This window comes from Saccostrea echinata, unplaced genomic scaffold (genome assembly GCF_033153115.1).
Source record: "Saccostrea echinata isolate AGI-Se365-2 ecotype Australia unplaced genomic scaffold, CSIRO_AGI_Sech_v1 ptg000058l, whole genome shotgun sequence".
Taxonomy (NCBI): Eukaryota; Metazoa; Mollusca; class Bivalvia; order Ostreida; family Ostreidae; genus Saccostrea; species Saccostrea echinata.
Genome location: NW_026889807.1, coordinates 1,782,370 through 1,926,548, shown reverse-complemented (window position 1 = coordinate 1,926,548; position 144,179 = coordinate 1,782,370). Strand labels below are relative to the sequence as shown.

Sequence of the window (144,179 nt, the reverse complement as noted above, 5' to 3'; positions counted from 1 at the left end):
AACTCTCTGGTTTGGAATACTTTCAGTCTCAAATTGCCTTCAAATATGTTATGTGTGCAGTCATGTTCAGGATTTTGCATCATGTCAACAAAATGTACGAATCTGCCCACTAGGAGAGGTAATCATATCATTCAAAATATAATAATCATAAAATTAGAAAGAATCGCTTTAAAAGAAAACAGTCTTTTGCAATCTGACATATTTTTCCATCTAATGCTTCTTAAGTGAATTGTATAAATTGTCGATGGATTTAACAAAGGAAAATTGAACTTTCAAACTTATTAAGTTGCCTATCATAATGACGAGAAATGTACGCAGTTTTCAATTATTCTGTATTTCCAAAGACATATTTCCATCCTGAAATCAATTGAAATTTGTGTCTTATTTTAAGATCCGTTGCGTACATAAGAAACCACAAATTGATCATCTGTGTTCTTTATTCGGATTGTTTTAAAAATCTTAACGAATCCTTCTCATCCTTGTGAAAACATTTTTCCTTTAATCTGATTTTTAAAAATTACTAAAATATATCATTCTGTGAATTTAATGGCACACGTCCAAATAAATGATTTGAAAGAAAAAGTATTACATTTTTATCTGCTATTTTTTTAACTGAAAGGAGAGAATTCAAATCAGATAGGGTCAGATTCTTGGAGTTGCATTTAAATATATATTCTATCTAAGTTCTTTTTTTGAATGGTTGTTTGTTTGCTTTACGTCCCTTTGAAAATGTCTTCACCCATGTTGGGGCGTCAGCAAATACCGGTAGAGGGTTGTATTTGGTCAATAACCAGTGCGGATACTTCTACGTTCCAGTTTATCTGTAACGACACGGAACCTCTGTTAATACGGTCTCATCTGGAGTCCATGTCCTGCATCTGATTTGAATCCCTCGTGTAAGGACTAAATCATTGTACCACAGCTTAAGAAGGAAGCAATATCCTAGACAGTCTTAGTAAAATTAAAGTGATTATCTCAATATATGATTTACAAGCGGATTAGTTTGAGAGAATAATTTGTCAAGGTCATACAATCATCATCTTAATCGATCATTTTTAAATTTCAAGTAATAATATGCGGCACATCTCCGTTGATTTAAACTTCGAAATTAGTTAAGATTATCTAAGAATTAAACAACAAAGATATTGTTCAGTCTCGATGAAACAGAATGACCTTAATACAATTGCTCCTCAGCCTTATTTGTACATGAAATGAATGAATAAAACTAGATAAAATGTTTATTTCTTGGGAGTTTTTTTTTTTTTTGGTAATATTTTGCTTGGATACTTAAGGTGAATAATGCAGTATAAAAAATTCCCCAACCTTTATAATCTGTATAGTTGCTATCAATATCAAGTTCAATTCAGTGCAAATATTAATATTCATTTTGAATAAAACAATTTGGTTTTCTATATATTTCACTGCACTAACATCCTTTTTCTAGGTATGCTTCACATCAGAAAGCTTTAACAACAATGGTTTTCTGGTTTACAGCTCAGGCTGCGTGTCTAAGCAGGTAATGATAGCTGACGTTATGTTTTCTCCTCTATGGCACCTGATCCCACTTCTGCTCCAAATTCTTTGCATTGTTTCAGTGAACTTTTGAGCTTGATTACTGTTCCTTATCTTCATACATTTCATTCAATTAATATTTACAAAACAGTCTGCAAGCGTAATAATTCACCAAACGTTAAAAATTATGAAATTGATTTATCATAACTTTTTCCTATCTTTTATCGTTTTATTTATTAGACCTGTGACACTCTTAGTGGTCATGATGGGATAGTAAAGCATAGTACACATGCACCAGTGATGACTGGTAACATCATAGGCAAACGAAAATTAAACACCTGTTTTCGTTGTTGTGCTAACGAAGGGGACATGTATCGCCCATGCAATATGAATCAGTGCAGCATGCAAGGTGAATTATTTATTTGACGTTCACTAATATATAGATGGCAGTTTAAATATATTGACATAACTATCAACTTTAATAAATATAAACCCTTTCAAATACACAGAATCCTAGCTCTCTGGTGGTCATATCCATGTTTCATTTTTTAACCAGTGAGGTACACCTCTGCAGCTATGGTGAAGCTTTATTGATCCTTTATAATTTTCATCGAAAACCTAAGTAGATTATGGGTTTTTTTGTAATACGTTTATAATGCATTTTATGTAATTTGATTACTCCTGAACATCTATAGTGTGTAAAGGTTATGCAAACTGAAAAGGAACATAGAGTCCCTACTAAGTCCATTCAAGTTCGAATGGAGCTGGGTTTTTCTTAGAGCTCGAGAATATTCACCACAATCAAATGACAGATCTCTTGCTTATTTAGTGATTACTGTATCTACGACAAGGTCTATTACAAAGGTCCCGCCTATATCTACGACGATTATGGTCGCTTCGACAACGACCACACCAACATCGACCGCAACCCCTACTACTTCACTCAAAACTACGCCCACCTCAGGTACGACAACGTCAACCTCGACCACAACCCCTACCTCGACCACGACAATGCCAACCTCAACCACGACAACGCCCACCTCGCCCACGACAATGCCCACTAGTCCAACCTTGTCTACAACAATACCCATCACAACAACCACTTCATCCACTCCAAGTAAATAAGTATTATACTCAGCAACACTACTTTTGGCCACCCTGTTTAAGTTTTACTTTACAATTGAACGTCTACTGCAAATAAAAACCATCCTAAATACAATGGAAGATTTAATTTGTATGTTAAAGAATTAATTTAGAAATATTGCATTATATGCATGTACCTTCTTTGCAATAATATGGACGATAATGTTTGATCCAATATTGACTGGTATTTCGATTTTTATAGCTTCTTGTTACCTTTGCAATGGAATGCCGATATTTATATGTGAACAGTTTTCCACACCATTACAATGTGACACTGTTGACCAACAGTTTTGTTTAAATGAATTGGTTAACTATAAAGATGGTTCCAGAACATTGAACAGAAGGTTTGTACTTGGAGTGTTTTGCACGATTTCTTTTTGATTGATTGATTGTTTGTATATTATTTTACGTCCCAATCGAGAATTGTTTTACTCATATAGAGAGTCACCATATACCGGTGAAAGGCTTCAAATTAAGACCTATTCGCGGCACTCAGGGCCTTTGAGCCATTGAGCAGTGATGGTTCTTTATCGTGCTAACGCCTACCGTGACACGGAAGGTCTCGTCCGAAGAACCCATGACTTTCAATTCTCATGACGGACGCTTGGAGAAGTAATAGTCACCACCTATATTTAGGCCTTAGGTTTGGTGCTGCGCGGCGAATGAGAATCGGACCCAGCCCTTCCGATCACGATGCGAACGCACTACCAGTAAGTTACTGTGACCGGTTCATCCTTTTGATGAAAAATTATGAACCTTTATAAGAAACGTTTTCTATAAACAAAAAAAAAATCGTTTCCTGATTTCCATTTCTTTCCAGATGTGCTACTGAACAGGAATGCCGAAAGGAATGGTGGGAGAGAACATCGGACAGACAGGAGTGTTCTGGATATGATCCAACCTCTTACACAGCGATACATTTTGAGTGTTCATTTTGTTGTACTTCCCCACTATGTAACAAAAACATTATTCCAGTTGATTTATATACCCCGCCTAAAATGTAATGTCACAAATAGTAAAAGAATTGTTGTTTTTGAAAATGTAAGGAACCATTTCATCATAGGGTTAATTTATCACCCAATTGACAATTATATCTTGAGGTAGAATTCACATTTAAGAACCTCGTGAAATAGAAATTATTACTTGAGCTTGGGGTACTTAAAATTATAAATTTTTGTTTTGAATAAATTGAATATGCTTATTACATGTATCTATATGTGTTATTTACTTAGAACTGTTCCTTATTACTTCGTATAGATCTAAGAAAATTATAGATTATATTTTTATTTGAGACAATGTATTATTAGTTATCCAATTATCGAAGGATTTTTCCGTTATAACCCGATCATGACAAGAAGCACAAGGCGGGTGTGACCGGTCGGCAGGGGATGCTCACTCCTCCATGGCACCTGATCCCACCTCTGATGTCTTATAGGTCCGTGTTTGCTCTGCTCCTATTTTATAATGTTTAATGGACTTTTGAGCTCATACTGTTCGTTATCTCCACATATTTCATTCAATCAAGGGTGTATACGGTAAATTCCCGTATACCCTTTATTTACTTGGATAAAGAATAAATTTTCAATGTAATCAAAAAAATTATTCGTTAACCCTTAAATCCAATCAATGGTGTTTCAAACCATCGATAAGATACTACGCTACAAAGCATCGTGACGTCATGTTATTCTTTTTTTGATGGAGACACTATGCATTGTGACGTCACATTAACGTATAAGCAGAACTTTAGTGAGAATTCAATTTTGGAATGATTAGCGAGGGTGCTGAGATTGCTATATTGAATATCTCTAACAATGAATTGAATGCTAGTAATGGATATATGCCGAATACAGTTTTGTATGAAAAAATATCAGACAGCTTGAGGGCCGAAAACTGTATGATTTTTTTAATACAGAATTGTTTTCGGCTTATATCGTACTTAAAACATTGCTTTTTGATTTACCTGAGACAGTCCGATATTTTATCAAAAGACAGAAGTATAATTAATGCCCAATGAAGAAATTCTTTCCAGAGTGTATGCTTGAATGAAAACTACTCGGTATTTTTTGAGTCAGCTAAACAATTAAGGGTATTTGAAGTAATACACATGTAATTGCCGGGATTAGAGAGTAGGGGTAAAATACCCTTAAGTCAGAATATGCATTGGATTATGATACAGACAGTCTAGTGAATCATATTTTTTTGGGAATTAAAAGGAAAATGCAGACTGGAACTTTGATTTGAACTGAACAAATACAGAAAATAAAGCTGATATCCTAAAGGTATATTAATTTTTAAGTACAGGCATTGAGAAAAACTTCATAAAGGAATGCATGTGTAATGGATAATTTTTTTTTGTTACTACAAGTAAAATTCTTTTATGATTAAAATGACAGATTAACCAGCCAACTCTGATATATAAAAAGCCAGAATAAGCAAATTTCTGAATTTTAAACACTAAACGAAAACATCACTTAAAGTCCTAGTTCATTACAAGTTCAAAGAGCCCATGTTTTATTTTATAGTTTACAATTTTAGTATATTAGTTTAATTGGAAGTCTTCTTTTTTTTTAAATTTTCCAATTCTATATGATCAGTAAAAAATATTCTGTTTTAAAATAATTATGTGCACATAAAGATCAAACATTGCTGTTTGCTTGGATAATCACATTTTAAATTCTTTTGTCCAGTAACAGTCCGATTTTGAAGGAAATCAGTACTGAGACAGTCTGATATTTAACACAGGTAAACTTTAAGACTGCAAGAACAAAGGAATGACATCACAGCAATGTTTTAATTTATAAATGTTTAATTTATAAAAGCTTCTTTAATGAGCATTATAAAATTGCTAAAATTATATTTCGCTAAAAATATATACCAATTTTGAAGGACAAAATCGCTTACTTTGCGTCTCGCTAAAATTTCCACTTGTACTATATTTTACCCCGGCACAAGTCTAGATGTTCGCATCCTGTTTGCTAACCAATCAAATCTCTTGTAATAAACCAAATTAAATAGAAAATAATGTGTTTTGTTTAGAAAGTACATTGTTAGCAAGTAAGTCCTGAGTGCTTAAAAAACATTCTTTGTAATGGTTTATCCTGATAATCAACAAAGTTGGCACATGCGAGGACATAGTTTTGACTGGACCGGATCAACACAGGCAGTGATAATAAAATTAAACTCAACACAGCGGGGGTCAGTGTCTACACATGCCGAGGTAGTGGTAGGTGCCAAAGTTGTTGTTGTCGCCTCTGTAGTTGTCAGTATTGTTGTTGTCGTAGGCGTCTGTGTTGTTGTTTCCGCTGAACAGAGGCCACACATTTTTGGACAAGTTTTGGACTTCTCACTATCAAGACAGGTGGTCAACAGAAATTCGAATTCCACACAGCGTGGGTCAGTGTCTTCGCAAAGATTTGATGTGGTTGTTGTTGTTGTTGTCGTCGTCGTGGTCGGGATTGTTGTTGGCAAAGACGTTGTTTTCGCAGAGCATAATCCACACATCTGTGGACAAAGAGACGCTTGAGTTGGGTCTCGACATACTGACATTATGAAATCAAATTCAAAACACCGTGGATCTGTATCGTGGCAAGGAGACGATGACGTCATCGGAGGAAGTGACGTAGAAGGTAATGTTGTTGTTTGGGATACGGAACAGGTTTTACACGTCACCGGGCAGATTTTTGATTGCTCTGAATCGAGGCAGGCAGTCATTATGAAATCGAAATTTGTACATCTGGGATCAGACTCACAACAGCCATCTTGACATACCGACTGTGACGTAATGCCTGTAATGATAAATGTTAGCGTGAAACACTTACATTCATTACAAATAAATCTTATATTCTGCAGTAAAATCGGCTTTCAGTTAAACGTTTATATATATATATATATATATATATATATATATATATATATATATATATATATATATATATATATATATATATATATATATATATATATATATATATATATATTACGAAAAATGCTAAAAGACCTTTGCAAACGCCTTTAAAACATTTTGAACGAAATAGCTAGTTTCTCACCTTTTATAAAAAGAACGGATACAACAACTGCCAACATCTGAGAAAATAAAAAAAAAGGTTTGTTACCCACATTGTAATTTCTTTATTAACAATGGGATGGGTTGTTTTGTTGGACTTTAAATTAGGAGTTCAGTTTGTGTGTGAGATAATGCGTTTTGCTGTTTTGTAAAAAAGCGAATTTAGTGTCAAATAAGCTAATAAAAAAATAGTTGAAGGATATGAAACATCTCAGAACTATTTTGTAGAAATAAAAAAAAGTAATTGTAAATAAATCTAAGAAAAAGGAATTATAATTTTAAAATAAACACTATAAAGATACATATTACATTTTCTACATAATTGGTAGTACGGAATATTAACAAAACATAGTAACAAAATGTCCCACAGAATTTTTTAACAGAAATATTTTAAGAGAAACGTGTGCATTTAATATTTTGAACGACTTTTGAATTTGATCACCGATTTTTTCATTAAGCACCTAACATCTAAAAATATTTAACTTTCTTTGAAAAAAATATAAGCAGTAAAAAAGAACTAACATGTTTAAGTTATTGTTAACTGGGTAGAGTCCTTGAAGGGAATTAAGCAGTATAGTTGTATACTAGTTAAATAAACATTAACTGTATTTCGAGGAAAAGAAATGTTACAAAAAGACAATTGCAAATAATAATAAATTGATTGTAAATATAAACGATGAGCTGTTAAAAATAAAAATAAAATAAAAATCTATAAAGACTCAACTCAAGCACATATCAATAAAAAAAATTAGGAATTCTGGCAGAAGTATCAGTGACACAGCATATATAATCCTGAATAGTCAACCAATTACATGTAACTTGCTTAAATTTCAGTGTGTTGTTATTTTGGCAAAAGTAGTTTAATAAGTCAAAAAGAAACAGAGAGAAGGAAAGAGTGGGGGTTTTTGTTTGGGGGAGGGACTGATTCTGTAGATTTAAATAACAATTTAGCATCTCGGGTCCAGCATTCATTTTATGACCTTGACACCGTGTCCTTGATTATAACTTATCATCATTAATGAAAGTTTTAATGATTACGCACACAATTGCATAGACGCCCAACCATGAATCTTGGGCTTGGAGTGTACCAAGTGGTTTAGTATCGGAAAAAATCCTTTGTTCGAGGTGTGAAACATATACTAAAGAGGATTTTTATCAACATTTGAAAGATAAGTTTCGTATTCACACTGAGAATCTTGTAAAAGACAGGCTCAGTATTATATTAAGAAATATGAAAAATTCGAAATTATGTTAAAATAAAAAATTATGTATGTTTCAGCTTTTTATGAATGTCCTTTTAATAAGCTTTATAGTTGGAGAATACCAAAGGACTTAATAACCTAGGAAAAGTCTAAGTACAAATTTAAGAAGTTTCGCAATATGATATCATAACTGCCTGTATATATTACATGTTAATTTAAATAAATATTGGTAAAATGAATACGTCTATGATTTTAGCGGCATTGCATCATTAACGGTTGCTACAAAGTTTTTTGACACCATGATGAGTGAGTTCTTTTAAAAGCTGATACAAACCAAATAGAGAGAAATAAAAAAATATAAAAAGAAAAAACACTTTTTTTCATGAAAATTTATAAAAGAATTAGAATATTGACAAGCACAAATATATTTGTTATTATCGTAAACAGCAAAGAATTAAAAAAAAATCACCTTATTTCTGATGTGGGGACTTCGTGACTCTTCGTGACTCTTTCAGCCGTGGTCATATAGGGTTAAATAAAGATAATAAAACTCGGTCACTATTTCATTAGTGTATAGGAATGTATGTCAAGAAAATTCAAATATATTTGCGGATCCAACTATTTGCTGTACCTTCTCGGCATTAGTTTCACGTCGAATTTCTTTCTTAATGTAAATATGCAGATTGCTAAATACTAGTAATTCTTATAATGACCCTGAAGATTATATAAGTTCTATTATTCACATTTTTAAACAAAAAAAGGGGGATGTTTGTCCCATTCTTTTTCAACACCAAAGTAACATTTTCGCATAAGATTTTACTAGCAGGTGCTTTGAAATCCTGTCCTGTTGTTAATTCAATTGATTTTTTTTTGGTGGTTTTGCCGAAAAATAATTAAAAATAAAAACAATAAAAAGCAAATTATCATTTAGTTATCAAACAAAGAAAAAAAATCCAAATCCATCTTTTCCTAGTTTTACAATGAAAAATTATTAAACCACAAAGATTATACACAGACGCTTCAAAACTGAATATCAGCAAAAGAGTTTAACCCTCTGTTGTTACATTTACAGTACAACTCGGTTTTGCGCTAAGTTCTAGGGACCTGTAAATTTACTTCGCTATATCCGTAATTTGTTAAACGAATATGTTATAAAGTATACATAGAGAATTCGAATTATAGAATTTTTTTCATTCAAGTATACATGTAACTACTAAATGTATTTAGGAAAGTATAAAATACAAAATTTACCTTGTAGTTCAAAAGTTTTCAGATGAATTGAGTTTCAAATATAAATATTTCCAAAATTAATGTCGGTTCATATATTTTAAAAACAAAAAAAATCTTTGAAAATTCGCTATAAAAGATGTAAATTTTTGTAATTTGTAACTTCTAGGGGACACAAAATCAATTCGCTATTACCGTAAATTCGCTAAATCCGAGTTCGTTATATCCGTAAAATTTTACAAGGAATTGTTAAGAATTTCGCCGGGGATTGCAAAAAAAAAAAAATAAAAAAATAAAAAAAAAATAATAATAATAATAAAAAAAAAACCTTCGTTGTGTCTGAAAAATCGCTATATCCGTACGTGTTCGCACTAAACAAGATTTACTGTATAACTATGTTTTTTTTTAAATTTTTTATTTCAAAGTGTTCTCGGGAATACAAAAAATATTATTATAGTTGGCAAAAACAAAAACATTATTTGCGTGTAGGAAGTTGTGAATCGAATGTGAAACAGATTAAATTGACAGCAAAAATCTGGTCAACAAGATTGAATTTCATGGAAAGTATTTGGCGTTTCATTTCTGCAGAACTTGGAAAAGTAGTGTTATGCATTTAAAATAAATGAAAATACTCAAACACTAACTCAACTGAAACAGTATAATTAAGCTTAGAGTCGATAATAAATAAGTAGACAAAACGTTACACACAGTGTGAGAACTGCAGAGGGAGATTATTTTTTAGAAAAAAATGTAATGAGTTGATGTTTTTCAGGTTATAATGTAGTAAAGATGCCCGTGCACCGAGGGACATTAAAGAGCAAACATATAAATATAAACTTCCACTTACATATCGACTCGAACTCCATCATGAACTTGAAATAAGACACCACAGAGTCTTTAACATCTGTTTCATATTAAGAGTTTTACTGATTATATACGATAAGAACCTAATTTCTAATTAACAACTACATTGTTTGACAAACGAGAAGACTTCATCTTTTTCATCGTCAATTTTTTCTTATTCATGAAGTAATACCCCGCTATCACCTGCGTATGATGAAAACATCTCCCAACTTAGTCAATACTCACGAGCATGCTCTTAGTACTTTATTTTTAAACCAAGGCAGGCTACTTACAGATAGGTAGATGTTTCAAGTACGAAGAATTTCAACATCCTCGTTTAAACTCAGCATTTTGTAAAATCTATGGTAGTTATCATAACCTGTTATTTGACCTTTTCTGGCTGATTACCAATTATTAGGCCTTTATTTTTATATACTGATTTTGACTAAGGAATGGTCCACGTATCTGATAAATACATATAGGGCTCACAGCGGGTGTTCTTGATCAACAGGGGATGCTTACTCCTCCTAAGCACCTGATCCTACCTCAGGAATTTAAATGGGTCCGTGTTTATTACTCTCTTAAAAGTTATATTATTTACAGATTTCTTAGATCGATCACTGTTCGTCATCTTAAACTTTTTTCAATGTAAAGGCCGACCGAATTCCCTTAAAAATATCAAACAATACAATGGGCACAAGTTATGAAACCTAGGGGGTATATCAGGGCAAGTAAAGTTTCGATGATCCGTTATAAATCCTCTTTGTAAGGGCTATCTTTAAAGAAATGATTGATTTTCAATATAAAAGTGCATTCATTGTTTTTTCAAGTAATCATATAATCATGGATAAATGATGATAAACATGTGTTGATAATAACAAAGTTGGTTTGTTCTTTACATTGGAATTTGAAATCAGAAAATCAAACGTATTAGTGGATATTAAGTGTAATATTTGAGTATGTGAAACTTAGTATTACCAATCTTTAGACTTACTTCCATACTTTATTGTTACTTTATATAAATGTCCTTTGAATACTTATGCCCCATTTGTATGAATATGTATTTCAATAATTCTTTCTAAAAAAAAAAAGAGGTTATTTTTTTGGGGGGGGGGGGGTTCTCCATCACTTAAAATTTAACTGTGGCGCAAGACTTGTAAGACAATAATTAAGGATAAACAACACAAACAAACTTTTTTTTTCCAGAAATCAGCAATATTTCTCATAGATTTATATTCCAATCAGTACATGTAACCTGAATGATGTTTACCAGGTAAAGTGGGAGAACTTTGTAAGATTTTGTCGCTATGTATACGATACATAACTGGGAGGTTCATTCTGAGATTTATTTCTGAGATATATAAAAATTTAATTTACAAATTGATCTTCCTGATTAACGACGATTCACAGTAATATTTAACTGTGATGGAATTATGGCTGATTTTTTTAACTGTGCATGGTGCTACTGAATTTAACCGACGGGGCGGCCATGTTAAACGGTCCATGAAGAACCTTGTCTTTATCAGAGAATATGAAATTAAAACCTAAATCCTTTGTTGCCTTTTCTTTCTATTCTCGCACCTACCCTTAATTAATGTATAAAGGATATGTTTGCATTTTCTTTTCTCAAACACAGTATATTAACGTCTAGAATTAATAAGGTTATACTACATGTATAACGGTGTCGGTGTTTTTGGTGAACTACAACAATGGTGTTCATTTCTCAGTAACCAAAAATTGTCTCCAGGATAATGGAGTGTACTTGCACCCCCCCCCCCTTTTCTCAACAACAATGAACTTTACTTCTCTATCACTCTGTCATAACTTCAAAAAAAGTGTCAAACAATTTTTCAGCACCCCGTGCAGCACTCCGTGCCGTCTCTTCAACAAGGTTGTCCAAATTACCAATCAACGGTTTCTCTACCACATCGTCAAACAATTCTTTAGCACCCTGTGCTGTCTCTTTAACAATGTCGTACAATTCATCATTCGATGGTGTCTCTTCAACAAAGCACTCCACTTCTTCATCACCCTGTGATTTCTCTTCAACAATGAAGTGCAATTCACCATCAATCCATGCTATCTCTCCAACAACGGGGTCCACTTCTCCGTCGTCCCTTGATGTCTCTAAAATAAATCTTTAATATCAAGCGAGCAAGTGGCTGACTTGTTTCATACCAATTGATTTTGTACTAAATTTGGCTACGGAATGCTCCGTACTACATACGCAGCTAGGATAAGGAATAAAATATATGCCTTAATATATTCAGAGAAAATGAATACAATTTTAATTTTTTTAACAGCATTAGTTTTGATGAATGTGAATTGTGGTATTTGCACTTGTACAGGGTGTTACAGAAAACATGCAACCATTTGCTTTCCTCACTTTATTGATATGCAAACAGAAATATATAAAAGTTTTATTTAAAATTATAGTAAATAAGCTTAAGATTTTATTGATAACAAAAATTTGAAAAATGATTATCATTTGAATTAATTATGACGTCAAATTTGACATCATTGAAAAACAGGTCATTTCATTCTGAATATGGAATTTACCAAAGAGCAATCGTCAGAAGTTTTGACACTGTTTTATCAAAGCCTGTCGCTAATTCTTTGATTAAGACAATATAGATAGGTATCCAGAATGCAAAAAACTTAATAAAAAGTGGAAGTTGTACAAAATTGTTAAAAAAAATTGAATATAATGGAACGTAAATTATAAAAAAAGAGGAAAAATTGGAAGAACGAAGACAATTATATGAACACAGGAAAAAATTGAGAATGTTAGAGACATTGATTCAGGCACTCGCATGAAATCCTTATAAGTAAAATAACTGACCTTGTAAACAAATGCGACTCAAAAATGAGAAGTCAAGTGTATATCGGATGCTGAAATATGATTTGAATCTTACACATTGGACTGGTTAAAATAAATATTTGGAGGACTATTCTTCTCTTTCAAATCCCCCCAAAAATTGGCCTCGACATTCACCTGATCCCCCCCCCCCTGACTTTTATCTCTGGGGACATTTGAAGGTCACAGTTTATAAAACACCCAATCACGATACATGAACTCAAAATAGTAAAAAAAAATTGAGTCATGGTTCATAACAAAGAAATTTTGTGCACTAGTTATGGTTATTAGAAATTTCCTGCATCGAATACATTTATTCATTCAGCAAAAATGACATCATTTAGAACATATTTTGTAACTAGGAGAAATTTTAAAGGTTAATCTTTCATAACACATTACCTATTTGCCGGATTAATTATATTTTTACAAGAATAAATTTTGAAATTGTGCCTTTTAATTTAAGATGTTGGTGGATGCTACTGGAGGAAACACAATGTAACCAATCAAAATGGTTGCATGTTTTCTGAAACACCCTGTATATATCGGGTCTCTGCTAAGTTCCGTCAAACCGACATCACTTACATCAGCCGTTTGACACGTGACAGGTTTAAAATTAGAACATATAGATCGAAAAGTTTAACGATATACGGGTATCTTTCCGCTATAACATTTATTCTGTTTCGTTTAAGACAAATTTCTTAACATGAAAAGTGCTGGGAGCAACTTCCTCATGTTCGGAAATTGTGTAAAATTTAGCCGCGTTTTTCTACATTGTATAAACTCCAGACATATATGTAATGCGCACTGGAATAGTGTTACATTACGGAATAAATCAACAATGCACAACCAGCTTCCAGCACTTTTCAGAATGGTAGGAATAATAGCTACACGTGTTTAAAAATTCAGAATTTATAGTGAAGCGGATATCGTTGAACTTTTGATATTTTCGAGGGGCTGGACCCACTTTTGTACGTCACTGTACAAATGTACTCCCTACGACTATATATAAAGTCTACACATCATCGATGTAGTTTGACAATAAAATGTGGATTAAATATATTTTACAATACGTTTTTAGTTTGGCCCAATTAAGCTTGTTTCGTATTTATTTATTTTTATTTTTACAAACTACGACAATAGCTTGATCCACGCCTCAAGTACAGAGAAACTGTGTGTGTCAAACTAAGAAACATTTGATATCATCTCACTAAGTACAATCAAGCTAGCTTTCGTTCTACATACTCAAAGTACTATTTTGGCAAGGTAAGTTGCACATCCATTTATAATATTTATGAGAAACAAAAGTAGTTAAGTGTGTTTCAAAAAGAAAATATAGTATTTATTCATCGAGATTCATTTGAATTGTTTTAACGTGACGTCATAATAGCTTTCCCGAACCTCTGCATTGGCTGACGTAGATATGCGAGTCTTCAACCTAGCTGCGTAGGGCTCACGGCGGGTGTGACCAGTCAACAGGGGATGCCTATTCCTCTTAGGCACCTCTGATCCCACATTTGAATTTCCAGGGGTTCTTGTATGCCCCGATCACTGATTTGTATTGATTGAAGTTTTTATGAAATCGATCACTGTTCGTTATCTTTACCCTTTTTCATTTTCAAATATGATGACTATACAAAGTCTCTTGAGTTGTAAGAGTTATTTCTGCATTCTGCGTCTGTAGTGTGCTTAAGCATATGTATGGAATGAATATGTATAATGTTCTATATTGAATTGAAAAGTGCATGGGATGGCATTCCGAGATGAAATATTTCAAATATCATATCTTTTTCAATAGGCTTCGTAAAGTTATGTTTATTTGTCAAAACAAATTAATTAATTTCAAATAAAATTAGGTACTTCTAAGAGATTTTGATTAATGGGGTTCACTTTTAATGAAAACTTCCATTTTACAAAAACGTCTGGCCGTGTGATTAAAACATTTCAAAGAAAATGTCAAGGAACATTTTGAAACATATATTTCTTGTCTTGTTTAAATTTTTATTTAATCTTTCAAACTTTGAGCTAAACTCAGCAACCATGCTACTACAGAGAGAGACACATGTTGACATGACAAGGAAAAAAACGCAAACTTCAAAAGCAAAGTGCAAACTCTTGAAATTGCAATTTAAATTTTACGCCAAGGAACAAGACGGCTGATTTTTGTGTCCCGTTTCAGTACCTTCTTGCAGAGGTTGTGAACCTGTGTTTCTAATATTTGATTTTACGAAAGAAGATCGGGCCTTACTATTATTCCCTCTTTTTATACTGCATACATTATATTTTGCCAATTTTGCTTACCATATTTCTTCTTTTCTGAATTAGAGAGCTTTTCTGTTCAAAAAGAATATAAAAAGTAAGTGAAAATCCAACGCATACATCATGTGAAATCAGTACAATTTATCCCCAAAACAAAAAAAGAAAATTTATTTATCATTCACCATTTTCTTAAACACATAAGGTTTTTTTTTTTACCTAATCTTGCAAGATTTGTTGATAAGTCATTTAGTTCAGTTCTCTGTTTGTCTTGCTCATACTTCACTTTCTCTAACTCAGTTCTCTCTCTCTTTTGGTTGGTTTCCAGTTCCGTTATATCCACGTCAGTTACCACTCTCTGCAGCTCTAGCATATTCAGATTTACGTTTTGATTTTTCAGGTTTGTTGTAATCCCTTAAAAATTATGAACAAATATATTCTTTTGGCTTATGTTATTTTACTAGTACTAAAATCAATGATTTCCGGGTTTTTGCAATTTGAGCACTATTCAGAATTTCTTAATTGTCTCATCTCTGATACCAACCTGACATGATTTTTTTCAAATCCGCTGTTGATTGATGTTGTTGATCGATCATGTCCAGGAACCTCTTTTCTTGTTCAGGATCCATTGTTACTGTTTTAATGATATTTGCAGCATCAGTGTATGTGGTACATCCTCCAGGAAGGCTTCCCTCAAGTTCACTGATAATAATTGTAAGGTCTTGCCAAAGTTTCAGAAATTCAGCATCTAGGAGCGAGACACTGACTGCATGTCCACAATAGGTATTTCTGATCTCTCTGATTCGGTCTATGTTAGCAGAAAGGGATCGATCAGATGGATCTGGTGATTTACCCCATCCTTTCTGGTGAGGCGTAATTCCTGATATATTTCTTAGTAATATATACAATAACGATAAATCAAACACATCGTATGTTCCAGTAAAATTGCCTGATCTGGGGTAAAGTTTTTCTCTTTGGGCTTTGTTTAAGATAGGGCTTAATGTATTCTTCTCCTTTTGAAGGATAAATGGGAACTGAACCTCTGTAACATGGTTCCTCAGAATGTCTCTGAATAGGTCAGTACAGGGATCCAACAATAACCGGGAAACACGAGCAGCATGTGTTGTCTCTTTCGTCGAGATGTATTGAGAGCATGCCATTATTTCTCTGAAAATAAAACACTTGATGATTCAGTCATCAATTATTGGTTAAAAGAACAGATAGTTTGCAAAATGATTGTTTGATGTATATGTGAAAGGACTTAAAAAGGACATAATGTCATAATTGCTGAAACATCTTGCAATGATGTTCGTAAAATATTTTAAAAATACTCATATCTAAGACTTACTCGAATTTTCCTAAAAAAAAAAGAATTATAATAATTCATTATAATATTCAGACAAAACGGAATTATTTGAAAAATGTTTTAAAACCTTCTTAAAAACTTTTTTCTTGTAATTTTTCTTCCTGTCGTTTATCTCTTTTATATACTACTTTTATAAGAACTCAGTTTGAATATGCAACTGAAGTTTGGTGTGGGTGTTCTAGTCAAGATTCCGAAAAACTAGAAAAATTACAGCTACATGTAGCAGCAGCAAGAATATTCACTGGATTAACTTCTTTGACATCGCGAGATTCTCTCTATTTTGAAACTGGATGGGAACCACTTGTTGTTAGAAGAATGTCCAAAGTAAGAACAACTCCGTTTAATTTATTTTTCATAATATGGTACCCGAGTATCTGAAAGATTCAATCACACAAATCAAATTACGTAACAAGACAATTACAAAATTATTGCATCCCTAAGTGTAGATTAAACATTTATAAATCATCTTTTGTCCCAATGGCAAGAAGGGAATGGAACTCTTTACCTCTTGAAACAAGATAATCCACTAGGTACCTTCAAAAAATGTATAAACTCTCAAAAAACACCTCCTCCTGCCTTTTTAAGCGCTAAGCGCAGCGCAAAGCGCTTACTGTCATCTTAAATCTACTTCCGTTCGCGATCCAGCGCCACTAAGCAAGTTAGATAACTCCACTGGGTTTTCTAAAAATATGCCACTGGAAATCCCCGACTCTCTTTCGGCTATTTTAGTGTAATACTGAATTACGTGCAGTTCTAATAATAGGAGTCAATTAGCTAGGTAAAGATATGCATGTACATTGTACGAAAATCCACTGTTATAGATAAGGGCTGTTCTTGTCATGCTTATCTCTATACATTGTAGTTCATTTAAAATCGTGTCGGCACTCATCACTTGTGTACCATGTAGCTTACAACTGCTGCATCTATGGCGCAAATACTTAATTGAAAACGGTTTATTACATGTATATGTCATGTACATGTAATGTAATGATTGAATAAGTATATACTTTTAAAACTCAGATGGGATTTTAATAAGTATTTAAAACTCAAACTGGAATTGAGTTATTTAGTAGAAAATTTCGCATAAAATTGATTTACAAAATACTTACATATGTACGTTCTATATAACTTATACCATATAATTAAACTATTATCTCTTCTTCTAGACCCTTATTTCAGGCAATGTAACTAAAACAAGTCTTCCTATTATCACCCTTGCACTATGCAGAGAGCTATCAATGAAGTTGATTTTCGCATCTCAGTATCAATTAGTAACAGACTGGAATGCATTCATGGACTGTCTATACTTGTGTTGTACTCTATATACTTGTAATATAAGTAAAAATATGATGTAAATAGTTCTCAAGGAAAGGCAGTTTGCGGCTGTACGTACATGTAGGGCATGTGATGGCTGTGTTTTCAACGAATCCACTCAAATAAGAAAACCAATTTCTCGGAATATTGTGCTTTAAAATTGTGTGTGCAGTGCGCAAGATATGGCGAAAAATGCAAAAACTTTAATTAAACGTTCTTAGCAATGGACAGGAATAGCGCCGATGAAATGTTAAGCAAACAGTGTAATACTCGTATTTGGAAACCAGGAAGAAATAGTTTATGTAAAGATGTGCGCGTGTTGCCGATTTGACTGCGAAGCAACTTAATGAGGACTACATAAAAACAAAAAACAATGTTGTATACCTTCATGAAGATTTATTAATACTTGAGATTAATATATTGTATTTTCTTTCTTGGGCTGTTGAATTATTTATCATGGAAATAGCAGAAAAATTACGGGCAATTATTTTCAGTATTCCTTTTCAACTAACACAACAGTGCTGTGGATATTTTTTCCCTCTAAACACGTTTTGCATGGTAGTTAAAATCATACATAAACAAGTAAAGAATGGTGTAAAGCATCAAACGTCCGTAAAAAAAAAATACTGAAGCATTTTAAAGTACATGTATTTCAACAATAGTCCAAAATACTTTTGGGGATTTAATGACATATTTTTAATCCGAAGAAGTATGAAATTTTTATTTTAAAAAAGTAATATTTACAAATCAGATATACATGTACATATTGTGAGATCAACAGAAAAGACAATTTTTGTTGCAAATACATTATAAATCATGTATATGAAAATCAGAGATAAAAGGATAGCACCGAATGTTTTATCATCAAACAAAGAAGACAAATATAATATATTTATACTCAAAATGTATATTTACCAATTATCTCTGACAAAAGGACGTTAACTCTACGGGTGCTCATTTCATTAACAGAGAGTTTTGTCACAAACATGATGCCGATATGCTGCACAGCGCGATGAATGTGAAGTGTTAAAAATGTATAATACACAGCTGTTGCATATTCAAAACAAAATGTAATATATAGTCTATGTTTTATTTATCATTCATAAATACTGGACGCCCGTAGCGATTGTGTAAATATCTTACACACTCCATTAATGTATTTCTTGTAAAATCCTTTCTATAAAATCATAAATTTATAAATCGCTTATGAATATGAAAAAAAGAGAGATATACTAAAAACAGTTTACTGAAAATACTAGTATTCGATATTTTTGAGATGTTTTATTCATAACTTTAATAAATAAATATGATATCAATAAGGAAATATTTATCGACCCAATAAACAAATAGCATCTTTATTTTCCGAGTGCAGTTTCTAAAATTAAAGCACAGTCACTAACAGCCAGTCTTCAATTTGAAACACTCGTACACACGGAATGAATTTATTATTAAAAATTATCACCAGAACATTTTAGCTGTCGGTGTTGCAAATAAATGAGAGGAATTTCAGCGACATTTTCAAGTGTTCAAAATTATTTAGAAATATACATTTTCCAGAAAAATTAATGTAAAGCTACATTTATAGTCTAAATTTGGTCGGAAAACTCGTCGACCATCCCCTCCGATTAATTGCGATTTATACGCAAAGCTACCTCTTATAGACTACTATAAGGAGATGGAGAAAAGAAAATATTTTTACATGTTTTTTTTTTTTTTCTTTTTTTTTATTAGGTTTGAGAAATACATTGCTGTTTGGAGTAAATATCAGCCATTTAATTTGTATATATTGTTTTTTTTTTTTTTTTTTAAGAAACGGAAAAATGTTTTCTGGCAATTTCATGTATGTGAAATTGATTGATCTTTTGACAGAAGAAGAAAATGTAAAATGCTTAAAATAAAAAGTCTTAAGACATTGTTGAATTTAATTCCAACGGGACATTTTCATGACTCACATGTTTGATTATGTAATAGACAACTGTGCTCGCCCTAGCGCAGGCGCACTGTCAAGATATTGCTTAAATTCCAATACAACAGGCAATTTAAATTTAAAATGATTCTGATGAATTTCAAATTGCAAAATGCTTAGCGCTTCCCAGTACTTTCAGTACTTTGATTTCTTTTGGTGTTCGTTACTGGAATGTAATTCATACTAGATTGAGACACAATTGTGTTCTAAATATTATTTAGGTGTATCATCATTGACAGTCCATTATGCACTTGTGGAAAAATAGAAGACGCATATCATTTCTTTTTTTCATGTGCGAAATACACTGTCCCAAGAAACGATCTGTGTAATGCTTTTTTTTTTAGAATGATTAATTTACGTATTGTAGACATTCACATATGTTATGGGGAGATGATTCGATTAGCATTTCTGAAAATGAATGTTTATTTTTAAATGTGCAATTGTTTATTAGGAGATGTGGTTTTTTTGAATTTATATATTTAGATTCATTTGTACATACTACATCAAATCAATTTTGTACATGCATAGTCTATGTAAGCTGATAATCATACTAATCATATTGGTTCCAGTGTAGTTTAATTTTTAAACACTATTTTGTGTAATTAATTGTTATAAAGAAGAAGACGTTCTAAGTTTTAAGAACTTGTTTCCGATCCTTTTGTTGTAACATCTAAACAATAAAATATGTTCAAATCAAATCAAATCAATAAACTTTATTTAAAGTTCTGCACATATGACATTCCTTATTATTAGTATATTATTGTTATTACAGCTGTATCAAATTAATATGAGTGTGGTCGATTCTGTGTTCTGTTGCTTTAATGAAAAGGGGGCATAATTGTAGTAACTTATTACCTTATCCCTTGAACAAAATACTTTAATTCAAAAATAATAAACAAACGATTTAGAGTAACAAGAATATTCACATTGCTTGTAATAATGTCTTGTTGACATTTGAATCAAACAAGCATAACCTTATACAGTGGAGCAGTGAAATGGTACCTTTGTTTTCAGACAAACTACGCAAGTTATTCTTTTTCAGATCATTAGGGAGCAATTTTAGATGCTGCAGACACAGGTTGAAATTTCAAAAGCGATTCAATAAATCAAGGCATTACATGTATTATGGTAATGAGGCAATCAATGTATTTTAGGTATTATATTTCACCATTTCGTGATATATATGATAATATAAATTATCATTATGATTTACCAGTGATGCACTTTTGTAAAATTCAATACATTGCTTTTAAACAAATTGTTTTATTTTTTTTATATTGAACTAGTCGCCTGCGTGTCGCAGTGGTTTGAGCGTCTGCTCTACAGTCGCGGAGTAAGGAGCTAATTCGAATCCACTGCGGGACGTGGAGACCGGTCCTTCGGATGAGACTGTATAAACCGAAGTCCCGTGTAGCAGTAAGTGTTGGCATGAAAAAGATCCCTATCTGCTCAATCGCCATAAGCGCCGAGTATAGGTATAAATTTGTAGCTCTCCACCGGCAAGTGGTGGCGTCTCCATATGAGTGAAAAATTTTCGAGAGGGACGTTAAACAAAGAAACAAATATATTGAACTTTTTAATTTTTTTTTATTTCTTGATTCAAAATTAGCTTGTTGTTTGTTCTTTGCTGTTGTTGTTTTTGTTTGTTTGTTCTGTTTGTTTGTTTTTTTTGTTTGTTTGGTTGGGGTTTTTTTGCGATTAAACACCTGCAAGGTAGTAAATTTATATTTCTGCGGTTGCATTATAACTCAAAACTTTAGTTACGGGATATTAACATCAGTTCTAGAGTAGTTATTGCCGAGATTAAAAAAAATGCCGCTGACATTATTCTCCAATAAATCACGAACGTCATCAAAAAATTATCAGATCAGAAACACATATCAAACCTGTACAGTTATATTTCAAACAACATTTCTCGACATCGGAGGTTATCCTTCAACATTAATGAAAACGCGGACTTTATTTCTTAAATTCAAACCATTTGGCAGAACATATATTCATCTAAATTCTTCTTCTCGAGAACAACAAAACAATGATTAGTCATTATATTATAATAGAAGTATCCTCGGGTAGTGTAGATTCAAGTTTGTTCCAATCATGACCCCTGGGGTATGGCAGGGCCACAACAAGGGGGGGGGCAAGTTTACCATGGGAATATATTGGAATTATCTTTAAAAATCTTCTTCTCAAGTACAGCTGAGCCATTATTAGTCATATTAATACAGAAGTATCCTAAGATGGTGTACATTCAAGTTGATCAAATTATGACCCCTGGTAGTAGGGCGGGGCCACAACAGTGGGTCAAGGTTTACATAGGAATATATAGGTGCAATGGCATTTCAGTGAAAGGCATTGAATACTTCAAATAGTGGAATGACCTGACAGCCATTGGAATGGAATAGCCAAAGGGTATATGAAACAAAGCTTTGGGAAAGTCAGGCATTGAGAAACTAGCTGAAGAAGTTGGACGTTGAATCAGCAATAACGAAGGTAAGGTATTCCATCCCTAATAGCAAAAGATTCAATGAAATTGAATAAATATCAGATGTGTAAGGGTTGAATACTCAGTATATTCAGACAAAATTTCCATTTATTACTATAAGCATGTAAGGCTAGAATGTGTCCTAATTTATGACTTTGAATTTCGTAAGAGTTATCTCCCTCTGTTTTTAATTATTAAAAAAAATAATTTTTAAAAAATTATCTGGTCAAAAATAAAAGTTTTCAATTGTCATTCTATTTCTAATGTGTTTTAATGCATCTTTCCAGCACAGTATTTATTGATATTCTTATTATTTGAATTTTTATTTTAAAAAAAAAAATTGCTTGTCTTCATTGACGTCAATGCACTTTGTGTTATGGGGATGAAAAACCTTGAGGTTAAGAGCAAAATAAAAACATAAAAGTTATAAACACCAGTGGCAAGTATCCTAGGGAACTGATGTTAAGTTCTGGGTGAAGTAAATCTGAGGAAAATTGATACACCCGGTCCCTATCTATCAATGGGAACCTAGCGGAGAAACATGGTACAAGTAGTACCTTACCCAGTCTCCGTCTCTAGATAATAGAAAATGTAAGTTAGTACTGTGTGATATACCCTCAAACAGAGGTGTCTTCACAATCATTCCAATCATTAACTCAGAAAGAGTAAAAGGAAAACCTATATATATCCCTTTTAAAAAAAACCTCATCATACACGTTACGTAGGAAATATCTTTGAAATCTTCTTCTCAAGAACAATGTACTAAGCCATTACTAGTCATATTTATACAGAAGTAACTTTAGGTATTGTAGAATCAAGTTTGTTCATATTATGACCCCTCCCCCCAAGGGGTTGGGGACACAAAAGAGTATCAAAATTTTACATAAGAATATATAGGAACCAGCTTGAAGAAATCTTCTGCTCAAGAACAGCAAAGCCATGATTAGTCATATTATCATAGAATCATCCTAAGTAGTTAAGATTCAAATTTGTTCAAATTTAGGATGAGGCCACAATGAGGGATCAGAGGTTTACACAGGAATACATAGGAAAAATCTTTAGAATTCCTCTGTTTAAGACCAGCAAAGCCATGATTAGTAATATTGAATTCTAGAAATAACATGACGCGTCGGACTAGAACATGACATTTGCTTAATCTCGACGCAAAATGTAATAGTAAAAAATAGTGTTAGTACAAATATCATTTCTGCTTAAACTCTCAGTAAGACGTGACATTCTCGGCGATACATAATTAGCGTCTCTCAAATGGTGACCTAGATTCTCATTGGTTAAGAAATTAATAACATTAGCAACTTTAGATTGTTGTTAACAAACAATGAGATGACATAAGCCACATATCTGTACTGTAAGAAACGAATTCCTTGCGTCACTCGTTTTTATTCCATGTGTATTTCACCCGTGAATGAAAAGCTGTGTAAATTTTAGTATTGATGGGCTAATTGGGTAACCAATGAGAATCTAATTCACCATTTGAGAGAAGCTAATTATGTATAGCCGAGAATATCACGCCTTACTGAAAGTTCAAGCAGAAATGATATTTGTACTTATAGATTTTCGATATTACATTTTGCGTCAACGCAGAATGTAATAACGCAAAATGTAAAAACCCTAAAAGTATATTATAACATATGAGTTATTACATTGTGCGTTTGTTTCGCGTTGTAACAACACACAGTCTTGGTACAGTATATCAAGGATCACTTACACGTACCTGAAGAAAGTCAATATACAATAGTCACGTAAAGCATCTTTTTAAAAATCATTCATTATATTCGGTGAGTTCCCATTTCGCCTTACCTGTGAAATACAGGTAAGAAAATATTTTTAAAACAGTACTAAGGCGAAATGAGAATTTCTTAACAAACTATGTAAAAACAAAACTTGTTAATTTACAAGATATTTTTATAATAATTAGTTAATTATGCAATTTAAAAAGAAATATTTGGGATTTAAAATGAAAAATAAAGAAATAAGGAATGTTTTAATTTTATACATTTAAGTATAATATGTAAATTTTATTACTGGATTCAAATGCAAATCTAGATGATAAAAAAATTCAACTTTAAAATTGGAATAAATTTATGAATACAGTGAATGAAATATGATACTAAGTATTTTTCATAAACCTTTTATGCTAAATATCTTAAATCTTCGTCAAGTTAACATTTATGATTACTTTTATGCAAAATGTCTACATATATTTTTTGTTTATCAATGTTTGCATATCATGTAAATAAATAATATTTAAAATAAAACGTCATACATCTTTATGCCAAGATTACTCATAATTAATTTTTTTTTTCATAATACTGCAATACAAACAATATTTTGACTTAATTAGATGTTTATGCAAGTTCCCATCTCGCCTCAATTCGCCTTTGAGCTTACTAAGGCGAAATGGGAATACAAAATTTTACGTATACAGTTAAGGCAAAATTGGAACAAACCAAAATTAGATGTTGGATATGTGTGACCCTGTAACCATGATTAGGTTTGTTCTCCTGATTTTCACTTCGTATTCTATGATGAATGTCTTTGGATCCTTTTAATTTGATCTGTTAACAAATCTTTCAAAATTACACTATAATTAACATTTATTTTACAGGTTTTCATGTTTTACTTTAATTATTTAATTATATTCCATTAAAAATATTTACGCATTAATCTGGTAAAAATGAAATGCTGCCATTAGAATAGAAATTAGTGATAAACTACTTTCTTTTTCCCAATGTACATGTATGTCATTTTATCTATAAAGAAAAGTGCCAATAAGAACTATTAAATAGAAAAGCACCACTAGTATTTCAATCTGCTCATTCTATTAGGAAACCAAATAAAAAAAAGATACCTGAATTAAATATATCAATGTCCATTTTTGTCGTTATAGTCAAATAAAACGCATGTTATTGCCTACAGAAATGTTTAACTCAATAACATGATAGGTTAGTATTATAGCACAAAAGAATCTAGCCTTATTCAGTGCTACCTATTCTCCAACACAATTCAAACGTTTCAAATTCTTTCAATCCAAGTAATCATATACTTGATGATAAGATCCGTTCTTTTCCCGATAACTGATAATGTATCCTTTAAAATTTATTACATTGTAAGCACATTTAACAGGTCTGGCCGATTTCCATATACGTAAAAAAAAAAAAAAAAAAGACAAGCGCCCCGTTTTACAAAAGAACTTACGACTAAGACCAAAATATGGTTTTGCAAATCATTGTCTTCTTACAGGTAACAATAATTTGAAAAATGCATATAATCTTACTTTTTTTTAGAATTTGGAAATACATTTTCTGAGAGTAATTTTTATCTAAAATATGGGTACACAAGTAAAACGTGACCCAGACCTTTTTGACAGGTCAAGGCCACTTGAATTTTTTACGTCAGCATATGAAATTTAGCATTTTAAAAGTAATTTTCACATTTACCATAGGAAACGCATTTTTGATTCCTTTTCGATATGGAAATAGAAAATCTAATGATATCGATGCAGTAAAATTTATATAATTTATGTCAATAAGAGGCCTAGGTTTATTTTTACGTAATTCACCTTTTAACTGCAACGTACTGTTTATGTCAAATATTGGTTGTATTTTTTTTTTTTTTTACAAATAAAAATTATCTGGATAGGTATTCGTAAACTACTTAAAATAAACTAAGATTTTTTTTTTTTAAAAATCACTTATCAAGTATACATCTTTTAATACAAAGTTCATTAAGTATTACTTAAATGTGGTAAAAATCAGGCGCGGATTCACGATTTTTTTATGTCGCCCCGAACGAAGTCGGGCGACAAATTGCTATTGTAAGCCTTAAAAAAGTGTCCGGGGATTTTCTCGCAGATGGCTGGGACAATCTTCCTGAAACTTTCCACAAAAGATGATCATTAGCGGTATTTGTGCTGTGCAGACTTTCAGTTTCAAAATGGCTATCGTTGCCATGGTAACGTACAAAAAGTGAGGAATTTTGTTAGGGAGTGTTCTCACTGGTCCCTTGAACATTCATGTAACTTTACATAAATGATGATCAGTAATTGTAGTTGTGCGATTCGCATTTAAAATTTTCAAATTGTCAATCGTTGCCAAGAAAACAGGGGAAAAGTGAAAATTCTTTAACTTCGATTTTCTCAATAATTGCTTAAGCAATCATTTTTAAACTTTAAGGGATGATTCCTTGCATTATGTCAAAGTGATTTCTATTTTTAAAAAAAAAAACTGGAGATGGCTGCATACAGTTACCATAGAAACAAAACAGAAAAAATGAATTATGCTCACATAAGTTCTCAGAGGTGGCTTGGACAATCTTGATGAAACTTTACAGAAATTATAATTAGAAACTCTAGATGTGCAGTCAACAGTCAATTTTTTCTAAATTCCTACCGTTGCCATGGAAACGGACGAAGTGAAAATTCTTTAGTTTCTATTTTTCTCAGTAACTTCGCAAGCAATCTTTGGGAAACTTTAAAGGTTTATTCCTTCTACTGGGTCAAATTGTTTTCCGCAAAAAAAAAAAATAATAAATAAAAAAAAAAATGGAGCAGGTCCATCGCTTCAGCCACCGGAACGAAATCATATTTTGGTTCACATTAGTTTTGTACTCGAGTGTTCTCGTAGATGGCTTTCAAAATCTTCATGAAACTTTACAGAAATAAAAATCGCCAACCATAGCTGTGTATGCAGTATTTTATTTTTTCAAAGTTTGTCGCTGAAGCCAGGTAAGAAACAAATGATTTAAGAAAAGTCGCGGTCATGTGACCGTTGTACATGTATGCTATCAGAAATTTTTTTTTCTTTTTTTTAAATCATTTTCCCACTTTTTTCCTCCTACATTTTTGTTATTGAATATATTTTTGTGAGATTTATAGAGCCATAGTCTTGCCTACAGATTTAATACACATATTTGCAGGTTCTTAGTACAATTGTCCAAAAACTTTGTACATACGTTTATTTCGGGGGGGGGGGGGGGTTATCAACTTATAAATTATTCACGTTATGTTTATTATTAAATTAAATAGAAGTTAATTGTCAAGTTACAGTAAATGAGCTATTGTAATACATATTTGATATGAGTGCAGAATGAACCTCTTTGATGAGGAAAAATGACTAATTGTTCATTTCTACCCTGCTAAACACTACAATTCATTCACTTTTATTTTCATCTATATTTGTCAGAACTGTTGATTTAGTGTGAATGCACTGAGTTAACACGAATTGTGATTCGTGTGCTAAATAAGCCTCCGAAGGAGATAAAGAGGACAGAATACCCTCTTGATGCCATTGCAGGAAGTTTATAGAAGAAAAAAAAACTTAGATTGTATATTTAGTAAACCGGCGTTCCTTTTTCTCTTTCTAAACGACTAAATATAATAAGAAGTACGTTTTTGATTAAGTGTCGTTTTTCTCCGATAATTTTTTGTTGAATAATGCTTTATTTTCACATGCAGTTTTCAAATAAAATTCTGTTAACTAATAAATGTAAAGTCAAGAAAGTTATTGTACATTTTTACTACCCCACCCCCTACCATACACACACACGCGCACGTGCCTCATCCAGAATAACAACAACATAAAATATTTCTCTTAACCCAAAATCGACCTCTGAACGATTTTAAATCTACTAAAGACCCACAATAAATTTTCTTGAAAGTTTGTTTGCCTTTGATTCAGTTAGTTAATCGGCGAGTTTCTGTGCAGATGAACAGAGATATAGAATTTACTTTTGTCTTAAAGTTCTTCTGGTATTCATTAATAAATCAAGTTTCCCTAATATATGAGTTCATATTCCGCTTTCCCTAATATATGAGTTCATATTCCGCTGCTGTGATGCTTTTTCTGTTGTGTCTGTGTAAATCATCTTATTTACGATTACTTCATGTTAATATAAACCACTTGTATTAGTTAATTTTTTTTTCGGTATCAGTAGTGATTAAAAACCTTCATTACAATCCAATTTTCCTGATATGTTAGTTTTATTTACATGTACAAGTAATAGCTTTTGAAAAAGTTTGCCTGATTAAATCAATCAATATCTATGGAACGTATAAGTAAGAGAAGTGCTAAACGTTTCCGTCATCAAGGAACGACATAGTTGTGATACTTCATTACACAAGATGTACAATTGACTTTCTCAAATGGCATAAGTATTAACCAAATATTACAGATTAAAGAATTATATCTAAGACATGCCACTGTCTGGTCATTGCAGCCCGGAGGACCGGGCTGCTCTATACATATAAGTTTAAGTGTTGGTATATGGGGATTGAGGTGGGAGAAGTTATTCAGAATTAAAGGTTTTCTAAACATTAAAAAGATTGTTAATCAGAATGTTCTTTCCCTTATAAATTACGAGATACACAATATATTTACTTCCATAAAGTGAATCTGTAAAAATATATATGTTTTTCATATTTAATATATAAAGTTGCTTATCATTTACTATCGAAAAAACGACAGGTCCCTTTTTTTAGAACATCGAATTTTACTTATCGCATAAAAACGTAAAAAAGTACTTCACACAGTTCGTGTTTTATAATCTTAAAGTGAAAGACATTTTTGAAAATAGGTGATGCATGTGTCTGGTTTCAAATTATATTTTATGTAGCCAACATTTACTTGAGGAATTGATAAAGTTTAAAAGGGTATCGTTTTTGTTCGATTTTCATCCGACTATAAGTTTTCAAAATATCCTCTACTATCGTCTCCATCATTTAGACGCATGCCTTTTTCACACATATCGAAGCGGTTTGATGATCAAGACTCATTTCCATTGTTTACTTTATTTATTTCCCAGGCGACAATTGATGGTTACATCAATGTTTTCTTGTTTATTATAGATAGCCCACGGGCTGACTAGTTACGTTGGGAGGAAACTGCAAGTGTGCTTGCGTAGATTGGAATTCTGGGGAAAATAGACGAGTACTACGAGTCTTTCTAAAGAAATTCATACTCTCTTACCAGAGGGTGCTGTTGCAACCACTATTGAAATAACGACCACTATTGAAATAATTATTTCAATAGTGAACTTTATTTCAATAGTGGTTGCAACAGGGCGCGCTTCTTCATGCACACTCTCTGGTCAGTGATAGATTGATGAGACAGCCTCTGTTTATAGATTGGTCTGTTCTCCGTCGTTCTCGACGACGAAGGAAATTGCAAACAGGGAAACTAGGAAAATTGTCTTTAAGTGTTTGAGACAAAAATGCTTCAATGCTGCTCTACGACTAAAAGTAAATGGCCTGTACACTTTATACATGTAGCTAGAGCAAAACAAGATACAACTAGTGCTAATTGTAACGGGAACCGTTACAGATGTTCCCCAAACGGCTCCCGAATCCCTTATGATGCCCCATTCCCCACGAGCTTCAATAAATTAGACAATACTCTTGTAATATAGATGGACACTTTATTTTTAAGGGTATTTCATTGGAAAACTACTCCGATATAGCCATATGGGTATTATCCAAAAAAATTTCAGCGCATATGCTTGCACATGTTTTCTACATTTTTCACATTAATTTTCTTATAGTGTCTCACAATACATACATTTGTGTTAAATATTAAAGAATCTCATTGAAAAATAAGAGAGATGTAACCCTTTAAGTATTAGCCAATCAGAATTCAGCATACGCGCATGCATGGCCTTGCATTCAATTTTGATAGTATCATAATGTAGGAGCTCTATGTGCCTATCCATGTCGTAAATTTCATCCTGTTTTATTGAAAACCAAGGGAGTTATAGAAATTTAAAGTTTCAACCAATCAGATTGCAGCACACCTGCATGCGCATGTTTTCAAGAAATTTCCTATATATCATGTTGTAGCACCTTATAATATATACTTATATTCTAAATTTCAAAGTATTTTGTCAAAAAACAAGGAAATTTTTGAGATTTTTGTATCAGCCAATCAGAGAAGAGCGCACGTGCATGCGCGTGAGTTCACGCTAATTTAACCATGTTATCTTGTCTAGACTACTAATATATCTTTATATTTTGAGTTTCAAAGCAATTCATCAAGAAATATAAAAGTTACGGCTTCATAAAGTATATCAGTCATTTCACTCATTTTCACGCGCGCGCACGTGCATGCATGTGCGCAAAATGACCTTCGTTCCGAACACCTACACAACATGCCTATTAACCCTAAAAAGGTTTCATGTCAATCGGATGAGTGGTTCTATGAGAACACTCCCGGACAAAAAAGTACCGGAGAAGAAAGTAGAAAAAAAGAATAATAACTAGTTATAATTGTAACGGGGACCGTTACAGATGTTCCCCAAACGCTCCCCAACTCCCTTTTGGTGACTTTTTTCCTGTAAGCTTCATTAAATAAGGCAATGAAGTATATTGGTCATTTTTTGCATTTCACGCGCGCGCACGTGCATGCATGTGCAGGATGACCAAGTCATCCCGTCTATACTATATATGCATCTTTATATTCTCAGTATCAAAACATTTCATCAAAAAATATGTAAGTTCCGGCTAAATCAAGCATATTGGTCATCTTAGCATTGCGCGCACGCGCACATGCATGCATGTTCATAATGACCATGCCATTTTGTGTACACTTATAATATGTCTGTTAATTCATAGTATCAAAGCTTTTCATCAAAAAATATAAAAGTTACAGCTATATTAAGTATATTGGTCATTTAACACATTGCACGCGCGCGCATGTGCATGCATGTGCATCATGGCCAAATCATCTTGTCTACACTTTTAATATATATATATATTCTTAATATCAAAGCTTTTCATCAAAAAATATAAAAATTACGGCTATATTAATTATATTAGTCATTTAACACATTGCACGCGCGCGCACGTGCATGCATATGCATGCATGTGCATGATGACCATGTCATCTTGTCTACTCTTTCTATATATATAAATATTTTGAGTATCAAAGCATTTCATCAAAAAGTATAAAAGTTACGATATTATCAAGTAAATTGGTCTTTTTACGCTTTGCGCGTGCGCGCACGCGCATGCATGTGCATGTTGACCATGTCATCTTGTTCACACTTTTAATATATCCTTATATTCTGAGTATCAAAGCATTTCACCAAAAAATATATAAATTACAGCTATATCAAGTATATTGGTCATTTTACCCATTGCACGCGCACGCACGTGCATGCACGTGCGCGCAAAATGACCTTTGTTCCGCAAATCTACATAACATGCCTATTAACCCTAAAAAGGTTTTAACTCAATTGGTTGAGCAGTTTCCGAGAACACTCGCGGACAAAAAAGTACCGGAGAAGAAATAAGAAGAAAAAAGAATAATAATAATAACTAGAGCAAAGCTCGTTGCAAAGCAACGAGTAGGTCTTCCGTCCGATTTTCAGAAGCACTGCTTGTAAGATGGATAAATGAAAGTAAAGTATTCGTTAAAAAGAAGGCGTCCATACCAAAAATGATGTCGATCTGTATTTAGTTTTATTATGATAGAAATCTATGCTGATTTTTGTTAAATAAAGCAAATCAAGACTACTTCCGGTTTGACCGGAAGCAAACCGGAAGTAACTATAAATGACGAACTTCTGCAGAAATCAACATAAAATCAAATGATTAAATTCACCCAAAACTTCTGACCCAATTTTCTGTCGATTGGGATTACATTGACCGGAAGTTAACGAAAGTGACGATACTCGACAGAAAATACAATCAGACGTCCTCTGTGAAAAGCATAATTCAATTCAATATCAATATCTGTGAAAACAAGCAACTTCCTGTTTGACCGGAAGTGACGTCATTCGACGCATTTTGATGATCTCACAAGCTGCTACTTGTCATGTTGAACAACTTTGCTTCTTTGAAGTATTACAAATTGTCAGTACTTTTTGAGATATCAGGAAAAAACTTTTGGCCCCTCTATTTCCCTTATTTTAGGGGCCAGCCCTTTTTTCGGGATATCATTTTAAAAATCTTGTAATTCTGCACAAATTTTGTTCTATATGTTTTAACAAAATATTTCCAAGTAAAAAGATATTGTACAGAAAGTGTTCGAAATTTTGAAACTCTCGATATGACTTTTTTCAGGCCATAGCGAGCGTCGACGTGTGGCACCTCCGGTGAAAGTTAACTACGTATTACAGATCTACATATGTTACTCTGTCTTCGCTAAAACTTTCACATTTCCGTGATTAATGGTTTCTTAGAAAACGTGCGGACAAACTGGCCCTCCAAAAATCACTAAATCGCAAAAATCTTCGGACCGGAAGTGACGTCATCAAAATTAAAAAAATATGTATCAAGATTTTTTAATGTTCTATCAGACCTGAAAGTTTCATGAAAATTGGGCCAACCGTTTTTGAGAAATCGCGTGCACAAAATCGGTAAGAAAAAAAATAATAAGAAAAACAGTGGAAAAGAAACCTAAGAATAACAAGAAGGTCTTCCGCTGAAGACGAAAGACCTTAATAATAATAACTAGATGAGATCTCGTTGCGAGCAACGAGTAGGTCTTCCGTCCGATTTTTCGATAAGATGAGTTATGATTTTGACTATGATCTTTGTTAAAAGATAATAATATATAGACTTCCCTGATTAGATTTCATTCTTTTGATTTATATAACATTATCAAAGAGCTATAGATGATATGCTTTTGGCCCCTCTGAGCCCCTAGTTTGAGGGGTCAGCCCCTTTTTCTTGATATCAATTGAAAGGTCTTGTGATTTTGAAGACTTTTTGTTCAACAACTATTCGGAATTTCTTTTCGTTGTGGAGATATGCTGAATGGAAATATTTAGGGGCCACCCCTCCAAGTCCTTAATGGGGCCGTTTGACAAAAATTGAAAGGGTGCATATTGTTTAGAACATTATTCTGACCATCTTTTGTTCAGTATTGCTTATCAAAATATTCGCCCTTTTCGAGATATAAATCGTCAAAGATTAAGCATTCTGGCCCCTTGTGATCCTTTATTACGTAACATATGATCAGAATCTTATCATATATTGTTGTAAATCGTTAAGATAAACATCTTTGCTTCAGTAATGTGTTACAGATTATTGATCGTTAAAGAGTTATAGATGAAAGAGTATTGGCCCCTCTGAGTCCCTAATTTGAACGGTCAGCCCCCTCTTCTTGATATCAAATAAAATGTCTTGTGATTTTGAAGACTTTTTGTTCAACAACTATTCAGAGATTTCTTTTCGTTGTGGAGATATGCTGAATGGAAATATTTAGGGGCCACCCCTCCAAGTCCTTAATGGGGCCGTTTGACAAAAATTGAAAGGGTGCATATTGTTTAGAACATTATTCTGACAATCTTTTGTTCAGTATTGCTTAACAAAATATTCGCCCTTTTCGAGATATAAAGCGTCCAAGATTTAGCATTCTGGCCCCTTGTGATCCCTTATTACGTAACGTATGATCAGAATCTTATCATATATTGTTGTAAATTGTTAAGATAAACATTTTTGCTTCAGTAATGTATAACAAAATATTGATCGTTAAAGAGTTATAGATGAAAGACTTTTGGCCCCTCTGAGCCCCTAACTTGAGGGGTCAGCCCCTTTTTCTTGATATCAAATGAAAGCACTTATCATTCTGCACAACTTTTGTTATATATGTTTTAACAAAATATTTACAGGTATAAAGATATGATAGAAAACTTGTCAAATTTTGCGAGATGCTTGTGAGCCTATTTTTCGAGCCCAGGCGAGCTTTAACGCCTTTTGCGCTGGAAAGATATGGACGCAAAAAAGCACATCTACAATCCCTCCTCTACCTTCACTGAGAATCTCAACTCAATATCTTTATTCGTTTTGGAGTGATTACCAGGACAAGCCGACCCTCTGAAAATCAGATAATTGTCTATATCTCACGACCGGAAGTGACGTCATCAATATAAAAAATTTCCAATAAGGTTCAGATCAATATCTATCAGATCTGAAAGTTTCATGAAAATCGACCGGGTCGTTTCCGAGAACTCGCGTGCACAAAATCGGTAAGAAAAAAAAAGAATAATAATAATAACTAGATGAGATCTCGTTGCGAGCAACGAGTAGGTCTTCCGTCCGATTTTCCGATAAGATGAGATAAGATTTTGACTATGATCTTTATTAAAAGATAATAATATATAGACTTCCCTCATTAGATTTCATTCTTTTGATTTATCTAACATTATCAAAGAGTTATAGATGAAAGACTTTTGGCCCTTCTGAGCCCCTAATTTGAGGGGTCAGCCCCTTTTTCTTGATATCAAATAAAAGGTCTTGTGATTTTGAAGATTTTTTGTTCAACAACTATTCAAAAATTTCCTTTCGTTTAAGAGATATATAGAATAACAATATTTAGGGGCCAGCCCTCCAAGTCCTTAATGGGGATGTCCTGCGAAAATTAAAAGGGTGTATATTGTTTAGAACATTATTCTGAACATCTTTTGTTCAATATTGCTTATCAAAATATTTCCCCTTTTCGAGATATCAATTGTCAAAGATTTAGCATTCTGGCCCCTTATGGCACCTTATTACGTAACATATGATCCTAATTTCATAATACATAGTTGCAGAATGTTAAGATGAACATTTTTGCTTCAGTAATTTATAACAAAATATTGATCATTAAAAAGTTATAGATGAAAGACTTTTGGCCCTTCTGAGCCCCTAATTTGAGGGGTCAGTCCCTTTTTCTTGATATCAAATAAAAGGTCTTGTGATTTTGAAGATTTTTTGTTCAACAACTATTCAAAAATTTCCTTTCGTTTAAGAGATATTTAGAATAACAATATTTAGGGGCCAGCCCTCCAAGTCCTTAATGGGGATGTCTTGCAAAAATTAAAAGGGTGTATATTGTTTAGAACATTATTCTGAACATCTTTTGTTCAATATTGCTTATCAAAATATTTCCCCTTTTCGAGATATCAAGTGTCAAAGATTTTGCATTCTGGCCCCTTATGGTCCCTTATTACGTAACATATGATCCTAATTTTATAATACATAGTTGCAGAATGTTAAGATGAACATTTTTGCTTCAGTAATTTATAACAAAATATTGATCATTAAAAAGTTATAGATGAAAGACTTTTGGCCCTTCTGAGCCCCTAATTTGAGGGGTCAGTCCCTTTTTCTTGATATCAAAAAAAAGGTCTTGTGATTTTGAAGATTTTTTGTTCAACAACTATTCAAAAATTTCCTTTCGTTTAAGAGATATTAAGAATAACAATATTTAGGGGCCAGCCCTCCAAGTCCTTAAAGGGGATGTCTTGCAAAAATTCAAAGGGTGTATGTTGTTGAGAAGATTATTCTGAACATCTTTTGTTCAATATTGCTTATCAAAATATTTCCCCTTTTCGAGATATCAAGCGTCAAAGATTTAGCATTCTGGCCCCTTTTGGCCCCTTATTACGCAATATATGATCCTCATTTTATAATATATAGTTACAAATCCTTAAGATGAACATTTCTGCTTCAGTAATTGATAACAAAATTTTGATCGTTGAAAAGTTATATATGAAAGACTTTTGGCCCCTCTGAGCCCCTAATTTGAGGGATCATCCCCTTTTTCTTGATAGCAAATGAAACGTCTTGTCATTTTGTGCATCTTTTGTAATATATGTTTTAACAAAATATTTACAGGTAAAAAGATACAAAAGAAAACGTGTCAAATTTTGCGAGATGCTTGTGAGCCTATTTTTCGAGCTCAGGCGAGCTTCAGCGCCTTTTGAGCTGGAAACATATAGATGCAAAATGGCACATCTACAATCTTTCCTCTATCTTCACTGAAAATCTTATCCCTTTATCTCTATTCGTTTAGGAGAACACCCCAGGACAAGCCGATCCTCTGAAAATCAGAAAATCGTCGATATCTCACGACCGGAAGTGACGTCATCAAAAAACAAAAAAACCTATCAAGATCAGTTGATTATCTTTCATATCTGAAAGTTTGATGTAAATCGGCCAAGCCGTTTCTGAGAAATCGCGTGCACAAAATCGGTTGGAAGAAAAATAATAATAACTAGAAACTCATTGCGAGCAATGAGAGGTCTTCCGTCCGATTCTGAAAATAAAAACGAAAATTCAAGCTGAAAAAGTGATAAAAGAAATTGAGACACTCTGGAGATTGAACCCTCGTCGTCAGAGTGAAAATCCAACGTGCTAACCATTAACCATTCACTTTTTTGCATCACTTCCTGTCACCACCGGAAGTAACGGCGACACACGATTTTCATACGATGCAAATAAACTGATGACGGACTATCAGTCCTGAAATTTTCAGACTTCAGTCGTTTATTGTTGCCGAGCAATTGTGAGAAGAAATTCTAATTTTGAGGACAGGAAAACACGCGACCGGAAGTGAATCTTATAAAAAAAAATCTCCAACGTGTCTCCAGACATTTGCAATATCTACAACATGTATTTAAACATTTCAATTCCTTTTCTATAAGCGATATTTATGAGAAAGTTAAATATCGAAATAACGTATTTTATCTCCTAAAACCGGAAGTTGACGTTTTTGTTTCCGGAGGAGTCTAACATATTTCAAAACAGCGAAAGAGATGCAATAAGGTGATGCAAGTTTTAATTTAAACAAGAAAAGTTGAATTTTTGGATTTCTTTGATCACTTCCTGTGACGACCGGAAGTGACGGCTGACAGTTTAACCCAAAGGATTTTGCCTACTCTTCAAGGACTATTACTCATATAAGTTTGTTGTCTTAATCTCTTACCGTTTCTGAGATCTCGCTCAGATGTTTTCTCATTTTGAGGACAGAAAAACACGCGACCGGAAGTGAATTTTGCAAAGATATTGGACGTAACTCTAGACATTTGCAATCTGAATAACATATCTAAAAATCATTTCAAATACTTTACCTATAAAAGATATTTATGGGAAAGTAAAATACTCAAATTATGTAGTTTTTCTCTTATAACCGGAAGTTGTCGTTTTTGTTTCCGGTCGGACCAACATATTTCGAAACTGCGAAAGAGTTGCAATAATGTGATGCAAGATTTGATTAAAAAAAGAAAAGTTGAAATTTTCGATTTCTTTGAACACTTCCGGTGACGACCGGAAGTACTGACGACGAAAACCAAAGTAATTTCGAACATCTAGAAGTCATGGTCTATCATCTCTAACAAGTCTCCAGTTCATATCTTTAGCCGTTTCTTAGATCCTTCGAGGACAAAATTTCATTTTAAAATCAGGAAATTGCCCATAACTTGGCACTGGAACCGAATTTACCAAAAAACGGAATTTTATATAAAATTCATATAAAGACCTTTTATCCCTGAAAATTTCAAAGAAATTCATTGAATAGTTTTCGAGAAATCGCGTGCACAAAATTTTGTCTAAAAAAAAAAGAATAATAATAATAATAAGAAACAATAGAATCACTATAAGGTCTTCCGTGGAGACGGAAGACCTTAATAATAAGAAGAATAGGGAAAAAGAAACCGAACGAAAACAATAAGGTCTTCCGTTGGAGACGGAAGACCTTAACTAGATGGGATCTTGTTGCGAGCAACGAGTAGGTCTTCCGTCCGATTATTCGATAAGATGAGATATGATTTTGACTATGATCTTTGTTAAAAGATAACAATATATAGACTTCCCTAATTAGATTTCATTCTTTTGATTTAGATAACATTATCAAAGAGTTATAGATGACATGCTTTTGGCCCCTCTGAGCCCCTAGTTTGAGGGGTCAGCCCCATTTTTTTGTGGAAATATTTAGGGGCCTCCCCTCAGTCCTTAATGGGACCGTTTGACAAAAATTGAAAGGGTGCATATTGTTTAGAACATTATTTTGACCATCTTTTGTTCAGTATTGCTTATCAAAATATTCTCCTTTTTCGAGATATAAAGCGTCAAAGATCTAGCATTCTGGCCCCTTGTGACCCCTTATTACGTAACATATGATCAGAATCTTATCATATATTGTTGTAAATCATTAAGATGAACATCTTTGTTTCAGTAATGTATTACAAATTATTGATCGTTAAGGAGTTAAAGATGAAAGACTTTTGGCCCCTCTGAGTCCCTCATTTGAAGGGTCAGCCCCTTTTTCTTGATATCAAATGAAAGGTCTTGTGATTTTGAAGACTTTTTGTTCAACAACTATTTAGAGATTTCTTTTCGTTGTGGAGATATGCCGAATTGAAATATTTAGGGGCCAACCCCTCAAGTTCTTAATGGGGCCGTTTGACAAAAATTGAAATGTTGCATATTGTTTAGAACATTATTCTGACCATCTTTTGTTCAGTGTTGCTTATCAAAATATTCCCCCTTTTCGAGATATAAAGCGTCAAAGATTTAGCATTCTGGCCCCTTGTGATCCCTTATTACATAACATATGATCTAAATCTTATCATATATTGTTGTAAATCGTTAAGATGAACATCTTTGCTTCAGTAATGTATTAAAAATTATTAATCGTTAAAGAGTTAAAGATGAAAGACTTTTGTCCCCTCTGAGCCCCTAATTTGAGATGTCAGCCCCTTTTTCTTGATATCAAATGAAAGGTCTTGTGATTTTGAAGACTTTTTGTTCAACAACTATTCAGAGATTTCTTTTCTTTGTGGAGATATGCTGAATGGAAATTTTTAGGGGCAACCCCTTCCAAGTCCTTAATGGGGCCGATTGACAAAAATTGAAAGGGTGCATATTGTTTAGAACATTATTCTGACCATTTTTTGTTCAGTATTGCTTATCAAAATATTCCCCCTTTTCGAGATATAAAGCGTCAAAGATTTAGCATTCTGGCCCCTTGTGACCCCTTATTACATAACATATGATCAGATTCTTATAATATATTGTTGTAAATTGTTAAGATAAACATTTTTGCTTCAGTAATGTATAACAAAATATTGATTGCTAAAGAGTTATAGATAAAAGACTTTTGGCCCCTCTGAGCCCCTAACTTGAGGGGTCAGCCCCTTTTTCTTGATATCAAATGAAAGCACTTATCATTCTGCACAACTTTTGTTTTATATGTTTTTACAAAATATTTACAGGTATAAAGATATGATAGAAAACTTGTCAAATTTTGCGAGATGCTTGTGAGTCTATTTTTCGAGCCCAGGCGAGCTTTGGCGCCTTTTGCACTGGAAAGATATGGACGCAAAAAAGCACATCTACAATCCCTCCTCTACCTTCACTGAGAATCTCAACTCAATATCTTTATTCGTTTTGGAGTGATTACCAGGACAAGCCGACCCTCTGAAAATCAGATAATTGTCTGTATCTCACGACCGGAAGTGACGTCATCAATATAAAAAATTTCCAATAAGGTTCAGATCAATATCTATCAGATCTGAAAGTTTCATGAAAATCGACCGGGTCATTTCCGAGAACTCGCGTGCACAAAATCGGTAAGAAAAAAAAAGAATAATAATAATAATAATAACTAGATGAGATCTCGTTGCGAGCAACGAGTAGGTCTTCCGTGCGATTTTTCGATAAGATGAGATATGATTTTGACTATGATCTTTGTTAAAAGATAATAATATATAGATTTCCATATTTAGTTTTCATTCTTTTGATTTATATAGCATTTTCAAAGAGCTATAGATGGCATGCTTTTGGCCCCTCTGAGCCCATAATTTGAGGGGTCAGCCCCTTTTTCTTGATATCAATTGAAAGGTCTTGTGATTTTGAAAATGTTTTGTTCAACAACTATTCAGAGATTTCCTTCCGTTGTGGAGATATGCTGAATGGAAATATTTAGGGGTCACCCCTTCAGGTCCTTAATGGGGCCGTCTGACAAAAATTGAAAGAGTGCATGTTGTTTAGAACATTATTCTGACCATCTTTTGTTCAGTATTGCTTATCAAAATATTCTTCCTTTTCGAGATATAAAGCGTCAAAGATTTAGCATTCTGGCCCCTTGTGACCCCTTATTACGTAACATATGATCAGAATCTTATCATATATTGTTGTAAATCGTTAAGATAAACATTTTTGCTTCAGTAATGTATTACAAATCATTGATCGTTAAAGAGTTATAGATGAAAGACTTTTGGCCTCTCTCAGCCCCTAATTTGAAGGGTCAGACCCTTTTTCTTGATATCAAATGAAAGATCTTGTGATTTTGAAGACTTTTTGTTCAACAACTATTCAGAGATTTCTTTTCGTTGTGGAGATATGCTGAATGAAAATATTTAGGGGCCACCCCTTCAGGTCCTTAATGGGGCCGTCTGACAAAAATTGAAAGAGTGCATGTTGTTTAGAACATTATTCTGACCATCTTTTGTTCAGTATTGCTTATCAAAATATTCTCCCTTTTCGAGATATAAAGCGTCAAAGATTTAGAATTCTGGCCCCTTGTGTCCCCTTATTACGTAACATATGATCAGAATTTTATCATATATTGTTGTAAATCATTAAGATAAACATTTTTGCTTCAGTAATGTATTACAAATCATTGATGGTTAAAGAGTTATAGATGAAAGACTTTTGGCCCCTCTCAGCCCCTAATTTGAAGGGTCAGACCCTTTTTCTTGATATCAAATGAAAGATCTTGTGATTTTGAAGACTTTTTGTTCAACAACTTTTCAGAGATTTCTTTTCGTTGTGGAGATATGCTGAATGAAAATATTTAGGGGCCACCCCTTCAGGTCCTTAATGGGGCCGTCTGACAAAAATTGAAAGGGTGCATATTGTTTAGAACATTATTCTGACCATCTTTTGTTCAGTATTGCTTATCAAAATATTCTCCCTTTTCGAGATATAAAGCGTCAAAGATTTAGCATTCTGGCCCCTTGTGACCCCTTATTACGTAACATATGATCAGAATTTTATTATATATTGTTGTAAATCGTTAAGATAAACATTTTTGCTTAAGTAATGTATTACAAATTATTGATGGTTAAAGAGTTATAGATGAAAGACTTTTGGCCCCTCTCAGCCCCTAATTTGAAGGGTCAGACCCTTTTTCTTGATATCAAATGAAAGGTCTTGTGATTTTGAAGACTTTTTGTTCAACAACTATTCAGAGATTTCCTTCCGTTGTGGAGATATGCTGAATGGAAATATTTAGGGGTCACCCCTTCAGGTCCTTAATGGGGCCGTCTGACAAAAATTGAAAGGGTGCATGTTGTTTAGAACATTATTCTGACCATCTTTTGTTCAGTATTGCTTATCAAAATATTCTCCCTTTTCGAGATAAAAAGCGTCAAAGATTTTGTATTCTGGCCCCTTGTGACCCCTTATTACGTAACATATGATCAGAATCTTATCATATATTGTTGTAAATCGTGAAGATAAACATTTTTGCTTCAGTAATGTATTACAAATTGTTGATGGTTAAAGAGTTATATATGAAAGACTTTTGGCCTCTCTCAGCCCCTAATTTGAAGGGTCAGCCCCTTTCTCTTGATATCAAATGAAAGGTCGTATCATTCTGCACAACTTTTCTTCTATATGTTTTAACAAATTCTTAACAGGTGTGAAGATATGAAAGAAAAGGTGTAAAATTTTGTGAGATGTTTCTGAGACATTTTTTGAGCCCTACCGAGCTTCGGCGCCTTTTGAGCTAGAGAGATTTGGGCACCTGCCTGCAAATCTACAAACCTTCCCCTACCTTCACTGAAAATCTTGTCTCAATATCTTAAGTCGTTTCGGAGGAGTTTCCAGGACAAGCCGACCCTCTGAAAATCAGAAAATCCTTAATATCTCGAGATAAAAAGTGACGTCATCTACGAAAAAAATTTCCAATAAGGTTCAGATCAATACCTATCAGATGTGAAAGATTTATGAAAATCGGCCAAGACGTTACCGAGAATTCGCGTGCACAAAATCGGTAAGAATAATAATAATAATAATAATAATAGGGAAAAAGAAACCGAACGAAAACAATAAGGTCTTCCGTTGGAGACGGAAGACCTTAATAACTAGATCCGATCTCGTTGCGAGCAACGAGTGGGTCTTCCGTCCGATTTCGATGAGGTGTCATTTTGATTGAAACAAGGACTATCTTTGTATTTTGAAAGACGGAGAACATCATACAATGTGTTTTGAAATCACTCAAAGGTTAAATAGAGTGAAATTTAAACGATTTAAATTTTTCAAAAAGTTTAAATTAAATCCAAATGTTAAAACAAGGGCTATCTCTGTATTTTCGAAGATGGAGAACATCATATAATGTGTTTTGAAATCTTTCAAAGGTTAAATAGAGTGAGATTTAAACGATTTAAATTTTTTTAAAAAATTAAATTAAATCCAAATGTTAAAACAAGGACTATCTCTGTATTTTGGAAGATGGAGAACATCATATAATTTGTTTTGAAATCTTTCAAAGGTCAAATAGAGTGAAATTTAAACGATTTAAATTTTTCAAAAAATTTAAATTGAAACCAACCATTAAAACAAGGACTATCTCTGTATTTTGAAAGATGGAGAACATCATACAATGTGTTTTGAAATCACTCAAAGGTTAAATAGAGTGAAATTTAAACGATTTAAATTTTTCAAAAAATTTAAATTAAATCCAAATGTTAAAATAAGGACTATCTCTGTATTTTGGAAGATGGAGAACATCATACAATGTGCTTTGAAATCTTTCAAAGGTCAAATAGAGTGAAATTTTAACGATTTAAATTTTTCAAAAAATTTAAATTGAAACCAACCATTAAAACAAGGACTATCTCTGTATTTTGAAAGGTGAAGAACATCATACAATATGTTTTGAAATCTCTCAAAGGTCAAATAGAGTGAGATTTAAAGGATTTAAATTTTTCAAAAAATTTAAATTGCTTCCAAATGTTAAAACAAGGACTATCTCTGTATTCTGAAAGATGGAGAATATCATACAATGTGTTTTGAAATCTTTCAAAGTTCAAATAGAGTGAGATTCAAACAATTTAAAATTTTCAAAAAATTCAATTTGTTTCTAAATGTAAAAACAAGGACTATCTCTGTATTTTGAAAAATGGAGAACATCATACAATGTGTTTTGAAATCACTTAAAGGTCAAATAGAGTGAGATTTAAAGGATTTAAATTTTTCTAAAAATTTAAATTGCTTTTAAATGTTAAAACAAGGACTATCTCTGTATTTTGAAAGATGGAGAACATCATACAATGTGGTTTGAAATATCTCAAAGGTCAAATAGAGTGGAATTGAAACGATTTAAATTTTTCAAAAAAATTAAATTGAATCCAAATGTAAAAACAAGGACTATCTCTGTATTTTGAAAAATGGAGAACATCATACAATGTGTTTTGGAATCACTCAAAGGTCAAATAGAGTGAAATTTAAAGGATTTAAATTTTTCCAAAAATTTAAATTGCTTCCAAATGTTAAAACAAGGACAATCTCTGTATTTTAAAAGACGGAGAACATCATACAATGTGTTTTGAAATCACTCAAAGGTAAAATAGAGTGAAATTTAAACGATTTAAATTTTTCAAAAAGTTTAAATTAAATCCAAATGTTAAAACAAGGACTATCTCTGTATTTTGGGAGATGGAGAACATCATACAATGTGTTTTGAAATCTTTCATAGGTCAAATAGAGTGAAATTTAAACGATTAAAATTTTTCAAAAAAATTAAATTGATTTCAAATATAAAAACAAAGACTATCTCTGTATTTTGAAAGATGGAGAACATCATACAATGTGGTTTGAAATATCTCAAAGGTCAAATAGAGTGGAATTGAAACGATTTAAATTTTTCAAAAAATTTAAATTGAATCCAAATGTTAAAACAAGGACTATCTCTGTATTTTGAAAGATGGAGAACATCATACAATGTGTTTTGAAACCTCTCAAAGGTCAATTAGAGTGAGATTTAAACGATTTAATTTTTTCAAAAAATTTAAATTGCACTGAAATATTAAACAAAAGTCAACTTACATATTTTGAGGGAAGAGAACATCATTTGTTGCCTTTTTTATGTTTGTGGAAGCAATTTAATTTTTTTGAAAAATTTAAATCGTTTAAATTTCACCCTATTTGACCTTTGAGAGATTTTAAAACACATTGTATAATGTTCTCCATCTTCCAAAATACAGAGATAGTCCTTGTTTTAACGTTTGAATTCAATTTAAATTTTTTGAAAAATTTAAATCGTTTAAATCTCAGTCTATTTGACCTTTGAGAGATTTCAAAACACATTGTATGATGTTGTCCATCTTACAAAATACAGAGATAGTCCTTGTTTTAACGTTTGGATTCAATTTAATTTTTTTGAAAAATTTAAATCGTTTAAATTTCACTCTATTTGACCTTTGAGAGATTTCAAAACACATTGTATAATGTTCTCCATCTTTCAAAATACAGAGATAGTCCTTATTTTAACGTTTGGATTCAATTTAAATTTTTTGAAAAATTTAAATCGTTTAAATTTCACTCTATTTGACCTTTGAGAGATTTCAAAACACATTATATGATGTTCTCCATCTTTCAAGATATAGAAATAGTCCTTGTTTTAACATTTGAATTCAATTTAAATTTTTTGAAAAATTTAAATCGTTTAAAATTCACTTTATTTGACCTTTTAGAGATTCAAAACACATTGTTTGATGTTCTACATCTTTCAAAATACAGAGACAGTCCTTGTTTTAACATTTGGATTCAGTTTAAATTTTTTGAAAAAAAATTAAATCGATAAAATTTTACTTTCTTTGACCTTTGAGAGATTTCACCTCATTGTATGATGTTCTCCATCTTTGGAAGCAGTTTTGAATTTTTTTTTTTTAATTTAAATCGTTTAAATTTCACTCTTTTTGACGTCCAATAGACTCCAAATCACTTTCATTCATGTTCGCATTATTTAAGATGTCCTTGATTTCATATTTTAAGGCTTTTAAATTATTACAAATTTGAAAATTTTTGAAGTTTTAAATGCTGTAATAAAAATTCATCAAGTAGGAGCTTACCGCTTTAAACATTAGAGGATATATCAAAATCTTAAGATTTTAAAGGTTTTAAAATTTGAAATTACAGTATTCAAAACTTTCAATGATTTAAATTGAATACACAAATTTTCATAATCACAGGTACATTATGAAATCACTATTTCAGACTAAATTGAATGTCCTTGCTTTCTTCTAGGTCACTGTGTATTAAACGTCGCTGAAGAAAATCGATAACTTATACATGGGCCGTCAAAATTCTCTTACACACCTGAGCTAATATTTTCTTTAAAATTGCACCTAAAATCAAAACAAATATACTGTAAGAAAGGTCACAGGAAGACCTATCAGACGGTGTAAAAAGTTTTAAAATCGGTCAAGAAATAAAAGAGTAAAGATTTTTTAAAAATAAAAGGATATCCGCCAAAGATGAAAGAGTACGGTCATCCACAAGTGTCCTTGATAATGAGTTTGACATGTCCTGTCAAAAAAATGCTAACATACCTGAGCTCATATTTTCTTTATTAGTGCATTTACAAACAAAAGAAATATATTGTTGGAAAGGTCTCGTAAAGATCTATTTGATGGTGTATAAAGTTCTAAAATCGGTCAAGAAATAAAAGAGTAATGCTTTTTAAAAGAAATCAAAGGATAGCTGCCAAAGATCAAAGAGTACGGTCATACGCAAGTGTCCTTGACAATGATTTTGACATGTCCTGTCAAAACAAAAGGCTAACTTACCTGAGCTCATATTTTCTTTATTAGTGCACTTACAATAAAACCAAATATACTATTGGAAAGGTCTTGTAAAGATCTATTTGACGGTGTAAAAAGTTTTAAAATCGGTCAAGAAATAAAAGAGTAATGATTTTTTAAAGGAAAGTTCTTAAAGTACACTTGCACTCAAGTGACCTAACACACCTGAGCTTATATATTGTTTATTAATGTACTCACATGCAAAACAAATACATTTTTGGAAAGTTCTCGCCAAGATCTATTTGACAATATAAAAAATTTCAAAATTCGATTAAAAATTTTTTTTTGAAAAATTTATATTTAAAATTTGAAAAATTTAAACATCTTCTTAAAATTTCAAAAGTCAGGTGCACATGTCAAGGTCACAATTCTATCATTCCTGAAAATTTCAAATTTCTATTTTGCGCAGTTTCTTCGGAGTAGGACAGACCGGAATTGCAGAAAAACGTCAAAAATACGTCATATTTCGCGACCGGAAGTGAAATCATCAAAAATGAAAAAAACGTCCCGAGGGAACATCGTTCCCTATCATCTCCGAAACTTTCATAAAAATCCACTGAACCGTTACTGAGATACCGGTGTAGGAAAAAAAATAATAATAATAACTAGATCGTTCTCGTTGCGAGCAACGAGTGGGTCTTCCGTCTGATTTTGGATAAGATTAGTCAAGATCTTGACTGAGATATTCGTCTGTAAAGAGTGAAAGGATGCATGTTGTTTAAAACATTATTCTGAGCTTCTTTTGTTCATTATTGCTTATCAAAATATTTCCCCTTGTTCGAGGTGTCAAAAATTTAGCATTCTGGCCCCTTATTACGTAACATAACTTCAAAATTTTATAATATATAGTTGCAGAACTTTAAAATAAACATTTTTGCTTCAGTAATTTATAACAAAATATTCATAATTAAAGAGTTATAGATGAAAGACTTTTGGCCCTTCTGAACCCCTAATTTGAGGGGTCAGCCCCTTTTTTTGATATCAAATGAAAGGTCTTGTGATTTTGAAGACTTTTTGTTCAACAACTATTCAGAAATTTCCTTTCGTTTAAGAGATATATAGAATAACAATATTTAGGGGCCAGCCCTCCAAGTCCTTAATGGGGATGTCTTGCAAAAATTAAAAGGGTGTATATTGTTTAGAACATTATTTTGAACATCTTTTGTTCAATATTGCTTATCAAAATATTTCCCCTTTTTCGAGATATAAATTGTCAAAGATTTAGCATTCTGGCCCCTTATGGCCCTTATTACATAACATATGATCAACATTTTATAATATATAGTTGCAGAATGTTAAGATGAACATTTTTGCTTCAATAATTTATAACAAAATATTCATCATTAAAGAGTTATAGATGAAAGACTTTTGGCCCTTCTAAGCCCCTAATTTGAGGGGTCAGCCCCTTTTTCTTGATATCAAATGAAAGGTCTTGTGATTTTGAAGACTTTTTGTTCAACAATTATTCAGAAATTTCATTTCGTTTAAGAGATATATAGAATAACAATATTTAGGGGCCAGCCCTCCAACTCCTTAATGGGGATGTCTTGCAAAAATTTTAAGGGTGTATATTGTTTAGAACATTATTCTGAACATCTTTTGTTCAATATTGCTTATCAAAATATTTCCCCTTTTCTAGATATAATGTGTCAAAGATTTAGCATTCTGGCCCCTTATGGCCCTTATTACGTAACATATGATCAAAATTTTATAATATAAAGTTGCAGAATGTTAAGATGAACATTTTTGCTTCAATAATTTATAACAAAATATTCATCATTAAAGAGTTATAGATGTAAAACTTTTGGCCCTTCTGAACCCCTAATTTGAGGGGTCAGCCCCTTTTTCTTGATATCAAATGAAATGTCTTGTGATTTTGAAGACTTTTTGTTCAACAATTATTCAGAAATTTCATTTCGTTTAAGAGATATATAGAATAACAATATTTAGGGGCCAGCCCTCCAACTCCTTAATGGGGATGTCTTGCAAAAATTTTAAGGGTGTATATTGTTTAGAACATTATACTGAACATCTTTTGTTCAATATTGCTTATCAAAATATTTCCCCTTTTCTAGATATAATGTGTCAAAGATTTAGCATTCTGGCCCCTTATGGCCCTTATTACGTAACATATGATCAAAATTTTATAATATATAGTTGCAAAATGTTAATATGAACATTTTTGCTTCAATAACGTATAACAAAATGTTCATCATTAAAGAGTTACAGATGTAAGACTTTTGGCCCTTCTGAGCCCCTAATTTGAGGGGTCAGCCCCTTTTTCTTGATATCAACGAAAAGGTCTTGTGATTTTGAAGACTTTTTGTTCAATATGTTTTCACAAAATACTTCTATTTAAAGTGTTATTTTAAGAAATGTCTCTAAAATTCACTCATAAATCACGTCCTAAATTTCGACCCCTACCGAGCTTCCATACTGCGCACTTCCGGAAAATTTGAAAACCAAGGTGCACATCTAGAACATGTCCTCTATCACCACTGAAAGTTTCAACACTCTAGCATTTGTCGTTCTTGAGTTTTTGTGCAGACATAAGGTCTATGTAAAAATCGATCAAAGGGCGATAACTTCTGACCGGAAGTGATTTTTCAAAAACTGACATGGCGTTATAAACTTCAGATAGCAACGCATTAACCCTGAAAATTTGAAGCAAATCGATCGGGAGATCTCCGAGAAATCTTCTGCACAAAATCGGTAAGGAAAAAAAAAAGAATAATAATAATAACTAGATGAGATCTCGTTGCGAGCAACGAGTGGGTCTTCCGTCCAATTTTCGATAAGTTGAGATAATAATTTTACTGAGATTTTCGTTAAAGAATAGTTATATAAATAAATTGTTAAGACAAACAATTTCCCTTCAGTAATGTGTAACAAAATATTGATCAATAAAAAGTTATAGATTAAACACTTCCGGCCCGTCTTGGCCCCTTACATGAAAATCAGCCCCTTTTTCTTGATATCATCTTAAAGCTCTCATGATTTTGAACACTTTTTGTTCAACAACTATTCAGAAATTCTTTTTCGTTTCCGAGATATATGCAAAAGAAATATTAAGGGCCGGCCCTTTAAGTCCTAAACGGGGACGTCTAGCAAAAATTGAATGATTGCATCTTATTAAGAATATTATTTTGAACGTCTTTTGTTAAAATATTTGTTATCAAAATATTCTTCCTGTTCAAGATTTATTGCGCCAAAGATTATACAATCTGACCCCTAATTATCCCTTATTGCATTAGATATGACGTAAACACCATGTTATATAGTTAAAGAGTGTGAAGATGAACTATTTCGCTTCAGTAATATATTACAAAATATTGATCATTAAATAGTTATTGATTTAAGACTTCCGGCCCCTCTCGGCCCCTATTTTGAGGGACCAGCCCCATTTTCTTCATACCACTTTAAAGCTTTTATGGTTTTGAACACTTTTTGTTCAAAAACTATTCAGAAATTCTTTTTCGTTTCCGAGATATATGCAAAAGACATATTTAGGGGCCAGCCCTTCAACTCCTAAATGGGGACGTTTAGCAAAAATCGAAAGGTTACTTACTGTTTAGAACATTATTTTGAACATCTTTCATTCTATATTGCTTATCAAAACATTTCCCACTTCGAGATATAAAGTGCCAAAGATTTGGATTTCTGGCCCCTTAGGGCTCCTAATTATGTAACATGTGATGCGAATATCATAATATATAGTTGTAAATTGTTCAGATGAACATTTTTGCTTCAGTAATGAATTGCAAAATATTGATTGTTAAAAAGTTATTGATTAAAGACCTTTGGCCCCTCTCGGCCCCTATTTTGAGGGGCCAGCCCCTTTTTCTTCATACCATTTGAAAGTTCTTATGATTTTGAACACTTTTTGTTCAACAACTATTCAGAAATTCTTTTTCGTTTCCGAGCTATATGCAAAAGATATATTTAGGGGCCAGCCCTTCAACTCCTTAATGGGGACGTTTAGCAAAAAATAAAAGGTTGCATATTGTTCAGTAGATTATTTTGAACATCTTTTGTTCAATATTGCTTATCAAAATATTTCCCACTTTTGAGATATAAAGCGTCAAAAATTTAGCATTCTGGCCCTTTATGGCCCCTAATTATGTAACATATGATATGAATATCTTAATATATAGTTGTAAATTGTTGAGATAAACATTTTTGTTTCAGTAATGCATTACAAAATATTGATCGTTAAAGAGTTATTGTTCAAAGACTTTCGGCCCCTCTCAGCCCCTATTTTGAGGGGCCAGCCCCTTTTCCTTCATATCACTTTAAAGCTCTCATGATTGTGAACACTTTTTGTTCAACAACTAGTCAAAAATTCTTTTTCGTTTCTGAGATATTTGCAAAAGAAGTATTTAGGGGCCGGCCCTTCAACTCCTTAGAAGGGACGTTTAGCAAAAAATGAAAGGTTGCATATTGTTTAGAACATTATTTTGAACATCTTTTGTTCAATATTACTTATCAAAATATTTCCCACTTTTGAGATATAAAGCGTCAAAGATTTAGCATTCTGGCCCCTTATGGCCCCTAATTATGTAACATATGATGTGAATATCATAATATATAGTTGTAAATTGTTGAGATAAACATTTTTGCTTCAGTAATGCATTACAAAATATTGATCGTTAAAGATTTATTGATTAAAGAATTTCGGCCCATCTCGGCCCCTAATTTGATGAGTCAGCCCTTTTTCTTTGATATAATATAAAAGATCTTGTAATTCTACACAATTTCTGTTCAATATGTTTTAACAAAATACTCATAGTTAAAAAGTTATTGTAAGAAATGTCTCTAAAATTCACTCATGATTCGTGTCCTAAATTTCGACCTCTACCGAGCTTCCATACTTGGCACTTCCGGAAAATAACAAAACCCAGGTGCAAAATGGCAATATGTCCTCTATCATCGTTGAAAATTTCAGCGCTCTAGCTTAAGCCGTTTTTGAGTTCCATCGCAGACAAGGAGGTCCTCTGAATTTCGATAAAAGGGCGATAACTTCCGACCGGAAGTTATTTTCTAGAAACGGAATTGCCGGAATTAACTTCAGATAAAAAGGTGTTAATGCTGAAAATTTGAACCAAATCGATCGAACCATCTCCGAGAAATCTTCTGCACAAAATTTGTAAAGAAAAAAAAAAGGAAGAATAATAATAAGAAAAGTGAAAAAGAAACAATAGAATAATAGAAGGGTCTTCCGCTGAAGACGGAAGACCCTAACTAGATGAGATCTCGTTGCGAGCAACGAGTGGGTCTTCCGTCCGATTTTTGATAAGATGAGATAAGAATTTGACTGAGATTTTCGATCAAATATAATGATATAAATAAATTATTAAGACGAACAATTTTGCTTTAATACCGTAATGTTTAACAAAATATTGATCATTAAAGGGTTTTACATTAAAGACCTTCGGCCCTTCTTGGCCCCTAATGTGAGAGGCCAGTCCCTTTTTCTTGATATCATCTTAAAGCTCTCATGATTTTGAACACTTTTTGTTCAACAACTATTCAGAAATTCTTTTTTGTTTTCGGGATATATGCAAAAGAAATATTAAGGGCCGGCCCTTCAAGTCCTAAATGGAGACGTCTAGCAAAAATTGAGAGAATGCATATTGTTCAGAATATTATTTTGAACATCTTTTGTTCAATACTGTTTATCAAAATATTCTTCCTTTTCGAGATATATTGCGCCAAAGATTATCCAATCTGGCCCCCTAAAGACCCCTTATTGCGTAACATATGATATCAACATCATGTTATTTAGAAAAAGTGTGTGAAGATGAACTATTTCGCTTCAGTAATATATTACAAAATTTTGATCATTAAAGAGTTATTGAATGTATACTTTTGGCCCCTCTCGACCCTTTATTTAAGGGGTCAGACCCTTTTCATTGATATCACCTTAAAGCTCTCATGATTTTGAACACTTTTTGTTCAACAACTATTCAAAAATTCTTTTTCGTTTCCAAAATATATGCAAAGGATATATTTAGGGGCCGGTCCTTCAACTCCTTAATGGGGACTTTTAGCAAAAAATGAAAGGTTGCATACTGTTTAGAACATTATTTTGAACATCTTTTGTTCAATATTGCTTATCAGAATATTTCACCCTTTTGAGATATAAAGCGTCAAAGATTTAGCATTCTGGCCCCTTTTGGCCCCTAATTATGTAACATATGATGTGAATATCATAATATATAGTTGTAAATTGTTGAGATAAACATTTTTGCTTCAGTAATGCATTACAAAATATTGATCGTTAAAGAGTTATTGATCAAAGACTTTCGGCCCCTCTCAGCCCCTATTTTGAGAGTCCAGCCCCTTTTTCTTCACATCATTTTAAAGCTCTCATGATTTTGAACACTTTTTGTTCAACAATTAGTCAGAAATTCTTTTTCGTTTCTGAGATATTTGTAAAAGAAGAATTTAGGGGCCGGTCCTTCAACTCCTTAATGGGAACGTTTAGCAAAAAATGAAAGGTTGCATATTTCTTAGAACATTATTTTGAACATCTTTTGTTCAATATTGCTTATCAAAATATTTCATAGTTTTAAGATATAAAGCGTCAAAGATTTAGCATTCTGGCCCCTTATGGCCAATAATTATGTAACATTTGATGTAAATATCATAATATATAGTTGTAAAGTGTTGAGATAAACATTTTTGCTTCAGTAATGCATTACAAAATATTGATCGTTAAAGAGTAATTGATCAAAGACTTTCGGCCCCTCTCAGCCCCTATTTTGAGGGTCCAGCCCCTTTTTCTTCACATCATTTTAAAGCTCTCATGATTTTGAACACTTTTTGTTCAACAATTAGTCAGAAATTCTTTTTCGTTTTTGAGATATTTGCAAAAGAAGTATTTAGGGGCCGATCCTTCAACTCCTTAATGGGGACGTTTAGCAAAAAATGAAAGGTTGCATATTGTTGAGAACATTATTTTAAACATCTTTTGTTCAATATTGCTTGTCAAAATATTTCCCACTTTTGAGATATAGAGCGTCAAAGATTTAGCATTCTGGCCCCTTATGGCCCGTAATTATGTAACATATGATGTGAATACCATAATATATAGTTGTAAATTGTTGAGATAAACATTTTTGCTTCAGTAATGCATTACAAAATATTGATCGTTAAAGAGTTATTGATGAAAGACTTTCGGCCCTTCTCAGCCCCTAATGTGATGAGTCAGCGTTTTTTCTTTGATATCATATAAAAGATCTTGTAATTCTACACAATTTCTGTTCAATATGTTTTAACAAAATACTCATAGTTAAAAAGTTATCGTAAGAAATGTCTCTAAAATTCACTCATGATTCGTGTCCTAAATTTCGACCCCTACCGAGCTTCCATACTAGGCACTTCCAGAAAATTTGAAAACCCAGGTGATCAATGGCAACATGTCCTCTATCATCGCTGAAAATTTCAGCACTCTAGCTTTAATCGTTTTTGAGTTCCATTGCAGACAAGGAGGTCCTCTGAATTTTAATTAAAGGGCGATAACTTCCGACCGGAAGTGAATTTCAAAAAAATGAGAAAAACGTATAAGGTTCAGACAAAGATACATCTTCCCTGAAATTTTCAAGTAAATCGATCGAGCCAACTCCGAGAAATCTTCTGCACAAAAATTGTAAAGAAAAAAAAAGAATAATAATAATAATAATAAAAGTGAAAAAGAAACAATAGAATAATAGAAGGGTCTTCCGTTGGAGACGGAAGACCCTAATAATAATAAGAAAAGTGAAAAATCAACAATAGAATAATAGAAGGGTCTTCCGCAGAAGACGGAAGACCCTAATAAGAAAAAGAAACAATACAATAATAGAAGGGTCTTCCGCTGAAGACGGAAGACCCTAATAATAATAGGGAAAAAGAAACCGAACGAAAACAATAAGGTCTTCCGTTGGAGACGGAAGACCTTAATAATAGGGAAAAAGAAACCGAACGAAAACAATAAGGTCTTCCGTTGGAGACGGAAGACCTTAATAATAGGGAAAAAGAAACCGAACGAAAACAATAAGGTCTTCCGTTGGAGACGGAAGACCTTAATAATAATAAGAAACAGAGTAAAAACAATATGTTCCCAAACTCCGTTTGGGGAACATAATAATAATAATAATAATAATAAGAAACAGAGTAAAAACAATATGTTCCCAAACTTCGTTTGGGGAACATAAATACATGTATCACCCCCCCCCCCCCAACCCCCGGACGAAACTCACTTGCGATGACAGTCTTACTAATATTATGAATGAGTTTAAAATACATCTTCATGTAGTTTTAAAATCGTTTACAGTTTTACTTCTCAATCAATTTCAGGACCTTTCTCATTTCTTCTATTATACTATGTTTTTATGTTTACTATATGTTTTTATGCCCCCGGATCGGAAGATCCCGGGGATATTGTTTTTGCCCTGTCTGTCTGTTTGTCCGTTTGTCTGTCTGTCTGTTGTCAACTTTCACCTAGATCATAACTATTGCGCTGTCAAGGGTAAGGCTTTAATATTTGACATGAGTGTTCATTATGACAAGACCTTTCCTTGGGTACCACCATACATGACCTTTTGACCTTGAAGTTTGACCCAGTTTTGCAAAATTTTACCAAACTTTAATCTTGGCCATAACTTTTGAACAGTTGGTGCTAGGGCTTTCATATTTCATATGTGTAATCCTTGTGACAAGACCTTCCTTTGGATACCAACAACTTTGATCCTTTGACCTTGACCTTCGAGTTTGACTTACTTTTGGAAAACTTTAACCTTGGCCATAACTTTTGAATGGTTGGTGCTTGGGCTTTCATACTTAACATATGTAATCCTTGTCACAAGACCTTTCTTTGAATACCAACAGCTTTGACCATTTGACCTTGATCTTGGAGTTTGACGTACTTTTGGAAAACTTTAACCTTGGCCATAACTTTTGAACGATTGGTGCTTCGGCTTTCATTTTTCACCTGTGTATTTCTTGGGAGAAGGCCTTTCCTATGGCACCATTAATTTTGACCATTTGACCTTGACCTTGATGATTGACACACTTTAGAAAAAAACGTTAACGTTTTCCATATCTATTCAATGGTTGCTGCTAGGCCGTTTATATTCCACAGGTTTATTGCTCGAGACAAGACCTTACTTTGTGTATCAACATATTTGATTTGCATTTGAGAAAGTTTAACCATTGCTATAAGTTGCCATACGGAGGCATCAGTGTTTAACAAACACATCTTGTTTTTTTTTTATGAAATGAGAACCAGTACAGATCATGATGTCCTCTTCCTTTTGCCGATTCTTTACTTAGAACCTTACGGGAGTGAAGTCCATTCCTATACGGGTACTGGCTTACATTCTTGTCACTGTATTAAAAGGAAACCCTTGCTCCTGGCTTACTCTCAAAGTTTTTCTTTAAAAAGCTAACCTTATAACGTACATTATTTTGTAATATTGAAAGAAAGGTGGAAAACAAACTGAATCAAGAAGGGATGTCCCGTTTACCAGGTGGAGGGGATTGGACTAGTCCACTTATGGGATAACCGGGAAACAAAATAGTAAAAATAATCAGAAAATCCATTGCTTTAATGTTGCCTGCCCAAGTCCAATATGATATTAAAAATGAGATAAAATTTGCAGTTAATAAAAAATCTGAAGCTTAAGAATCAGATTAAAAGAACAAACTCTATTTATTTCCATAGAAGTTATTGCACCCACAGTAAAAATGTTACACGGACATGTCCGTATAAAGAATAGCAAAGAATAAATAGGTGCATTAAAAATACTGAAGAAAGTAAACACATTATTATTTTGCATCAGTAATATGATTCTTTCTTCTGCAAACCGTATTTGTTAAAATGCAGGTAACAAATTCCGATGTAAATCAGACTGCACAAAATCTAGCTCACTAAATATGATCACTTAGTTTCGGACCATGGAAAATGTGATCCTTATATTGTCTGTCACAGTGTAAATGAACAACAACTCTCTTTTGCAGTTTCAACATTGCACTGACAGCATCGGCATCTCAAAGTTGTTTGTCAGCAGTCTTCTTCAATCACAGAGAAGCAGTTAGCAAAATGTGTGACTTTCGTTTCTTGACCAATAGCTTCCCAATGCCATGTACGAACTGTCACCCTCACATCTACTGCTGTACCCAACAACAATAATTGCATTAGATTGTGCAAATGGTCAACGAATTCTCAAGGGCTGTTCCTTTTGTGTTGTAAAAATACTGTGCCTTTGTTCAGTAACTAGCAACAACTTGTATCTGCCAGCACGTTTAGGTAAACGCAACAACAATACTGATAAGGTTACCATCCTCCACCCAGTTAATCTGGCCCTGCTCCAGCAATTCCTCCACAAGGATACTCACTCAACTGTATTTGGAGACACCATATTTGAAGAATTCGTTCACATCAAATTGCCAAAATTTCATATCTTCAACATTTCATTTTCCCAGTATTTGGCCAATGACAAACAAATGCGAAAGCTGTTCGACGTGATGGAAAGGTGTTTAAAAAATCTTGCTAAATCTATGATTGCAGGCGAAGTGGAATTTGCAGTCGACAAATGGCCAGACATAAGTGGTATTTTAGCCATCATCGCAACTTCCCTTGCATTCTTTGGCTTCATATTCAGTATCTGGTCATGTTACAAAATTCGAACTGTCCTGCTTCCAGTGTTGCTGTTCCATCAGGCCCACTCAACAACGGCTTATACATTTAAACCAACTTTATCTTTCATCTATCATCAGGAATAAGAAAACACACCACCGCCCAGTATAAATGAGCACATTTATGCCTCGTTCACAACTCCTTGGTCCTATGTTTCCCTTTCCGTATTGACCACCATCCTTGAAATGGCGTGCATTGCTAACCTCTGGCGAAAATTCCAACGGTCGCACAGAACATCCCTACATTTGGAACTCATCACTGGACCAACTAACCTGCGAGCTCTTTACGCTGCTGACACTACCACTGTGTCCACATAACTGGAAAATACAGATTCCCCTGAGGATATTTCATCTGTACATATTACCACCTCATATTTCATCCTCCATTACCTACACCTTCAATGCACTAACTTCTCTGTCACTAACACTCATACTAACCGCTCCATTAATGTACCAACAACCATTTTAATTTCACCTTTTACAGCTAGGAAAATTCGCAACATCCTTAAGCATCCCTACACAGCATATTTTCTTTTGTCACACCACAAAGTTCTATTTTCAAATACTGTAGATTTTTTTTTTCCTTTTGGGCATGACTTACTTTAAAAGTGTGTGAGTGAAATTCATTAATATGTTTTCGGTTTGTTCAGTTGCATGGTATGTATACCACCTATTTTGTAAATAACTATTTTTTGTGTTTGTTCAAACATTTGGTCACCATACATTGGTGCGAATAATTATTTGTGTCTCATTTAGATTGCATGTTTTTGTTTAATGTAAATATACATATAATATCATATTTCTTTTTTCTTTTTTTTTCCTTGGTACATTTTTTTTTCTACTGACTTGCTAATGTATTTTTCATTTTTATCTTTGAGGACAAAGATTTTTCTGACCAAAAAATTATCATAGTGCAAAATTGACCCTCTGATATATTTTCTGTTTTTAGTATAAATTTATTATCAATTTCAAATTATTTTCTTTATAAAGTTTTATTTACCAGTTGGTATATTTTTATTTACTTCAACCAATTTCATGGCTTTGGATTAAGAAGAATATATAACTTAAGGCCCTTTGTCAGTTTTCGGCTATATACATATATGGCCAGGCAAAAAAATTCATAAACATTTTCGAAAAATGTTAATTGTTGAAGAAAAACATATATGTAAGATTAAGTAATACGTGTAGTTGAGACGGTTTATTCCCACTTAGCCAACATTTTGAAAAATCTTATTCCCACATAGCCAACATTTTGAATTTTACACCTGAGTGACCAACAGGCTATAGTCTGTTTTTTCATGTACGAGTATTTATTATGGTTTACCTAAGAATTATTTCTGCTTACATTTTAAAACAGACTATAGCCTACAGTTAATTAAATTCTTTTGTTCTCCACCTGCACCCCATTCCCACGTAGCCAACACAGATTTACCTGTGTTTACCTGTATTTTTCTCAAAATGTTGGCTAAGTGGGAAGACACCGTTGAGACTCTGGGTCTATTGAACAAACTCTACTTAAAACTGATAAAATAGATATTTTAATATTTAAAAAAAAAAATCTTAACTTTGGTTGAAAAAAAGAAAATAACCCCAAAGGGTGACTTAACTTTTTTATTTTTCCCTTTCTGCGTATGGAAATCTTAAACTGTCAGAAAAATAACAAAGACGACTTACATTGTACGTTTAGTATATACATATAAGTTAAAGTTACTTAGAAATGACCCCTCCCCCCTCCTTTTCCCAGGAAACATGGACTTCTTGTCAAGTTGGAGAGATCCCCCAGACGAAATAGTTTTTCATGATAGTTCTGTTTCTTATTTTTTCTTCTATTTCTGTTTGCTTCTCATTTTTTTTTAAAAGCGAGAAGTTGTAAACAACCACCCCATGGTCCAACCCCGCCCATCCCATCCCGGAAAAGTTAAAAATCCAGGTCTGGATATTTCCGGGAAAACAAATTGTTCCTTCTTTTCTTTTTTAATTTTAGAGAAGCATTTTCTGTTGAAAATGTTCATTGAAAATGGGGGGGGGGGGGGTTCCCCCTTTTTTTTTTTTGCAATACAGTCAGATCATGGTAATGTGGTGATAATGTATTTTTAAAAAAATTGGTTGAGAGAAATTTGGAACCGACTCCCATCTCCCTTCAACAGCGCTCTCGTCCACTATATATGGCAGGCCTGGTACATTTTGTTAATACACATAAATGTTATCGCTTTTATTTTGAGTTCAGTCTCATATAATAGACGACTTTCACATTTAGGAAAGTTACTGGGGTCAACTGGATTGGATTCCCTGTATAAAATAACCAAATTTATGGGACAATGTGAAATTGCCTTTCAAATGAAATCTGTATGATCTGTATCGCATTAACAATATAGACGGTCATAACTCCCCCGTCCCCTCCCTCCTCCCCCCCCCCCTTTTCCACGAGTTTTGGATTTTTTAAAAATTTTATTTATTTATCCATTTATTTTTTGTTTGCTTGTCAAAGTTTTTCAGGCAAGTTGTCAATTTTTTTTCTGGCTCCCCCTTTTAAAAACGATTCTACTCTGCTAGAGGCATTACGTGTTATTGAGGAACTACATGTAAACCGTAAAATTACATTCCTATCGTTTTCGTTTCCCTCTACTAGACACTGTTTCTTGATAACGCGAGATTACTCTTCTTTTTGTCAGGAAAAGGAAGCTAAAATATCCTCTAATCAATAAATGTGGCCGTAATTTCTTCTTTACGTAAGTATTTTTTGAACATTTCTAGCAGGAGAGGTTCTATTTTTTGTTTTTCTTGTGACAAGTAAACTGACACCCATAATCTTCGTCTGCTTGTGACACGTCGAATTAGATCGAATATCCTCAGTCGTTCTTTTTTTTTAACAGGTTAAGCATTCTACGTTTATAAATTTCAAATTTAGGGTGGTGATTATGTTAGTATTCAAACATCAAAGTAGTTAAATTAATTCCTAGATAGCATTTGTTTAACTGAACTTATACAACACTGAAGGATATTTAAGTTCAGAACATGCAATGATGGTGTATGCTTTTCTTATCATGCTTATCGACGTGTACTTGCAGACTATATGAGATTATATCTTCCATTCTCCAAGTCTCTGTATAAACCTAGATATGTGTTATAATAGAGGCAGGTGTATTTTCTGTTTGGGATTAAACCAAGGATTTCTGTCATAAATGGCCAGCAATCCTAGATAAGATTCCTCTATTTCCTCCAACTGTTTCACATGTTTCATATTGAATAATATTGATGTTTGTGGGGAAGGGTCAAGGGGCACTTTTGATACTGAGATTTCCAAATGTTTTTAGTGAAGACTGACAAGGAGGTTAATTTTGATGTAATTGGCATGATTGGTGGGTCAATTCATATATAATAGATGACTTTTACATTCCTAAGAGTTATCTCCCATTATCAGCATAATGCTTATTTTTTCACTATATCCTTTGTAACTTACCTATAACATGTATAAATATTTTAAACCTTCAAATGCTTTTGGAGAATTTAACCATTCCTGCATTGCCATGATATGGGGCATGAAAGAAAACATAATGAACATACATACAGGTTTGATTAAGTTTGTAATATTATGCCCTGTTCACACAGAGAGTTTAATTCGAATTAACCGTAAGTTACTGGGAATTAAATTTGATCCGCATTCAGATGGAAAATTTAATGCAAATTAGTTTAATACGAATTAGTTTACTACGCATTAAATTACTTCGTATTAGCTCCATGTGAACTCTAAGCGAAGCTAATTCGAATTAAATTCTGACGCATGCGTAAGGGCAAAATTAAGTCATAGGCTACATGTCGGTGGTCAAATATAGGTACTTGTGCTACTTTTGAATTGAAAACAAAAGAAAATTATGTAAATCACTAAAATGCGTACAGACACTATGACATTATGTCAAATGTATTATCTGCTCTGCACAATATGACGTGATTTGCAAATGTTGTCATAATAGCCTTACTGAATAGCCTTATGTAGTAGAAATAAAATTAATTCGCATTAGTTTACTTCACATTAGCTGTCTTGTGAATGCAATTTAATTTGCATTAGTTTAATTCACATCATTTTACTTTGCATAAATTTACTGTGAATTGAACTCTCCGTGTGAACAGGGCATTATAAGCGAGTATAAGTGTACGTATACTTATAAGTATAAGTACAGTGGGTTATGCCGATTAACCCCACAAAGGGAAATGAAATAACCTTTTGTAAATGTGAAAGTCGTCTATAATAGGCAATATGAATAGAAATTGTATTTCCTGCAACCCTACTATGTCAAACATTGCAAATTGAATATAGAAGAAAGGATAATTGATTTTTAGATACTGTTTTCTTTCTTTTCAGAATGTAAAAACTCTCATTAAAATGAGTAAGGGTCGTTTGAAAGACAGGGACCATGAGCAGATTTGGCCTTTTATGGCATCATGTTTCCATGCTATGAATACCTAGGACCAGGAACTGATGTAAACAATGAGAAGAAAACACTTGGTGGCCATTGTGGTGGTGATTTTTCTCACCTGGAATTTGCTGATGTATTACATGCTAGTCTCAAAGAACCCTGGAAAGGTACTATAAATTGTACAGTAGTTTGAATATTTCAAAGCTCATAATTGTCTATAATCAGGGTCATTGAACAGATATCGAGGTAAAAATATGTATAGAAAAAGTAGTTGGGACTTTTAAGCTAACTTCAACATATCTGTGGTATTTGAGATATCAATGTTCAAGATACTAAAGTTGAACTATACTTCGATTTTCCCAAAATATCTCTTATTTTCCAAATTGAATGGCCTTAATTGGCCCTCTCAGACTTACCGTATATACTCGCCTATAAGTCGGTTTTTTTGGGAGTTAAATTTTGGTCCAAAACTCTATGTCTGACTTATAGGCAAGTCATAAAAAGATTAGTATTTTTTCTGGAGGGCGAAGTGTAGTATTTTATTCACATTTCTGCCGATTATCATTGAACAAAGTCTAGATATATTAAATCATTTATGTATTCTAAAATTATACATAAAGTAAAAGTAATTACATATTTTGATAACTTTATTTTTATCTTAAATGTGCATTATATATTTTTCTTAATGATTTAAAATTAAGTATTTTTTAAAAATATTAATCGAAACCAGGTTAAACATCAGAGCATTGATTTGAAATTGTTAACTGATTCTGGCAAAAGTTGTACCGACTTATAAGCAGGTCAATGGCAAATCCCTCCAAAATAACCTAAAAAAATACAACCGACTTATAGGCGGACCGACTTATAGGCGAGTATATACGGTAGCAGAAAATTGTCTGAGAGTGTATTTTAAAACATGTATTGGTTCAAGATCTAAATACATGTATATGAACTTTTTGCTTTCAAAAGCAATCATAATGTCAGTTTGATAGTTGAAATTGATTTAATATTTTGTGATAACCTCTTCCTCTCAAAGCTTCCACACTTAATCTCTGATTGCTTTATTTGGAGAATATTTTACATGTAGTACTAGCTTTTGGTTTCATGAAATTTATAACATACATGTATATGTAAATTATATTACTTGACTATGTTATTATAACCTTAAATAGTTGTGGAGAGGAACCATTTTAAAAAAAATTGTTTTGAAAAGAAACCTTTATTTTAATTTATGCCTTCATTTCTAGACTGGTTCTGGCTCAGTAGAAGACCAGTTAAGAGGTCTCCAAGGTGACATCCATCGACAGCTCTCGCAAAATTCGGAACTGCTGCAACAGCTACGTAAGTTTCGAGAGCAAAAATTAGCAGGTGAGATGTTTAAACTGAAAAGCAGTGTTGGTACATAGGAATGTATTGCATGGATTAGGACAATTTCACTGATAGTCTGGACTTCTGGATGTTGCTGATAAACAATGGGATGCCACAAGTCTTACAGGTCTTTTCTGAGAAAAAGAAGCCTGTATGCAGTGTATGCTTTGATCATATGTTGATGAAATCACGTTTATTGTCGACATGCTTTTAAATGTACCCACATCAAACAGAATTAAAGTTACCCTGATGAAAAATTACATCATACTGTTGTTGACAATTCTGTCTGATGCAGGTACATGTATAAGCATGTCAACACCAACTGTAGTCCAAACTACTGATGAAATTGTACTAGCTAGTTTAGAAGAGAGAGAGGGAGGTCTTTCTGTGGTACTGTGACAGGTTCATGTACATGATGTACATGTAATCATTATCTACTGTTTTAGGCTAGAGGGCATTATATTGATCTGTGTTACCGTTGCATGTCGTATTACTTAATACTAAGGTTACAGTTTGTTGTACAATATCAGACATCTAATATTTAGAGTTATACCAGGGGTTATACTGAGTTATCTAAAGATTTTCTCCTAAACTTCATAAGTACATGTACAGAGCTGTATTAAATCCTGGTGTTTACTACAGTTTAATGTACATGTCATAACTGTAAAGTTTTAGGGAACTTTATAATCCAGACACATTCTAAAGAAATTAATTGAAATAAGTGAAGATTGATATTTTTATTATAGAATTAAATCATGTTTATGTTAGATTTTATCAATCCCTACATATGTAACAGTCATGTAAAACAACTATGATTTCTTTTAAATTAATGTCAGAGTTTTTTTTTGTTTTTTTTTTTTTCAAATACATGGTGATTGGGAAAGCATAAAACCTAGCAGGTGTATTTTACAATAAATAAAGTTCAGGTTTGAATTTCATAAGATTTTCGTTATAGAGAAACTTGACAGAGAAATCCATAAGACAACCACACCTGTTCCATTTAACATCGACAAAATCATCCTTCCCATCCTTCTCATCGCCTGTGATCGGACGACGGTCAGTCGTAGCCTGGATCTCCTCCTCAAGTGAGTTTGTAGAGAGTATCCTACATTTATTTCCTTTTTACTATAACCATTATTTTTGTTTACATGCCATTATCTTATTCAAGTTGACGTTTATTTATAATTTTTTTTCTAAAAATACTTTAACGGTTCTTGTAGAAATAAACAAGATGGCGTATGATTGGAATCTTTTTATTCCATGGAGATATATTAAATGATGGAAATTTATAGATGAAATAATAATATAAGATGGTGATTATCTACCCTAAAAAAATAGTAACAACATATAAGTGTATGAACAGCATGTAGACAAGCACATTCTATTTACAAAACAAAACAGTCACAATCTAAACATGAAACATTTATTTAGGTCATTTAACACAATCAAAGGGTGATAACTCTTTGAAACTCTTAGATTGAATAAGTAATATTTTTCTATACCGGTATGTTGAAATATTTACAATGCTATATGATAGTTATGTATGGAGCTGTGTGATTTCTCTGTATGACTTTATACTACAGAGTATTTAGTACATCATGGCCTAGTAAATTGATATAAAATAATAAATTCATAATTCAGAGCCAGATCTTGATTCCACAATCGACAATACCCTTATTTATAAATAGACTGATCTTTCAAACTACCTTAACCCATAGTTTTGGGTTTATAACCCTTATCATAAATAGGGATGTTTAGGATTAAATCAAATATATTAGTAAAGCAGTGCATTAAATTAAAACCAATTGATGAGTAATGCACAGTCCATGTGTGAATGAATCAATGAATGAAACCCCTGCAATAAAAATATACAGACTAATATTAAAATAAAATAAAATTAAGTACAATTACCACAGAATGAAAACTTGATCTTGAGGAACCATTTTCTCAGACAGAAAAGAGAAAAAAGTAGTTCTAATCCTCCTTTCCCATTTAGAAAACAATTAAATTCTTTGTAAATCAACGTTCTTCCTATATGTATCTTTTGATATATCTAGATACAGACCAAATAAAGACAAATTCCCCATCATTGTAAGTCAAGACTGTGGACACAAACCTACTGCTGATGTCATACAACGCTACGTGGTGGATCATGGAATCCAACATATTAAGGTATAAAGTTGATTAAGATTTATGGACAATTACCCTCTCCTACTGAAATGGAATTTTTCTGTATAAGCATGACATCTTCCTTAACAGGGGGTGGGGATAAAAATGAAATTCAAGGAAATTTGAGAGAAAATGAAAGTTTTATAAATGTACATTAGAGTTATCTCTCTTTAGCAATGAGTGCTTTCATTAGTACTTGTATAAAACTGACTTGAGAATATTTTCAAATATTTCTACTGAAATAAAGCTGTTGGTTAGCACCTCTCAGCACTGATACAATGTAAAATTATCCAATCAATTTCTACAATAAGTCAGGTAATGCACTGCAATTCATGAAAACTATATTGATCGAAATTCAATTTCTTTATACACTGAACTATTTTTTCATCCACAGCACACAAATTTAAGTATTTTCAAGTATTTTTTCATTCACAGCATCAAAATTAGAGACATATATATATTCAAATAATTTTTTTAATTTACAGCACCCAAATTTAAGTGATATTCACCTTCCCTGGCCACAGAAGAAGTTCCAGGGTTACTACAAGCTGAGTCGTCACTATAAATGGGCGCTCAATCAGGTGTTCCACACCTATAATCATTCTGCTGTGATTATTGTAGAAGGTACGACCTACATGTACATTTATCGAATTATCCAAAATAAATTCTTTTTTTACGTGTACGTTCTGTCATTCAGATTAATTTTCCAAAATCTATGTGGTAAGGAATAAAGAATAAATGCAGAAATATTTTCAAAGAAAATACTACATGTACATACATGCACAAATTTACTTTGACCAAATGTACCTATACTAAACCAAATTCACCTTTCTGAAGAAAGTAAAAATTCAACAAACACAATATGTACATGTATTTCAAAATAACTCAAATTTGCTGGATTTACTTAAGATATTAATCAGAAAAAATTTCTCTTCTCATTTTCAACATTATGACATTAAAAAAAATCTCTTTTACCTATAGATGACTTAGACGTTTCCCCTGATTTTTATGAGTATTTTTCTGCAACATTCCCTATCCTGCATCAGGACCCGAGTCTGTGGTGTGTGTCAGCATGGAACGACAACGGCAAAGTGGAGATGGTGTCTGATGATGCAGGTATAGAATACATTTATAAACTGTTCATTGATCAAAGCATTGAATTATCTTTTTTAGGGGGGGGGGGGGGGAGCACTGTGTTGTAAATCAAGCAAAGTTTGCATAGGAATGGAGTAAGGGCATGAGGGTGTTGGTGCATTACAAAACTCTCATGTTTACCCTGCATTATTTGTGACTGAATCAATGCATTAAAAAATGATGATCATTTTATGAACATTTTACACTTGTGTATACACGTTCATTCTCAACACTTACAATTTTGATGATATATTCTGGTACCTCTTGATACTTAAAGTTTTTTTTAGCTTGTAAACTGTTTTGACAACCAGTTTATAATTGTGACATCAGGCCATAAAGCACTTTATGGAAATACAATAGGCCAAAGAAAATTAATCAATAGTTTCTCAGGCACCACTTCATGAGGTCAAAAACTGCCGCTATTCATCAATTTTATTGACATATTGAAAAGGGAAATAATGCAATTTTCTATTTTTCCAAATTGAAAAAGAAAATTGAGTTATTCCCCTTTTCACAAATGCTAATAGATAGACTTTTTATTAGATAAATAAACTATATATTTCTTGTTAATACAGTATATTATGAATTAATTAACTTTTAAACAAATTTTTGGAATAACATTTAGAGTTGAATACATATTATAACTAATGTACGTAAAGAAAAAAAAAGTAAGAATCAGTTGATATCATCATTTTGTGGAACATTGACTGTTGACTGGCATGAAAAAAAGGTATAACACCTGCTCCCCCCCCCCCCCAAAAAAAAAAGAACCTGCCTGCTGTACTGAATTTTGAAATTTTTTGTCTGAGAAACTATTAATTAATTTTATTTGTTTTTATGTGAATTGTTCATCAAGGAATTGTTTTGTCTACATTATTTCACTGTTTAGAGATACACCTGTAAACATATTGTATGTTAGTGTTGCAAAATCAGACCAAATTTACTATCAATTATCAAATTCAATCGGTAAAATATAATTGATTGTAAGATCGATAGTTTGAACTTTAATTAAAGGTTTCGTCAAATAAAGGAAACTATGTAACTATTCAGATATCCTCGGATATGAAAACAATTTTTCAATACCAATCTGTGACATCAACATGAAAACATGCTTAGTTGGAAAGCATGTCCTCCATTTATCAGAGAAATAAAGAAACGTCCTTTGATAATGATCCTTTGATAAACCAGTTTGGTTAAAAAGATAATTTATACGAGGGGTTATCAAAAAGTTCGTGGACTGACGCGATAAAATTAATAATATGTAATCTTTGCTTACAAAATTTATGCGGAACATAAAACAACAAAAGTTTAAGAAATGTTGAAAATTTTAGCTTGATACGTTGATAATTTGCCAAACTATTCTAAAATTAAAAAGACTTTACGTGATCACCCGGCGCTGTCGCCGTTTAGTGTCATGACGTCCACTTAACGTCATTGTTTCTTAAAGTCCGCTCTCTCTACCTCATACACTTATCTTGATGAGATTACTTGGAGTTAAGTAAGGACTTAAACCCGTCTTATTTATATGAATTTAAAATGTCATGAGCAGCCGTTTTCAATGCATATAATATTGTAAATGGATCTTTATATGGGGAAAGATCCTCACTTGATTATGCCAGAATACTTAGCTTGTTGGAGTTCAATTTCTACCACACATGATCAACGTCACTTTTCGACGTGACTGACTTTTGACACCCTGACTACAAATCGACACTAACTGTGCATATTTCATCTCTCTGAATGTCTTTGGGCATTAAAAAACAAGTACTCTGGATGCATTTTATTTTTCTGTAGCCAGTTTAACATTCCTTAGGTCAATACCAGTTTTTCCAGGAGCAAAACTCTATAGAGTGTTTGAAAAAGAAACCCCTCCCCCCTTTTGACGTTATTTTCAAGCCCATAATTGTTTGGACACTCCATATAAAATTTACGATAAAATTTCATAGAAATTACAGAATGGGGTAAAAACTGCAAATTTTTCTGAACAAATGTGTCGTACCATATGTCTGAATTAACGAGATTTTTTTATGACAAATACTCATATCTAAAGAGTATTTCTCAATTACACTCAGGTAGAAAAAAACGTCATATTAGAGGTTGCACCGCCTGGACATACCTTTGCTTACAAAAACACTAACAATTTATTAAAAATTATGATTTATGGTTTATTCTATAGATAGAAAAGATGATGCTAACTTAATGTGTAAAAATTCATTGATGTACCTAAAGCGGTTTTAATTTTATGACGCTAGTCCACGAATTTTTTTATAACCCCTCGTATATATTCAAAAAAATTAAGGACCATCAATTGTAAAGTTTTCTATCGATTGTTGCTGAAGTACTGCCTTCAACGACGATTTTTCAATAGTCGATGACTATCGGAACGACACTATTGTATATGTTGATCTCATTTGTACTTTGTATTTTGTAGAATTATTATATAGAACCGATTTTTTTCCTGGTCTGGGCTGGATGATGGAAAAGTCCACCTGGCTGGAACTAGGACCCAAATGGCCAAATGCGTAAGTAGATCGAATGTAACCAAGAAGTTAAGAAGTTCGCAAAGTTTATTTCATATATTTGTACATGGCCTTTTAAGGCTGTAGTATAAGAATTCCTAAATTCTTATCCAAATTTTATTGAAAATTAAAATTGTTGCAGGTGTGTGTATTTTATTTCTAATTTGTAACAATGTAAACAAATTTCTGTTGACAGCAGCATCAAGCAGTGCATATGCCTGAATAAAAGTCACTGTAGTGTTCCATTTAACTGAACATATCTCATACTATGCAGTCACATCAGTCTTTCATTAGCAGTAGTCCTTGCTTGATACAATTTCAGTAAACACCTTGCTGTCAGATGTCAAAATCACACCAACATCTGTGGTATTATAAACTATTGCTGAATAGAAAATTGAAATACTGACCCCTATCTGAATTAAGACGTAGATTTAAAAGAAAGTAATATGTACATTTCTGGATTTTATTGTGAAAAAGCAGAAATGCAAAATATATGAGGGGTTAAAATTGGGGGGGGGGGGGGTATGAGTGTGTTTTTTTGCCTGATGTCAATCTTGTTATCATATCAGTATGGTGCATAATTGGAATCACTAAGGTAGTGTTCTTAAATCTATGTATCAAGAATTGTTAAATTGTTAAATCAAGGTTTACAGAAGGTCATATTTGGCTTAGCATGTAAATTCTTTTTAAGGACCCTCTATACACTGATGAAATATTTTTTTTGGACTTTGAGAAAATTATATAGCATAAAGGAGGATATTTTGAAATTAACCAACTCATTTTTAATATAGGGAGTGTGTCTTTTTTATTCAGGAAAAATCTTCAAAGACAATGAAGTAATAGAAAAGAAAAATTGCCTTCGCTTACTCAAATGAATAAAATACATGCAATTAAAGTTTTCAAATACTCTATCTTGGTATAAAATAGTGTTTAGAATACTTGGATTCATATTAAATTATGTGATACAGTTCAGATTACAATTTATTCTACTTGTATGTCAAATGGTGGGTCAGTCTAATTACACAAAAGTACACTGAAAATAGGGTGCAGAGTAGAGAGGGTCCTTAAATTTTTACAGAAAAAAATCTTTAATATGAAGTGAAGTAGTGTATGGTCAAACTAAATGACTGTTTTATGTAGTTTTTGGCTTCACCTACTTATTTTTTTTTTCTGGTAGATTTTGGGATGATTGGATGAGACACCCAGACCAGAGGAAGGGTCGGGCCTGTATCAGGCCTGAAATCTGCAGGACCAGCACATTTGGCAAGAAAGGAGTCAGCAAGTAAGTAAAAAAAAATCCAGGTGGTATAAGCCAAGGATGTCCATAGGATAGTATCACACATTCTAAAATTAGAATAAAGTTATCATAAAAGGTTGAAATCTACATCCCATGTAGAATAAAATCACAAAAAGACGTATAAAACTATACCAGATACTAGTAATGGGAATCGGTAAGAATTTCATAATCGATGATCGGGCTACTGTAACCAACTAATTATCAATAATAATCGGACATTTACAAAGTCTGTCAATTTACTTTATTAAATGGTAAGAATGGGTGAATACATGTAACTACTTTCTGTGGTGGTCCAGTGGTTCTTCGTTCATTTTGTAGAATCCAAAGTATTTCCATACCTGGGAATGAGTATTGTTACCCGGGTAGGAATACCATTGTCTGTTTGTCTGTGCCATTACGATACACAAATAAGTTAATAGATAAGTTACGGCTGGATTATTTGGCTTAAAACTATTACGCTTGTAAAATAAAAAAAAAAAAACTGATTAATCGGGATTAAAATTTTGTAATCGAGCGCTTGGATTATGCCAGCAATCGACTGATTTTCAATTATAATCGATGATTGAAACACCAAACATATAAGTAAAAATTGATCCTTACAAATGTTGTCTGGAAGGTTAAGCATCTGGATAATTGGTATCCAGATTAGCAAGGCTCCACTGTATATGTACAGTCAAACCTCATTATCTTTAACTCTATGGAACCAAGAAAAAATCTGGTGAGAACCTTGTAAGTTGTTAGAACTTGTGTTCAAACCATTTGTATATTATTTATACAATAAAATATGTTCAAACCAAACCAAGAAAAAATGTTGTGATGTCTTAGGATTTTAAATATTGAGATAAAAAAAACAGAGAGAAAAACGGGTTTTTTGGACTTAACTCACTTTAACATATCCAGTGCTTTCAGATATCAATGTTGAAGAATATCAAAGTTCAAAAGTAAATGATAAAACTATAAAGAATAAATAAGAGGAAAATTGAAATTATTCAGCTTTTCTATGTGTGTAAAAAAAAAAGTGAAAATTAATCTTATGAGAATACAGATATTATATGTCAGACTGTATAATATTTTGTTCACTAACAAATTTTTTATTTTGCAGGGGGTTATTTTATGAAAAGCATCTCAAATTTATAAAACTGAATAACAAGTTTGTGCCTTTTACAAAGAAGGATCTTACATACTTAATGAAGGTACAATACATTTTTATGCTGTGAACAATAAAATAATGCAGTAGAAAATTCTTATTTTTCAACATATGCAAAGTTTCCTCTTATAGTAATGTGGATAAATTTAGATAATTTTTTGAATATTTTCAGGATAAATATGATGCATATTTTACAAAGCTGGTGAAAGAGACACCAGAAGTGACAGTAGCAGAAGCCATGTCAGGTCATAGGTCAAACCTGAAGGCCTTAAAAATTTTATACTCTACCAAAGAAGAATTCAAATCCACAGCCAAGAAGCTTGGCATTATGGACGACTTCAAGGTACTGTGGTTTACCATACCCCAATTTATATTTGTAATAGTTTTATTTTTATGAAATATGAGTTATACATGTATTGTTCATTATTTTAAAAAGTCATTGAATGAAAGTTAAACTTGTACAAAGATTTCTCAAAAATAAAAATTAGATATGATTTTCCCTTTATTGTTGTATTGAGAAAACTTGACCCAGTTAAGGATAAAAGTATGAAATAAGTTATACTGTATTGAAATCACTGTATCTTAGAATTGTCATAAACATATGTATATCACTTGGTCTTGGATTTAAGGTAAGTTCCTTTTCTAATGGATAATTTGTAATTTTCACCCTAGAACAATCCCAAATACATGTAACTACTGTAGAAGTACTTTTTATGCCCCCGTATCGAAGATTCAGGGGTATATAGTTTTTGCCCTGTCAGTCCGTCTGTCTGTCTGTTTGTCCACAAAAACTTTAACAATGCCCATAACTTTTGATTGGTTGGAGCTATGGCTTTCATTTTTCACATGTGTATTCCTTGTGACAAGACCTTTCTTTGGGTACCACCATATCTAACCTTTTGACCTTGGAGTTTGAGCCAGTTTTGCAAAATTTTTCCCAACATTAACCTTGACCATAACTTTTGAACGATTGGTGGTAGGGCTTTCATACTTCACATGTGTATTCCTTGTGACAAGACCTTTCTTTGGGTACCACCATATTTGACCTTTTGACCTTGACCTTGGAGTTTGACCTACTTTTGAAATCTTTAACATTGGCCATAACTTTTGAATGGTTAGTGCTAAGCCTTTCACAATTAGCATATGTAATCCTTGTGACAAGACCTTCCTTTGGATACCAACAACTTTGACCCTTTGACCTTGACCTTGGAGTTTGACCTACTTTTGTAAAATGTTAACATTGGCCATTACTTTTGAACAGCTGGTGCTTGGGCTTTCATACTTCACATATATAATCCTTGTGACAAGACCATCCTTTGGATTCCAACAACTTGGACCCTTTGACCTTGATCTTGGAGTTTGACCTTCTTTTGAAAATCTTTAACCTTGGCCATAACTTTTTAATCGCTGATGCTAGAGCTTTCATACTTCACATATGTAGTCCTTGTGACAAGGCCTTTCTTTGGATACCAACAACTTTGACCCTTTGACCGTGACCTTTGAGTTTGACTTACTTTTGGAAAACTTTAACCTTGGCCATAACTTTAGAACCATTGGTGCTAGATTTTCATACTTCACATATATAATCCTTGTAACAAGACCTTCCTTTGGATACCAACAACTTTGACCTTGACCTTGGAGTTTGACCTACTTTTCGAAAACTTTAACCTTGGACACAACTTTTGAAAAGTTGTTGCTCGGGCTTTCATATTTAATATGTTTTTTCCTTGTGACAAGACCTTCCTTTGGATACTTCCTTAGGCACCATTAATTTTGACCATTTGACCTTGATGTTTGAATTACTTTTGAAAAACTTTAACGTTTTCCATATCTATTCAATAGCTGCTGCTAGGGCTTTCATATTTCACAGGTATATTCCTCGAGACAAAACCTTACTTTGGGTACCAACATATTTGATTTGCATTTGAGAAAGTTTAACCTTCGCTATAAGTTGCCATGCGGGGGCATCAGCGTTTCACAAACACATCTCTGTTTCTGAGTGGGATTAATTTGCGCTGTGTATGCAGTAACAAATTTTCCTGGGAAATTTGTCACAGCATGCTTAAAGTACATTCAATAACAATGCAAGAAATCTGCTTAATTTTCTACCTATGGGTTAAACAGAAAGTGTGATTTTGCAGAATTATGACCCCACACAAAAAAGTACATTTACAGTGTATGTACCAGTAGTATGATAAACAGATCACAAAAGAAAAGAAGAAAACTATATATACATGTATATATAAATTCAAGATAAGCTTGATAAATCAGAAAAGGATTTATGAATGCCTACCAAATGCTCATATAATGGAATATGTAACTAAAGTATTGCTGATTTGGTACCATAATGTGAGGATGAAATTGTTATGTGTGTTACAAGTGAAATTGTTTGAATGTAGAAGAAAATTCTTACATACATGTACCTATGGGAATTATAAAGATAAAATATTCTGTACAAAGACCTATGAAGAGTAATCTCATTTCAAAGCTTTTTTTAAATTTCATACAGTCACTTAAATTAGGAAATTCAATGCATGTATACATGTACACATGTATGAGCCAGAGACAATAACTCCAATATATTCAGAGTTTTAACTTTTTATATATGTACCAAGTTTTTTAAAATATTAATTTTCTGTAAGAATTATTCAGAAGTTTAATGCACCATTTTAATAAGATTTATCTTTTGACTGCAGGCTGGAGTCCCAAGAGTGGCATACAATGGTGTGGTCAGTTTTATATACCGTGGACAGAGGATCTACCTGTCCCCACCCCCAAACTGGAAGGGGTATGACCTCAAGTGGTCATGACACCTGCTGGACATAGTATCAAGTCAAATCCAAGAGTCATACCAAGGGTACCACTATACGTAAATGCAGATCCAATAATGTTAAAATTTTTTTTTCATGTTTTTTTTTTCTTTTTGTATCTCCATTTTTTAAATCTCTTGTATAAAGTATAAAATCATAATGACTCTGATGTGGAAAACTCAGAGTGCTTAGCTGATATTTTATTCAAATTACAGAGAGAGAGAGAGAGAAAATTGTGTGTGTGTGTAGCTATGTGATGATACATACGTGGGGATAGAGAGTGCTGAGTGACAGTTTTGTGAAGTTGATAATCCTTAACATTATGAAAACTTTCCTTCTGGCAGTGTAGATTGATGTATGGAAGGTTTTACAATACAGTCAAACCTCGTTATCTTGAACATCGATGAGACAAAGAAAAAAACATCAAGACATCAAAGGATTCGAGATAACAAGGGGAAAATATTTATAGAATAAGTGGTGTGGACTAAATACCTTGACATGCCCATGATATTTGAGATATCTATATTCGAGATACTGAAGTTGAACTGTACTTGACTGCCAATTTCATTACATTTCCAATATTGATATTTGCTTAATTTATCTACACATACACTTACTGAGGCTTCTTTACTAAATTAATATTTTTTCTCTGTAATATACAAAATCTGAAATTACGTTTAGAATGGTTGAAGATTATTAAACTTTAAGAAGACCCAGTACAATCAACTGTGAAGTAAACTTTAAGTGAAATATTTAAATATATTTATATATTTCTACTATAGATGTAAAATTTATTGTTTTGTTAAGGAGGTTTTGCTCTTATTAAGGTGCCATATCTTGATTTGTTGATATTTTAAGCTAGGCCACCTATAAATGTGCCAGTTGGCCCTCTAATACTCTTAAATTTTTTGAATGTCCAAAAATATTTGGAATTAGGGTGAAAATTCTGTACACTGTTCATAAAAAATGCACAAATTATCAATAAAATACTGTCAATAAAAGATAATATAATATTTGAATAATAGGGTTGTTGAACAGTGTAACTTCTTTCACAAAGACTAAGAAAATGCCTGGTTCAGTTGTGTGTGGGTTTCAAGCATTGCATCAAACTTTGTACGTCATTTCTTATATTTTTATAAAGATTACTGATAGGAAAGGTGCTCTGTTAAATTAGATTTACCTAAATAGATTTATTTCTTTAGGAATAGATAATGTTTGTCACTTTGAAACACAAACCCATGTGCCCTTTCTACATTGTGATAAACATGTTTTTGTGTGTGTGTGTTTTCTTTTCATTGTACTGTTAGGGAACAGATAATTAAATTACAAAGTAAGCTACATGTAAGCTAGCCAATATTCACATCCCCTGTAGCATCAGTAGCTTCTCTGTGACATTTTTATGAAGACAGGCAAGTCGTATAACTCTTTAAAGATGTTAGTTTATCATCCGAATTCATCTATTTTTTTTTTTTTTTTTTTTTTTTTTTTTTTTTTTTTGATGCATACAAATAAATGAGTACATTGTTTTAAAAATATTTTTTGTTTTTTTTTTTGAAAGGGGTGGGGAGAGAGAGTTTTTTTAAAGGATAAATAAAAACGTAAAATGGAAGGTACAAATCATTTAATGTTTGTGCAAGACTTCGTAAAATACATGTACAAGTAATGGGCATGCATTGATGTAGTTTTAGTCATCCCTTTACTGCTATTAATAATGCAATATTTATCTTTTTTACTTCTGTGTTTTTTGTTTTGATATTCCTGTCCGTTTAAGTTTTCCTTTTTCCTAGGGTATTCATGTAACTAGAATGTACCGTAGTTCGTGCAGTAGTTAAAACATACAAGGCTTGTATTATCAGAAGTTGTCCTGATCTAAGTATTAGCAAGAAATTTTAGTTAGAGTAGTAGCGAGTGGTGCACGGGGGAATTTTTATGTTGATGAAAGTCTAGTTTTTGTTTTTTATCTGTCGTTTAGAAATTTCTTAAAATATTTCATAGTTCATAGAAATTGAAATTGATAATCTTGAACTAGATTTTGTTTTATCAGAATTATGTATGTGAATATTCCAAGCTGTTATGAAAAGTAATATGTTGTAAATTTAGAGAAAAACTAACCCTTATCTTGGTCTGAAACAAACCAGAAGTAACTGGGTGCTATTTCTCTGTATAAGAAATGGGTTTTTTTTTCTTCTTTTTTTTTTTTTTAAATTTTGTCAACAGTTTGCTAAATGTCAGTCATACATGTATCTCTTGCAATATAAATGTTTAAATATTTTTTCCAACAATTATCTATAAAAAAAAAAAATATCAAATTAATGATACGTTTTGTAAGCGTTTTGTGTTTCCTAAGACCTGTGTGCTGAATTAAATACAGTTGAACTGTATATACATCTAGGTACATATATAAGCGTAAAAAAATTGAATGCACCAGTAGTTCTTGACTAATTAGTGCAATTATAATAATGTCTGTGATCAACATCATCATTTACATAAATATACATCATAATTTTAGTGGAGAATTTGGATAAGCATATAATAGCGGCGCGTAATGAGCTAAAATACATGCATGATAACCACTGAAATAGATACGCTTAAAAAGCTGTTAAAGCAATAAACTGATGTGAATTTCCGTCAACGTTAACAGCGTATGATTTTCTTCACTCAAAGTGATATAAATAAAGTTTCCGTGTATATTTCACTGGGTGAATTCTTGCGTAAATGAAGTTAATATTGTCGGAAATAAAGTATATTTCATTTCCGAAAAACAGACATCACAACCGTTTACGATTAAAAATTATTATATAATAGCTGTTTGTCATCTGCATAAATGTTTTTTTTTCTAGGATTTTTGTCGAAAAGACAAGGGAAACAGAATTTTAACACATCTACATTTCAATATCGTGATTTGCTTTATCTGGCGGCTAAGTTTTTATACCAATATAAATCATTTTCTTCGTCTATTGTTTAGTAAATGCAATTTCTACGCCATTGTTTTATATCATTCTTGCTATATGTTTTATGATTTAAAATGTCCGTTTCGAGGATTATTTATTATATGTTTTTGAGCTTAAACGTGTACATGTGTGAATGATTTTTAGGCGGTTGGTTTAGAAAATGAAATGAGCTCTATCTTTTGTCTGTGCAAACGGCAATCCTCGACTGTCTCAGCTACGCTCAATACAACTTCGGATGTGATTGGTGCAGGAATATGCTCCAAATCGATGAATTTCTCCGCCGGAACTGCCTTTTAACTCATTTCATATTTCCCTCTGCATAAAGTTCACCGAAAAGATTTCCTATCTTGTCTAATTCTTCCTTGTACGTTGGTTTTGATTACAACCTTCCGTTGATAGTCTTTGAAAGCAGAAACATAGTGCTGGGTTGGCCACAAAATTAACTCAGAGAAATAATACTTGGAAGAATTTCGAACTGGATCACATGATTGTATGAGCAAAATTGTAAAACACCGCTCACGTCCGAGGTTAGCTAGCGTGCGAGGAACGAGCCTCTCGAGGAGCTATGAGTGATGCCTGTGTAATTCTATGGAAATCTATGCTTTATGGTCCTATAATGAAATGCTAGAAAGAGTTCATTGTAAGGACGAGGTAGACCCGTAGCAACGTTTTCAAAAGTTGGGGGTGGGGGTGGGGGGAGCAACTTCTCCAAAAGAAAAATCTAAACTGACCAAAAAGTGCAGAGGGGGGGGGGGGGTTCAACTTCCCAAAAAAACCTGGCAAGCAAAAAAAAAAAAAAAAAAAAAAATCCTAAATAACTGTCTGATTCCTGGTGCTCGACCTTACGGCAACAAAAAGTGAGGGGGTGCAACCTGCATCTAAAGGTAAATTTACTATGGCAAGATACTATATCCAGAAAAAAGTGAGCGCCCCCCCCCCCCCCCTGCATGTTAATAACATTATGAAGCATCTCACAAAAATTTGCCTACAAGTCGTTTTGTTCCATTTTCTTTTTACATCTTCTTTTGATGTAGGATAACTAGGGATCTTCTTTTGCCTCCTTTTATTTTATGTTTGCGTTTTGTTATAAGTGATTCTAGAAATAAGTAGCGGCTATCTGTTCACTATTTTTATATCAATTTTATCCAAATGTCAAAGAGTATTCACCAAATTTTCTGTTTTAAAAAATAATATTCAAACACACGGGTTTTATAAATTCTTAGTTGGCTTTGTCAAATCCATGATCATGATGTTTGTCGATATTTTGTACAAGTGGCTGTTTTGATACTTGAAGAATTCCATTATTTTATTTCATCCTATTGTACATGTGTATAATATATATTTATAATGATTCAGTGTTTCTATCACAAATATGGTGATAAAGTAATGTTATGTTCTTGAAATGTTTTTTTTTTTGTGTGTGTGTGTGTGTTTTTGTTTGGGAAAGGTGTATAAGTTTGTTTTTAAATGCAAAATATATATACATAGTATGTATGCGAGTGATATTACCATACTACAAATGTCTCTATTCCCCGAAACGAAATAAATATTTATAATAACATATCAATTGTTTAGTTATATATACAAAAATTAAAAATGAAATCTGAAGATAACGAACAGTAATCAAGCTTATAAATCCATTGAAACAATACAAGTTTGGAGCAAGACAAAACGGACTTCTAAAAACATCCAATGTGAGATCAGGTGCCATGAAGGAGTAAGCATCCCCTGCCGACCGGTCACACCCGCCGTGAGGTCCTTGTCATGATCGGGAAAACGGAAAAATCCGTAGACTACTCAGTGTAAAAATAATGACATAGCAAGTCAGTCCACATTCGACTTAATTATATATTGTTTTTGCTGACAAGGTCATTGTATCGGCCATGGAATTTGCGAAATCCAAGTTAAGATTCGGCATTATATGCAGACGGTTTTTCCAGTACTTGTATTAACTTTTCATCGTTCTTTGTCTCTCTAGACTGTATGTTCCTTTTTTAAATAGGTTGTATATTTATCACGGACATTAATCAATGAACTCGAGAATATTTTCATATAAAAGAAACTAGACGTACTGTAAGCACTCAGCTCACGAAAATAAAGTAATAACCCCCCCCCCCCCCCCCCATATGAGTAAAATGTCACAGTGCATTTCTTGGCAGAAGGTGAAAGAGTAAAATGGATTCTGTAAAATTTCCATTGAATTTAATTCAGGGATTTAGGAGGAGTTGCGTTAAAAAAATGGAAACCCCCTTTATCGAGTATATATAATTGCAAAGTTCATTTTGAAAACCCCAAAATTCTGACAGCGTCCGATCAAAAAGTAAAAAAGAAAAAAAAGAAAAAAAGGTACACAATGTATAGACCCATGTAATAACTTAAAGGATTCTGTAAAAGTTTCGTTGAATTTTATTCAGTGATTTAGGATGGTTGCCTATGAGAGATGGGTACCCAGAATGTTAAAGAATGGCAAAGTCCATTGCTATTGGAAACCGCAAATATATTTCCGATCGAAAGAGGTGCAAAATGGCACTACACATGTATGTTATAACCTTAAGGTTCTGTAAAAATGACATTTAATTGCATTCAGCGGTGTAAGAGGAGCTGCGAATATGTGATGGCTACCAAGTATGGCAGAGCTCATACGAGAATTCCCAAGTATCTGTCCGATGGAACGTGAAATATAGGGTGCTCAATGGCACTAGCTATGAAATCAAGATTTTGTGAAAGTCAATTACAATTTACACTTATCACTATACAAAGAACAACTAAAAGTAATTGCCATAGATGTGAAATTGTACCTAGCAAGGGAATACTAGATAGAGTTAAATGTAAAATTCTAAGTTGACATATTTTAGATGTACAATATATTTGAAAGCCAAATATTTTGTATTTTTTATATCTCACTGTTTTCCTATACAAGTATATCTTTAGAACCCATCAAAAATAGTTCTGCAAAACTTTAGGCCTAAAATTGTTGTATAAATTGCAGGTTTAAAAAAGACTTCTTTATATAGGTTTTATTACATGGTAATGTACACAAATTACATTTGAATATAATATATAAATATGATGAAATTAATTTGGAGATGGCGTAGTTATCCCAGTATGGCAAGAGATGGACGTTTAACTTGTGTGGCTTGTACAAACTCTGAAGCCTCACCGCCGCTGTAAACAGATATAAAAGATACTGTAAGTAAGATAAATCCTGTAAACTAATCATATGTTGTAAAACAAACGAATCATACTAGAATGGGATAAAGCGCATTATAAACGGATACTGGTACTGTAAAGAGAACAACCTCATATTGTAAACAAACAATTTGAATTATTCGAGGATAAAGCACAATTTAAACGGATAAATCATACACTATAAATTGATAATTTGGGGGATTAACACTGTAAGCGGATAAATCATACACTATAAATTGATTATTTGGGGGATTAACGCTGTAAACGGATAAATCATACACTATAAATTCATAATTTGGGGGATTAACGCTGTTTACAAGAAAGCAATTGCAAAGGGAAAAAATCCCATACTGCAAACAAACTAGAGAAAAAAGGAAAGTGAGAGTGAATAGCAAACGGATAAATCGGTCAACATAGAATACAGGGCACTGTTAATCCAAAATTGTAACAAAAGTTATAATTAGATAAAATGTACCATTAATGGAAGATCCCATATCATATAATGCAAATAATACCATGTGAAAAAAGGTTATTCTGTAGAATGTCTTCAAACAGTATGGAAACCATGCATGTTTTGCAAGCCCTAATGGCTGCAAAATGTCTTCATTGAGCATGCGCAAAAACATAGTCCCTTGTAATTATATGGCATGATTATGATGGCATGTCATCATAAAGCGCACTATAAATGGAAAAATCCCATACATATACTTTGGAGGAATGAACCACATAATGTAAACTCGGTGAAAAACAGCAAACGTATTTGTTAAACTATTTAAATAACCCCAAACTTAATGTACCGTACGTAAATGCTATATACAGATAAAATGATGCTTCAGTATATATTAAATGAGTAATTTTCTTACTTTGCATGTTCATTTTTCCAAACCACGTGACCTCCCAATGACGTCAGATCACCGCTATTTAAGGCGGCCCGACATACAGGTAAATTCTACAATATCAATAATCATCATTCTGGAATTAGAATGTTCAATTATCTATGGAATGAAAAAAAAAAAAACCGGCTATGATTCCTCTCTAAAGAGATGTTTTGCCAGGAACAGAAAATGGTTTCCTTTTAAATTTCTCGCTAATTTTTATATTCATATTTTATAACTAATTTACAAACTAAATATGATCTTTGAAGCCTATATACACATGTATATATTTACTAAGATTATTATTAAATTTGTCTATTTATCAACATTTTGGAAAGAAGTACCGTATAAACCAACTTTTATTCGCGTGCGAGAAATATTCGCGACTTTCGCGACCTACTTTAACTCGCGAATATTAATCGCCGCGAATCATTTATTTTGCTTTGTATTCATAAAGATTGTTTCCTCAGTCGCGAAAATTAATCGTTGCGGATTGACTTTAAACTGACGAATCGCGAATAAAACACACAAATTGTTGAATATAATAGTTGGTTTACAGTATTGTTTTTCTGAAAAAAAAAATCTATCTATCAATGATTAAAGTTTGCATTATGAATACTTTACCTAGTCATAGTGTAGATTTTTATTGATAATATATAGAAAACATTTTAAAAGACAGAAGTGTATTTCTTTTTTAAGTTACCGAAAATATCTGAAACTAAAATCTGCGCATGCGTTAAAATTCAGTTTAAAGCACTAGAGAGTCCATGATATATTCCTACCAGTGCGAATCGATGTGCGTGGAAGACTTCATTAAGATCAGTACATCCTGCAGGACAAGTGCCACTGAAATTTAGAAAAATAACATTCTACTCAAGAATTATGTTTCAAATTATTGAAATATATACGCCTACGTCATAACTAAATGGCGTCATTTCCATTGAATAATTTATACATTTTCTAGATTTTACCCGCAGTAAGACTTGTCCAATTTTGCACAATCAGCAAATGTGGTCTGACATGTGAGTTGCCCCATGTCTTTATAAACTAGAAAAGAAAAAAATATTTTTCTTTTTAATTAAGAACATACTAGTCATGTATTACATTACATCCATCATATGTTCACTTCTCATTGAAATGGATATTCCTCCCCTCAATTTTATAATCAGGATTTGTTTATTTCTCAGTTTTTCTACTGAATCATAACATTCAAACTGTATGTACTGTAACAATCACAGGCACCTGACGTTAATACACATTTTTCTTTTAATAAAAAAATATACCCCGTACCTAATAATACATGTATTAATAGGTAGGGGGTATATTTTTTTTATTGAAAGAAGAATAAGTAACGTCAGGTGCCTGTGGTAACAATATAATGATTTTGTTATGACTTTGTCAAGGCCATGACTTTTATTCACGGCAAGGTAGTTTGAGAAAGAAAACAAAAATTAACCACTATGACAACATGTACAAAAGGCGTTGAATTTCATTTTCAAAAAAAGTAGCTAATGAAGCACTTGTTGGTTTAGCAAGATTTACCATAAAAGGCGGCAAACACATTTCCGGTATCCGTTGTAGCCTCGCACTGGTATTCTCCAGTGTCACGTTCCCCTGTCATTGCGAACTGAATACTCCCATCCGGGTTAATGTTGTGAACCGGAAATGACCCTGTGACCTTGGAATACTGAAGGTTGTAATGATCAGCTTCTGTAACCCTGCACAAGTTTTGTACAATTTGTCCCACCTAAAAGAAAAGGAAACGAAAATCTTGTAAATTTAATCTCGAGTTTGTTTATTACTGACTTATACAAGACACCTTTTTATTTATCAATATGAGATACATTATACATGACTTTTTTTTGTATCAAACTAATGCTATAGAATGTATATTGGGATGAATATCCATTTAACCCTTCATACCTAAATCTCATCTATGGACTTGAAAGGAGGGTTGTCATTAACTATACATGTAGACTTGAGAGGGGGGGGGGGGTGTGGGCGGGGTCATTCACAACATGTGAACTTTGTTATGTCAAACACTGATATCTCGAAAACCCGGTATATGTCGAAATGAGTTGACCGTACCAACCACTTTTTTTTTTTAAATTAATGTCCTAATCCTTGTCATTTCAAATCGGATATTTCAAAGTTTAATTTTGGTCTCATTAGGTTCGAAATTATCAAGGTTTGACTGTATATGAATCTTACTTTAAGTAAAATTGTTCAATTAAAATATTTACCTTAGCACCGACGTATTCTAGATCTGGATGAATTTTTGCTTTTCCATCTGAAACAAAATCCCGTAGATTAGTTTATATTATCATTAAGCTCATAGAAGTTCTATTCCAATTTTTCTGATTCACTGAAGTGAACCAAGCATATCTAGATCAAAGCTGAATTTTTTCCAAAATATGAAAAAAAATCTCTAAGGTACAACTCAGGTTTAAAATCAAAAATAACAAGGGCACCGCAAAGCAGAGCATTCCCTCGAAAAAGGCACTTCGATCCCGATATAAAATTATCACTTGCGTAATTTCCGTTACGCACGCACGCACTCACTCTATCAAACTCAAACATACGTGTTACTTTATCCCCTCAAACTTCGTTGCAAGGGGATAACAAAACTGAATAAAACTTTGAGACTAGTTAAAGCATTAACGTTCAAAAGAGTCTCACATCGCTTACACCGACTATATAAAAAGAAATGGATTTATTTAGAATTACATGTGTATTATTTAATTTCATAAAATCTAAACAAAAAGAATAAATTTACCTTTTACCATTAATTCTACAATTTTTTCTTGAATTCCCAGAATGCTCTCGGCTTTACAGGTATAATTTCCGGAGTCCCTTACATGAACATCCACTAGAAGCAGACCATTTACAGTTAACACGCCCTGGTTGATAACGGGGACACCATTATCTTTGGACCACGTGACCTTGGGCGGAGGATAGCCGTTGACCTTACATGGTAAAATGACGGTGTTGTTCTCTTTCGCTGTCACGTGATATATTGTTCCTACGCTTCCTTGAATTGTAGGTTTTGCTAAAAAAAATAACGAAAAAAAAATGCACAGAACTTTTTGAGACACAGAACTTTAACCTTTGATCTTTAAATTTGCAGGCCACTGGTCTAATTTTACCTAAGTGTGTACAGCAGTCGCTGCCAGCTCCAGTGTCCCCCTTCTCCCCCTTTTGTCCAAAGTATCCCTGTTGTCCTCTCTCCCCTTTCTGACCCTGTGGACCGGAAGGACCAATGGCGCCAGCTGGACCCGGAAGTCCATTGTATCCCTATAAATTGATATTTTATATACATGTACCATTATGTAGAATCAGAAGAGTTTGGTAATTTTGTTTGCATAATTATACTTTACAAAATTGTTTTACACTAAAAAATTATAGCATTACTACTTTATTTAATTTTCTTTGCTATAAGTCAGTAACTAACATCATACAAAAAGTGAACAAAGACCTCAGTGAAGGTTAGAATATTACATACATTTGAAATAAAAAAAAAATGCGCATAAATTCAATGTCAACTTCGAAATAATTTTCAATGTACATGCATACTAGTTCATCTACATTAATTTTACAGTGTGTTACAGTGTCATTTTCTCTCTCACCCTAGGCCCCAATTCTCCCTTTAATCCAGGCAGGCCTTGAGGTCCAGGTTGCCCTTTTATTCCCATAATCCCTGGTTGTCCAGGTGAACCCGGAAGTCCAACTGGACCTATGCTTCCGTATTCTCCTTTCTGCCCCGTAACCCCCTGAAATCCTAAAAAAAAAACAGTGATCTTTTTGAATAAAGAATAACTACTAGACTTTAACCTGGTATTTAAGCTAGCACTCTGACAAAATTTAAACATAATATAATATATTAATTGATCAATTTGGAGACTGAAAAAAATGTATTTATGCAATAAGGATGTTAGGTCAAGTGAATAATTTAAAATAAGAGATTTTATAACTTGAGTAATGCAAGTCTTGTATGTGATACACGTTTAAAAAATCTTGCAAAATCATTTGCTGTAAAATTACGAAATCAAAAAAAAAAAAAATAAAATAAAATAACCTTGAACTCCTTGCTCTCCCTTTTGACCTTGCGCACCCGTAAATCCCATCTGTCCAGCTTCTCCTTTTTCACCCCTCTCTCCTTTGGGTCCGGACAAACCAGGTACTCCTTGATTGCCTTTAACACCAGCAGGTCCGAATGGACCAGCATCACCAGTATTTCCCTTTTCATTGTAGACAGAAATAAACGTTTCTGGCGTGTGATGATTTTTGGATTTAAGTCATTAGTTTTAGACGAACATAAATTAATTACTGTAGAAAGTTCACAGACGAAGCGGTTTTAAGAAGAGAGTGCTTGAATGTTTTGAAAGTTTGTCTCTCTAACAAAATTAAGAATTCAGGTCCACATGTTTCTGCACAGTTTGAAAAAAAAGTTATTGGACTTGTATTGAAATATTAAAAATTAATTAAGCAATAATTTAAAAAAAAAAACCCACCTTTGGTCCCTGTGGTCCCATTTCTCCTTTCTGTCCCTGTAATCCCTGAAGTCCATCTAATCCTGCTGCTCCTGGTGCACCGGGAAGTCCCATCTGACCTTGTTCACCTTTTGACCCAGGTTGACCCGGAAGTCCTTGAAGTCCCACGGCGCCTTTTGGTCCCTGGGGACCACTGAAATATTTCTTGAAGATTTCAAATATTTCAACAAATAGAAAATCATCATAAAATTTTAATTGCAATTTGTACATTTCTTCGTACAGATTTCATGAAAAGTTCATCCCACTGAAATGTTGATTGCGTATATATGTTCCATGATTTTTTAGTAAAACACCACGGTTTAAAGTTGAGAGAGAGAGAGATCATAATAATACTGACAGATACACGGGTAGACAAATTATTGCTATACAAATACATGTAGACATGGAGAATGCAGACAGACAGACATTGAGATATATAGGCACAAAATGATCGAATACACTAAGTGACAAACAGACGGACCTAACTCCTTGCTCCCCCTTTGTTCCAGTCGGTCCAAATGGTCCATCTTCGCCCTTCACACCTTGTTCTCCTTTCTGCCCCGGGAGTCCAGTAGCCCCCTGTAGCCCTGGTAGACCCGGGGGTCCTGATAATCCTGGTTCCCCTGTAATTTCATGTTTAGTTACATATCAACACAGAGGAGGATCTTGAATTTATTCAAGATTTCACTTTTTGAGTGACACAAATAGCAACATGCTTCTATACTTGAGTTGAGTATACATATTAAGACAACACAGTGGAGGATCCTTTATAAATCCATAATTTCCTTAAAATATTTTTGTTTAGTTATACCTTGCACCATTTAATGATACAGTTTGCTGACCTTTACTTCCCGGAAGTCCAGTAGTTCCCTGAATCCCAGGAGTACCCCGTGTTCCGTTCATACCATTCTGACCCGCGTCACCCATCTCACCCTTTAAACCTTAAAAATTCATAGGAAATGGAGACTTGCCTAGAAGTACTTTTGTGTGAAGTCCCTTCAGACCTATTTTCAAATCTACATCTATCCTTTAAAAATCGCTTTTTATAAATCAATTGGTTTCGTTTTTGGTTTCAACACTATGAAACGTTATTAATACTATGTGTAAGAAAAATTTTGAAGCAAGCTACATGATACATAAAATTATGTTTAGCAGTAAATTTCAATACTGACCTTGAAGCCCTTGTAAGCCTTGAACACCAGTGTCACCTTTTACGCCAGTTTCACCTTTGACCCCTGGTAAACCCATGTCACCTTTGGCCCCTACAGGTCCCATTGGTCCGTCACCACCTTTAGATCCATTGTGTCCGTCCGCACCTTAATAAAACAAATTACATAGTGCAAAAATATTCAGATACAAAAATTCTGATATGAAGGGTCATACATGTATTAACAATATCAGATTTGGAAATTCTTTGATAGTTCAGAAATAAGTTTAGAAATTAATATAAATTGTTTTCTTTTCGCATAATTTGGTACAACTGAAGTAAATTTAGATATAATAAAAACGTTTCGATTAGAATTGCTTTTAATAAAATGTTTCAAATAAATGAGTCAGATTCGAAAAATAGATATATAGACATGTGAGCTTTACCTGGTAAACCAGGAAGTCCAGCAAGACCTTGAGCACCTTTACTTCCGGTATCGCCTTTACTTCCGGGTAAACCTAAATTTGATAAATTAAAACAAAAACATCAATGTCTGCAAGTAATTATTATCACTATGAATTTTATGATTATTTTTAAACAGACTTTTTATTGTAAAAGTCCGTTTTGAGAAGTTATTAAAAAATCTTTACCTGGAAGCCCAACTTCACCCTTACTCCCTGGAAGTATGATGAAAATAATCAGAATGTGAGGTTGTTTAAAAACATGTATTGTCGTCAATATACTTAAGATAGTCTAGAATTTTACGTAACAAGACATTTAATAATAATTTGAAAATACTCATAATCATCTAATAGCAGTTGAATAAAAATATAATAATTATACAGTAAGTGTTCTTCTTCGGTCAATACGATGAAAAAGAAAACCTTCAAGTACAACATTCCCCTCGCCCTTCGGGCTCGGTAAAAATTGTACTCCTTGGGTAATTAAATCATTGAATTGACCTTTAAAAAAGCTCTAATTGTATAACTAAAATATCAGATATATACATTTATCTAAATTTTAAATGCTATCGGAGGATCAAAGTTTTAATAAATATTCCTTCCAAAAATAAATAATTGGCAATACAGTAAAAGTTATGCACGGTACATGTTTAAAAAAACACACACACACACGTTAAAAGCGGATACCTTTCTATGACATAAAGTGGACGTACCTTGTAAACATATTGTTGTATTGACATTACATTTTATTTCCAATTGTTGATTCTGAAAAAAAAAAAATGGAATTATATATTTATAAAACCGCGCTGAAAAGATAAAGGAATTGCTAGAAAATTGTACTGCTGAATTTAATTAGAGAAGTAGATCGATTAACAATCTTTAACAGAATCGGTTACAAATACGCGAATTGAATTATTTTGTATCAAATGATCGTATTTTATATATATTATCCCAATTCCCCTTCCCGGATAAAAAAAAGTTAGATCCACGCCCGAGTCTTACCGTTATATTTCTGATATAAGTAGATAAATCTCCAACAACTTGTCTCTTTGTCCTTTCTGTGTCACCATTAACTTTTCCAGGGTCATTCTGCAGAATATATATTTTAAAAGGAATGTGTATTTAGTTCAAATCAATTAAAATGAAACAGAAATGCATGTACGGTATTCATAAAAGCATTTATTACAGTCCCAATATGTTAAGATTTTCAAACAACTGTTGTCATTTGATAGTGGGTGAAGACAACCAGAAAACACGAAAAGCTCAGAGCTGTTTGTATAATTTTTTTTTTAAATGCAGAGAAATTCAAAATCAATCTTACAGAAGCTACTGTTTAGGTCAGGCTTTTTTTTTTTTTTTCAAAATGCAAATCATGATTCTAACAACACACAAAGCTTACCCACAGGTTCCTATGGACCCTCCCCCTTTCCACATACAACCCCAAGACTTGTTCATCTATTTTCACCATTTAACGGTTATATTTACTTATTTTTTACACTCACGTAAATTGTATATACGATAGACAATTTAAATGGGAAAAAAAATCAAAATAATTGTTCCATGGAGAAAAAAAATACCCCACTATATAGGTATAGTGAGGTACTTTTTGTTTGGAACAATGATTTTACCCACTATTTTTCCTTCTTTATAATTGATATGGAACTGTATTAAATATAACTTATGAAAAGAAAAGACGAAAAAGCCCTGGGGTAGCATATCGGTGGGGAGGAGGGGGGGGGGAGTCCTGTCCACAAGAACCGGTGGTTACAACGAATAAAAAAAAGCCTAAAAAGCTAAGTTTGCAAAATAAAGAAAACAGTATTTGATAGATTTTTTTTTTTTTTGGTTTATCCAATTTTTAATAAATGCAGTTGGGATAATGACTTCCTCAATCATTCTGAATTAAATTTACATATCAAAATTATATACACTAAAATTACTTCATCCCCAGTAAATTGGATCCATTGTGTAATATAAATAAACAAATAGATAAAATAAACAAATACATGTAATGTAAGTAAATAAAGTTGTTTTAAAATACAGTAGTAACAACAGGACGACGTAATGATTTTTTTGACAACCCTCTTATATCCTTTATTTTTTTCTTCTTCTCAAGAAAATAAGAATCGTGGACCTCCATATATATGTTTGTTGTTTTGATGTGGTGGGGGCTGGGGGATGGTGAACTGATGCTTTTTTACGCTGTAGATAACTTGAGAGAAGCATTGGAATTAATCCTCGGAACGAAATCGACACATTTCTGAAGGGAGAAAAAATTGCAGCGGATGTTCCATCAGAACAATTGAAACAACCCCCCTAATGAACTGTCTAAATCAAGCACAAGTTGGGTGAGCTACATGTATATACATCACAATATTTATATGTCAAGCATATCCAAGCGGCGGCATGTATGCAAGGAGAGTTTCAATTTGAAAATCTTATCGAATATATACAGCGTACATGTATTTCAACATTTATACATAACAAAACCCTGCTTACATAAATGCAACCAGCAAATGCAAAAAGCGCAAAATGAGACTTTCATCAAACACGAAAATCAGAATCATTATAGTCCATATACCTTTTCCAGGTTAAAGATCGTGGTGAAACCTATTAAAAAATGTTATTACTTTATTACTGTCATTCCCATTTAATATAAATATATATATATATATATAAATAAGTATAAATTTCTCTGATTTATTGATTCAAAAATTTATTAAGTACTTCACATTTTGACCCAATTGATTTTATTCTGTGACACGTAAATTTTCGGAATCCCTCGAATCTATAGCTAGAACTTGTACAGAAAATATCCTTACCGATATGAAGTTGCATTGCAGTTTTAAAAACTCTATATCCTGTTTTAGTGTCCATATTTGATAAAAATTTACTGCAACAAGACAAGCAAGCGCAGTTCCAATTACAAGCGCGCTTGTGACGAAGATGCAGCCAGAATTTGTGTTCTTATTTTGTGACATTCTTTCTGCGACAGTTTGACCCTTTGGAATATTACGAGAGAACTATAGACTATAGATCTAACTAAGTTGGTACGTTCTTACTGACTTAAGTAGGCCAAGGTAGATTAATTTGCTCCTTACGGAAATTCGACCGATAATTTTTAGTCAGGTTTTCTCAATTTTGCTTTGCCCCCCCCCCTCTCCCCCTTTAAATTTGATTTTTTTCTTCTTCCCTTTTTCTATTAATTTTCATTTTTTTTATTATTTCCATATGTTTAATATTTATTGTCATTTTTTTTATTTTAATTTTTTTAGTTATATTTTGTTCATCTAGCGTTGGCCCTTAGCCCTGAGCTGGGTTTAGAGCGCCGTGAGACAGGCTAGATTTACACTACTGCTGAATGTAGTTCTTTCTATTTGTTTGTTTGTTTGTTTTTGTTTTTGGAAATTTATTACTTACTTTTTTTTAATTTTAATATTTTTTTTTCTTTATTCATTTTTGTTAAATTGCAAATGCAGACTGTATAAAAATTCAAACTCCAAAATTATGTTGAAAGGATGTTCAGAAATTTGAGTTACATTTCATAAATTCCTTTTTATATTAAGCAGACAGATATTCAATATTAATTTTCTAATAGATGGAAAAATTTTATGAGATGAATAAGAATTAAATAGTTTATTGATTGATTAATAATATTCTAAGAGTTTTAAAAGTATATAGACAGGATCCGATTATTATAAACAAGTTCATCACAAAATTACATCGGAGTGTCCTAAACCTGCGTTATCTGTGAGTGTCAAAGTATGTCAAATGTAGAATATATGTGAATGAACTTTCCTAATCCTCCCAATCAGATATTCATCTAGAAGATATATAAAGAAAACGAGAGAGAGAGAGAGAGAATCCTTTTTCAGAAATTCTTAACAGATCAAGGTGGACCAGAGTGAGCAGAACTAATGCAATTATAGTAGTTTGGAAAGTATCACTTTTTTTAATCCCTTGTTGCAAATTACATGTAAATAAGTACTTATACATGTTCCCGATCCAGAGTCAATAATTAATGTACCAGTTTTGAATTAAATAATTTTGTAAATGATTCAATTCTAGGATCGATTTCTTTTGTTTCGATTATTTACTCTTCAAAAGTACTTAGTGGTCTTAATAACCTCTTCTAAAAGTTATATATAGTACCGATAGTACCAAGGTCTATAAATAGATTGCTATCAGAAATTGAATAAAGTGCCCTGAACTGAATAGGTCATACACTCTGTCACATTTGTGATAATTAGTCTTCTGTCCGACTAAGAACAAATGGAGAAAAAAGTTATTTTAATATTTATAGGCATGGTCAAAAGGAGAAGGGGGGGGGGGGTTTACATTTGTGAGCATTCTGCTTTATTCGATTTTTAGCGTCATCCCCATAATAATTCAAATGAAAAAGATTGAATTATAGCTTTGTAAACTCTTATTATATAAAGCCAGATGAGCGTGTTCTCTACTTTTTTAAAGATATATCTTGCATAAATATACTAGACACTGAAACTAAGAGAACGTGCAATAAATAATCACAATAATTCTTGTTTTAGTCATACCGTGTTTATTTTCAACATACCGTTGATTTACATAGCGTGTTTATTTTCTAAGGAAGAAGAAGACATATTCTTCTTTAGCATACACTGTAGGAGGGGGGCGGGGGTATCCCCACCCCCTTAAACTCAAGTTATAAAATTAAATGACATACGCAAAAACTTGAATAGGCTGTTTTGCACAGATCGAAGACAGCTCTCAGCTGTGGGAAAAATGACGTCATAATAGAAAAAGACGTCATGAGTTGATAATGGCGTCTGTAAACATGGAATTCGATGAGGAAAAAGATGACAATAAGAAGCTAACATATGAGGAATATATGTTTAATCATATACGAAAGAAGTATAAAAGGCGAAAGAAAAGAAAAGGAAGCCAAATTTACCTTTGTAAGTTCATTAAAGACATCAAAATGTTTTCTCATTCGTATCAAGATCGATGCCTGGGGCCATAAAACTTAGACAAGCTCGCTTTTGATCTCAGTCTCACTTTTACCAAAGAAATTTAGGCCTATAAGGGAAAAGTGAGACTGAAATCAAAAGTGAGATCATCTAAGTTTTATGGCCCCAGAGCCGAGACTGTCGTGTGACGAAACCAGATGAAGATCTAGAACTTCCATACTGCTTATACGTGTAAGGAAATGTCGATAGGTGCATTTACATGTAAATCCGAACTTAAGTAATCTTCCCAAAGCTAATGCACATATCGTCATCGACGGTCAAAGAACTATTTCCCTTTGCGAAGTCGGTGAAAATCAATGATGATCATCATCAATCACAATGTCGATCACTATTAGGCTAATAGGCATTTTAGACCTATAAGACAGGTTCGATCGCCGGTGGCCAGATAGGTCAGTTGGTAGAGCACCTGATTGGGGATTCAGGGGGCCCGGGTTCGATTCCCTGTCTGCTCCGCTGCATTTTTCTCCTCTCCCGTTACATTTTGTGCCGTGCCATGCCCTGGAAGTGACAGGTGAGAGGCCTGGCAAGGATGAGCCTGGGTTGGAGTCTTTGGGGGGGGGGGGGGGCAAAGACCTTTAAGGAGGGAGGAGTGTGGCGGTCAGACGGGTTCGATCGCCGGTGGCCAGATAGCTTAGTTGGTAGAGCACCTGACTGGGGATTAAGGGGGCTCGGGTTCGAGTTCCGGTCTGGTCCGCTGCATTTTTCTCCTCTCCCGTTACATATGCTTACAGATTACTGGTACTTTTGTAAACTTTTTATCGAGTCAGAGTGGGTATTAATACCTCAAGTCAGCTAGACATCACAGGTACTTGTGGACAGGACCCCCCCCCCCCCCCCCCGATATTCAACTTCGAGGCTTGTTGGACATTTTTTTTCACAAATTATTAATGTATAATGAGGCATTTTTTGTGTGGAACGATTATTTTGGGGTTTTCACGATTTTTTCCTATGGTACACATGATGAATAAGTGCAATAAATATAATTTGTGAAAAAAATGTCCAACAAACCTCGGGGTTGAATACCGGTGGGGGGGGGGGGGGGTCCTGTCCACAAATACCTGTGCTAGACATTGGGTAAGTTTTGTTTATAAGGACGCTGTCAAATTGACAACGCCCGAGCCCTTGAAACATGTTTAGATCGAATATCCCTCCCCCCCACCCCCCTCCAATCCAATGTACGTATACTACGGGCCAGATATCTAATATACATAACATGTAATATTTCTAATAACGAGTATCATTAAAGCTATATATGGCATATCTGAGCTAAAAAAAAATCGAGATTTAGAGTAGATTTACATGATATATGTTATTTACGTTAAAAGTTTTGAACTTGAATAACCTCGTTTCCATACTTATATTGACTTTAAACTGTGTCGTTTATTTAAATGCGGAGTCGGTAAATAAATCGTTTATTGTTTTAAATTTCTAATACCATTGAAACGTGATTGCTTTAAAATGTGTCATTTACAGGAAAGTCCTATCTATCTATAAAGTAATAAAACAAATAGAAAGATCTTTTTAATTTTAGTTAGTCTGAACTTATAAAATACGTAATATGTGACTTTAACAAGTAGATATTGAAATTTATTTACTTCTGAGAATCGGAGTCAGGAATCAGTGTTTTGGTAAAGAATGGGTGAATTCAACTGGGAATGAATTTATGCATGTTATTAACATTTTGTTTTTAATTAATATAATTTGATCCTCTATTTCAGGTTTTTTCTTCTTAGTCGATAAATTAAGGGACGTTGTACAATCGGATCCGGGGGAATACAGCGGGATAAAAACGGTGTTGGGGTTTCCAACAGGGGCTCTTTTAGCATTTGGTGGGTTTATTATTACTTGAATTTATTTTCTGCATTTTTAAAGTATTTGATCATTTGATCATTTAAATATATTGATCAAATATAAGCATATTGTAAAATAAATTAAAATGATTAAATCAATAGATGAGGCGCTTACTACTTCTACGTAAAAAATATTAACTGTAGCTAAATTTTACTTTGCAGTTGTTCAAAAACGACTTATATCTCTCCTTGATTTAATTTCTTTTTAATACTATGTATACATTAATTTGTTCAAAACTTTCTTCTTTTTTTTTTAAATTTTGGCATCCATGAAGATAAATTTATTTAATTTTTATCTAGGTCTATACCTGGCGGTATTGGCCCCATTAAATCTACAGAAAGATACAAGTGAGTTGGTGGGCGGACTCCTGGGTCTGGGGTTAGCTACCGGATACGCGATATCGGCGCAGGTGCGATGCATCGCTTGGTTGCTTATCCCCACATTCTTCGGAAAGAAAGGACGATCGTTTATAGGAACCTATGCAATCGTATTTCTCATTGCAGGTATATACGACAATCCTCATAATCTTCCATGTTATCGGGTGTTGGGGGATCCTTAATTTTTTTCCAGTAAGGAGGGAGGGGGTCACAGTATTTTGCTATAGTAAATTTAGATGCTGGTTGCCCCCCCCCCCCCCCCCCCAGTTTTTGCTGTTATAAGGTCAAGCACTGTCAAATTGCAGTATTTGGACAGTAAATTAACTTTTTTTTGCTTGTCGGATAATTTTGAGAATCCCCCCCCCCCCTTTGAAACCGTTGCTACGGGTCTGTGATACCCTTTACAAGATTTAATCTCGCTCTGTCATTTATTTAAGAAGTTTTTTTTTTTTTGGATTTTGTTTTCCTCTCTTTCAAGTTATCCGTTTTTTTTGTCCTAAATGTATTATATTTACTTTGATTTCTTTTATTGTAAAGTATTTTATTTTCCAATATACCCTATTAATACTCTTTCACGAAAACAATATTGTTTGAATTAATTAATTTTCCAGTTCTTGTACCCCCCCCTTCAAAAAATAAATAAATAACATTTTAAAAAATAATAAGAATTAAAAAAAGAACGCAATAACTGCAACAAACAATATATCTTTATTAATTCTATGTCTACAGTACATTTGTGCATTTACGTTTAGAAGTAAACATGATGCTTTAGTCCTTTTGATTTTAGGACCGATCCATAACATAATCGTAAACGGTAGAGAAGTGATTCGCTCCTTGACCTGTGCTGCAGAATTAGCCATTAATCAGACGTCTGCTAAATGGGAGCTGAGAACTAAACCATTCCGCAGGATTATGACGCAGTTTGTGGTAAATTAGCATATTTATCACGCATGGCATTTCTACTTTTTTTTTTTTTTAAAGAAGAGTTATTTTATTGCTCAGCTGACCAATAAAGGCTAAAAAACCGTTCAAAGTTATTTGCGATCCTATACCGGGTATATATGGATTGTACATGTATAAAAACATTCAACCGCCTACGCAAAAGTTCACATTATCGATGAAAATAACTTCAAATTATTTTTGATCGGCTCTATTAATTTGATGTCAGTATAGCGACTGTGCCGACATCGTCTAATTGATCAAAATTCTTGTTTATAGATTTGTGATTATTTTTGTCCATATGGATTTGCTCACAATGTCTTATTCTGGAGTAAAAGTGTGAAAAAGGCACTCAGATTAAAATAAACTTACATTATTTTACCATTATTTTATCTCTGTTTCAACACACTCAGCAGAACTTCTAATAATTTATTCTTTATAAATAGAGTGAAGGTGCTCATTTAAAAAAGGTGACCAAGAAGATAGATGCAGCTTACCAACCAATCAGAAAAGAGGTAGGTGAATTTAAACTTCGTACTAACCAATGAAAGAGCTAGGTTCACTTTATGCATAAAATGGCCCTGTCCTTATATAAATTAATTGACTATCACCCTCTGTACCATTTCAAATATCAAAATAAAGTAGAGACTTGGTGCTTTAATTTCCTATAACAAAATTTCTTTTTGAGAATCCAGGTATTGGAAAACAAGCTTTGAGAAAATGCAATGTTCATGAATTTTGCAGAAAACATGCGTATTTGACTACCTTCAGCAAAGAATTAAAATATGAGCACAGCCCACGATCCAAAAATTAAATCATGTTTTGTGATCTTCAGAAACAGATCTTTCATTATGTAATTGCATATTTTGGATCAGAGGTTGTGCTCTATATGAAATATTGAAAAAATACCTCAACTTTTGGCCATTTTTAAGGGAATTTACAGAATATGGGGAAAATGACGCATTTTATGACGTCATAATGCATTGACTAGAGAGAAAATTACGTCATGTTCAATAGATACACGGTCACCAAGGGTCCAAGTTATAAATACTGCATTTTCAACAAAAACTGAGCAGTTTCGATTTTTCAGAAATTATCAGGGCCAAAAAAGGCCCTAAGTGGCTCTTGCTCTTTATTCACGTTTCAGCCAATGCAGCAAGTCAACCGGAAAAGAGATACATGAATATTCATGCATAACAGTGAATGAATTGAAAACGAGTATTTGATTTCAAAGTAATATTTATACATAACAGCCAATGAAAAGAAGTGTTTGATTCCAAAGTAATTAGAACTATAATGATAATTTGCTTATTATAGTTATCTTACAATTTACATGATGTACCATGATTTTGATTTTAAGCTAAAAGATCTAAGCAATGTGAACTGCAGGAGGGAGAACATATTTTTTTTTTTTACCTGTTCTGCAGAGTTGACAATCAGAAAAGAATTCATTTTTGCATTTTGAAAGAACTTTGTACTGTTTTGTCACAAGAGATAGAAAAAAAAAAAAACAATTTTGATGAAATATCTACAACCGTTTGTAAAGTTGGTAAAAGAGTTAGCTGATGTTAATCATTTGATTTATATATTCACTTGACATGACTTGTTTTAATACCACAGTCTACTGCCTCCATCTCCCATTGACCCCCCCCCCCCCCTTGCCATCACTAAAAAAAAAATGAATCATTGATGTAGTACAAGATTTCTTTTATGCCATTATATAAACATAACGATAGTGCAATTTTTCTTATGTTGAAAAACGTTTTGAATTAATAGTTACACATATTTCTGTCTTTCTGAGCTCAAAACTGAGTGACATGTCTATTCTGTGTTGAGACAATCTTGAGCCCTGGCTGTCTTTTTTTTTTTATTGGCATGTGCAGGCTTGAAGGCTGCAGCTTTTCAGAAATCAGTTATATGTATTTTCTAAATTTGAAAATAAAAATCCGAGCTTTATCTAATTACAAAAGGAAACCACACTTGAATATTTCAAATTTGTATAGTTGCTCTTTGCCAATCATTGGTCCCTCTGATTTCTTAAAATTATTACATCATTCTTCTATTTCAACATAGGAAATACTGTGAAGAAACAATGTAAAAAAAAAAACTCCATTTTTTCTAACCCTGTATTGACTAAACAGATGTACATGTTTGCATAGTGGTGTCATTGCCATTGAAGCACAATCTCCTTTCACCAATTGCTGAATTGAGACCCCCCACCCTCAAGTGTAGTCCTGTTTACCCATCAATGAATAAATGTAGATGATAGCACTATAAGTATGCTTTTTTTTAATTACATGTAGTTGTATAAAGAGTTCTTAAACTTATTTATATAGTTAAAAAGCCACGAGGAGAGCGACGAATATGAAATTGAAGATGAGGACTCTGAAGCTAAAATGGCGGAAAGAATGAGACAGGTAGATAAAGTGACACACAATCGGCGCGGAAACCGGATGCAGAAGATAGAATCTGAAAACGACGAGAGCACAGCAAAGGACAGAGCAGAGAAATCCGAAAAAAGATACCGGAAAAAGCTAGAAATGAGATGTGAAGGTAATGTTTTTGTTTTCCTTACATGTCTTTGTGAATTAATTTTTTTATAGTTTGTCTCTATGGTGAAAATTTACATACACAGGTCTCACTACGTACATTTCTATCATACCAAGAAGAAAAAAAATTAAAATGCGTAGTAATCAATCAATCAATCTATCGACCAATCGGTCAATCATCAAATGATTAGTTAATTAATCCATCAATCAATCGAACATTCGGTCTATCGACCAATCGATCAATCATTAATTCATTAATGGATTAAATAATCAATTAATCAGATGTATGGAACAAGGCTGTAATAAAGTGCCGAGGGAAGTTCAGGGATTTGGAGAGAAAATGTTTGTCCACCATTCCTGTTCTTGGCTATGTTCTATGTCTGCCTCTGAAATTGACAATTTTCTGCCAACTCGCTAAAGGTAAGCCAGCATTACCTGTCTTCAATCTTTATCTCACATTTTGTTGATGTTGACTGTATAGCTAATGGCGAACACCTAGGTATAATGTTGTCGAATATTTGTCTGCCACTATGATAAGGATAAGTTTCTTATGTCTTTTTATTTGTCAATACCAAAAACTGCTTATGGAAAACAGGATACTGTTTTAATAATTTTTAAATCAAGCTGAAGTCTTTATAATTATGTATTTGGATGAACTGGTATGATGTTATTTTAATGTCTAGGATACTGTACATTTGAGCAAAATATTGAATACTTTTACCGGTACTTTGGACATATTGAAATAAGGCATTTCTGCAGAAATGGCTAAGGGGTATTTTACATTAAATGGCCATGGGCTGTTATAGGGGTAAATACGGTACAATCAATTTGAAAATTATTCGCACAACATTTATCTCTTTACCTCCTCCCATTTCTTACTTTTCTTTTTGTCAGTGGTGCCAAATGCCCTTGGAATGGAGTGTAAATCTATGGACGTGATGGAGCCAGGTTTTGGTGATGTGTATGTAACGTCAGAAGACACAATGGTCGACATGGAGGAGAACTTCGACGTCAATTTACAGTATAAGGTGAGTATAAGAAGAGTATAAACGAAATAGTATATAGTATACAACGAAAGGGATTTCATTTACAGTATAAGTGAAGTATGAAACATTCAGCGTAAGGTGGGATTAACAGTATATGTGAAATATGAAACATTCAGCATAAGGTGGGATTTATGGTATAAAGGGAGTATGAAACATTCAGCATAAGATGGGATTTACAGTATAAAGGGAGTATGAAATATTCAGCATAAGGTGGGATTTACAGTATAAAGGGATTATGAAACATTCAGTGTAAGGTGGGATTTACAGTATAAAGGGAGTGTGAAACATTCAGTGTAAGGTGGGTTTTACAGTATAAAGGGAGTGAAATATTCAGTGTAAGGTGGGTTTTACAGTATAAAGGGAGTGAAATATTCAGCATAAGGTGGTATATACAGTATAAAGGGTGTATGAAACATTCAACGTAAAGTGGGATTTACAATATAAAGGGAGTATGAAATATTCAGCATAAGGTGGGATTTACAGTATAAAAGGAGTATGAAATATTCAGCGTAAGGTGGGTTTTACAGTATAAAGGGAGTATGAAACATTCAGTGTAAGGTGAGATTTACAGTATAAAGTAAGTATGAAACATTCAGCATAAGATGGGATTTACAATATAAAGGGAGTATGAAATATTCAGTGTAAGGTGGGATTTACAGTATAAAGTAAGTATGAAACATTCAGCATAAGATGGGATTTACAATATAAAGGGAGTATGAAATATTCAGTGTAAGGTGGGATTTACAGTATAAAGGGAGTATGAAATATTCAGCATAAGATGGGATTTACGGTATAAAGGGAGTATGAAATATTCAGTGTAAGGTGGGATTTACAGTATAAAGGGAGTATGAAATATTCAGCATAAGGTGGGATTTACAGTATAAAGGGATTATGAAACATTCAGTGTAAGGTGGGATTTACAGTATAAAGGGAGTATGAATTATTCAGCTTAAGGTCATCAGACCTTTTTATTGAGGGGGCACAGGCATATAGTAGCTACATTTTCTATAGTAATAGAAAGCCATGAAAACAAACAGCAGAAATCGGGATTTACAGAACAAGGTGAACATGAAAGAAACAGTGGAAGTTGGGATAGGGTATAAGGTCTAGGGACACAATGGAGTTGGGATTAACTGTATATGGCTAGTAGAAAACATACCGCGTAGGATCGGTTTACAGCAGGAAATATGCTTGCCTGAAAATAAACTGATTAATATGCAATTGTGTAGATTCCAAAAAAAGGCTAGTGCAAAGTCCGTACAAGAAACAGATCGACGGAGAAAAGCTACTTGGCCAATTTAATACAGTATAACTTGTCCTTTACTCTTAAAATCGCCAGATTACAAACTACACACCTGTATCATTTTGATTCTTAGATCAAAAGTATTTTTAAAACAGATGGTGAAAACTCCCGAAGATATCGATTATACTATGGCAGAGGAAGTTCGGAAGGGAACAATGCACGAGTTCGATAAGAAAAAAGTATGGGTGGAATTTTTCATGGCGACACTCCAGAGATTCATGGCATTCACGTTTATAGTGGTAATCGTTAGGTCTGGAAATTTTATAATATATCTAAAGTTATTTTCAGTTTGATTATCAATTTAATACTATATGTCTGTCAATGCATATGAAGTTATATACTTTTATATATGCAATATATGTACATTGTAGCCTAATAAGCCTAAATCTTTTGGTTTAGCATTATCTGTCACATATTGCATATTTTCTTTAGTTTCACCTGACAATTTTTTTAGATCATGTAAAGGAAAACCCTGGTATAAATAATTCTGAAGAAAGGAACTTATCTCTCCTCGAACTGACAATAATCATTTTGACAGTTTAGCCTCCTGTTGACTACACGACATTGCTCCCCCCTTTTCCGTAAACACCGACTATCCCCGATCCCATTTCTTTTTCTTATATTACAGAATATCCCTAGCAAAACCATTATTAAAGTGTTTGCTATTTCACAGCTCCTACAAATACAACAAGAAGTATTTAACAGACTTTAAATTCGATAACAACTACATCTCGTCTTACTTCCGCCATATTGATGCAAGACGCCATTACCAGGTATGTTACTGTTCTTGGAAAAGTGGTTATGCACCCATACTTGACGATATCAATACTTTAACCACTACTTTAGCAAAGTATTGTACTTGTATATTTATTTCAGAATAAGCGTACACTGTTACCCTTGAAGAATTTTGAAAAGGATAGCATGATTTATCCTGATACGTTGAAACTGATGAAAGGGGAAAAGAAAAAGCTGGTAAGTTCTAATTGCTACTAAAAGAGAGCCGTTTGTCTTAGTGTCTTTAATGTGTATTGTCACGACAGCCTACTGGAAAGGCGTTCGCTTTGTGATCGCGAGGCCTGGGTTCTATTTTCTTTCGCTGCGACGCCTCAAACCTAAGACGTAAACATAGGTACATGTAAGGCATGTTCCTCTGCCAAGCTCCCGGCATTAGAAGTGAAAGTCGCGGGTCTTTCAGATGAGACCTTAAAAACCCGAGGTCATGTGTCACGGTAGGCGTTGGCACGATAAAGAACCCACACTGCTTAATAACCCTGAGTGCAGAGCATAATTCTAAACTTGAAAGCCCTTTACCGGTATGCAATGGTGTCTCTATATGAGTGAAAAATTCGCGAATGGGACGTAAACCAGCATACGATCATCAATCAATCAGTCTTAGTGTGTATTTAAATGAAATGGAATTTATGTACAATATATATTTAAAAAATATCTTATTTTCAATTCCAGATTTTAAAACATTTTTAGCAGTTTAAATTTAAAAAAAGTAAAATTTAAGATTTTCAAATAAACAAAAAAATATGTAGAATGTTTAATTATTTTCAATACAAATGATCAGTAACTAATAATCATGAACATGCGCATATTATGGTAAGCAATGTTTCTAACATGTTCAATGTATAAATGAAAAAAAAAAAATGAAGCCGTCAATTAAATATGATTTTATGCATTCTTAGAAAATAGTATATTGAAGAATATTTATAAAAGAACAATTGCACTTATGGGCCCCGGTAAAATGTGAAAAATAAAGTTAAAAATAAAGCATTATTTTTTTTAGCTCACATCATCGATTGATATCTAAACCATACGATTTAGCAATTTGTAGCACTGAAATTAAAGAGCAAAGCCATACAGTGTGGTAAGAGTCAGCCGACATTCATGAATTTCTATATAGTAAATCGAGGTTGGGTATTCATTTCAAAGTCTTTTTTTTACTGTAAGCCTAACCTTGTGCAGACTTGTGCAATAGACATTAAACACATTATACAATTAGAAAAAAAAAAAAAAACTTGTGTGACATTAAGAAATCTGTACAATTTAGGCTGGTACCTAAAATATTAAAAATGTATGAAAAGTTCAAAAATTTTCATATAGCAAGCGAGAGTTATATATATACCTGTGTGACCCATGTTGAACCCGGCTGTGGAATAAAACATTTTAAAAAAGCCAAGTGAGTTCTATGCCAAAAGAATTTAAGATTGTATGAATATTTGTAATAAAAAATGAAAACGATGTTTTTCTTTTCAATATAGAGCACAGGCACCTTTTTGATTTTAATGCGGGCATTTATATCAGGCATGATAGTAATGTCAGCCAATCTGCTGTATGATGTGATGGATATCATAGAGAAAAACAGTCACATAAGTTACAGACAGACAGGTAAGTCAACTTATGACAGACAGACAGACAGGTAAGTCAACTCATAACAGACAGACATGTAAGTCACTTATTAGAAGCACATAATGTAGACAATATTACAGACAGACGGGTAAGTCAGCTAATTACAAACAGACAGATAATTCAACTTATTACAGACAGACAGGTAAGTTACCTTATTACAGACAGAAAGGTAGGTCAACTTATTGCAAATAGACATATCACAGACAGACTGGTATATAAGCTTTCTGATTACAGACAAAAGGTATGTCAGTGAAGATTACAGAAGACAGGTAGGTCACCTTATAGAAAAACAGACTTGTCAGCTTATAACAAACAAACAGATTATTCAGCTTATTATAGACAAGCAGGTGAATAAGTATATTATGGACGGACAACTTATCCAACATAATACACACAGAAAGGTAAGTCAACTTATGACAGACAGGTAAAAGACAGGTTAAATAAACTTATAACAGACATACATGTAAGTAACCTTTAACAGACAGATAGGTAAGTCACCTATTATAGAAGGACATACTTGTCATCTTTTTTTTTTTTTTTTTTTTTTTTTACAAACAAACAGTTTATTCAGCTTATTACAAACAAACAGGTGAATAAGTGTATTAGGGACAGAAAATTTATTCAACATAACACAGACAGACAGATAAGTCAACTTATGATAGACAGACAGATAAGTCAACTTATGACAGACAGACAGAAGAATCAGTTTATTAAAGACAGATTAAGTCAGCTTATAATGGACAAACAGTCAAGTATCCTTAAATGGACAGACAAGTAAGTCACCTTATAATGGAAAAAAGGCTTGTCAGCTTATTACAGACAAACACATTAGTCAGCTTATTACAGACAGACAGGTGAATACATGTACTTATATTACTGACAGACAAGTTAGTCATCATAACATAGAGGACACATGGATAAACCTGTTTTTTACAGACAAACAGGTAAGATAACTTAATACAAACTAGACTTTGACCCGTGCGTGCACGGGTTGACATTGTTATGAATGCATCCATGTGCATATCGGACATTTACAAAATAGATACATCGACACATTCATATATTGTAAGGTACTTTTGAAATAAACAATGAATGTGAATATAATTCTGCTTTTTTTTTTTTTTTGCAAAATTGTTGCGTAACAGTGTAGCGCAGAATGGGTTTGACCCCCAGTTAGCTATAAATCAAGTCTTGAGTTCGAATCACGCCGGAGCTTACATAAATTTCACCTTTCCAAACTTTAATAAAAGAAATTATGGATATTTATTGAAAATTTGACAACAACAAAGAGTTGAGCACTGCTGATACATATCAAGCAAAGTAATGAAAATGAAGAAATGTGTTTAGCTGGTATTTTTACACGATTAGTTATTAAACTAAAGGTGTAAAAATTTTTGTAACAATTTTAACACTGCAGGTCTCAACTTGTTCAAAATATGACCTCAACAATAAAAGAGTTATTAAGCACTGCTAATACGTATACTTTATATGTACACAGGTTATAGATATGTATATAATCTGTAAAAGCAGAAATGAAAATGGATAAATGTGCTATACTGGTATTTCTACACAATTTAGCAGATGTGAAGCAGAACAGATTATTTGCAAATACCCCCCCCCTCCCCCCCCCCCCCCCCCCCCCCGAAAAAAAAACATACAAACATACTGGTTGTTCAAGAGATCATAATAAGAATTAAGAATATCAAGTGTACTTTACATATGATATAAGAAAATGCTCTCATGACTGTCTGTTTTGATAAAAATTAATGTAATATCCTTGAATTAGTAATATTTTGAATCGATTCGATTAAAACAAAAACCTCGGTTTTACCAAGGGGAGGTAATTAAGAAATATTGAAATTTTTTGGTAATTCTTTAAAAATATTACTCTCAAGAACCATTTGACCAGGGAAGTTGAAACTTATGTGGAAGCATCCTCAGGTAGTGTTGATTCTATATTGTTAAAATCATGACCCCCAGGGATAGGGTGGGGCCTCAATGGGGGGTTGAAATTTTACATAGTAATATATAGGGAAAATCTTTAAAAATCTTCTTCTCAAGAACCTTTTGGCCAGGAATGTTGAAACTTATGTGGAAGCATTCTCAATTTCCTTTAAATCTTATGACCTTTCATGACCCCTGGGGGTACGGTGGGGGCCACAATGGGGGAGGGGTATCCATGGGAGTATTTATAGGAAATTTTTTTTATGAATTTTCTTTTCCAAAACTACTTGACCAGAGAGGTTTTCTGAAATGTAAATTCATATAAATGTACATTCAAATTTGATGATGACGATCACAGGGGGTCATGATAGGGTACAACCACAATGGGAGAGGGGGGAACAGAATATTTACTGTAAATTTTACATATGAAAATCTTTGGATAAAAATCTCAAACTTAGAATATGTATCAAAACCTTAATATAAAAAACTAAATTTGTACAGATTTTTCTGATTTGTTAAAGCTGTTTGGGTTGGAGTAATTGACCATAGTTGCTCAGGTGAGCGGTGTGGCCCATGGGCCTCTTGTTTATACTAAGTATAAAATATATGGGAAACATGAATTATCCTTATCTTAGATAAGCCAAGCAAGGGTATCCTAAGTAGGAAAGTAGGAATTTGAAGGTACTTCTTGCTGCAATAATGAAACCTTTTCCTGGGGGTGGGGGTGGGGGGTACATCTCTTTTTGGATCATACAATATCATTTTCATTTTTTAATTGAAATCATACAATGTTATCAGGAACATTTTAAAATAAATGTTTCTAATGTTATTATTCAGAGCATAAATTTTTCCAAAATATTTAGTAAAGTCTGAGTTTACCACAAACTTTAAAGTTTACTGACCTTTACCGATTTTATTTTGGGACAGCCAATGAGAATTTGGGAGCGGAACTTGAACTGAATATGGGTATTTTTCTTACTTCATACGTAAATAATGCAGCAAAAATAAAATAAATATATACCTCATAAACATTTATATATCTGTTTAGTGATAACAATGAAAAAATTAATCTATTGCAGTATTAAACGTTTTCAATCAAAAGTCATTACATCACATGAGAACTGTCATGGCTGCTGAAGAAGACAACTTGTTTTCACGCTGGTGTATTTTTTCTTGTGGCGATTTAATAAAACATAAGTTTGTTTGCTACGATTAAATATAATTCATTTCATCATTGAATAAATATTTTTACGATCTTAATTTTCTCCCACCTCATAGTTTTGAGATTTACTATGCATGGATTAAATTTTACAAACAATCGATATTTTAGCAGCATTGATAGAATGAACTGTACGGGCCGCAAGGGCTGACTTCAGACTACCTATCAAGCGTAGTTACCACGACAACCTTTACATATTTAGAAGAACAGGCTGTCCCTTCTATATAACGTACCGAAGTTCAATAACAATAATTTACATATTTCACCCACTTTTTTTTTTTAAAGTTAAAGAAATTTTTGGAGGTGAAGTTATAAATCTCAGCAGTGAAGGTAATAGTAAACATGGCGAACAAATTCAAGTTGTAATCATATAGACACATTTCAAATTGAAAATATCGGTTGTATTGACGTTATTTAATTATTTCAATTTATTTCAAAGTTAAGAAATGAAAATAATGTTATTGTAATTTTTGGCGGAAAAAGAATGCCTACTTCACTAAGATGTGATTCTAGCTGGAGTTGTAACCCCCCCCCCCTCCCATTTACCCTAAAAAAAAAAAAGCATAAAAGAAATGAAGGATAAAATAAAATCGGGTAGTTTCATTAATATTGCTCCTACGATCATGAGCTTTTTGCCTCCGTTGAGATGACCAGAGACATAAATAACATATAACAAATGTGTCTCCGAGATGGCGAATGATTACCCACTTGGCCACAATATCACACTTGCATGGATAAACTCAGAAACATTAATACAAATACGTGTAAATTTTCATTGGAAATTTGCTATATATTTTGTTCATATACATTTATGATTTCTTATTAGAGAAAATTATAAAATAACAAATATATATCTACTTAGTACAAATTACTTTTGTCTTCTCTGATTTGAACACCGTAATTTAGCGTGAATGTAATACGCACGCGCAAGATTGTAAAATCGAAAAAATCCAGATGATTTCCGGAATTTTTTGAGGAATTTTTGTTGATTATTAATTAGCGAAGCTTAATAGAGAAAAAATAAAAACAAATTGGTAATCTTCAAGTACCAATGATATTTAAAATATATAAAACAAACGACAGTACTCATCCGATTTATCGGTATTAAAGGCCAAAAATTCGAGTCTATTATTTTAATATAGTAGTATAGATAGGTAAATCAGCTGATTACACTCACATACAGATATACAGGAAGGCTTAGTCCAGGAAGACAGCTAAGTCAACTTATTACGGATAAAAATGTCAGTCAGCTAATTGCAGACAAACAGGTACATGCAAGTCAACTTATAACTGACAGACATATGAGCTTATTGCAGACAGACAAGGTAAGTCAATGTATTACTGACAGACTGTCAAGTCATTTTATTGGAGATGGACAGGTAAGTCAGCTTATTACAGAAAGACAGGTGAGTCAACTTATTATAGACAAACAGTTAAAGTAAGTTATTTTATTAAAAAGTAAAATAAAGACCCTGCTAAATTACAAAGTCAGTTGACCATTTCTTTTAAAGTTGTAAAATTATGAGAAGGAAAGAAAAATATGATATTTAAAATCCTTTAATATTTAAAGAACAAGGTACGGTTTTAATACAAATCTGGCCCTGTATTTTTCTAAAATATGAAAAAGGTGTAAGAAATTAAAATTAATACTTTATATATCATTGAAATTCCATGCCATAAGAACATACAAACTGTTTCTCTCATATGACCTTCTAAATGCTAAACTTGTGCATTTTTTTTTTCTCAAAAAGTAGCAGAAGACATCAATTTTCAGTGGAATTTTCTATAAAATAATAAAGAGCACATGCAACGCCCACAAAGATTTTGATGAATGTGATTTTTTAAAGAATTTTACACAACATATCGAAAAATTGAAGTGGACGACGGCTGTGGACACTATTTTCTTCAGGAAAATAACCCAAGAAATGAGTCATTTGGGGCTTTTTCTGTTTAAAACTTAGAAATGTAACAAATTAATGACGTCATATTTCCACAATGATTTTCCTTCATGCCATATTCTTTCATGATTTATAAAATTCATCTACTCAACTCATATTTAAGCCATTTTCATAACTTTTAAGAACAGTAAAATTTTAGGGCACAATAAGGCCAAAACCGTCTTCTTTAAAAACATTTAAGGAAATATACTCTGAACATTTCATAAAATCAGAAACCAAACAAGAATCCCCCCTCAAGACAATGATATATAAGTGAAGAAATTCACTGCTCTTTACTTGCATTTGGAAATTACATGTAAATAAAGTATTCCTTGGCTTTATTTTGTTCCAGTATAGTGTTTAGAATACTGTAATTTATACCTGTTACACGTAGATATTTGTTTTTTAACTTACATTTAAGGTAAGATCACTCTAACTACAAAAACCTCTGCGTGTCCAGAGTTTACTGCTTGCATAATTGAATATTGTGAATTTTACAGGCTTGCATTATATTAGTGTGAAAGTCTCTGGCGTTGGATTTATGAGTCAGATCATTCGACTGTTTCTAAAGGCCTTCAACAGCGAACATACCATTGATAACGTGACTACAAATTTTGGTAAGTGCCTTTTTCTGTTATGTATGTGTGTTTTTAATTAGTACAGATTTTTTTTTTATATGAAAGGTGATTCTTCTCCTCTTATTTTATTTTACAGCATAAAATTTATGTTGTCCTATAAACTGGTCTTCAGACAGAAGTTAAAGTTAATTAAATTCATTTACATCTGGACTCTTGAAAAATTAATGCCATTTTCTTTTTCTTTTTTTTTAATTTTTGGTTAAAATTAAAATTTCTAAAAAAAAAAAAATGATGAAGTATTAGAAACTGTTTGGAACAATGTTGTACATATTTTTTCAGAGAAGAGCAGCGTATTTCAACATACTAATCAATTTATTAATTACTAATTTACTAATTAGCATTCCATGATAATTGAACACTTATTAGAATGAAAAGCCCATTTAGGACTTATCATGTGGTAGTCTTGAGGAAAGAAGATTCTTTTTAATTTTATGTGCATTTTTCCATCTTTTTCCCCCCAAAATGAAAAAAAACCCAACAAAATATGATAAAATTATTCCAAAGACTTCTTTTATGAAAATCTTTATCTTTATGTTTTATATGTTGGAGTGTACGCTCTTGTTTCAGAATGTTTGCCCCATCCTACAAAACTAAACTCCGTGGAAGTCTACAAGATTTACGCTGTTTATATTGTTGTCTGGATTCTCATGTTATTTGAAGCATATGGCTTGCGCCTGCGCAGACTCATTTGTGCTTTCTTTTATCGAAAGGTAAATCTTTTACTTGATGTTTTTCTTTGCTTTCTTTGTAAGTATCATTCCATCATTGTTTTTTTTTTTTTAATTTAATCATCATATGTCACAACCTTCACAAATGTGAAATTCTACATACGCCTTAATATATTTCTCGTGATGTTTAATTGTACAGAATTTATAAAACAAACTAAATACTGTTAAAAAAAAAATGGTGGACCCTAAGTTTGGAAAAGAAAAAAAAAATACTTTGGCCAAGGATAAATGTAAAATTCGCCTTTTTTTTTTTTTTTTTTTTATTAAGTTGATGCAGAGGTGTACTTTAATAACTCGAGTTGAATGAAATGTACCTTACGTCAATTAATCTATATTCAATCCATTTTTTAGAGGGAAAAATCACGGATATTGTTTATGTACAACGAACTGCTGAAAAGGAGAAAAGGATATCTTATTCATCTACGTAAAAAAGTTCGAAAACAGGCCAGGAAATTTCAGCTTTCTGTAAGTATCTAGATATTTAGTTACTGTTAGAGCATTAAAATTTTTAGTGTTCGTCAATGTCAATGTCAGGCAAATCAATGTTTTAAGTTATAAAATAAATATTACAGTCACTGTTAGTAAAGGTATAACAAAAACAATTTTATGCTGTGTTTTACATGATATACTGCAATATCAGTTATCTTTATAAGGTCAAATTATCGTGGTTGGAGGAAAAAAATATTTGTGGGAATTCATTTTCGTAGTGTGAGAAGTATTATATTTTTTATATACTTGGAAAATTTACATTTCGTGGAGGACATGAATTCCAGGGTGTCTTCATATCATTAAAATAGCGAAAAGTACTCCTTCTGCCATCCCCTAAAAAGTGATTTTATAGCTGTATACATGTGTTGTCAAAATGCTGTTATTTACTGTCAGATAAATAAAGTTTAGATCACTATTTGTCTGTCACAATGTAATACAAGATGCTATTAACTTTGTAATCATTTAGATTTGTAATGTTCTAAGCTATCAACTTGCAAATAAGCTTCTTTTTAAGAAAATAAGTAAGGTCGTATAACAGTAGTAAAAACCTTGCTTTTACCTAAATTTAGTCACTTATTAATTAGTTTACCGAGCCCTTCTAAAGAAAAACTCAAAGAAATTGAAGCTATATTTTTTCATTATATCTGGAATACCAAAACGGCTAGGGTGGCTAAAAATATTATATGCCAAAGTTATGAAAACGGTGGTATGAGAATGACATGTCTTGATTCATTTTGTAAAAGTTTAAAAATTACATGGATTCGCAGATTGTTTGATAGTTCATGTAAATCAGCCTGGAAAGAATTGCTAAAAGATTTAATTCCTGACATTAAATATTTAGTTATCTATGGTAGGGATTTTTCAAAAAAACTTAAGAAAGATACGGAAAATGTTTTCTGGAATGATGTTTTTTCAGCATTGTTGGATTTGAGATTATGTATTGATGATCAAACATCTATTTTAAGTCCCATATGGTATAATCCATCAATATGTATAAACAACAGAAGTGTTTGTTATAAGTCATGGCTGAGACAAGGTATACAATTTGTTTTTGATTTTTATGATACAAATGGGACTTTGTTAGGATACCAAGACTTTTGTAAACAATATGATTTAAAAACACCTTTTACAATGTTTTTAGGCATAACAAATTGTATTAGAAAATTACAGTTGAATTATGATCATAGGATAATTCAAAGAAATCAACCTTTCTTCCCAAAATTCTTACAAACAATAACAAAAAGCAAACAAGGTGCAAGAGATTTCTATGATGTTTTTATTAGTCAGAAATACAAAAAACCAAAAAGTGAAATGAAATGGGAAAACATTTTAGAACTTAATGTTGATGAATTTTGGTGGAAAAAACAAAACATTCTGTTTTTTAACATAACAAATGATATACAGTTAAGATGGTTCCACTATAGAATTGTACATAGAATTTTAGCTACAAATACATATTTACACAAAATTGGTGTTACTGACTCAGATTTATGTAGTTTTTGTAAGAAACACCCAGAGACACTTTGTCATCTTTTTTGGGAATGCGAGTGTGTTGCAGAAATTTGGGAAAATGTACTGGATTGGATGAAAGAACAGTTTGGAGTTGATATATCTCTAAACAAAGTTGATGTTTTGTTGGGAAAACATTATAAATATAACAATATATTTAATTTAGTAGTATGTATAATAAAAAAACATATTTATAGAAATAGATGCAAAAAATGTGTACCATCTTTTGAGAGGGTCAAACAAGAGGTTATGTATTATTTTAATTGTGAAAAATATATTTATAAGAAAAATGGGGAAATGGACAGTTTTAAAAAACGATGGAATTTGATAATGTTTTAATATGATTAATATATTTGAAAAAACAATGCAGTTACAGATATACATCAACTTTTCACTGATTATATTAAGATTTCAGTTGTTAAATATTATTATAAATATAATCATATGCATGTTATGTAGCGAATGGTGTGTGAATGATATGTGAAAAAAATGTCCTGTCACATTATGATTGTGTAATATATATGTGTATTATGTATGTTACTTAGTGAACCCAGGGCCCCAACCCTGGCACTATTATATACTTGGACATGTGATGGGGCAATAAAAAAAAAAAAAAAAAAAAAAAAAAAAAAAAAAAAAAAGAAAATAAGTAAGTTTTTTCTAGATTTTTGCAAAAAATAAATAAATAAAAAAAAAATAGAAAAAATAAATAAATAAATAAATAAATAAAAAAAAATACTGTCTTAACTAATCACTACTTGAAATTATATAATTATCTTTATTTTGTATTGATATCATAAATTTGAATTAGTGCTTTTTGAATAAATTCCCCTTTGTCTCCTTTAATAATTATGTACAGTTATATATCTGAGAGGCTATTTTTTTTTAATAGGAAAAATTTTTTTGCAATAAAGTCATTAATTTGAGTGTCACTTCATTCCATTTTAGCGGGACTCTGGCTTTTTGGTTGGAATTAAGCGCTCCTGTCCCAAACTCGCCTCTCTGGTGAAACGTTTTAAGGCTTCTAAAACTCGATGTTTGATTTGTGATGATTTGGAGACAGAAGGATTTGTTCTCTGTTCTACACCTGGATGTAATTTCTCTTATTGTGCAGATTGCTGGATTGATTGCAAGGTAATACTCCTCCCCTTTCCAGAGAGAGAGAGAGAGAGAGAGAGAGAGAGAGTGAGGTGGTCAGGGAAGATATGTGTCGCTTGTCGTTTGTAAAAAAAAAGTTGATGCCATGCTACACAGGTGACACATACATGTACACACTCATCTAACCATTCAATCAAAGCAAAGCCATCTCTCTGAAAAATACCCCCCCCCCCTCCGAAAAATAGATACTACTTAAGTGTAATCTACTTTATTGAGGAAATCTTCAAACAGTCAGCTTTTGATTTTTCTCTGCTTTGGTTTTCTTCTGTCTTTTATGAATTTTCAATCTAAAGTTGAAAATGATTACATGACAAATTATTTGTCATGGATAAAAACTTACATATATAGTTTTCCTATATACATGTTTATCTATGAAATATATAATTAATTTTAATAATTAAAACAGTTTTTTATTCTTTGAAATATTTAAAAAAATTTCAAAAAATAAAAAAATAAACTGTTTTGAATCATTAAAATTAATTACATATTTCATAGATAAAGATTTATATTGAAAAACTGTTAAGTGTTTCTCCATGAAACTTTTCTGTTATTCTGGCTGCTCTCTATTTTTTAAATCTTAAATTTTGTATCGTATTATCGTTCTAAACTAGAGATAACGGATACAATTGTAAGACGTTAAATATTGTAATATCACTGTAAGTACGTGCAGGAAAGTTAGCTAATCAAAGTAAAGGGGTTTAGAGTGGGAAGTATACCTATGATAAAATTTCAGGTTTATGAGAATTCATACTTTCGTACTTGTGCCTAATCCCCTACTATGGATCGGGGTTATTTTCTCCCCAACAAACATAAACAATTTTGCTCCGTCAATTTATTCGTCCAGACACAGTATATCAAAGGGAAATACAAATGTACAGTATCACTGATTCTGTATAATTCGCCCCGGTATAAAATCCGCCTTCGTCGAGGATGAAAAAGGCTTAAAAGAGGGGGGGGGGGGAGAGATTTGATTCATGTAAAGAGATTATAAAAGGGACATTAAAGTCATTTCCCTGGTCACAGTAACAAAATTTGGGGGAGACAACTATCAAAGTTTTTGGAACTTGTGTCCTATCCCTTTGACATACTGTCAATAAAATATGTTCAAGACAACAAAAATAAAAACCGATTTTGAACGAAGATTCAAATTGATATAAGCAGAGGAATTGGCCATTAAAACAATTTAAAAATATATTTGTTGTCCTTTTGACGTCAGTGGTTTTAAATTTCTAATAGATATACAATTTCATTAATGATAAGGCATTGTAATTTTATTGTAGAAAAAGTGTTATGCATGCGTACCACGTTCTACAGATTTTAGTGACAGTGATAATTCTGATGACGGGAGCACAGAAGATGATGACGTATAACACTAGATGGTATAATGAACAGTAAATAGTATGATTATATCTAAGTCTTTTTTAATTTCATCCAAATTATACTTTATCATGACTTTAAGGAGTTTAATTTTCCTTATATATACCATTGCTTTGTTTTAACATATACTACATGTATCGTGTATAATAAATGGAATGTAATGAAAATATGCAACATCAATACAGTGTGTGGAATACTGTAGGGATCCACATTAAACATTTTACTTGCTTTAATATGGAAATTCACCATGGTATGTTGCTGTTATTTATTGAATCTACAGCTCCGCACACATTTTAAACTCACATGGTTTTCCGCTTAAGATAAGGACACATTGTTAAAATTTATGCAAAGAGATAATAAAAGGGAAATTAAAGTATATTTTATATACTTTTTAATTATAAATATACAATTAATATATGGTAGCTCAGCTCTTGGCTTTAATCACTGCTTTTATTTTGTCGTATATGCTATGAACAAGGTTTACGTAAAATTCCTTTGTCACTGAATACCACTGTTGCAGTAACTGTTCCCACATGTATTCTTCTTTGAAGGAAATTTCTTAGAAGGTTCTCTTTTTATTTTAGCCCAGTGTTATTGATTGGATTGAGATCCAGACTGTCACCTGGAAAGGGGAGAGTGGGTATTCTTTTACATTCAAGAAAACTTAAAGTACTCTTGGAATTGTGGCATGGAGCAAGATCTTGTTGATATATGTACGACGTTTTTGGGAAATACTAAATATTCACATGTTGTTTTTTAATAGGGCTCGAACGATTCAGGGTTCAATCGATTCGGTTCGATTTCGTTTCAGAATGATGCGGTTGGTTTTTTTTTTTTTTGGTTCAATTTAACCTAAACAGTCTAAAAATTTCTCATCATAAATGAAAAATAGTAATCTCTGCGTTATAAACTGATTAAATTCCTTAACTTTAGTCTTCACAAAAGCTTTTCTGAGACACTAACAGGTGGGGTTAGTGGATTTGACATTTTTACTAGCTAAATTAAAATTTCTACTAGCCCAGAAAAATAATAAAATTTTAATTTTTTTGTTGTATTATTTTATTCCATTTACATTTCATACTGTCATTAAATTATTCTTCTTTTCATACTTCCTCTGCTTATTTTCTCTTTTTGCATTTTTCTTCTGAGTCATTAATAAATAGATAATCAGAGAAAATATTTAAGGCTACATTTAATAGAATGAACAATCATGCTATAGATATATCTGTATCTTTTAACATGGTAGTGGACATTCATCCTTTTTTCTTATCATTGGACTTCCTTTTCCAAAATGAAGTGAAAGCTAGTGATTTATTTTTTTTAATTCAATTTATCAAATACATTGTTAATATATTTTTGATAACCCTTGTAAATATTTACTCTTCAGTTAATCAGCTGAGTAGTTAGAAATAATTTAATCAATTAAAGTGATATTAATATGTATTTTCCATAACATTGGGATGGAGGAAATTTGACATAGTAAAAAAAAAAGGCGATCGTTTTCATGGTTTTTAGGAATAAATAAATTATTTAGAAGTGCTAAAAGAGTTAGATGAAATATGTGGAGATAACGAACAGTATTCGAGCTCTAAAGTCCATTAAACATTACAAAATAGGAGCAGAGGAAACACGGACTTCTAAGACATCAGAGGTGAGATCATGTGCCATGGAGGAGTGAGCATCCCCTGCCGACCTGTCACACCCGCCATGTGCTCCTTGTCATGATCGGGAAATTACGGAAAAATCCATCGACAATTCAATGTGTAAATAATGGCCTAACAATAAGTATGAAAAAAAATCAGTCAGCATCGATCAAAGAACTTACGAAATGATGACTTTAAACGAGACTGCTGATATTCTTGTTTCATCAACTTGTTTGTACACAACTTACCTCGTTTCAGAAATTGTCCATACGTAGAGCGTGCTCTAGCGTATCGAACCAACTGAGAGATAAACCCCGTATGCAGGTGATAAGGGTATATTGCTGCATAAATAAGGGAAGTTGACGATTGAAAAGTTAAAGTCATCACGTCTATCATAAAACTTTGTTGTTAGATTACCATTAGCGTCTTTTTCTAATAAAATATCCAAATATGAAACAGAAGTGTCAGACTCTGTGGTATCTTTTATCTCAAGCTAACCGGGATATATCGTATCGACATAAGAAAGGAAATAACCATTGTTAATTGAAAATAGGAGATTTATGAACAAGAGAACCACACTTCTGGTTTTCTTTTATTGGTTGGGGATTAAAAACAAAACTTAGAGGAAAATACCTGCTACTTTTTCACTAGCCCGTCACTGTCGGGCTATTTACTAGCTCATACCAATTTAAATTAACCCCTATTGAAAAAGGAAAAGGCGTTTCTGGAATAAATAAAGACTAAATCATTCACTTCAAACTGACAAAATCATTAAAAACGTATTAAAATCATGAAAACAAACACAGTGAAACACTTCCAATCTCCAATTGACTGCCATTTTTCTTTTTATACGTGTTATGTAAATTTTGAACCGAACCGAACCGAATTCAGGAATTCTGGATCGGTGCACCGAATCTAACTGTTTGAACCGCGATGCACCGAAATTTTTGGTGCACCACATATCCCTAGTTTTTAAGTTGTGTTAATGATTTCTTCTTGCTATCTGCTGGAGATTAGTGTTCCCTATTATTATTTTTTTTTTTCAAAACTCTAACTCCGTTTGCTCCAAAAACTCGCCAGAACGAAATTTGGGTAGGATGTTTAACAGTAAACTGTTCTCACTTTGACTCATACTTTTCACTTTTTTGTCTCCAAACTCGACGATTCTTACTATCATTGAACAACTTGAATAAACTTTCATTTTAAAACAAAACACTCTCCTAATCTTTCTTTGTCGTGTGTAATGCTGTTTTGCCCACTGCAAGCGTATTTGTTTCTGCTCCTTTGAAAGCAGGATTTTTTTTTCGCAGGAACATACCTCTTACTTTCATACCTTTTTTTTAATTTTTCATAATAGTTTCAATTAAGGATATCTTTTTAAAAAATATTTTACAATCTTTGTCTTCAGCTCTCTTACTGCGAATCTCCTGAAAACTCACTGAAAAATAAAGTTTTTTAACTCCTAAATTAAAGAGAAAATTCCTTTCATCAGTTACAATTTTATTTGTTTTTCAAAAGAAAACAAAAGTAAAATATCTTAGCTTTTGACCTTGTTTCCATGCGCAGTCGATCGCTTTTTAGCGCTTTATTCCGATTAAACCGAAAAGAGAATAATATAGAAACAAACTTCATGGAAAACGTTAACCTTAAAGAGAAGTGAATTAAAAAAAATCGATCAAATAGTACTACAAAAAAAGTTAGTAATTATTTCCTCAAAAATATATTGTTAAATATTTTTATTGTCACACCATTTCATTCATTGGTTTCATATCTTATATAACATCCGTTTTGAAAACTTCATCCAGTTTTTTTAAGGGCATATAACCTTCGTAGGAGATATTAAATACAGTTCTAGTTCATTCCATTGTACTTTTGTTATAACGTTGTAAAATACTGTTGGGAGAAAGTGGCCTTTATTTGTGGGGAAAACTATTTAAGGAGCTTTAATGATAAGAATTTGAAGTGAACAGAAAAAATAGCCTGATTTTGTGTAGCAGATATATTTTACGGAAAATTTTGTCAATGACAAAAATATTTTCTTATATTATTAAAGCTTCGACAGAAAGCGAAGTCTTTATTATTAGAGGAGATATGCTTCATGCAGTATCACATATGAAGACAGAAGACCTTTTTTTGTTGCAATGGCAACAGGATTTTCGTCTCACGTAAATGGTAGATTATCATGTTGATGATGCAACTAAATAAAATTATACTGTATAGCGAGTTTTCTTTGCAGGTGTAAAATTTGGGGTTTTGCTTGCGTGGCTGAAGGTATGTCAGTAGTTTTGGTGTAATTTATTTTAGCTGATACAAGGTTCTGACTCTGGTAAAAGAACACAAAGAAAAAAACTGAATATTTTAGCGATTAAAATTTTAGTGGGCTACCACCAAAACACCAAAATAAACAAAAATTTAATACCTCGCTAAAATAACCCACTTTACAGTATTGCAATAGGGGATTATGTCCCTTTAGGCATCGCAGTGCATAAACCCTGTGAGTTCAAGATGTCCACTTTCTGAATGAAATTGCAATGAATAATCCAAAATAAAGTGGTGAAATCATAACAATGCATTGAAAGGGGATTAAGGTATAAATTTTGCAAACATTTGCCTTACAGCACACTGTGGAAGCAAGACATGGCGCAAGCATTTCCAAAATAATTAGGTCAATAATGAAACACTTGTAAAGTAAACTAACTAAGAAAATCCGCGATTATTTGAAAAATAGATATAAATAATGCATTTTTGTGGTGTTTAATATTTCCAGCTGCAGTTGTTTTCATTTACTGAAATTACATTCCAATGGAAACTACAGTTTTGCCAAGTTGCCGTTTGTTTGTGTAAGCTCATGGAACATATTCTAAATATTGTTGCAGTTTTTGAAATAGTTGGTTAGGAATCAAATGTTTCTTTGTTTTGCAATGATTCATTATTTGGAGGATTTCGTAATTGTGATAATTTAGAGGTCCGTGTTTGCTCTGCTCGAAATTTGTATTTTTTCAGTGGACTTTTGAGATTGATTACTGTTAGTTGTAGGGCTGTCACGAGTACCGGAAATAACCGAGAACCGCGGTCCAAGTTGTTCGGTTCGGTTCCGGTTCCATTTTCCCGGATTTCGGTTCGGGTCTGATTTATATATTAAGAGTCTGTTTAATACAAAAAATGGCGTCGAAATCAAAGGAATGATGACGATTATTCACGATAACAGTGATAAATAAACATCACAGCTGAAATCTACTTCATTCCATGACAAACACTTGTCACGGAAGTATTAGATAATTATCAAAACGAGCAGGAATTGTCAGGTTGTGGCTAATAGTGGGCCAAGTCACCGATGTCTAGACGTTCGCATGGTTAAGACTTGTTTTCAATGTAAATTTAATGTAACAAATAAAGATTTTTCAAGTTAAATTCATGAAATTAAGGTTTAAAATAGATGTAAATAACCGACCCGAAAAACCCGAAACCGAACCGAAAATTTACAGAACCGACCCGACCCGAAAAATTTTGGAACCGTGACAGCCCTAGTTCGTTGTCTTCATAGCTATGTCATTAGAAAGGCAGATTGACAAAGATATGTAAACGTTAGATTAGCCAGGTGTTTCAATGGAATAAGAGTAGCACCCATTACTTGTGAATATTGTCTCTTTACCTTCATTTTGACTCAATGAAAATTAAATCCCCAATGAAAAGTTAATCAACTTGCTCAAATTCAGTTTTCGCTAATGCCTCTAAAATACATTAGAATAATGAAACGTATAGTGTAAGCACAAAGACAGGGGAGCAATATAGCTTGAAGAATAAACTGTTTAATAGGACTATGTTCCATGGTAAATGAATCTATTCGAAATTTCAAAAAGATTAGGCAGATATGATTTTACTTTCTTCTTGGAGCTCCAATATTTTTGCTGGAGGGGAGAAAAGTTAAAATCTGAGAGAGTTAATAATGTGATTAGTTATAAATTTTGATATTTATTTAAAGTACAGTATCCCATGTAAATGGTAAAAATCAAGATTATGCTGATTTAAGTTGGATTTTTTTTCCAGAGCCTTTAATTATGGACATAGATTCTAAACATGTTCCAGATCTTGCCATTTCTGATTACTTTAAATAGTCGTATGTGACTAAATACTCTCAGTACATACAGAATGGACATTTAAGCCCTTGACTTACTTCTTTATTCCCATAAGATATACACTTACCTGTACACCGCCAGATACACATAAATGTTTTCATTGCCCACCATTTTTGGTTCCCAAAGACTCAAACAGGAAATTAAATTTCGATGGATTTCTTTTATTTTGAACTTCATTGTGTATCTGATCCCACACAAAACATTGTTCAAATGTTATGTAAACCATATTGTCTTTTTATCACCAAATGTGTCAATAATCGTATACGTTTTCACCAAAATTACTAGTCTTTTGCATCATACAAAACTAGATTCTACAGGCAGCATCTTCACTTGTATTTCTTGCCTTGTTTGGAGATTGGTACGCCATGGTTTGAGTCTCGTTTGCCGCTACACATTAAATGTAAGACATGAACAAAAGCAGTGACTGTTCCTTCACCAAGCGCGTGAAAGTCACGGGTCTTTCGAATAAGACCTTAAAACCAGGATCTCTTGTCACAGTAGGTGTTGGTATGATAAAATAAACCCACTGCTCATTGGCCTTGAGTGTTGAGTACAGGTGTAAATTTGAAGCCCTTCACGGTGTATGATGACGTCTATATATGAGTGAAAAATTGTCAAATGGGATGTAAATCTACATACAGTCAAATCTTGCTTAAAATGTAATACTAGTAGGTTTGCCCTATTAAAAGGCAGATTTAAAAATTTAAAAATAAACTATTGTAATTGAAAGGCAGATTAAAAAAATTAAAAATAAACTATTGCAATTTAAAAAAAAAATCGTACCCTAAATAAAAAGCTTAACTAAAAACAGAATGAATAGGTACAGAGGTTCCATTACGCCAGAATGTACTTGGAGTGATAGGAAAGTTAAAGCTATGCAATTAGTACTTGCAAGTACGCAAGATCATGACAAGGCATTTATTTTGTTCCTTTAACGGAAACTACAGGCTTGTTTATTTCAGAATAGGTTTCTTTATGTCTGCGTCATTGTTGGCACAAATTTTAAGACTTCCTTTTACAATTATTAAGAGAAGAGGGTTTAATTATAAGGCTTGGGAGAGGGTCTTAGAACACACATCTGGTTTCAAGATTATGGGATATATTTCTAAGTAAGCTGGATAGATAATATAGCAGAGGGGCAGTATGTTAGAGATTGCCCCAATATTTTGTCATATACATTAAGGAAAACAGTTTGAGTCTTATTCAGCAAATATTTTATCATATACATTTGGGCAAGCAATTTGGGTCTTATTCAGTCTTATCTTTTGCTAAAACTCTATTTAACCTTGCAAAGGTATTTAAACTTTTAACAGTTCTAAATTAGTCTAAATTAGTTTTGTCAAGCATTCTACTTACTTAAGTTACTCTAATGATGAAAAAGCCATAAAAGGGCTTGCACACGATAAACAGCCTAGCAGGTAAGCTATACGATCCATTCAAACAACGGGACGGGGTATTAAGTATCCACAATTTTAGGTTAAACTTAAATTTGTTTTAAGATGATGGATCCATTATTGCAGTTTTGTATTGACGTATTAAAAACATTATAATATTATTGCTTGAGTTGGTGAACATAGAATGAAATACAGGATTTTTTCTTGTACATTCGCACAATTGACAAAATCACATGTTTTGTAATTGGACTGGTGATTGAGCATGCTCTGGTCAACGCTGACCATTTGCGCTGAGATACTGCCGTTGTCACCTGGGTGTGTGGCCATTGCAGTTCCATAATTACTCGTGGGGGTGCTTAAGCTATAGCATAAGTAATTCTGGCCCTTGCAAGTGGCGTATTCCATCGCACCTCAACAAGAATGGAGGAGTGCAGCATGTATTATTATGCTCATTCCACTGCTTAACGACTGGAGATGTGTTCCAGATTGAAATGCATGATTTTGAATTTGTATTAACTTGTGATTGACAAGTAACTGTCTCCATTGATACTTAGGTTTCAGGTATATCCAATTTTTTTCTTTCAATTACAAAATAATTCGAATGAATTGCAAGTATTTATTAATTATCTAGTTTACTAAACTGCTAAGAAATAAGTTTGAGTAGTATCACAGATAGTTACAAACTTTTGTTAACAATTGCAAATAATAATTTTTACTTGAATTTAGATTGCATAAAGCCATAATTATCTATAGTTCGGTAGATTCAAGAATTTTACTGGTCCTTAAACAAATACTAGTAATCCTTCCTGTGTGATAGTAATCCTTCTCATACAAAACGTATAGTAGATTTTTTCCATCTTCAGTTTTCCCTATTTATGTACCGGTAGTAATATTCGATAAACACCTGCATATATCCTTTTTTCTGTCTACTAACTGATTCAATACTCAAGAGCATGGCCTGAGTTCAATCAATTTTTAAATACAGACAGTCTCTGACAGATAAGTTGACGTTACGGGGATTTCAACTACCTTGCTTAAAATCGGCATTTTGCATACCCAATGGTGGTTACAATTACGTTTTTGCTAATATAAGCTATCGTTTCGTCGTATTTAAACTGACGTGTTTCCCACCAACCGTTAGACCATACATTGATACCATTTTACTTTGCGTATTACTCCGTTTACTTGCTAATACAGAAGGCTCATAGCGGATGTGTCAGGTCGACAAGAGATGTTTAGCCCTCTTAGGAACCTGATCACCTGATGCATGTTTCCAGGGTTTTTTTTTCCTGTTCAAAATTCGTATTCTTCCCTCGATTAATGAGATTCATCATTGTTCGCCATCTTCGATTGTACATTCTATTGCAAACTTTTAAAAATATTTTTATTTATATATACAAGTTTCATTACTTTCTCATTTCTGTTCATTAACACCTTTTCGAATTATTTATGTTACTTTGGAAAATTCTATGTAAATGGCTTTAAAAACTAAAGATAAGACCGAAAGAAGCTGTCAAAGTAACCAAATGCTAAAAAGTTGAAACCATCTTAAAGGGAGTTTTTGTTATTGATATCCGAGAAAAGGTCAAACATTTCTCGTTCTTTCTTTTCAAAGTACAATTTTATCCTTAATTCCAAATTTTATTTGTGTGAGGTTTGATGTAGATCTTGTAGATAGCGTGTTTTAAACTTAGCTTCACATATGGACAGCTGACAAAGGGAAAAACCAAAGAAAATAAAAAAGCCAGATTACCTTAATGCATTAATGAGCAATCCATATTCAATGATGTTGTAGGCCAATAAAAAGATTTTGTATCTTTTTCAAAACTTTATTAAGACACTGTGATCATATAGAGTTTTAATAAAAGTTTTGGATGTGCATTAGAATAGATATTTAAGATTCGTCTAAGATTGCCAAAACATTCAAGAACTGAGAGCTACAACGTAAGAGAATCAACCAAGAAGCCCAAAAAATGTTAAAGTCCTAAAAAAGATTGAAAAGATGAGATAGCGTTGTCCGGCAAGCAGGGTATTTTATACTCAGAGTGTATCAATGGTCCCGGATATAAAATTATTTTTATTGGCTGCCTTGCCATTGCCTTGCTACTACGCTTGGTCCGTAGGTCTGTCCGTTGACCAATAAACCCCAACTTAGCAACACCCACCAATTAAGGCATAATTACGTTAGTATTATTCATTGGCTCAGTCCCCATCTCTGCACCACAGAATTTCTAGCCCTAAGCTCTTTTACGTATTACTTCAAAGTTCCCAATTTTATTGCTCTTAGTCAAAAATCTCAAATAGTAACTTTGCATTTCCGTTCAAATTTTATTAATTAGAGTCGATGGGTTTGATTAGTCTATTCTGATCAACTCCATTACAAAAGAATTTACAAAATTAGTTCATGAAATTAAAGTCCCTTTTCCTATTACAAAGTCACTGTAATTGGTACACCATTAATGTCCATTCTGGTTGAATAAGCTTTTATTATACCCGCACTTTCTAAAGAAAGTTCGGGTATATTGTTGTTACTCATTTCCGTCCATCCGTCCGTCACACTTTCTTCTTAATCTAACTACATTTTAAGCAGAATTCAATTAATCTTTTGGAATATGATAGGTGGTGTCCTATAGATGTGAAATAAGGTTTTGAAATTTTCAATTTAACCCTGGGGGCAAAACGGGGTCAAAAAATGACATTTTTTCCACAAAAGCCTGGTTCCCAGAACTCCTCCTACATTTTATCTAGTAGCCTTATCATCTTTTGGAAGATGATTGGTCGTGTCCTCTAGATGTGCAATAAGGTTTCGGAATTTTCATTTTCACCCTGGGGTCAAATGGGGGTCGTAAAATGACGTTTTTTTTAATACAAAAAGACCCTGGTTCCTAGAACACCTCTTACATTTTATGCAGTAGCCTAATCATGTTTTGGAAGATGATTGGTAGTGTCCTCTACATGTGCAATAAGGTTTTGGAATTTTCATTTTCACCCTGGGGGTCAAATGGGGTCGAAAAATGATGTTTTTTTTTTTTTTTTATACAAAAAGACTGGTTTCCAGAACACCTCTTACATTTCATGCAATAGCCTAATCATCTTTTGGAAGATGATTGGTCGTGACCTCTAGATGTGCAACAAAGTTTCGGAATTTTCATTTTTACCCTGGGGGTCCAGGGGGGGGGGGCAATGACGTTTAAAGTCTTAATGTCAAAGATTTCATGGGTATGGTCTGGTTGCCTTTTTTCTTAATTTGACCTTAAATGAAGAAAAGTAAAAAAAAAAATAATGCAGCAAATCTTGTGTCAGTGTCTTCTATCCATGTTCCAAATTTGAATTCATAATGTCAAAGGGTTCTCAGATTATGCCCTCGATTATATTTTCATGTAAAAGATTTACCTTGACTTTATAAATGGGTCAATGTAAAAAAAATTTGTTTGGCATGCACCTTTTCTCCATACCACCTCTCCATGTTCCAAGGTTGAAGTTTTAATGTCAAAGGGTTTTTTAGTTATGGTTTAGAGGTGTTTTTTCTCAATTTGACCTTGAATGAAGAAAGAAGTCAAAGTCAAAAATTTGGTGTAGTGCATCTTGTGTAAATGTCTTCTTTCTATGTTACAAGTTTGAAATCCTAATGTCAACGGGTTCTCAGGTTATTAACTTATAGCCTGGACTATATTTTGATGTAAAGATTGACCTTGACCTTATCAAAAGGACAAGGTCAAAAACGTTTGGTGGCTTCAATCCCACCTCTATACCACCTCTCCATGTTCCATGTTTGAAGTCTTAATGTCAAAGGGTTGTCGAGTTACGGCTAGGATAAAATTTGATTGAAGACGAAAACTGACAAAAACAATATGTAGACTAGTATAGTCTACTTGTAGCATCAAAACTGTAGGAGGAGTAGAATTTTGAAATAAGAACAAATTTGTTTCTACATTATGAGAGAAATATATTATCCAAAGTATATAACCTTATGCAAAACTAAATTAAAAAACTTGTGATCGCAAATGCTTGGAAGGAAATACATTATTTAAAAAGCAATTTCTTTTATTTGTTGTTTTCAGAACAGCTTAAAGCTGAAAATTTAGAATTTGTACCATGTCAACGTAATGTGATTTTTGTCCATGTTAATAAAACTGCACATTTTTTGGAAAAAAAGTATGATTAAAAAGCTTAATAAAAGTGTTTTGAATAGCAAAATCAAGATATACTGGTATATTTCAACTACAGAGCCTAATCAATTTTAAGAGACTGTGCAATACCAATTTAATCCTAAACTATTCTAAAAATATTTGTATCACCATTCCTGATTCAAGGGAGAGCTAGGCATATATGACCAAAAAAGTCCATAATCCATTGAATTAAGGAAGCTCTAAACACTGCACACTAAAGAGTTCTATTTGTAGGGTAGTTTTATTGAGTTAGAGTGATCTGCCCTTAGAAGAAAAATAGAATAAATGGGAATCTACAGTTAATGACATAATTTCTTATGAATTAAAGTGTTCTTAATGTTATGTTAGACCAAGATTAAGTAATTGAATACATTATTTTCATTAATTTTCCCGATGCAAGTAAACAACAGTGATTTCTGTTCACAAGTAGTTCATCGTCTTTGAACATTTTTTCTGCAGAAATGAGGCAGGCACCCTATGTTAAAAATGAACTAGATACACGGAATATGTGCACCTTTATATGATATATTTTTCTCGAAGTCCAAAAAGCATTTTTCTTTAGTGTTTAGAGCTTCCTTAATAAACATGTATGTCGTCACTTGTGAGGTCAGTAAATGAAGATGACAAGTGGGAAATGGGGTTAATATTCACAAACTGTAGGAGTTTTCAACATTTATTATTTTGACCATGCATACATAACTCCTTTCCCCCCTTTTCCCTTTGAATCCCAGCCCTGGTCGTTCATATACACAAACCCAATACCTTCTTCTGACATAAACAAATTGTGAATATACAAAATTGTACATGTCCACAAAGTTTAATGACATGTACACAAAGTTGAAAGTCTCCGAATGATATTCATTTCTAATTCTAGGAGGGTGGACTGACCCTAGGGGATCAAGAATGAATGTCATATTATCATTGACACACTTTTGACACACGTCCCTATTGTGATCATTTCGGGTTTCAGGGGTGGGGATGACTTCCAGGGGTCATGACCCCATATACTATTTAATGTGTCATAATACAAACTAAGATGACTTAGGGGCTTTTGATTTAATGAAAGCTATATGATTGTTTCCAGTTCCAGAGAGTAGGAATGACCCTGGGGACTTGCTTCAATGCATGTGGCATTCAATGATCTTTGACCCTTTTCAAATTATAGGCCCCTTACCATTTCCACTCCAGCTTATATTACCCCCGTTCTATACAGGTTTAAACCTTTAATATATAAGCATAACGTACTTACCGCCTGTTGTAGGTACTGTTAACTTCATGATATAATCCATTTAAAACACATTAAGAATCACGAGAATTCATACCAGTAATAATGATGTATGTATACCATGTGCAACCAAATTATGATTACGATAAAGTAGTACTAAAATTGTAGTGTGACTTAATTCCAACGCCAGACGCAGAAATTTTCGAAAAAGGTGTAATGTATAAAATTCATATCAAAATTACATTCGATATTTTTTTTTACATAACATTGGGTTATCTATTCCAAGTATGACAGGAAAACAGACGATGTGTGGGTTGATTTTTGACATACATGTAGTTGATCGGGTGTGGATTTGGAAAGGGTCTTTTTCCGACCCATATACTGAAAATAAAATTGCACAATTCGTTCATTTCCCAAAGTGGTCATTTTGGCATTAATTTTAAAAGTTTATCAAAAATGCTATACACATATTTTTTTTTGTTTTGACAATAGATTCAACAAATTCCAATTATGAGCCAAAAATTACCACTACCCCCTACCCCCCCCCTTTTTTTTTTAAACAAAAATCTTCTTTCAAGAATTCTCTCTTAAACAGACTTCATATAGCCACATGTTCACCTGAGCATTTTATGCTTGATTTAAATTATAGAATTATTGTGGATTCTTCCCTGGTTACCCAATAATAAAGAAAAGTGCAATTAGACACAAACACCTTAGTGTGGGTATTACTGTCTTATGACAGCATCTAGTTTTATTTTACTGTCACTAATAACTATTAATAACTAGAAAGATTATGATATGAATATATTCTAAGTTTAAAATGTTCAAATAATATATGCGTTCTAAACCCTATAGGTTAACAATGTCTTGTCCAGTTGCTCAGCAAAGGCCACTTTTCTTTTCACAATGGTGTTGAATTGATACAATAAGTTCCATAATCACATGTATATTTTACTTATCCTTCTTTTTCAAAGTTCCGCCACTCAGTCGCATTATGGCTTGAAAAATCGGTCAACGAGTGTTCTAATACAATATACCGATAAGTACAGTATATTTGTTGCTAATCATGTATGTTTTGCTTCTTTCAATAAATAGGAATATGGTTTGTTATACCTTTAAAAATTGGTTCTTGTATAAATCTATATTAAAGATCTAACATTTCCAATGTTTTACTGAGCGGTCATAAAAAAAATCAATGTTTGACCGCAGATTGAGATATTGAACCACTTACGTCACACTGTGGGCGGGATCAGTTATTTCTTACTTGGCATGCATTCGTTGGTGTTCGACAGTGACAGAATTGACCGAGTTTTACTGCAGTGCGGGTAAAGGAAATATTATTTTAGCCAGCACAAAAGACATGTTAATGTACAAAATAAATAAATAAAAGGTATTTCAAAACATTTATTGACTGTGTTCTCGGGCAAAATGCGTTCTGCCGACCCAGTGAAGCAAACTAGCGGCTTCAGGCAAATAGTTTGGTTCTTTGGCATGTTGCCCTCGAACCCAGTCACTCTTTATAGCTATTCAAAAATATGGAATATGGAATTTAACTGTAAATGTACAAAAAAAAATTTGTAGTTTTTAGAAATTGAAAGCGTGTAAAAGATTAAGAAAAATGGAAATATAAGGGTAACCTTTGTTTGCAAGGTTATTTAAGGAAACTTATTCATGTAAAATCAAAAAAGCAATTACACGTTTTAGACTTTCGACTCATAATTTAAAGATAGAAACTGGAAGGTACGACAACTTAATAAGGGGTAATAGGAAATATGATTTATATAATTTAACTGATATTGGAGATGAATTTCATTTTTTATTCATTTGTCCATTTTTTCATAATTTAAGAGACAAGTTTATCAAACTTTACTATTCCCGAAGACCAAGTGTCTCTAAACTAATACAATTATTTTGTAGTACAAATACTAAAGATGTAAACCAGTTAGGGAAATTAATATATCATGCTAATAAATTACGATTAGAATGCTTAAAACAATTAGCTAAATAATAGAATGTATGTATCACAAGTTTGTAAATGTATAACATGTTATTGTACTATATATGTAATTGATTAACATATAATATTGTACTGTAATGCTTATGGGAATTACGTCCCAGGGAATAAAGAACTGAACTACAATCTCATTCAGCTCCAGAGCGTGTTTGGTTGGTCTGCACATTTGCAGAATTGAGCAAATTAAATCTCTTAAACATGTCCCTACAATATTTACTTGAGAAATCTTTTTATTTCATATTGACATCGCTGTAATTGTTGCATAATTGTTGTAAACTGATAGCATACACATCTTAGACGAGAGAGAGAGAGAGAGAGAGAGAGAGAGAGAGAGAGAAATGCCGACACGACGCTGTGCGAAAGCCCCGCCTCCTATCAATATTGATTAGAGGTGAATTCCCAAAAAAAATGACCACCAAACTGAATTTTTTTGGAAAAATTCAACTACTTAAAACATATGTTTCATATATATCATCATATTGCACATGCAGTCTAGTTTAAAATCCTGAAGTGGCAATAGAACAGACAATTGTATTAAAAAGTTTCAGTATTTTTATAAGTAAAATTTCTGTTAACAAAAGAAAATATTATTACACCTTAAAAGACCTTCTAAAATACATAATCACAAGAAATTATAGTTTTTTATGCTTTAAAATGGTAAAAGGGGTATAAATGATTAAGTCTAGACCTTGATTGAGTATCTTCTCTTGTATATGTAACAAAAATGGCTTTTTGATTGTTATTTTACATTATTTTTTCAATTCTGGTTTGAAAAGTTTTAATATGAAAAAAATATGATGCAATAAAATTTCCCCAAATTCACTTTTTTGTCCGTTCAAGTCAATTCTTTGAACCTAAGCCAAAAAAGAATTTTTATAGACGAGTTCTCTTACAAAAAATTATAGATTTTGAAGTGACCCTATGTTACATTATTGTGTTGCACTCCTGACATCTAATATGTATTTTATTTAACATTGTTTTGAAAATTATAACACACAATAACTCATTCGTACTTTGTAAATCAATTTGTGGTTTTGATATTTTTCATCGTTTACGGCAGCTTTTTTTTATATTTTGAAGACCTTAAACATGGTTATTTGCCAAGTGTAATATATATAAATTGTATTTAAAAATATATGTGAAATGATGAAAACTATTCCCTGAATTGACTGTAAAATTTCTGTAATTTGTTGATAGACATAGTGTTTTAAACATCAAATAGTATCAAATATTTTTTTTCAACTTATTTTTAGTAAATATATTTAAAAAGCATTGGTAATTATAAAGCAGTTTTGTTGCACTCCTGACTGCAGTAAAATTTAAAATTAAAACCATAGAACACAAAAACTCAAAGTGTTTGCAACATCAAGTGGTAATGAAATTGTGCAATATATATAGTCCAATACTTCATATTTGAAACAGATGAAAGTATTTAAATTCGCATTTTATCTGGAATAATTCCCTATTTATGCCAAAAAACTAGCTTATATGTATATTTAGAAGATAAAATATATTTTATAGCATATTTTCCTTTAGAGGACAAACACAGTAACCCACCAGAAAAATTCTACTCTTCATTTTTTCTTTATTTGTATTCTTATTGGATGATTTATTATTCTAACATATTTGTTGCACTCCTGACCAAAAGCATTGGGGCCTGTAAAGTAGAATTGTGAAGTCAAAATTACATAAGAACTTGTTCTGTTGTTTCAGCGAAGTTGAGGAGGAATTAATTGAATTTTATGACAATTTTTTAGTGTTTTATTTAACGTTCATTAAAAAAAATCACAAAAAAGATAAAAACATCTGAATTGATCAAATAGAAAAAAGAAGGATTTTAATAATAAAACTGTCAATAATTTAGTATTAAAGAGGCTGGGGGTTGTGGCCATTTTTAGACTATATTGATCTCCTTTAGAAGAAGAGCTCCATATGAAGATATAGAAAATTATCAAATTTTAAAACTAAATTTTTTGAAAATTTTCTTTGCCAAATGACAGTTGACAGCTTAAGATATCATATCTAAAAAAATAAGTTAAATCTGGTGGTTAATTTGTGGTTAATTTGTTGACCCCCCAGCTTCCTTAAATTATACAAAATGATCATTATTAATTAATGAATACTTATAAGCATGAATAGAAGTGTTTTCGTCACACAAATTGAATCTTTAAAAAAAATGTGTTGCACTCCTGACCATAGAAATATAGATCTGAAGCAGAAACAGATCCTGTAATTGATAAATCTATTTGGTAAAAATGCTTTTTGTGTCTTTATTTTCCAAAATTAAAATCTGAAAATCATCTAATGTTGCACCCCTGACATTATTGGGTATGCACATATACCTGACTCTCATTAATGCTGCTTGTGATTTATATAACATTTTTAAGTTTTAAAATGTACATTAGTTATTGTTTCACACTTTTTTGTCTTAATTTTCTCTCAGAATTTTACAATTGTTTTTTTGGCAACACTAATTTTTTTCTGTTGCACTCCTGACATGGTATAACAGTTTTTTAAACATCAGCCATGACCACAACTTAATTAAACAAAAGTTTCTACAGTCCACATTTAAAGCTCAATACTTTGATTATTATTAGGAAATTCTTTATTTTCACCATAAAGCATTATTATTTATTTCACAGATCTCCAAAAAATATTGAAATTTCAAAATGTCACAAAAAAAGTGTTGCACTCCTGACAATTTTAGCATCATTTTTGGGCATAACTTTTTTTTGTTAATTGAGATATCAACGAGATATTTGGCAGATATTCAGACACTATCTAAAGACATATGCTGAGACGTAGAAATCTATTTTCATTGCCTGCATTTTTAGTGTGGGTTGATAAATATGCGTTTGGTCATAATTTTTGAATTCACCCTTAGGTGACCTGAAAACCACTCCGGATAGATGTCAAATTCCGGACAGCAATACTTGTCGTTGATTTAATTTTGATCATGACACTAAGGCATTGCTTTCGTAGAAATTTTTTACCAAATATAATTATGAATATGTCGATCTTGGTATTGCTTGTAAAATATTTTGAATTCACTTCAATCACAGCTCGGTGTAGGAATCACAAAAAGACCCCAAATATGGCGTCAAGTCCACGCTTTCTTTATATCACTGACACGGAGTATTTTTTTTTTCAAACTTTTCATGATTAGTGGGGGTATTGATTTAACAATCTTGAATATAGATCTATATGAGACATGCATGTTCATATAAAAGTTTCACAAACTGTAGATGCATAGTTCTTGAGAAAAATCTTTCCTATAAATATTTGTGAACTAGTTTATACTATATTGACCATGGCGATTGGACTAGGTAACTATTTGGTTTGAGCATTTACATGTAACTAGTGATGCAGGGGCCTAGCGTTGACCTCTCCCTAATAAAAAAAATACTATAGTTAACTATAGTTTACTATAGTTAATTATGGTTCACTATAGAATCAAAGGTTTGTTGCCGTTCAGGGGTTTTCCCCCTTATGCAACTTGTGGGTCTCCCAAGTCTGTATATTGGACAAAAGAACTCTAAGTCAGGATTAAAATGTATAAAAATTTATTATTGGGAAAGAACGGCGCCCAAAACTATGTTAGAGGCATCTGTATCTAAAATAAATAAGCCTTCTTCATTAGGATAAGAGAGAATGGGAGAACTAGTTAATGCTCGCCTTAGCTTGTCAAATGCTACATGGTAATCATTATCCCATATAAACTTCCTATTTGCTTCCGGAAGTTTATGTAGTGGCCTAGCTATATCTGAGAACTTGTATATAAATTTTCTATAGTATGAACAAAGACCTAAGAAGCTTCTAACTTCCTTAACATTTCTAGGGATGGGCCAATTGTTGACTGAGTAAATCTTTGAGGGATCAGTGGCTATCCCATTTTCACTCACAATATGTCCCAGAAAGGGAATTAGCCTCCCTCAGTCTTCCAAAAACTTGTCTTAAATTGTCAATATGTTCTTCAAAAGTTTTAGACAATATTATTATGTCATCTAAATAAACAAGACATATTTTCCATGAAAGGTTTGATAAGACCCTTTCCATTAGTCTTTCAAAAGTTGCTCCCGCATTGCATAAACCAAATGGCATGTTTAAAAATTGCCAATGTCCTCCCCCGGGTATAGAAAAAGCTGTTTTGGGTTTGTCTTCAGGTGACATTTTTACTTGCCAACACCCACTCTTAAGATCTATGGTAGAAAACAATTTTGAACCTGACAAGGCATTTAATGCTGTATCAATTCTTGGAATGGGATAACTATCCTTAATAGTGACATCATTTAACTTTTTCTATAGTCTATACAGAACCGGATTGTCCCATCCTTTTTCTTAACAAGGACTATGGGAGAACTCCATGGACTGTTTGATGTCTCTATCACCACCCTATCTAACATATCATTTATTTCCTTATTAGCTTCAGCCATTTTAGCTAAGGGGATACGTCTAGGAGGTTGCTTAATCGGGAGTGCATTTCCCGTATTTATTCTATGCTCTACTAAATCTGTTGAACCCATGTCAGATGATGAAAGGGAGAAACTTGTTTCAAATTCCCTTAAAAGATTTGCTAGTCTCTGTTTTTCTTCAGAGCTAATACTAGGATGAACCCTATCTAAAATTTGTTGTAAATGATCGGGCATATGGGAGTCATTCCCATTACAACAAACCCTACATTTTTCACAACTTCCCCATTCTCAATATCTTCAACCCTTTCTATTGAGGCTACTACACTACCCTTGTGTAATTTTAAACTTTTGTCACCTAAATTCAAATAACGTACTGGGACATTTTCCCCATCTACTTCTACCAAAGTTTTTGAAATCAATATTTTATGTTTTCCCATAAACTTTTCTGAGGGTTCCACTATGGCAGTACCCTGCTGAAAATTGGGACTTTCTATCCTAGCAGGGGCAATAAATTCACAGTTTGGGGGAATTACTAAATCTTCTGTCAAACAAACCCTACAACAATCAACTACACTTTTTTCATCACTAAAACAAGGGATTTCTTCTCCCTGAATTTCAAATCTCATTTTCTTCCAACAAATTTTACATGAAAACTTCTTCATAGAATCAGCTCCCAAAATACATTTGCTTTCAATATTTGCAATGATAACGGTATGGGAAATTTCAACATCTCTGAGGCTAAATTTTAGGAGACACTCTCCCACAACTGGGATGTCATCTCCGTTTGCTGATCTTAATTTCACACTACAAGGTTTAACACTTGATTTTTCTACTAATTGTATCTTATCAAATAGTTTGGGGCTTATAATAGTCACACTTGATCCGGTATCTACCAATATTGTTGTTTTAATATTTTCTATTTTCCCAGCCATAAAAATTCCCTCATTTCCTTGAACATCTCCCATTAAAATACTTTTGGGACTTTGTTCATTTTGAGGTTTACTCCCTATCTCTAAATTCTGATTTTTCATAGACTCATTTGATACCGGATCAACCCCCATACAATTACTTAATGGTTTATTCTGGGGCTTGTTCCCAACTCTCGCCGATTTCCGCCCCATGAATTCGACGTTTGATGGTTTCCCTGTCTTTGGAAACCCAAGTCATTTCTATGAGGGGATGGCTTTTGGGAGTATAGATTCCCCTGATTAGCTCTATTTCCATAACTATTTCTTGACCCATATTTGTCAGGTTCTCAGTTGTTGAACTGTCTGGGCCTATTGTTTGAAAATCTGTTTTCCCGTGATCTCCCATAGTTTTGGGACTTTGGATCAGAATTTTTCAAACCTGACAAAGAATCTTTTATATCTTTTAGCAACGAAAGAATTAAATCTTCATTTTTATTGTTGGGAGGGTTTTGAGAGTCTGTGTTTGAAGGTACAGCATGTACTGGCTTTCCTCTTTGGGCATCTGCCATTTTATGCGTTTCTAACCTAATTGCTAAAATTTCAGCTTCCCCAATATCTTTAGCCCTTGCCTCCCGTATTTCAAGGCGCATATCTGGGTCTGGGAGAGCATCAATAAAATGGTCTAGAGCTAAAATGTTTGTAAGGTTAGGATCAGCAGTCGGGTAGGATTGTCTGATTAATTTCTTGATTGACTGAGCTAATTCTGATAGGGACTCATTATCTCCCTTAATCCTATTTTTCAGTCTTGCCCGATACATCTCAGACCTTGCCACTGACCCAAAACGCATACTGAGCACTTTAACAAGGGAGTCAAAATCCCTAATCTGAGCTTCATTAAGCTCCCCTAGAATTGCCCTAGCATTCCCAGTTAAACTACTGGCAAGATACAAAGACTTTGTTCTGTAATCCCAACCATGTAACTCTACTAAAACTTGAAATTGGGCTAAGTAATCTTCAAAATCTTCTACCCCATCATATGCTTGTGGTTTAATTGAGACTGTTGGTTTCACTTGATTGGGAGAATGTAGGCTATTGTCATTTCTGTTCACCCTTGAATTTGGGGACATTGAGTTTCTGAAAGACTCAAATCTTTCCCCAGCCCCTATAAATGGTGATTGACTGGGATTTTCAGAACAGTTCCCATATTTATGTAGACCAATAGCTTTCCCATGATTTTCAAGTGATGATAACCTCCCATGTAATTGATGGGACTCTTGTCTCATTTGTGATAATTGTTCTTCAAAATTTTTCTTCATGCATAGAACATCCCTATTCATGTTTTCAACTGCTTTTAACAATAACTCACTTATATTTTCAGAACCCTTGGGAGCTGATGTTTGTTTTGGTGAAGATTCATTTTGAAAGAGTTCTTCATTGGATGAATTTTCTACTTCTGTCTGGGATCTTGGATCAAAAATAATCTCTCCCGAATCATCTAATTGACTATTCTCCCTTGACATTTCTAAAAATTTCTTTTGGGAGTATTAATTTACTTTATGATATAAAAAATTTATTTGTATAATTATTTTCTTTTGTCCAATCAGATAAATGGGAATAAAAAATTGAAGTATCCCACTTCTGACACCAATGTTGCCGTTCAGGGGTTTTCCCCCTTATGCAACTTGTGGGTCTCCCAAGTCTGTATATTGGGCAAAAGAACTCTGAGACAGGATTAAAATGTATAAAAATTTATTATTGCTTGTTGTATTTGATTTGCATAATCTCTTTGAACGGTTGTCCCTATTTCTTGCTCCCGTAGAAATATTATTTCTCTCCCAATTAGAAATGGGAATAAAATATTCTCGAATGGGAGAATTAAGTTTTAGGGAATTATAAATAAATTTACAAAAGTATAAAAGTATTTCCCAAAAATACTGGGAGTCCCTTCACAGTACATTTGATAGTTATAGGAGAGCTATTTCACCTCCCACTAATTTTCTCCCACAGAACAATTCAATAAAATTATTAAAAGTAAAAATAAAATATTATCCCAAAATTCATCAGCTCCCACTAACTAATTAATGTTCAATAGTAATTACCCAGCGGCTCTCGCTCCCAGACTTGCTGGCGATACGAGTTATAACAGCCGAACTGGCAAAAACTTACACACTGACTAGTCGATCGATCTGCGCTGGCTTATATAGGCATCGGGCTCGATTGTCGTGACGTCATGACAGAGTGAAAATACCCGCCATCTTTGTCATAGCAAAGAAGCTTTGATATGCTGCCATGCCAATCGGACCGACGAAAGGAATCATGCACCCTAGGGCGCGAATAATTACTGTTTGGTACATTTGGGACTTATTGCTGATGAACTTCGTAAAAAAAACAAAAACAATCGTAAACAGTTTAAGCGTGACTTGGGAATGTAAGATGTCGAGGAATTTCGGGGTAACGCTAATTACCGACCTCGTCCCAATGATGAACTTGGTAAATATACAATTGATGATAAAATAAAACATACAATGAATGAAACATATTATTTATCGTTTTATAGTCCAATATGTTACAGGGAGTAATATTTCACTTGTACTGTGTATTGCACAGAAAGTGTTTTCCGTTATATTGGGAATAAATAGGGAACCGTAACAGTTTTTACTATAGTATATCAATGTTTTTTACTATAGTAAATCAAAGTATTTTTACTATGGATTCCAGATTATTATATTTTATGTTCTCCATTTCATTCATTCACATTTTTATATTAAATTGAACTATTACTTGTATATTCACATATTATTTCCAAATTTTAAATCTCTGTTACAGAATTTAACAGATTTTAAGCATTGAAATCTCAAAAAATTATTAAAGTTCATAGTAAATCAAAGTATCAAAATATTTGATATAGTTTTCTATAGTTAACTATAGTAAATTTTTGTTAGGGTTGGGCTCAATTTGTCGTCATAGCCCTATCTTAGAAGCCCTTTTGATACACATTTAAAATTGTAAATATACATTTATTGGGGATCCTCTCAGATAAATTTGAGAATTTGCAACATTTAAATCTAGAGAGAAATATTTGACACTTTCCCGTATTCATTTCCATGTAAAATGTGACCCATCCCCACACCCCTGAGCTCAAGGAAAACAAATTTAAATCCGAATTACACATAGTGATATGTAGCCTTGTAGTAATTGAAGAGAAAATGAAAACGATAAATATATATTTACATTTCATTTAAAAACTTTGATCCATTTTGAAGTTTGAATGGCCCATTTTATTTTCACTTCGTCTTAATTACTGTAATTTTCTTAAGCAATGAAATTTTATGATTTTCTGTGCAAGTACATTTTAACTGTGGTATTGATTTCAAATTCATTGAATTTCTATTAGTATTCGCGCTATAAAAGTAAATTAAGCAAAAAAGGGACATTGGAAATCATCAATAACAAAGGGTCAAGAAATTTAATTTTACGTTACATAATGAGTCAAAATCAAGTAATTCTTTTAACGAGGTTGGATCCTGATATTTAAAGTCTTAAATTTTATTTGACAAGTATATTTTTAGTTTCTACACACATATCTTAATAAAAATTCAAAACAAAAAATGGGGGGGGGGGGGTCAATATGCTTCTTTTGGCTCTACAGTACATTTAATATGACCTTTTCGCACTGGAATCTGTGTCTTAATCAAAAATCACATTCTCGACGTTTTCCCTTCAATGTTTTTATCCATATAAATCATGGGACAAAATAAACTATTAGTCTATTTAAAAAAAGACACATTAAAATTTTGACTAAGAAAAAGTTTCATATTGCTTCGCATAATCAATTATTTGACCCTTCTGCACTCACAAAATGTGGTTTTTCTGGCATTAAAAATTTCACAAGCAAGAAAATTATTTTAAAGTCTTAAACTTTTGCTGAATTTAAACAGATTGATCAAAGTTATCTTATATATTCAGAAAAGAAAAACAAAAGTAGGGGTCTATGATGTAAAATTTTAGATATTCCTTAAGAAATGTTAATTTTAAGTTAAAATTGGCTCAATTTTTTTTTCTTGGACTTTCAGAATATATTTACTATATTTCTCACAATATAATGAAAGAATTCATAAGAAATAATTTAATAGATATTTCAGAGCCAGCATAAAATATTTCACTGCAAAAAACAGCCCTGTGTGCAACCAGCATAGAAAAATAGGAATCTAAACATAACAGTACTGTATATATTTCAAAACGGAAAAATTGATCATTTTCTACTAAAAAAAACCTTCCGCGACAAAATATAGTTCCTGACTTAATCCTATTTGGATGGAATTTAATCGCGGTTTTTTCATTGGATATAGTTTAATTTGCATTGTAGAATGCAGATTTAAAGTTAGAACTTAAAAATGATGCAGAATTTTAGAAATAAAGGTCCAGAACAAAATCTACTCTAAAGCTCAAGATCGAACCTCCTTACGAGATTTGTATCATAAAGCGAACAATTTACGAAAAATAACGTGTATATATAGCGTAGTGTCTTTTTTAACAAGCCTAGTCAAGGTCAAGAGACTTTTAATTTTAGCGTTAAATGTGTTAACAACATTGAATAAGAGAATTCAAGATGAGAAATATGTTGTGATAATCTTTTCTGAAGACAGTGTCAAAATCCTCGGTCTACCGACATTCATTTCCATTGGGATTGAGATCATGTTATGTTCTTCAACTTTTCAATGAGCACGCGTACAATGAGAAGGAAGTGAAGCAATATTTTCGTCTTGGGGCAGACATTTTTTTCTCTCCATAGAAGTAGATATTTTAAGTTCTGAAACCTGTAATTTTCTGACACCCAACACTTTCAGGAAATTGAAAAAAATTTGCATATTTCATGCAAAAATTCAATTTTTGTTAATTTCCTTTTACAGTTATGAGTAATCTCGGGTTTCCTAAATAGATAATTATTATCAAATTTTAACAATTATTATAATTTTACTACTATTTAATATTTTTAAAAAATCATAATTTAAAGTGAATGGTACATGTTCAAAATATGAAATTACATTGTAATGTCTTCAATGTTCAAGATGATTTAAAATTATCGGAAAGTTCTTTATAATTGCGAAATATAGACCATATTACAGTAGAACTCGGATATAGCGAAGTTCTGGGGACCTGCAAATTTAGTTCGCTATATCCGTAATTCCTTAAGCGGTATTACGAATTCGTTAAAGTAAACATAGCATATTCGCAATATAGATTTTTCCTTCAAGTATGACTACAAAATGTAATAAGGAAAATATAGAATACAAAATTTCAAAGATTTCAAATGATTTCGGTGAATACAGTTTCAAATATACAATCATATACTTACAAACCTAGTGTCTGTTCAATATTTTAAAAAAATGATATATTTGAAAATTCGCTATAAAAGATGTTAATTTCGTTATTTTCAACTTCTAGGGGACACAAAGTCAGTTCGTTATAACCGTAAATTCGCTATATTCGAGTTCGTTATATCCGTAAAATTTTATAAGGAATTGTTAAGAATTTCGCCAGGGATTGCAATAACTTCGCTATATAAGTAAATTCGCTATATCCGTGTTTGCACTAAACGAGTTTTACTGTAATGTGCTTAAGTTTTACAACATTCCCCTTTAAAAGAAATGTCACCCTTCATTTGAACAAATGTCAATCCTTTTATCCAAAGACAGTTCTTGGTGAATTTAGTACTTTGTTTTTAGTCCATTGTTTCTAGGGAATTCAAAAACAAAAAAATTACCCACGACAGACGATATACTACTAAGAACGATTACAGATGTCACCTGATTGACTAAGGTAACCTAGTGTCCTCTACAAAAATTTAGAATTTTTCAATTTAAATTTGTATGTGACAATTAATTGTCATATACAAATTTAATTGAAAAATTCTAAATTTTTGTAGAGGACACTAGGAAATACAAATATATATGCACAACCAGAACATTACACCTTTTTCGATAAATGCAGCTCATTTAATTGTTTCAAAATATTCATAAAACATGGAAAACGTAGAATATCAATCATTCTTAAAATCACACTATTTATGGAGAGGTACATATTGATTGAGAAGCTCATTAAGTATATGTATTTTTTATCTTGGAAAATTAGACAAAACTCAAAACCCCACGACTCAGGAAGAATGTCTGAATGGACCTGTGCGGATAACTTGCATCAGAAAATTCCAACTTAGACAATTTTTTCCAAAATAAGGTAAAAGAATACACTCTTTTTGTAAATTACATAGACTTTTTTTTTTTACCTGGGAAAGGTCAGCCCAGATTATGTTGAAAACATTATCATTCATGCGATAATTACCTCCAGAATCATGGAAGAGTTTATTTCTATATAAACGAATCCTCTCTTTTTCGTCACTCTCCGTCATATGTTGCGCAGAACTACACGTGGCTATTACTGTAGAGGCGAACTGGACATCAACGTCTAGCCGTTTTGATAGACATTTCCATCGCCCTTTCAGTCTTCCAAATGAATTTTCTATTGTCATCCTGGCTCTGCTCAATCGATGATTGAAGTTTTGCTGAAGGCGCTGGAGGTTAGTCCTGTTTGAAAATGTTTTAATTAGCCAAGGTTTTAGAGGATAGGCAGGATCACCAATCATACAATGGGCATGTATAGTTCGCGCCCTTGAAACTGAGCCTTTAGATCCCAGTTAGGAAACAATGTTCCGTTTTCACCCTTGTGAAAGATTTCTGAGCTGGCGGAAATTCGAGCATCATGAATGGGCCAGCCAATATTTGTGTTCCGGAAAATATACTTATGGTCGCAAACAGCTTGCATGACCAACGAAAAGTAGCCTTTCCTATTCAGGTTGTCTTCGTGTGCTTCAACTGTGTAATGATTGGCACATATGTTCCATCAATGGTCCCACCGCAATTTGGAAATCCCTATTGAGAGTTGTATCCTCTTATAACAGTTTGAAGGTCCTCTTCAGATGTAAAAGAAACAGGCCCCAGGATCATGAAACAGACTTAGACTTAAGTGAAATTTTCAATCGCCTGTTAAATGTTTATTTTTTAAATTACCGAATTAATCTCGAAATTTGTGATTGATAACACTTTTGTAAATCAATATTGAAACATATTTTGATTTTGATCTTCTTGACTTTTACAACATTCAAGTATAATACAAGTTGCTGTCCTTCAAGAAGGACCGCAATACGTGGACCATAAGTTTGTGTTTCTAACAGAAATTTAAAAGAAGTTCTGGTTTTTAATTAAATACGTGTTATAAAAAAGATTTCTTCCATCTTAAAAACATGAAAATTTTTTAACTACAATTTTTACTTTTACTTTATTGTTTTATTACTAAAACTGTAATAACGAATGAAAGAAGCACGCCCTGATCAAGGTATATATTGTTTACTGTATGTAGCATTGACCTTTAAATAGGGACAACCATTTATAAATCGCAAATACCCCACATGTTAACTGTTTTCCTCGTGTTCATATTTTATAATATTGTTCAGTTTTTACCAGTGCTGTTTTCCTTGAGAGAGAAGACATCATTAAAGTTTACATATGATGCAAGATATGTGGGACCCGCGGATGGGGTATCAAGTATTCAATATAAGCTCATTTACGGACGTAGCCCCAAAAGAAAAGCAGGTAACCTTTTTTTCCCCTTGTAACGAATATCAGATCCTCACCCAGACACCCCCCCCCACCCCCACCCCAACTGAAAATGCGCCCTACGAGCACCTGGATGCAGAAAACTGATGCCGATAATATTTGTCCTATCTTTTAACGATGTTCGCTCCTGAGCTTTTGAGCAGATTTTTGTCTTAACCTGTATTTAAAAAATTCTGCATAATGTTTCAGTTCTTACAATAAATTTGGATTCTACAATACCAATTTAACGATATTCAGTTAAAACTCCGTGATTAAATTCCATACCAAAAGCATTAAGTGAGGAACTATATCTTGTGGCGGAGGAATTTTTAGAAGAAAATGATCATTTTTTCTCTTTCGAAGTATTTAAAATATGTTAAGTTTGGATTCCTATTTTTCCATGCAGCCTGCACACAGAGTTATTCTGTGTCGTGAACTGTTTCATGCTGGTCCTAAATTATATATTAAATAAACTATCATAAATTCTATCATCATATTTGATAAACATAGCAAATATATTGCGAAAATCCAGAAAAAAATAGCTTTAAATTTTGCTTCAAATTAGCACTATTTTAGTAATATCTAAAAATTAACATCACAGACCCCCACTTTTTATTTTCTTTTCTGAATATATAAGATATTTTTAACCATTCTTCTTAAATTCAGTAAAATGTCATTACTTTCAAATGATTTTATTGCTTGTTAAAATTTTAATGCCAGAAAAATGATATTTTTGAGTGCAAAAAGGTCAAATAATAAAACATGCGAAGTAATTTGAAAATTTTTTGTTGTCACAAATTTTAATGTATCTATTCAAGATGAAATAAGACTAAGTCTGTTCCCATAATTTTTTTGAATAAAAAATATTGGAAGAAAAACTTTTAAAATTGAATCATGTGTAAGATGTATTTACAGTGCAAAAAGGTCAAACTAAATGCTCTGTAGCGCCGAAAGAAGCGCATTGACCCCCATTTATTGTTTTGATTTATAATTAAGCTATGTGTGTAGATTCTAAAAATATACTTGATAAAAAATTCTCATTACTTTTGACGACAGGATCCAACCTCCTTAAAGTGTACACTAAACTTGCAATCATTGAATTAAAATATATATTTCTTTGTAGATAAAAACATTTCTTGAAAAAAAAAATAAAGTTTATCTTAAAAATATCAGTATATTTGAATATATTAAGCGTTAAATGTCGGATTCTATTCTATGACGAAGGAATAATGTGTGATGCTCCGCAGCCGAAACAGTTTCTATACAGAGATTTCGCGATTTCCTTTGCGTAGGAATCTCAGATAAGTTTTACGACGGCCGTCAGTACATCCTTCATTTCTAAATGGACTGCCTACTTTGAGTGGTAGTAGTTTAATAGCACAATTCTATATCCCTGATAGGTCTTTTTTTTTATTTGAAGAAAATTGGGCTATCTTCGGTAACTCCTAACGGCTGGGACTTGTTTTGGATTTGTACGGAAGATTCTATCATTGGAAAAATACACATGCAGCACAGCACGCGGGATTTTTTCGGAACCCCCCTCCTTTTCCACTTTGAAAAACTTTGCTACAGGCCTGTAATAAGCTATTTGGATTGCTGTATATTAAATGTTGCGATGTCATTTAGTAAATAGTAATACAAATAAATGCATGTAGTTTTGAATATATATTAAGGACGTTTATATGGACAAATATTTCAACCAATATATAAAAAACCGCCACTATGCTTCATACAATATTCCTAAAAACGTGAGGTATTGAATACAATGCATTTTTAAAAATAGTATGATTAACTATATCATTTTTAAGTTCTATAAATGAATTTTAGATTAAAAAGAAATTAAAACTATTTCAGGCATTTGCAACTTTGTGATAGAGCCACTACATGCATGTATATATGTACATGCATGCATTTTGTTTCCTAGTACATCTTTTCTTATTCAATAGAAGATGAAACTTCATAGCGTACATTTTATGTCAATTTAGGATACATGTATTTATGACACTTCTTAGTTGACTTTCTACAGCTTGAGCACCTCTGATGTTTTGTCAGTAAATTCTTTGCACCATACTCTAGTAGAACATGTTTTTTTTTTTTTTATACATATAAGGATATATGTATAAAAGAGTAGATTCGGATCTGGGACTCGCTAATTAATAAATATATACGATGTACAAATTTTAAGCGAGCTTTGCCAATGATTGGTGAGTTCTTATTCGATGAGCGCGAATGTCCTAAAGGCAAGTTGACTTAGGGGCGAACTGTCTAAAGCATTCTAGCGCACGTGTGATCTGACGTAAGCCCATGGTATTAACCCAGCTTATATATTTTTGCGTGGACCTTAGGGTCCACGCAATAAAGATTTTGACTTAAGCCTAAGATGATTCATGATCTTTAGGTCAGATTTCTGGAGAAAGTCAACGTTAATAGCATTACAAACCTTGTGTAGAGGCTCACACACGGCTGGTTTTCCAACCCCAAACAAGTTCCCAATTGGTCAATACTCTGTTGTCGGTGACAGCCAGTACAATGTAATAACAACTTGCTTTTGGAACCCTAGTTGCTGGTGAACACCTTGGGACTAAATAATTGTCCAGATCAAAGCTTTTCGAATGTGTGTCTTCCCATTAGAAAGTTCTCAATCCATTGAGAGTCGTCAAACATTTGTAACACAATTCTGTCGTACCAGTCTGTTGACCTTTCCCTAGCTCATTGATCCCTCAAACGCTCTAGCTCAGCACAAAAAACCTAAAGCTACACAGTAAGGGAATATCCTCCTTCTTCTGAACCTAAAATAACCCGCCATCTTTTTTGTTAAACTTCATGAATCACTGCCATTTGATCTCATTTGTGAAGTACCATGTGAACGCTTAACAAATATACTTTTACACCTGGATGCAGATTTTGCATGCATGCAAAATTTGCACCCAGTGAGTAAATCAACGCAAGTTAACAGGGCTTAAGAAAGATAAATTTGCATACGTAATGTGCATTTTATTGGTATATGTATTATCTTTCTCAAAGCGGGAATCTTTATTTTTTTTTTAATGTGTTCTGGAAATTGATAGTATATTGTTAAACGCCCCAGTCGAGAATTTTTTACTCATATTGAGACATTACCATATACCGGTGAAGAGCTTCAAATTTAGACCTATATTTGGCACTCAAGGCCCTTTAGCAGTGAGGGTTCTTTATCGTGCCAACTCCTACCCTGACAGGGGACCTCGGCTTTTAAGGTCTCATCCAAAACATCTGTGGCTTTAACTTCTAGTGTCGGGCGCTTGGCGAAGGAACAGTATCTACCTATGTTTACGTCTTAGGTTTGACGCTGTGCGGCGATCGAGAATCGTACCCGGGCCTTCCGATCACGAGGCGAGCGCCCTACAACTAGGCTACCGTGACCGATGGAATGGTCGTATAAAGTGTTGAAATGGCATCCGTTCTGATGTTTTTGACTGAGTTTCACTACGTCTTGAATATGCTGTCTGAAACGTCTGAAGTTTCTCCTTTACAGCGGTTAATACTGTTGTAAGGAATACTGATAGAGGCTTGGTAGAGCAACTGCTCAGAACGGCAACGTATCTTTAAGGTTTTTATGACGTTAAGGAATCTATCATAGGTAGGGTAGATCAAACTCAC

The 144,179-nt window shown here is 32.8% G+C and overlaps 5 protein-coding genes and 1 non-coding gene across 7 annotated transcripts in view; 4 read left to right on the top strand and 2 right to left on the bottom strand.

Moving 5' to 3' along the window:
• The window catches only part of LOC133174527 (uncharacterized), a 3,865-nt gene extending 206 nt beyond the window's left edge, over positions 1 to 3,659 (top strand). The window contains exons 2-7 of the mRNA XM_061309640.1: positions 27 to 118; positions 1,445 to 1,516; positions 1,753 to 1,921; positions 2,342 to 2,629; positions 2,858 to 2,999; positions 3,476 to 3,659. Of these exons, the coding sequence (XP_061165624.1) occupies positions 27 to 118; positions 1,445 to 1,516; positions 1,753 to 1,921; positions 2,342 to 2,629; positions 2,858 to 2,999; positions 3,476 to 3,659 (947 nt within the window). The remainder of the gene's footprint in view (positions 1 to 26; positions 119 to 1,444; positions 1,517 to 1,752; positions 1,922 to 2,341; positions 2,630 to 2,857; positions 3,000 to 3,475) is intronic.
• Positions 3,660 to 5,760: 2,101 nt separating this feature from the next.
• Positions 5,761 to 6,738, bottom strand: LOC133174443 (hepatitis A virus cellular receptor 1-like). Its single transcript, XM_061309570.1, has 2 exons — positions 6,702 to 6,738; positions 5,761 to 6,440 (listed from the first exon to the last, which is right to left on the bottom strand). Exons 1-2 carry the CDS (start codon positions 6,736 to 6,738, stop codon positions 5,761 to 5,763), a joined length of 717 nt encoding a protein of 238 aa, XP_061165554.1.
• Positions 6,739 to 59,127: 52,389 nt separating this feature from the next.
• On the top strand, positions 59,128 to 73,424 carry LOC133174441 (alpha-1,3-mannosyl-glycoprotein 2-beta-N-acetylglucosaminyltransferase-like). Of its 2 annotated transcripts, none has more exons than XM_061309568.1 (12): positions 59,128 to 59,223; positions 60,855 to 61,076; positions 62,157 to 62,250; positions 63,233 to 63,362; positions 64,335 to 64,449; positions 64,932 to 65,070; positions 65,428 to 65,562; positions 68,012 to 68,102; positions 69,277 to 69,381; positions 70,499 to 70,589; positions 70,716 to 70,886; positions 73,240 to 73,424. In XM_061309568.1, exons 2-12 carry the CDS (start codon positions 60,981 to 60,983, stop codon positions 73,351 to 73,353), a joined length of 1,281 nt encoding a protein of 426 aa, XP_061165552.1. In that variant the 5' UTR covers positions 59,128 to 59,223; positions 60,855 to 60,980; the 3' UTR covers positions 73,354 to 73,424. The 2 variants fall into 2 exon arrangements, with proteins under 2 accessions (XP_061165552.1, XP_061165551.1); XM_061309567.1 differs by having other exon boundaries at positions 62,157 to 62,277.
• Positions 73,425 to 79,334: 5,910 nt separating this feature from the next.
• LOC133174526 (collagen alpha-1(XXIII) chain-like) lies at positions 79,335 to 89,486 on the bottom strand. The gene is made up of 19 exons (XM_061309639.1): positions 89,328 to 89,486; positions 87,508 to 87,594; positions 87,219 to 87,270; positions 86,695 to 86,721; positions 86,491 to 86,562; positions 86,070 to 86,213; positions 85,740 to 85,838; positions 85,379 to 85,520; positions 84,880 to 85,051; positions 84,444 to 84,606; positions 83,995 to 84,146; positions 83,515 to 83,662; positions 83,145 to 83,417; positions 82,612 to 82,658; positions 81,911 to 82,115; positions 81,340 to 81,415; positions 81,151 to 81,214; positions 80,357 to 80,442; positions 79,335 to 79,469 (listed from the first exon to the last, which is right to left on the bottom strand). Exons 1-19 carry the CDS (start codon positions 89,484 to 89,486, stop codon positions 79,400 to 79,402), a joined length of 2,238 nt encoding a protein of 745 aa, XP_061165623.1. The 3' UTR covers positions 79,335 to 79,399.
• Positions 89,487 to 91,303: 1,817 nt separating this feature from the next.
• LOC133174525 (E3 ubiquitin-protein ligase DCST1-like) lies at positions 91,304 to 113,194 on the top strand. The gene is made up of 17 exons (XM_061309638.1): positions 91,304 to 91,439; positions 93,230 to 93,340; positions 93,662 to 93,865; positions 94,527 to 94,666; positions 95,125 to 95,193; positions 97,015 to 97,231; positions 97,510 to 97,647; positions 98,122 to 98,255; positions 99,672 to 99,826; positions 100,205 to 100,349; positions 100,453 to 100,548; positions 101,844 to 101,970; positions 107,592 to 107,708; positions 108,297 to 108,439; positions 108,809 to 108,922; positions 111,404 to 111,589; positions 112,894 to 113,194. The coding sequence occupies exons 1-17, from the start codon at positions 91,304 to 91,306 to the stop codon at positions 112,981 to 112,983; spliced, it is 2,322 nt and encodes a 773-aa protein (XP_061165622.1). The 3' UTR covers positions 112,984 to 113,194.
• Positions 92,132 to 92,204, top strand: Trnap-ggg (transfer RNA proline (anticodon GGG)). Its single transcript has one exon. It is a non-coding gene; the product is annotated as a tRNA-Pro (tRNA).
• Positions 113,195 to 144,179: the final 30,985 nt, after the last annotated feature.

Coding starts and splice junctions, on each gene's coding strand:
- LOC133174443 (XM_061309570.1), bottom strand. CDS start 6,738: ATGTTGGCAGTTGTTGTATCCGTTCTTTTTATAAAAG. Junction 6,441..6,701: donor ATCCGTTCTTTTTATAAAAG/GTGAGAAACTAG, acceptor TTATCATTACAG/GCATTACGTCACAGTCGGTA.
- LOC133174441 (XM_061309567.1), top strand. CDS start 60,981: ATGAGAAGAAAACACTTGGTGGCCATTGTGGTGGTGATTTTTCTCACC. Junction 63,363..64,334: donor AGCCTGGATCTCCTCCTCAA/GTGAGTTTGTAG, acceptor TGATATATCTAG/ATACAGACCAAATAAAGACA. Junction 70,590..70,715: donor ATCTTACATACTTAATGAAG/GTACAATACATT, acceptor GAATATTTTCAG/GATAAATATGATGCATATTT.
- LOC133174526 (XM_061309639.1), bottom strand. CDS start 89,486: ATGTCACAAAATAAGAACACAAATTCTGGCTGCATCTTCGTCACAAGC. Junction 87,595..89,327: donor TGCAATGCAACTTCATATCG/GTAAGGATATTT, acceptor TATATTCTGCAG/AATGACCCTGGAAAAGTTAA. Junction 83,418..83,514: donor CGACTGCTGTACACACTTAG/GTAAAATTAGAC, acceptor TATTTTTTTTAG/CAAAACCTACAATTCAAGGA.
- LOC133174525 (XM_061309638.1), top strand. CDS start 91,304: ATGGCGTCTGTAAACATGGAATTCGATGAGGAAAAAGATGACAATAAG. Junction 95,194..97,014: donor ACCAACCAATCAGAAAAGAG/GTAGGTGAATTT, acceptor TTATTTATATAG/TTAAAAAGCCACGAGGAGAG. Junction 108,440..108,808: donor GTGCTTTCTTTTATCGAAAG/GTAAATCTTTTA, acceptor TCCATTTTTTAG/AGGGAAAAATCACGGATATT.